This window comes from Puma concolor, chromosome A3, assembly GCF_028749965.1.
Source record: "Puma concolor isolate L17-30 chromosome A3, mPumCon1.1.hap2, whole genome shotgun sequence".
Taxonomy (NCBI): Eukaryota; Metazoa; Chordata; class Mammalia; order Carnivora; family Felidae; genus Puma; species Puma concolor.
This window is the reverse complement of record NC_141669.1, coordinates 20,954,843-21,076,738: the sequence shown is the minus strand read 5'-3', so window position 1 is coordinate 21,076,738 and position 121,896 is coordinate 20,954,843. Positions and strand designations below refer to the sequence as shown.

At 40.7% G+C, this 121,896-nt stretch overlaps 1 protein-coding gene and 1 long non-coding RNA gene across 2 annotated transcripts; both read right to left on the bottom strand.

The window, feature by feature from the left end:
- Positions 1-702: 702 nt before the first annotated feature.
- Positions 703-79,722, bottom strand: RAB10 (RAB10, member RAS oncogene family). Its single transcript, XM_025927371.2, has 6 exons — positions 79,100-79,722; positions 29,730-29,790; positions 14,242-14,380; positions 9,205-9,294; positions 8,598-8,699; positions 703-3,309 (listed from the first exon to the last, which is right to left on the bottom strand). The coding sequence occupies exons 1-6, from the start codon at positions 79,224-79,226 to the stop codon at positions 3,226-3,228; spliced, it is 603 nt and encodes a 200-aa protein (XP_025783156.1). The 5' UTR covers positions 79,227-79,722; the 3' UTR covers positions 703-3,225.
- A 17,731-nt stretch (positions 79,723-97,453) lies between these two features.
- Positions 97,454-112,739, bottom strand: LOC147582303 (uncharacterized). Its single transcript, XR_015248948.1, has 3 exons — positions 112,600-112,739; positions 108,857-108,968; positions 97,454-97,586 (listed from the first exon to the last, which is right to left on the bottom strand). It is a non-coding gene; the product is annotated as an uncharacterized LOC147582303 (long non-coding RNA).
- Between the last annotated feature and the right edge of the window lie 9,157 nt (positions 112,740-121,896).

Here is a 121,896-nt window from a genome sequence, read left to right as displayed (position 1 = left end):
CAGCCAGGCGCCCCTAGTTGGCTCTTACGTCTGCTTACCTCATTACTGCTTTTGCTTTCTAAACAAAATCATACACTTAAGGGCAGAGACCGTGTTCTATCTTCCCATACCAGTATCAAAAAGAGAATCGTGGGCCTCATCCTAGACGTACAAAACAGAGACAGTTGGAGTGAATGGGGAAGCATTAAAAACACTCCCGGGGGCTCCTGTCAACATCGCAGGAGAAAACTACTCATTACCCCGCCAGCAGAGATCATCTCGTCAACATTTATCTCTACTAATAACACCCTAATACGGGATCAAGCGTTTTCTCTCTATAAAACAAAGCTGTTGCTGATGGTTCACAAAAAAGGAAATATTTTTCGGACAAGAGGATGGTCACTGCCGCAGCAAGTGCTTGGCCCTCCAGCGCGGGAGCCCACCGCCGTGTCCCCGGGGAGTCTGCTGCGTTCGGTGGCAGCTGGCCTTCGGCAGAGTCCAGCGCTGTCAGCCGCAGAGGGACCACGACCCTATGACCGTGGCGTCTCTTTGGACACCAGGACGATGCTGCTTTAGTGCCACAGAGAGCTCCGTTTTTTAAGCAGTTTCTTACCAAAGGTAGTTCTTGAACTTTCTGCCCCTCTGATACTCAGTTTGCTATTTTGCATTGTTTTCAGAAGTAATCCTCCAACTCCATAAATAAATGAAAACCAAGCCACACAGTTGGAAATCAAGTTTTGTTTTTATATGAACAGAAGTAGACCATCTAGAAATATTTCAGTTTATTTAAATTGTTAAGTAGAATATGAAACCGAATTTGTAGCTAGTACCAGAGAATGGACTTAACTGTTTGGTGTTTAATGAGAACAGCTTCTACACAGGATCCCAAGAGACTTACAGAAAAAGGGGCAAAGCCCTAATATTAAGCAAATAAAACTCATGTTTCAAACAGGTTATACAAAAATTGATTTATACTCCATTTCCCTTTTTTTTTTTGATATTTAGAAAGTGCAGATTTAACAAAAGGTAGCCACATCCTTTCTATGTACAATGCCGATTATAATTATGCAAACAACAAAACTGTCAGTCTGTTACCCAAAAATCCCAGTGTTTAGCTCTCAAACCTTAAGTCACTGAATTGAATCAGGATTAAAGAGGGTTAAAAAATAAAAAAGCTATTGCCACATTCCAGATAAAGGAAAGCAACACATACATTAAAATTAATCTAACGACAGTAGGTTTAACCTATAACTTTTCGAGAAGCTTAACCTCATTTCATTATTATTTTTAGTGGAAAATTAGGGATTATTTGGCAATGCTGCTTTTACTAGTAAACAATGATAAAGTCAAGTGAAGGAAAAAACCTAAGAACAACCACCAGTGAGGCATATAAAATTGTTTTTAGGGCACTATCTGAAAAATTCATGGATGTTCAGAGCAGATACGTCCCTATGTTGGTGATGTGAGCCAAGAGGGCATTAAAATGCTACCCACGACACAGAAAGACTTTTCAATGGAAGCTGCTGTCCTAAACTCAGCCTCTGCTAGAAATGAATCATGCTATTCATGATTATTTCAACAAAGGTATCATCTTAGGATGCTAGCAGCGTAGCAAACTTAACTTACCCTATCCTGATGATAAGCAATGAAGCGAAACTAGAAAAATGAAGTGAAAAAGGACAGGGTTAGAGATAGCCGGAGATCTGATCTGTACATGAAAAGCCTTTTGTTGTCCTTTTCCCAAATCCATGGTAATACAAGTTTTCCAAAGGGATGTGAAGATAGGACTTAAAATTAATAATACTCTAAAGTACTTCTAATCTTAAGGTAAAGACAACTTAACACTGAAAAAGTGTTCTTCAAAGGCCAAATCTCAGTATATTTGGCAAACATGTTAATAAATCTCACTCCTCCTTCCCACCTTAAAAAAAAAAGAAAACCAACCAAACAAACAAACAAAAAAAACAAAACAAAAAACATAACTTTTACTGGGCTACCAAACTGCTAGAGGAGTTGCCAAAATGGAGACTCTTCAAATTTAGGTTAAGAGATTTATTCTAGGAAAGTGAATAGGCTATACACCTAATTAGAAAGACAAACCACAACACCCTCCAAACACTAGTGCATGCAATTAACTCTTCCATTTCATAAACTCAATGGATAGAAAGGGAACAGAGAGGGAAGAGGAGCATGAAGTAAAAGAGCTGATGAAGGAACCTGGGGCAGAAGTTTTAGGGGAAAAGAGAAAATGAGGGAAAGACATTAGATAGTAGTAGGCAGTTAGAATTTCTCTTTCAGTTTACTTAGCAAGTTAAATCAGTACTTTATGTTAAACTTGAAAAACCTACTAGTTTGCCCCTTTCATTTTTAAATAACTCATACCATTGGGTGGTGGTGGGGGGCGGGGGAGCAAATAAAGCAGCATGCAGGAAGACAGTGAGGAGAAAGTGGCCAAACAGAAGAACTGGTGGCAGGAACAGTTTGAAGTATCAAGGCCACTTGAAATTAAGACTCAGCAAACCAAAGCTATCATTTCTGCATTACCCTTTGTCCTCAGTTAACTACTTTGAAAATTATAGCCAAGCAAACCACAAACATTTGAATGGTTTATGTTTGGATGATATGTATGTCTCCTGCACATGCTTCCACCAAAACAAAACAAAACAAAACAAAACAAAACAAAACAAAACAAAACACAAAACAAAAGAAAAACCAAAGCGGTTCCTTTCCACATAAGGCACAGGACAAAATTAATCCCATTTACATATTCAAGGCGAAAATGAGTGTTTTCCTGGCTTTTGTTTCTTTTGCTATCACATGTCTATAGATTATAGGGACTCAAGCACATTATCCATGACAGAAAATTCCACTGTTGTACAAAATAAAATTGTTAATTCTAACTTTTATTCTTATACAATTTGCAGAATAGAGTTGAAATGATTGCTATAGGTTTTAATGTTGATAAGAAGAACTGGACTATAATACAACTGAAATGCAGTGGTGAGCTGAGCAAGTACATTTAAAAATGAAGTCACAGACATGATTTTTCTATACATTTTTTTTGGGAAGAAAATTATAAAGTCAGCAAGCAGTCACAGATGAAAGAACAAATAAAATAGGTGGATTGGATAATTAAGATGAGGAACAAAAGTATCTGTTTCGAGTTAAAAATGGACAGAGTGGTTTATTTTGCAGCAAGAGGAGCCAACAGGGTGGTGGATGGCAACTGACGGAACAGGAGGATGTTCAGCAACATTTGCTCTTCCAGCCTGTCACGCCTCCTCCACTGCTGATATCTACATTCTCACTGTTGGGCTCTTTTACAGGGGTCTGGAACACACACACAAGGAAAGTAACCCATGAATAAACACTGCTATGAAAAAATCAAGATTCAACACAAATATTCTCATAAATGTAACAAAACGTAATTACGGTCACATAAGATAGGTGTTCTCTCCCACGCAAAAAGTAAACATTTGGCAGCTTTGTTTCTGATCTACATTTTGCCTGCTCACTCCAAGCTGTGAATGTCTAGAGGCCTCCTGGCATCCTTTTAATAAAGCTTCCAATATCCTTTCTGCTGTTTGCACAGAGGTTTTTCTTAGCCCTGACCCCTGAGTGTTTAGGACTTAAAAAGCATTATCAGGCAAATGTATAAAACCAATGTTGGGTCGAGTCTAACCTCAGAGGAGTGAACCAGCCCTTTTCTGTCTAGTTAACTTGCCTTTTGAGACTGAAGCTTGTGATACTTTACCATACCTTTAAAAAGGCAGTCTCAACAATGATATGCTAACATTAAGTGGAAGGAAATGGGTGGGGCAGAACACAAAGTTGTAGAATTCATGTTAAAGATGGACACAGAAAAAAGTCAAAAGGAGAGACATCAAATGTCAACAGCAGTAACCCTTAGGTAGTGGGGTTGAGTGATTTTATTTTCTTCTATGAATACTCCTGTATTTCCCCAATATCCTAAATAGTACTTTTAAAATCATAAGAATATCATCTTCTCAATGGACAGCCTACACTATATGAAAGGAACATTTTTTAGCAACAGCTTGTATTTAGTAAAGTATACAATTTTTTTTTTTTTTTTAATGTTTACTTTTGATAGAGACAGAACACGAGCAGGGGAGGGGCAGAGAGAAAGGGAGACACAGAATCTGAAGCAGGCTCCAGGCTCTGAGCTGTCAGCACAGAGCCTGACACAGGGCTCGAACTCACGAACCACAAAATCATTACCTAGTCGCAGTCAGATGCTTAACCGACTGAGCCACCAAATCTTAACTGTGCTTAGTATATAATGTGAAACTATCAGATCAAAATCTAGAATGTAATACTCCCAGAAGGCTCCCTTATATCCCTTTCTAGCCAGTACTACCCTACTAAAGGTAACCAGTACTCTCATTTCTGTCACCGGAGATTAGGTTTTTTTCTGTTCTTGACCTTCATATACACGGAACCATGTTTTATGTATTCTTTTATGCATGACTCCCTTTACTCAGTATCAGTCTGGGAAATGTATCCAGATTCTTTTGTGTGTTAACAGTAGTTCATCATGAGTGAAAATTTAAAAGCTAGGGTGTAACTGGGAATATATTCTCTCCTAGAAACAATATAAAGTTAAGGTAACCCGGGGGGGGGGGGGGGGGAACAAAATATTTTAAAGGCATGTAGCCCAAGAGAAACCAGCTTAACTAATACTGAGGTGAAATTTCAACTTGCACTTCGAGGTCACCTACCTATTCTCACTGCTTTATGGGATTCTTCTCCTCATTGTAAGTTATAGCTACAAGCTTTGCATTTAAAAAACCTTTGTGAGTTTTCCTGAACTAACTTTATTCCTATTGCAGATCTTGAGAAAAATGAACAGAAGAGAAAGAGGCCATTCAGCACCTCGCCCATAGCAGAAGAATATGATTGCACAGGAAATACTCTTTCTCTGGTAACTTCCAGGTGTGGGTCAGTTAAAAGTACATGGGTGCTTAAAAACAAACAAACATGGGTGCTTGTAAGCAGGGAGGTCACTATATCTATTCACTTAGCACTTCATTCACAGTCCATCCCTTCACAATTTAACTTAGAGCCTTGAAAGAGACTCCCTAAAAAAGGGAATTATTCTATGCAGAGCAAAACATTTTAGAGCCAAAAGTATTAATCAAGTTTATTAAGTACAACTCCAAGCTGTTCCCAGCCAAGAATAAGAGAAAGGCCAATAACTACATTTAAAAAGTGAGGGAAAGAATAAAAGAAGTTTACAGAAAAGGAAATACAAAAGTGATTGTTTTTTTTTTTTTTTAATTTTTTTTTCAAACGTTTATTTATTTTTGGGACAGAGAGAGACAGAGCATGAACGGGGGAGGGGCAGAGAGAGAGGGAGACACAGAATCGGAAACAGGCTCCAGGCTCTGAGCCATCAGCCCAGAGCCTGACGCGGGGCTCGAACTCACGGACTGCGAGATCGTGACCTGGTTGAAGTCGGACGCTTAACCGACTGCGCCACCCAGGCGCCCCCAAAAGTGATTGTTAAACAGATCTTTAAAAATGCTCACCTTACTCAAGAGAGCTGCAAATTAAATCCACCTTTGTTTCTTGTTTTTAAACCTGTCAGGTTGGGGAATATCTGAAGGTCTTACAACCCACTATGTGGTCAGAGTGTGAGTAAACAGACGTCCCCATACACTGCTAGCAGGAATGTTAATGGGTACAACCCTCAGGACAGCATGTGGCGCCATGTATCACAATTATTAAAAAACACATATATTTTCTCTTTGGCCACTTCCAGGTATCTGTCCTTCATATATTTGCACATAATCATGTACTTACAAAATGATTTAAATACAGGATTATTCACTGCAATACAATTTATGAGATCATAAGGTTGAAAATCACTCAAATGTCCTTGAGAAAACCTGTTTAATTATGACAAATCAACTCAAGGGAGTAGCATTCAATTATTTAAAAAGTGGACTTTACGTATATATTTAAAGTGCCAAACAGCGTACACGCAGCCTTACCCAAAGAGTGGGAATAAAAATATATTCATATTAACACCTATATCAATAACTAAGAGGTTAAACTGGTTACCTGTGGGGGAGAAATGAGGAGTTGGGGGAATGCAGTGGGAAACTTCTCTGCACTTTCACTCTCTTTATTTTAAATGTTTGAACCATGAGAATGAATTACCTAGTCTAATAATTAAGTTAAAAAATGGTTTAAATTGCTTTCACTCTGAAGTTAATTTTTCTTGGAGCACCTGGGTGGCTCAGCAAGTTGAGTGTCCGACTTCAGCTCAGGTCATGATTTCGTGTGGGTTCAAGCCCCACATCTGGCTCCATGGTGACAGTGTGGAGCCTGCTTGGGATTCTCTTTCTCTTTCTGCCCCTACCCTGCTTGCTCTCTCTCTGTCTCTCTCTCAAGCATCACTCCTGTTTCCCATATTCCAATGTAAAACAAGTTCATGTTTGATGTTTTAACTCATAACCTGACCACAATGAAAAGCATTATGTATGTGCATAGAAAAAAAATGCAACCTCACATTTGGGCCTGCCTACATGGGGAAGACTCCAGACTGAGATCTTTCTGTATTGGTGTATCCATACTTTTGAGCCTTTAATATGAGAACAAGGAAAACCTATTTCATAGGGAAACAGATTATATGATTATATAAGCATTTTTAAAAAATGCCAAGATTAGTGAGAAGTTGAGGGCCACAGTATGGACAGAAAGAAATCAGAAACCATGGAGAAAACTAAAAAATCCAGAAAGAGAAAGAACACAAAAGAATATTAACAAGTGTTATGGTAAATCTTATGGGTACTGGAATAATTTTTCACTGTGACCCACAAAGCTCTGAAATACAAAGTATATTATCACTAACTTAAAAAGTATTTTGGGGGGCACCTAGGCAGCTCAGTCCATCTTCACGATCTCGCTGTTCACAAGTTCGAGCTCTGCGTTGGGCTCTGCGCTGACAGCTCAGAGCCTGGAGCCTGCTTTGGATTTTGTGTCTCCCTCTCTCTCTGCCCCTCCTCTGCTCGCGCATGCTCACATATGGTCGCATGCTCTCTCTCTCTCTCTCTCAAAAATAAGTATTTAAAAAAATTAAAAAAAATATTTTTCTATCCCTGTTATTCCCTTCATGTAACTAAAAATGCAAACATTTTGCATTTGGGGTGCTTGGGTGGTTCCACTGGTTAGTTAACTGTCTGACTCCGGGTTTCGGCTCAGATAAGGATCTCCCAGTTTATGAGTATGAGCCCTGCACTGGTCTCTGTGCTGACACTGTGGAGCCTGCCTGGGATTCTCCCTCCCCCACCCTCTCCGCCCCTTCAGCGCCTGTGCTTTGTCCTTCTCAAAATAAATAAACTTTAAATTAAAAAGTACAAACATTTTTCCTTGTTCACCTAGTATTTTACTTTCATAACTGGTTTTTCTTATTTTTTAAATTTACTGTTTGTTTTTCTTCTTTTTGATGCTACTGTAAATGGAATTATATCCTTAACTTCATTTTTGTTAGTTTGTTTTACAGTCACTCTGAATAGCAATAACTGATGACTTTTTTCCAGTTTGAACACACAATTATAGTTGACAACTACATTTTGCTATATACAAAAGTAACTTGCTTGATTTCTCTGAAATTTCACTAGATTTGTATTTGAGATACCATTTCTATTACACCTTATGTTTTATATATATGTATGTATATATATACACACACATAAATTATATATACATAAATGATAAATTCCGGGATTGGTTTTTTGAAAAAAAATATTATTTCAATTATAAAAATAGAAAAGTTACCAGAGCAATTAAATTTTCTCCTATACAATGCTTGCTTCTCCTATAGGATTTGTGTAAAAACAGATTTGTTCTGTTTTTATGTGCATTTAAATGTACTATAGAGCGAATAGAGAACTCAGGATTCATAACCAAATCTGTGTATTGTATCTAACCATCTGAGGAAAAATATGAAAATCAGACTTCCCAATTTTGCTACAAGTTACTTGTAGTGGTGAGTTTCACAAATTAAACCCAGAAACTAATCCTGAGGCAAAGTTAATTCCCTGAGATTACATTTTATCATTTTTAACACATCACAGATTGAAATGATTAGCTAAAAGAAATATAGAGATGGATTTACTGTATTTATTTTCAGTATATAACAGATATGTGCCCTTTACTGGCACATCTGAGAAATGACTATATAGAAAAAAAATGATTCTGTACAAATCACCATTAGCTTAAATTTTAAGAAATTACCTATGGAAATGCAAAGAATGTATAAGAGAAATGAGTCCAAAAGTAAACAAAAGAGCCACAACACCATGGACTGGACAAAAAGTTGAAAAAACGAGCATGAAATTAGGGACCTGAGAGTCAGTGTGGGAGTTCAGAACAGTGTTACCACTGACCAGAAGCCACAGATTTCTAGTGGTTCTCTGTTCTCCCCAGGTCCCACGTCACTTTGGAGGGTTAGATGTTGGTGATAGGTAAACAGTTACGAACAATACCACCCAAATCTAATTTCTGTATGTTAATCTAGTACTTCAAAAAAGACTAAATGCTCAATTGTGACACTGGCACCTTAGAATTCAAAAGTAAAAATACGATCTTACCTTTCGAAGGATATCTTCAGCTAATGTGAGAAAAGCCTTTTCGATGTTTATATTTGCTTTTGCACTAGTCTCAAAAAATCTAATACCATGCTCCCTTGCAATCTAAAACAGAAGCAAAATGTCACCATAAAATTATCAAGCATAGGGTGCTGACTGCTGACGTTAGTATCCTGGAGGAAAAAATATTATTCTAAAGGCGGCAGTCTCTACTAGGTTATATAAAACGAAGTTATTTCGATGGGTCAAGATTCAAATGGTCAAGTTCTTTCAAAAATAAGTAAGTAAACAAAAATACTAAAAGAATCCTCTTCTCACTTCGGGAGTTTACTTCAGATAGCCTAAGTGAGGTACTTAAAGTCTGAAGTTAAAAAATTGAGAACCTCTTTGTAATTTAAATAAGGTTAACAATACTACCACCACAGGTTTGATTCTCCCATACGCGTTGGACATGCACTGAAAAAATTCACTCAAAGGATAAACTATTGTTTCCCACAGCGTTTATAAAACATTGTGAATAGCTCAGCATCGTCCATTACCAGTACCAGCCAATCTAAAGCAATACCATCTTTACAAAGAAAGCATATTAGTTTCATTCAGAGCTTTTTACCTGTTCTCCTTTTCCTTTAGGTACAACTCTTTTATCATCCATATCACATTTGTTTCCTAGTAACATTCTTTCCACATCTTCATTGGCATGCTACAATGGAAAACATTTTAAATTTACACACTACCACCAATTATAGCTTAATATTCTCTAAAAATGACTTTATTTTTCTCAATTTTCAGTGTCATTTTTATAATCTGAAAGTTTTAAAGCAATCGTCCTGAAATCATCCCCATGCTAAGGCCTACACAAATTCATAAATTACTTAGAAAAAGAAACAAAATCCCTAATATTGCTGTCAAATATTATTTTCCCCCAATAAGAGGCTGTATAGTTTCTAATATATTTAGAAAGAGAAGATTTAGGCAAAAGATCTGAAACTGGAATCTCTTATGCATAATCTAAATCCAAGAAGGATGATGATTTTGGAGAATATGTATTACCCTGTAGAAGCCTTAATTATAAATTCTATAGAGCCCTTAAAATCTCAAAAAGCTATACTGCTAGGGTGCCTGGGAGGCTCAGTCACTCTTGACTTCAGCTCAAGTCATGATCTCACCACGGTCTGAGAGATTGAGCCCCGCTCTAGGCTCTGTGCTGACAGCACAGTGCCTGCTTGGGATATTCTCTCTCCCTCTTTGCCCCTCCCCTACTTGTGCATGCTCTCTCTCTCAAAATAAACATTAAAAAAAAAAAAAAAAAAAGCTATACTGCTAGAGCACTGAAATCCTAGTAACATCTTTTGCACAAATAGAAAAACCCACCCCTAAAATTCATATGTAATTTCAAGGGACCCTAAACAGCCAAAAATGATCTTGAAAAAGTACAAAGTTGGAAGATTCATACTTACTTCCTGCTTTCAAAACTTATTACAAAGCTACAATAATCAAAACAGTGTGTGCCACTGGCATAAAAAAACATACGCAAATAAAACAGAATCCAGAGCCAAGAAATAACCCCTTGCATGCATCTGACAAGTGCTCTGACAAGAGTACCAAGCCCATTCAATGGGGGAAAGAAGTCTTTTCAACAAATAGTGTTGGGCATACCAAATATCAATAAGCAAAAGAATGAAGTTGGGACCCGCAACTTACACCATATACAAAACTAAATTCAAAGTGGATCAAAGGCCTAAATAGAAGACCTAAAACTGTAAAACTCATAAAAGAAAATACAGGGGAACAAGTTTTATGACCCTGGATTTGTTAATGGTTTCTTGGATACGACACCAAAAGTATAGACAACGAAGGAAAAAATAGGCAAATTAATATTTCATCAAAATTAAAAACTTGTGTGTGTCAAAGGTCACTACCAGAGTGAAAAGGCAACCAACCCCCGGAATACCAAAAGTATTTGCAAATCATCTACCTTTGGCCCAACACACCTTTCTTTCCCTGAATGTCTCTGCAGCCAAGGTACAGGTTTTCTAGATAACGGAGTAATTTGAGATTTGATTGGTCTTAAATTCGAACCCATCACACTCTTTTTGACTAGCCCCATTCTCTTCTGGGTCACTTGTACTCATTTCTTCAGGTCTCAGCATAAATGTCATTCCTTATATCAAGAGGGTTTGGCTATTCTGGGTCCCTTCCATTTCCATATGAATTTTATCTTCCAATTCATAAACACGAAGTATGTTTCCAATTACTCAGATCTTCTTTAATTTCTTATAACATTTTTTCAGTATTTAAGTCTTGTACATGTCTGGTTACATTTTTCATAACTAGTTTTCCTCTTTTTTTAATTTATTGTTTTTCTTCTTTTTGATGCTACTGTAAATGCAATTATATCCTTAATTTCACTTCTGGATTTTTCACTGCTCGTGTATAGAAATACAACTGATTTTTGTATACTGATCTTATTTCCTCCAAGCTTACTGAGTGTGTTTATTGGTTCTAACAGTTTTATTTTTTGGTGTATGTGTATGGACTCCTTAGGATTTTCTATATACAAAATCTCATTATTTACAAATATAGTTTTACTTCCCAATCTGGGAGCCCCCTTTTTTTCCTCTGCCTAATTGCCCTTGCTAGAACCTCCACTACAATTAAGAATTACAGGTGGCATACTTCTCATTTTCTTAGTTGCAGGGGGCAGGTATGATGTTGGCTGTGGGATTTTCACAAACATCTTTTTTTATTAATCATTTTTGTTAATTTATTATTGAGAGACAGAGAGACACACAGTGTGAGCTGGGGAGGGGCAGAGAGAGGGGGAGACACAGAATCCGAAGCAGGCTCCAAGGTCTCAGCTGTCAGCACAGAGCCCCACGGCAGGGCTCAAACCCATGAACTGTGAGATCATGACCTGAGCCAAAGTCGGTCGCCTAACCAACTGAGCCACCCAGGCACCCCACAGACATCTTTTATTAAGCTAAGGAGGTTCTCTCCTATTTCTAGTTTGTGGAGTGCTTTTATCATGAAAGGGTGCTGGTTCTTTGCCTCCTATCAATATGGTATATTACACTGATTGATTTCTTTTTTAAGTTTATTTTATTTTGAGAGAGAGAGAGAGTGGGGGGAGGGGGGAGAAAGAGAGAAAATCTCAAGCAGACTCCGCACTGTAAGTGCAGAGATCAACAAGAGGCTTGAACTCAGAAACCAAACCGTGAGATCATGACCTGAGACAAAAATCAGATGCTTAAACCAACTGAGCCACCCAGGTGCCCCTATACTGATTGATTTCTTATATTAAACCACCTTTGCATTCCTAAGTAAATTCCTCTTGATCATGATATATAATCCTTTAGAAAATGTTGTTGGATCGGGATGCCTGCGTGGCTCAGTTGATTGAGCATCTGACTTGGGCGCAGGTCATGATCTCACCGTTCATGAGTTCGAGCCCCGCATCCGGCTCCAGGCTGACAGCTCAGAGCTTGGAACCTACTTCAGATTCTGTGTTTACCCCTCTCTCTCTGCCCCTCCCCTGCTCAGGCTATGTATCTCTTTCTCTCTCACACAAAAATAAACATTAAAAAAAAATTTTTTTTAAGTTTCCTTAAAAAAATAAAAATGTTGTTGGATCAGTTCAGCTTCTTTTCATTTAAAGCTTTAATTTCTATAAAAAAGTGAAAATTAGGCAGCACCATTCTTCTTTGAGATAAGAACTCCTTTAAAAAAAAAAATGTATATTTATTTTGAGAGAGAGAATGAGCAGTGGAGGGGCAGAGAAAGAAGGAGACAGAGAATCCCAAGCAGGCTCTGTGCTGTCAGTGCAGAGCCCAACACAGGGCTCAATCTCAAGAACTGAGAGATCATGACCTGAGTGGAAATCAAGTCTCAAGAGTCAGATGCTTAACAGACTGAGCCATCGAGGTGCTCCCACCAATATCTTAGATGGCTTATATATGTCAGTTATGTATCTTAACTCTCATGTTGGGAAACTTAAGCCATCCAGCCTTAGTTAAGTATGTAAGGCTGTAATATAATAAAAAACATATTTGGTCCTTCTGCCCTGGCACAATACTCCTAATTTCCAGAGTGACAGATTGTCTTTTGTTATTCGTAACAATGCCCTTTCTACTTATCTAAGTTTATGCTAATGAAGACTAGGGCAGAGGGTGCCTACAGAGCTTCACAATGGAAGGTGGTCACCAGAGGAACCAAACATGTAATTAAGGAATTGGAACTTCAGCCACTCCCCTATCTCCCATGAGGAGAAGGGACTAGAGATTAAGTTCAATCACCAGAGGTCAATGATTTAAGTAACCATGCCTATACAGTAAAACCTGGATTAAACTCTGAAACAACGAAGTTACGGCACCTTCCAGGTAGAACAAATCAAAATACCCAGAGGGTGCCATGTCCAGAGACGGCTTGGAAGCAGTGTTCCCCAACCCCAATACCTATATGCCTATGCATCACTTCCATTTAGCTGTTCCTGTACTGTATCCTTTATAATAAAATAATAAATGTAAATACAGCACTTTCTTGAGTTCTGTGAGACATTCTAGCCAACTACTGAGCCAAAAGTGGGTCCTAGGAACTCCCAAATTTGTAGCCAAGTCAGAGAGAAGTGAGGGTAGCCTGGGGAACCAGGATTTAACATTTGAAGGAAGGGCAGTCTTGTGTGACTGAGTCCTTAAACTTGTGGAGCCAGAATGGCACTGAACTGTAGGACATCCAGTTCATGTCACAGAATTCAGAAAACTGGTTGCTGTTAGAACAACACTGCACAGTCTCTTTATAATCTGCTCCTACTACACATGCTACTTGGCTGAATCATAAAATAAAGGCTAAAAGAAATCGAAAATGGAGCCTTTTGTGTCAAAAATCTGTGAACTGTTAACTGATTATTAAATACTAACAGGCTTCTCCTTGAAGATTTATTGTAGCGATGGAAAAGGTAGTAATGAGCTGTTAAGACTGGTACCATTGAAGATACCATGATCTTGTGTCTAATGCTGGCTTAAGCCTTGATCTTCATGTACCTAGCCAAAAATGCTTTAAAGAGTTATTAGTCTTAATGAAATTAAAAGTCTAGAAAGCAGCACTAAGACATGAAAAATAATTTCAACAAGAAGCTACCTATGCTGCAGCACAGAAGCAGACATGCTTTGACACATATTTTACCTTATAAAAACTCACATGTTCACATGCAATGGTATGGTTCTATTTTCTTGGTTAGGTTTTTAACACATTACTACTCTGTATCTTTCAAAATGTCTAGAAGTGATATGACCTTTCTATTGTTTTTAAATTACTACTGAAAAAGGTAGTAATTCATTCATTCATTCAATAAAAATTCACTGAGAAATAATTCATTTAGAGAGAGCTGTGTAAAACCACTGGTAGCTTCTATGTGGGGCCATCTTAGAAGATGGCTGCATAAAGGTTTTGGGTAAGTTAGTAACTGCCTTGGACAGGGTTCTAGACAGACCCAAAACTTTAAGACAAAGGCAGGCAAAATATAACATTAACCTTTAAAAAGGAGAAATAACTAATAAAGACAGTACATTATATACTAAACATCAATTAGAATATTTATCCTTAACACAAAAATGTGTCTTTACAAGGGGTTTATACAATTTCTAGGTCTTACCTCATCTATGTTTCTAAGCCATTTGCTGATGTTTTCAAAACTTTTACCATTGGTGATGTCATATACTAGCATGATACCCATTGCTCCTCTGTAGTAGGAGGTTGTGATGGTGTGAAATCGTTCCTGGCCTGCCGTATCCCTGAAATAAACAGCAATAATTTGTATTGAGCATTTTGATATTACTACATTCTAGATAAAGGGCAAAACAGAATGGTTTGGTAAGAAAAACACAGAAATCCATTATATGCCACAAAGCAAAACTGAACCACTCATTTAATTCTTAGATGTTAATAATTCTGGTTTATTCTTAAGAATAAATATATATAACTTTTTTTTAGTTAAAGAATTTAATGACCTACCTATACTGGATGAAAATCTGGAAGGGAAAACAGTAGAAGAATGACATGTAAAACTCTTGGGAAATTACTTTAATATGAACACCAGCAAGTGTAATAAAAACTCTTAAAATTCTGTTTTATTCAGTGATCTAGTTCCATAATGTAATACAAAAGCATGTGGAATGTTTAGAACATTAAAGGACTACACCGTAGTACAGCCACATTTACCCATTTAGAATCATTTACAAAATGTTATAAAGATAACTTCATTTTTAAGTTAACAAGGTGGAAATATGTAAATAGTATTTTTCAGTTCTTTCATGTCAGAGATCTAAGATCTATATTTTGCTCCTGTAATTTCCCCCTTATTTGCATCACCTATTTCTTCCTTTTATAGATCATTCTCATCAGCATACATACATGCTTTAGTATCCCCTATCTTTTAAAGTTAATTTTATTTGAGAGAGAGAGAGAGAGAGAGAGAGACAGAGAGAGAGAGAGAATATCCCAAGCAGGCTCCATGCTGTCAGCACAGCTCCCCAATGTGGAGCTTGAACTCACGAACTGTGAGATGACCTGAGCCAAAATCAAGTTTCAGACACAACCAACTGAGCTACCCAGGTGCCCCCTCTTTTTTTTGTTTAAAGTTTTATTTAAACTTTATTTATTTTGAGAGAAAGCACGGGCAGGAGAAGGCAGAGAGAGAGGGAATCCCAAGCAAGCTCCACACTATGAGCACAGAGGCTGACACGAGGGTCAAACCCACAAACTGTTGAGATCATGACCTGAGCTGAAATCAAGAGTCAGACGCTCAACCAACTAACTGAGCCACCAGGTGGGCCCCTTATCTTTCGTAAAAAAGTAAAATTAAAACAAAAAAACCCACTCTCAACCCTACATCTCTTCAACTAACATCACATTTCTGTTCCCCTCCCCAGTGAACTTTCTTTTTAAAATAATTACAGGCTCACTGGAAGTTACAAAAATGTATTCTTGTGTATCCTTCACCCAGCTCTCCCCAATGGTAACATCATACACCATCTCACAAAAGCAAAACCAAGAAAGTTACATTGGTACAATCAAATGACCTTATTTAGAGTTTTTTTTTTAACATGCATGCGCACATGCATGTATTAGTTCTCTGCAATTGTATCACATGTATAGATACGTGTAATCACCACCAGAAACAAGATAGAAAATTGTTACATCACCTTTCCATCTCCTATAGTCCTACACCCTGGCCAATTATGTTTTCCGTCTCTATAATTTTGTCATTTCCAGAATGTTATATAAATGTAATCATGCTGCATACAACCTTTTGAAATGGGTCGTTTTTTCACTTTTTTTAACCATAAATCTCTTTGAGATCCACCCACGTTGTTGCATATAATACAATCTGTTGTATTATAATCTGTTCTGTGCTATTACTGAATAGTATTCCATGGTATGGACATATCACAATATGTCTAATCACTCATCCATGGAAGGACATTTGGGTTGCTTCCAGTTTTGGGCCATTACAAATAAAGGTGCTATGAATACTTACGTATAAGTTCTTGTGTGGAAATTAAGTTTTCTTTTCTGTGGGATGAATATCCAGGAATGTGACTGCTGAGCCATATGATAAGTATATGTTTAACTTTATAAGAAACTGCCAAACTTTTCGAGAGTGGCTACACCACTTTATATTTTGACTAGCAATGTAACATAACACATCCAGTTTCTCTGCATCCATCAGCATTTGGTGTTGTCGCTCTATTTTTTAATCTAATAAATAGGTTGCGAGTGATACCTCATCATTTTAATTTGCATTTCTCTATGGCTAATGATGGTGAACATTTTTTCATGTAATGATTTGCCATCCATGTATCCCCTCTGGTGAAATGCTGTTCTTGTTTTCTGCGCATTTTCTAATTAGATTGCTTATTTTATTTTTTTAAACTGTCCCATGTTTAGGGTTCTGTACCCAGTTTTTTAATTCTCTTGACAGGGTCTTTTGTAGAGCAAAAGTTTCAAATTTTGAAACCTGGGGTGCCTGGGTGGCTCAGTCAGTTGAACGTCCGACTTCAGCTCAGGTCATGATCTCACAGTTCGCGAGTTTGAGCCCCACGTCAGGCTCTGGGCTGACAGCTCAGAGCCTGGAGCCTGCTTCAGATTCTGTGTCTCCCTCTCTCTCTGCCCCTCCCCTGCTCATACTCTGTTTCTGTCTCTCAAAAATAAATAAATGTTAAAAAAAATCTTAAAAAGTTTAAAACCAGCTTGTCTAGATCTAAAAAAAAAAAAAAAAAAAAAAAAATCTCCCCAGCAAGGTTCTGCTCTTCTTCAAAAGGTCTCCAGAAACCACTGATAGCTAAATCCAGGATTTAGTTCCTTTTTGTATATTTTAACCATTCATCAGGATGCCATAAAATTGACCACCTTCTCATTTTAAAACATTTTATTCTCATGACTCTTCTGACACCACCTATTTCTGCTCTTAGCTCTATGGCACTGGCTGCTCATTCTCAGTTTCTCTGGCTAGCATTCTAACATTCAGAGATACACAGGCTGACAGTCCCCACATAGTAGCCAGAGTGATCTTCTTTAAACTAATGCTGCCACTGTGCAAAATAGTCTGGCGGTTCCTCAAAATGTGCAACATACAGCTACCATATGATTCTGCAATTCTACTTCTTGGTACATACCCAAGAGAAATGAAAACATATGCCCACACAAAAACTCATACACGGATGTTCATAACAACATTAATCTTAATAGCCAAAAAGTAGAAACAATCTAAATGTCCGATAATTGATGGATAAATAAAATGTGATCTAGTCAGAGAATGGAATATTATTCAGCCACAAAACAGAATAAAGTACTGATTATCTGCTTACAACATGTGAAACTTGATAACTGATACCATTATGTTAAGTGAAAGAAATCAGAAACAAAAGACCAGATAGTGTATGATTCCATTAATATGAAATGTTCACAACAGGAAAATCCACAGACATTTAGTGGTTGCGCTGGCTGAAGGGTTTGGGCAGGATGGGCAGTTTCTTTTTTGGAATATACACATGTTCTAAAATTGTGATGATGGTGAATATATACATTGTAAATACACTAAAAAACTAAGTGTACACTTTTAAAATGGATGAGTTACATGGTACATGAATTAAGTCTTATCTCAATAAAGCTATCACAAAACAAACACAAAAGATTACTAGGCTAAAAAACAAAACAAAATTTCCAATTCATTATAACCAGAACCAGTTTCAAAACCTTATCTCGAGGCTTTCAAAGGGTTACAGGACTTGTTCTTTTCTCCAGCCCCCCATATTTTGATATATTCCTTTCCTTCAAAGCTAGAGCCATGTTTTTTTGTTTTTGTTTTATTTAATAATTTGAGCTCGTTGGTCTCACGTTTTTTTTTTTTTAACGTCACCAAATTCACAAGCTTGCTTTCACTTGAAAACTACTAGCTGTTCCCACAGCCTCACTGGCTCCTCATGTTCACATCTGAACTGTCACCTTAACAATGAAGCTTTCTCCAGCTGCCCAATTTAAATAGTCATCCAGTCTCTCTCCATTCCGACTCCCTACTTCACTTCACTGTATAAAACTTATTACACATTTATTTCTTTACTGTCTCCCATGTCCTCTAAAATTTAAGTTCCATCAGATTTGTCTTGTTCATCGCAGAATCCATGGTCTTTACATGGGAGAACAAGCATTCAAATGTTAATGAGTCAGTACTTCAGAATCCTATCTTGCATTCTTCATTATTTTACAATCAAGCCACTCTAATTCAGTTATATAATCCTTAAAAAATGTATTTTTAAAATAATGCTCAGAAGTACCTGGGTGGCTCAGTCGGTTAAGCGTCCGACTTCAGCTCAGGTCACGTTCTCGTGGTTCATGAGTTCAAGCTGGGCATCAGGCTCTCTGCGGTCAACACAGAGCCCGCTTCGGAACCTCTGTCCTCTCTCTGCCCCTCCCCTTCTCTCTCTCTCTCTCTCTCGAAAATAAATAAACATTAAAAATATTTTTAGGGGTGCCTGGGTGGCTCAGTCGGTTCAGTGTCTGACTTCAGCTCAGGTCATGATCTCGCAGCTCATGAGTTCGAGCCCCGCATCGGGCTCTGTGCTGACAGTCAGAGCCTGGAGCCTGCTTCAGATCCTGTGTCTCCCTCTCTCTCTGCCCCCTAATCTACTCGCATTCTGTCTCTGTCTCTCTCAAAAAGAAATAAACATTAAAAAAAATTTTTTTTAATATTTAAAAATAATGCTTATATGCCTAAAAATATGTGTAGCCAGAAATAGAACACAACTACCAATACATCAATATTCCTTACGCTCAATCCTGGTGTACAATTACAGTGTTCGTACATCTGCCCTCTATCCATCTATCCATCAATTCAAATATGTACTGACTGTCTACTGTGTGCTAACCATTATACAAGAACAAACAGAGAACATGGGTTTGGAGTCAGATCCAAGTTTATCCTCAGGTTCTAATCCTTCCAGGTGGGTGAACTTGAAGGTACTGCAACCCTTCTGGATCTTTTGTTTTTTCATTCACAATTAAAAGAAACAACTAAAGTAAAATTCCATAATTTATTTGTGTATGTGTTATAGATAACCTCAAAGCAATCCGTAGTATAAAAATATACAAAGATGCAATAATGTCATTTTGTGATTGTCCCAAGTCAACACCATCTCTGCAGATGCTCTCTCAAGTTAGTGTGTCAGTGTTTAAGCTGTACTCAAAACTGCTTCACAAGGAAATTCCTGGCTTTCCCTGAAACCTATTTCTGTATAAAGATAAAATGAGATGATTTTTTATTTAGCCAAGTTAAAGACAACCTGGCTGGACTTTTCAATTTTCAGAAGAGAAAGAATTTCAGGTCTGTCACTTGCCCATCTCATCTCAAAGTACATGGATCTGCCCTTTAAAATAATATAAAATCCCATTTATTCATTCTGTAGGTATTTATTGAACAAACAGTACATGCCAGACACGCTTCTAGGCACTGGAGAGAAAGCTGTAAACAGAACAAAAACTCCTGCTTTAATGACGTTTATATGCTCCTGGGGGCAGATAACAAACAAATAAATCGTAATTCCTAGAACTATGTATCTTCAAGTACCAAGAACACAAAAAGTAAAGAGAATAGGGGCTAATGCTGGAGATGGTGCAATCAAGTAAAATCTTAAACAGGGTGGTGAGGGAAGGCTTCGGTGAGAAGGTGAAGGGAAAGAGGAAGTATCAGGGCACCACAGTGTTCCAAGAAGACGGGAAGAACAAGTACAAAAGTCCTGACACATGGTTGGGGAAGAGTAAAGAGGTCAACAGGACTTCAGCTTTTCCTCTGAGATGGGAAGTCTACTGGAGGGTTTTACAAAAAGAAGTAATTTAACCGGGGTTTACAAAGAATCATTCTATTTACTGTGTTGAAAGGGGATGTGTGCGCAGAAGCAGAGGTAGGAGGTAATGCAACACCAAAAAACTGTCGACAGAACTGTCATTTAAGAAAAAACATCTAAGAGACACACTACCAGTTCTTCCAGGTTGTATTCTTACATCAGGTTAGACTGGTAAAGACTACACACACATACAGGCACACATATGTATTGGTATTTACATGTTTATGCACAGTTAGACCACAGTTTTTATCACCACTACCTTTTAATGTGTTAATTTATTAAAAATCACCACAGGAAGGAGCTTTATGAAAATGTATTCTTTTTTCTGATCTATTTTTTCCCCATTCTTCATATTATTTCTGAAAAGAGTAATGCAATCTATTGTGGAAAGCCCCCCTTCCCAGTCCCCCCGCCCCTTTTTTTTGCCTTGGCCCCTAAGAAGTTTCTAGGTTAAGTTTTACAAATTAAGCATAGCAAAAGAAGTTGTCCTTTAGAGATCATGTATTTATATCTTCCATTTTCCCCAATTCCAAATTCTTGTTTTATCTTTTATTAATCCTATTTAGTCACAAGGTACCTGCAATCAGGCATAATTTATGATTCCATGGGGGAAAAAAAACCACAAAAATTTTGTTTCAACACATTAGAAATAGTTTAGCTCTTTTCTGAACTGCTAAAAAGTATAAATCAACTAATAATTGTATACCCTGGAAGAGGAGTTAAAGTCTCCTAGCTAAAATCCAGTATGGAAATGTACTCACTCAGTAGTGCCTACTAGCTTTGGTACAGGAGGCATGGAAAACTTTTACTTCATTTTTTGTCATAATAACAATTTAAGAGATTTCTACAGCACCTCACTATGAACAGCCACCCCCAACTCTATCATTCTTCTTCAACAATGAAAACCATTCACGTTACAAAACTAGCAAATTATACACCCATTTCGGTGTCAAATCTATAACTACATTCTCTACCAAGAGAGAATACACTGCAAAATAAACTACTTAGCTAAATCTAAATTAACGGCACTTAGGAGGTATAATACTGGTTAGATACGAAATGTCAATATAATAGATACTGAAATATTAATGGCCCCTCTGAAAAGAGAGTAATCACTATTTAGATTCAGAGCTAAGTTTCTGTTTTGATCCATGGCATTCTACTCCCATCGGCTCTTTGGTCTCCTCCACCTTTCCAAATCTCTTACACCCAAGAACCTTTCTTCCCTCTTTATATGCTTTCCCTGCGAAGTCTTTTTTTTTTTTTTAAGGCTTTCTATATCCCATTTTCTTTTTTTTTTTTTTTAAATTTTTTTTTCAACGTTTATTTATTTTTGGGACAGAGAGAGACAGAGCATGAACGGGGGAGGGGCAGAGAGAGAGGGAGACACAGAATCGGAAACAGGCTCCAGGCTCTGAGCCATCAGCCCAGAGCCCGACGCAGGGCTCGAACTCACGGACCGTGAGATCGTGACCTGGCTGAAGTCGGACGCTTAACCGACTGCGCCACCCAGGCGCCCCCTATATCCCATTTTCATTTGCATTTACACATGCCATATATTTATACTTCCCAACATGACTGTATTCACCCCACATGATGATCTGGCTCCTCAGCTCCTTGAGTTCCAATTACCTTTTTTCTGAGCCGTGCCTGGATACTCTTACCAGCCCCTACCAATTGTTAAGGCAAGCAATCATTTATTTCAAACCAGAAACAGTCCTTGCTCACTACCCCTAAGCTAACTGATGAGCCTCTGCCAGGGCTAAAAAAAGCCACAGCTGCTTATTCATTGCCCAAAGTATTTTTAGGCTTGCATGCACACATACATACACCCAAGATTAAAGACAGCAGGTTGACTCCAATAAGCAAAGCCAGGTATTAAATATCTGAAAAGCAATTAAACATTGTATGTACTCACAATATATTTCTATGTACCATAATGCAGGTTTTAAGCCTATTTCAAAACCACTCAACTTGGGGTCGCCTGGGTGGCTCAGTCGGTTAAGCGTCCGACTTCGGCTCAGGTCATGATCTCATGGTTCACGTGTTTGAGCTCTATGTCAGGCTCTGTGCTGACAGGTCAGAGCCTGGAGCCTGCTTCATGGATTCTGTGTCTTCCTCTCTCTGCCCCTCCCCCACCTGTACTCTGTCTCTCTGTCTCTCTCTCTCTCAAAAATAAATAAAACACTTAAAAAAAAAAAACACTCAACTTGGTTTTCTTCTCCTATTGTAATTGTTTTTCTTCTTGGGAATGCAAGCTGGTGCAGCCACTCTGGAAAACAGAATGGAGGTTCCTCAAAAAATGAATAGAACTACCCTACGACCCAGCAATTGCACTACTAGGCATTTATCCATGGGATACAGGTGTGGTGTTTCGAAGGGACACATGCACCCCCATGTTTATGGCAGCACTGTCAACAATAGCCAAAGTATGGAAAGAGCCCAAATGTCCATCGACAGATGAATGGATAAAGAAGATGTGGTATGGTGTAATACAATGGAGTATTACTCGGCAATCAAAAAGAATGAAATCTTGTCATTTGCAACTACGTGGAATGAACTGGAGGGTATTATGCTAAGTGAAATTAGTCACAGAAAGACAAAAATCATATGACTTGACTCATGAGGACTTTAACAGACAAAACAGATGAACATAAGGGAAGGGAAACAAAAATAATATAAAAACAGGGAGGGGGACAAAACAGAAGAGACTCATAAACATGGACAACAAACTGAGGGTTACTGGAGGGGTTGTGGGAGGGGGGATGGGCTAAATGGGTAAGAGGCACTAAGGAATCTACTCCTGAAATCAGTGTTGCACTATATGCTAATTTGGATGTGAATTTTAAAAAATAAAAAATTAAATTAAAAAAAAATTAAAAAATAATTGTTTTTCTTCTCAGCCTGCATTTAAGGTTTCTAAAATTACAACCCAGTGGCGGGGCGCCTGGGTGGCGCAGTCGGTTAAGCGTCCGACTTCAACCAGGTCACGATCTCACGGTCCGTGAGTTCGAGCCCCGCGTCGGGCTCTGGGCTGATGGCTCAGAGCCTGGAGCCTGTTTCCGATTCTGTGTCTCCCTCTCTCTCTGCCCCTCGCCCGTTCATGCTCTGTCTCTCTCTGTCCCAAAAATAAATAAACGTTGAAAAAAAAAAAATTTAAAATTACAACCCAGTGGCAACAGAACTTCCCTTACAGAAAATAATAGACACACAGCTAAGACAATCCTATTTCCCCCCTCCACTGACATATTATAAAAGGAGTGATATATGTTCCTAGGAACTAAAATAGCTTATTTCCTTGTTAGTCCCACATGCAGGGTCAAGGAAGCTGTGTACCCTGGCTGCTATTGTGACAGTTATTTTTAGTTTGGGCACTGACAGCACTGGAACAGGCCAGAGACAACATCAATCTGCTCTGCAAAGAAGAGACCCCAAATTTCATAACTTTGTGTTTTTGGTAACATAATGAGGTTATTTCTTGCTCTGTAAATTAGATGTCAAATTTCTCACTGAAGTGTCTTTTGTTTTTAAAGATTTTATTTATTTCATTTTTTATTTTTTTTTAAAGATTTTATTTTTAAGTAATCTCTACACCCAACACAGGGCTTAAACTTACAACCCCAAGATCAAGAGTCTCCACCAACAGAGCCAGCCAGGCGTCTCACACTAAGTTTTATTTTAGCAAGACCTGGATTTCCTCATAGATATGCAATTTCTCTACTCAAAAATATGAGTTTTAATGTTTTATCTTCATTTAAGAAAAAAGTCTGAAACCTGGCCTTGCAGAGCTTACATTCCGATGGGGAAAGAAACAAATAAATATATACTCCCATATTATGATAGATGCTAACAAGGTAAATAGGGTGGAGAGATGAAGAATGAGGTATGGGGGAAGGAAGAAGTAACCTAGATAGAATGATCAGGGAGGTCCCTGATGCTTAAGGGGAGTGGGAAGTATGAACAGAGGTCAACCAAACAAAGTCATTTAGTCACCAAATATTTACTGAGCATCAGTATTTGCCAGGCTCTGTTCTAGATGGTCATCACAATAACCACAAATCAGACAGAAAGAATCCCCACCCTCAAAGGGGGGGAAATAATGGACACTTTTTAAAAATATGGTAACTTTAGGGGCGCCTGGGTGGCTCGGTCGGTTGAGCGTCCGACTTCAGCTCAGGTCACGATCTTGCGGTCCGTGAGTTCGAGCCCCGCGTCAGGCTCTGGGCTGATGGCCCAGAGCCTGGAGCCTGCTTCTGATTCTGTGTCTCCCTCTCTCTCTGCCCCTCCCCCGTTCATGCTCTGTCTCTGTCTCAAAAATAAAATTAAAAAATGTTAAAAAAAAATTAAAAAAAAATATGGTAACTTTAGATACTAAAAACATACTATGATAAAAATAAATTAAGATACATGTCACACTGCCTGAAGGACTGGGCTACTTTAGCTCGGCATCATGCAAGGCCTACCTCAGACAACGTGGAGCTGAGATCTGAATACGAGAAGGCAGCAGGACAAAGATCTGATAAAAAGCATTCCAAGCTGAAGAACAGTTAAAGCAGTACAAAGGCCCTAAGACAGGAAACACGCTTGGCATGCTCAAGGGAGAGAAAATGGCCACACTGTTGGAGCAAAGCTGGTGAGAGATGAGGTCAGAACCAGTACTAACAATCTGACATTTTCAGTTTTTATTTCTGATGACATGGGAAGCTTCTGGAATAACGTGGTACTTCAGAATGTTCAGTCTAGCCACAGGTGGGGGTGTGGAGGTGGGGTTGTTTAAGGGAGATCTACAAGGCATGTACCAAGGTCCCAAATTGAAAAAGAACTTGCCATGTCCATGCAATTGAAAGGAGATCAGCTGGGGGTAGAGACTATATTTACACAAGAGAACACAAACTGATAAAGAGGCCCACTTTGTTAACTGTGGTAAAGAATTTGGAATTTAGACTTTCATTTGAAATGCAATGAAACGGGGCGCCTGGGTGGCTCAGTCCGTTAAGCGTCCGACTTCGGCTCAGGTCACAATCTCTCAGTTAGTTGAGTTCGAGCCCCGCGTCGGGCTCTGTGCTCACAGCTGAGAGCCTGGAGCCTGCTTCAGATTCTGTGTCTCCCTCTCCCTCTGCCCCTTCCTAGCTCACTCTGTCTCTGTCTCCCTCTGCCCCTTCCTAGCTCACTCTGTCTCTCTCTGTCTCAAAAAGAAATAAACATTAGAAAAAAAAAAAAAAATTGAAATGCAATGCAATGAAACTCAAAATGGTTATAAATGGGGAAGGAATAAAAACCATGATCTAGATTTGATTGTATTTGGAAAAAAGATTACTCTGGTTGTTATGTGGGAAAAGGCAAAAGAGAAGGCGGCAAAAGGGGGAAATAAGAACCTGTTAGGATATTAAGAGCCTACTTATTGCAGTGGCTCAAAGAAGTAGTAATGGTGGCTTGGACCGGGGGTGAGGGTGGGGGTTAACAATGGAGATGGCAAATTGTATTTGGATTCTAGACATTATAAGATTGAATCATAGGGCTTACCAAAAAGGATGTTGGGATTAAGGGAATGAGAAGAATCAAAGATGACTCCCTTGCATAGATAAATGGTTAATTCTACAAAGTGACACTATTGATTTCTGGTTACTATGCTGATGTTAAATTGAAAGTACAAGATACAGATGCCAATAGTAACAAACATTTCTGACCACCCTCCCTTCAAAACAGAACAAAATGAAACAAAACAAGGAAAGGCAAATTTGAAATACTTCACTATGGCCATTTTCCTGGCAAGACCTACAACTCTATGGAAAATGCAGATAGATACTGTGGTGGAATTTCTAGAGATCTGGGATTTAAAAAGCCACAGCTGCCAACTTCAGCTCAAGTCATGATCTCATGGTTTGTGGGTTCAAGCCCCGCATCAGGTTCTGTGCTTATAGCCCAGAGCCTGGAGCCTGCTTTGGATACTTTGTCTGTCTCTCTCTCTCTCTCTCTCTCTCTCTCTCTCTCTCTGCCCCTCCCCCACGCATGCTCTGTCTCTCTCTCTCAAAAATAAACATTAAAAAATCTTATTAAATAAATAAATAGCCACAGCTGCTTCTCTATCAGCCAAACAAACTAATTTCAGGCCTACTCATATATGCCGTGGCCAGGGTGACACACATCTCCACCCTTAGGCAACAGATACACTAAAAGACCCCTAGAAATAAGACGAGAGGTGAAGATCATTCAAGTAAACAAAAATAAATCTTTAGCACAGACTGAAGAAAAGTTTCCCAAATCAATATTCAATCAAAGCACAGAAATTTTTCATGCTGAAACAAGAATCTGAAAATATTCATTCAAACTAGAGACAGATAAAGATCACTGTGCTTTTTTTAGGAACTGGAAGCAAAGCATTTAACGTTGAAGATAGCATTTTGAATTATGAACAACGGGTTTTTCATGCTAAAAGCCTTCTTGAATTTTGTGGCATATCCCAGATCTCTTAACTTGGAGCCTTCTCCTTGGATTGTCAGCATGCAAACTTTCAAAACCAAAGAAACAGAATCAGCCAGTACAATGCTAACCTCTTAAAAACCATCAACCTCAAATTTTAACCACTCATTCCTAATCTTATTGGAAAATGGATATTTCAAATTAAAAGCGGTCAGTTTTATATATGAAAACCTAGACTAAATGCAATTTTCCTTTTAAGGTGCTTTTACCCAAAAACGGTTATATTAATAATGTCTAAAATCAAACAATTCTAAATTAGAAATGTTACCATTTCTGTGCCATACTTGAGATTTATAGGTACAGTAGAAATCTTTTCTAGATTAATTACTGTTGCAAAACAAAGTGTTCTGGGAAGGCTCTCTTTTTAAAAAAGCAAGTGTTAGTTGTTACTGTTTACTTCTAGATGCTACAAAAACTAAAATGACAGGGAGAAAAAATATTTTAAAGTCACAGGACAAGAAACAGAAGGGAAAGTCTGTGGAAGACAGAGTATAGGAGGAACAGGGCAAATTTAGTAGGGCAAAGGTTTTCTGTAGATATATAGAGAAAACTGTATCCTAAAATACTTGGTGTGTGCACTTTTGTGTCCATTGTACATACACTCACACACACGTACATATATATTGAGTCACAGAGTCACAATGTAAAATATATCTGTTACCACCAAAAAGTTTGAACAGTAGGAGTTTAAGGTGTATACAGAGGAGATGCAGTTGAGAGGAAAGCCAATCAGTGTGGCAGAGCCTAAGAGGAGCTTGGAACACACATTAGATTACCCTGTAGGGTCAATGCTGCAGGGATAAGGCACTGGTGATAAAAAAGGGGGTTGGGGCGGGGGGGGAGTTGGTTGAAATTGAGAATAACTGACAACCTTTCCCTTGAGATCAGCTTTAATTATAAGGAAACAGAGTATGAGGCACAGTTCCTTTCCTGAGTTATTTCCCAAAGTAAAGAAAAAAATCAGTGATCATCAGGTGGACCGTGTGTCAAAGAAAATCTTTAATAAAATGCCTACATTTTAGGGGCACCTGGGTGGCTCAGTTGGTTAAGCATCTGACTTTGGCTCAGGTCATGATCTCATGGTTTGTGAGTTTGAGCCTCGCCTCGTGTTGGGCTCTGTGCTGACAGTTCAGAGCCTGGAGCCTGCTTCGGACTGTGTGTCTCCTTCTCTTTCTGTCCCTACCCCGCTCGCACTCTCTCTCTCAAAAATAAACATTAAAAAAAATTAAAGAGTGTTACTCTCGACCTTACATTCTGAGCATGTAATGCATCCCTGCTCTACCATTTACATGCTAAAGATCTTGGCTAAGTTATTTCAAAATTTGTCCATTTCATTATCTGTAAAACAGGGATAACCCAAGAGAAAAGAAAATATTTACCTACACAAAGATTTGCAGCAGCTTTGTGGTGAATAACCCACTTACGATGTAACAATGGAATAATACTCAGCAATAAAAAGTAATGAACTTATTGATACACATAAAATCATTCACAATTCTCAAAATAATTAATTATACTGAGTAAAAGAAGCCAGACCTCCCTCCCAAAAAAGATGAGAAAAAAAAAAGACATTATATGATTGTATTTATATACGCTACTAGAAAATGGAAACTGGTCTACAGTGACAGAAACCAAAAGAATGGTTACTTGGGGACCAGGAACTGGGAGGAAGAAGAGATTACAAAGAGGCTTAAGGTGATGGATTTGTTCATTACCTTGACTGTGGTGATGGTTTCACAGATTTATATATATATATGTGTCAAAACTAACCAAACTGTATACTTTAAATATGTGCAGTTTATTGTTATATAAACTGTTATACCTCAACAAGGCTGTTTAAAAAATGGAATAACACATCTTGCAAGGTCATTTCGAGTATTTAATAGGTTAATACATACATGTAAAACACTTAATATTCACCACACAATACTGCTATTCTAATAGTAAAGTCTACGATTCAGACTTGAATACAAATTTAAATAATTTCATTTTATTTCTATGGGGCAAACCCTACATAAACTAATTAAAAAGTTATAGGGGCGCCTGGGTTGTGCAGTCAGTTAAGCATCAGACTGTTCGTTTTGGCTCAGGTCATGATCTCCCAGTTCGTGGGATAGAGCCCGTCATTGGGCTCTGTGCAGATAGTGCAGAGCCTGCTTGGGATTCTCTCTCTCCATCTCTGCCCCTCCCCTGCTTGTGCTCTCTCTGTCTCAACAATAAAGAAATAATCTTAAAAAAAAAAAAAAAAAGTGATAAACACATTAAAGGAAATCCTCTAGCTTAAGAATCTCAAAGCAATGAAAGGATATTAACTTTTCGTTATTGAGTGTGAGCAAAGTATGGTGCTAAATAAAGGCTCTACACAGATTATTTCATATAATCCTTAGAACAATGTTTTTTGTTTTTTTTTTGTTTTTTTTTTTAATTTTTTTTTTCAACGTTTATTTATTTTTGGGACAGAGAGAGACAGAGCATGAACGGGCGAGGGGCAGAGAGAGAGGGAGACACAGAATCGGAAACAGGCTCCAGGCTCTGAGCCATCAGCCCAGAGCCCGACGCGGGGCTCGAACTCACGGACCGTGAGATCGTGACCTGGTTGAAGTCGGACGCTTAACCGACTGCGCCACCCAGGCGCCCCTAGAACAATGTTTTGAGATAAGTGGTATTATTTCTATTTTATGTATGAAGACATAACAGCCTCACAGTGTTATGTAACTTGCTCAAGGTTCAAAGAGCAAGTGGAAAAGGTAAAACATCCAGCCAGATCTCATGGACTCCAAAGTCCATGTCAATATATTTTTTTTTCTCTTTTATTTTTCTGAAAGAGAGCACAAGTAGAGGAGGGACAGAAGAAGAGGGAGAAAGAGAGACTCTTAAGCGGCTCCACACCCAGCAGAGCCAGAGGACATGGGGCTCAAGTTCACGACCGTGAGAGATCATGACCTGAGCCAAAATCAAAAGTCAGACACTGAACCGATTGAGCCACCCAGGCACCCATTTATTTTTAAAGTAATCTCTACACCCAACATGGGGCTTGTACACATGACTTTGAGACCAAGAGTCACATGCTCTCCTGACTGAGCCATCAGGTGCTCCATGTCAATAATTTTTCTTTTACTTTACTGAAAGAAGGTGTCCCGATTGCTGGCTTAACAAAGGAAAGTCTCACAGAAACTAAACAGGTGACAAGGAAGGATTTCACTGCCAATCCTTCAGGAACTTGGTATTCTATTTATAAAGTAGGTAAATTAGCATCACTTACCATATCTGTAGCTTGATCTTCTTTCCTTGTAATTCAACTGTTTTGATCTTAAAGTCTATTCCTACAACACAGAAGAAAAAAAGGTAAATTATATCTATGGCTCTGAACTTGGCTCTCCCAAAATTAACTGGGAGTAAAAATAAAAATACACTTTTAAAATTTGTGTCTGTTTGGCTCTTGATAGCCTCTAAGTATGCATATTCTGAACAAATTATTCAATTTTAAACTTGAGTAATACAAGATCCAACATGGCAGAAGAAACAGCTATATAAAAAGAATTTTTACAATAAAGAAATGAAAAGGTAAATTTTAAAATATCTAATTTTTTTAAACTAAGCTCCACACCCAAGTGGGGCCTGAACTCACAACTTAGCCAGTCAGGTGCCCCTTTTAATGCAAAAAAAAATTAAAAAAAAAAAAAAAAAAAAAAGTTTCCCACTAGGGAAAAAAAATAGCCTTAACTAGCTTGCAAAGCAAAAACCTACTACCAGGGATAAAGAGGGTCATTTCATAATGATAAAAGGGTTAATTCATTAAGAAGGCAAAAATACTAAATGGTTATGCATCTTATAACACAGAGCTTCAAAATACATGAGGCAAAAGTAATACAAATCTCCCAGATCTGTCTATTCCTTAATCAACCAAAATCTTCAGCTTGGGTTGAGTTTCCCACAATCAAATCAAAAGAAAAAAAAGGGCGATGTGCCTGGCATTTATAAACCTCAGACTTTGTCTACAGCCCATGTTTTTGTTTCTCTAGGAATTACTGAGACTCTGAACAAGACTAACAATTCCAATTAGGCATGCAATTTGCTAATTAACCTATATAACAAACCTAACAACCAATACTATTTCAGAAAACTTCTCCAAAGACAAGTGAAATTAGGACACAGTCTGAAAGCTCCAAATCTTTTGAGAGACAGAAACCAGGTACAATTGGAAAATTAAGATTTTTAGGCTGTTTTAAGTCACCTACCTCATCCTAGACTCCTTGAGTTTCTCTTTTCTCTCTCTCTCAATGTTGTCTATCCTCAAACTAATTAGCAGTGGTTAAAGCAGTTCTTCATTCTTTTCTGCACAAAAACTCTCCTCGCCTACCTCTGGGCCATTCATTCTTCAATCTTCATTACTAGTTTCTCCTTGCCTCTCTGAACTCTTCTAAAAACCGAAGTGAATTTTTCTATCTTTACTCATTCCCATGGTGATTTTCCCTAATTTCATGACTTTAAATTCTAAATACGCACTGGTAACTCTCAAATTTATATCATAGCCCAGACCTCTCTCCTGAATTCCAAACTTGAGATAACCGTTTATTGCCTATCTGCAAATCCCATCTTTCACTAAGACTCAAGCAAAAGTCCTTAAAATGTTTCATAAGGCCCTACACATTCTGCCTACCCCCCCCCATATTCCATGCTGTCCTCATAATTTTCTGTATCTTTCTTTGATCTAGCTAACTAGATCAGCTTCCTTATTGTTCCACACACAAGTCAGAAAGATTCCCACCTCAAGAACTTTGCATGTAACTGTTCTTCCAACTTAGACCACTCTTCTCCATTATGGCTCCTTCCCCTTGTCCTTTCCTAAGTGGCAACATTTTCCCAAGTCCCCCACCCCATGTCCATTGTCTATTAATAATCCCTACCCTTCTTCCTTACTTTTTTTAACATCCCTTAAATATGCTATATTTACTTATTCCTGTTATTTATTTTCTGTCTCCCTATGCAAAACGATAAAATCCACAAGGGTAGGAATTTTTATCTATTTAATTCAGTTAAATTCCCAGCACCTAGAGCCTGACATAAAAGCAGGCATTCAGAAAGTATTTGAATGAAGAGATAAATGATGTTTTCTAGAGAAAGTGAAATGATACCCGAGAAAAGATACATATAGATGGGTGCCTCAGTGGCTCAGTTGATTGAGAGTCCAACTCTTGATTTTGGCTCAGGTCGTGATCCCAGGATTCTGGGATGAAGCCCCGTGGGCTCTATGCTGAGCATGGAACCTGCTTAAGATTCTCTGATTCTCTCTCTCTCCTCCTCTACCCTTCTTCCCTATTAGAGCACCAAAGAAAAAAATAAATAAAAATAAAAATTAAAAAAAATATATACATACATACACACATATACATACATATACATATTTATTTATTTTATTTCAGCATTAGGGTGAAACTTACCACTTGACAAGCTCCACACCTGTCCACTTAGCATCCAGATTTTTTGAGCCTCAGGCCAAAACACAAAGGATGAAAGTTTCAATGAGATACTAAAAACTAAGCAAACCAAAATAGGGAACCTGAAGGAAACAGGGACAATGCAGAGAAAGAGAAAAGATAGTTCCTTTTATCTTCTCGGAACAAGAGTGGCAGGGGCGGGGGCAGGAAAACGAACTTGAACCAGAAAAACTCTTGAAAATTAAGGGGGAAAAAAAAGGAAGTGGAAGAAATAATATATTCAACAGAAAGACCAAGAGAAAACTGAGATCTAGAAAATATTAACAAAATGACCAAGAATGGAATTTATGTGATATATGACAAGTTAGAAGATCAAACCAGGAGGTCTGATATTGAACTAACAGAAGTTCAAGAAAGAACAAAGAAAATGACACACAGAATATAATAATTTAAAAACTGTGCAAAAGGGCGCTTGGGTGGCTCAATCGGTTAAGCGTCCAACTTCAGCTCAGGTCATAATCTCGCGGTTCATGAATTCAAGCCCCACATTGGGCTCTGTGCTGACATTTGGACCCCAGCCTCTGCTTCAGATTCTGTGTCTCCCTCTCTCTCTGCCCCTCCCCTGCTCACACTCTGTCTCTGTCTCTCTCAAAAATGAAAACATTTAAAAAATTTTTAAAAATAAAAAATAAAAACTGTGCAAGAAATCTGCACAGCAAAGGAAACGATCAACAAAACTAAAAGGTAATCTATTGAATGGGAGAAGATATCTGCATATGACATACCCGATAAAGGGTTAGTATCCAAAATATATAATGAACTTATAAAATTCAACACCCAAAAAACAATCCAATTAAAAAATAAGACGTGAACACACGTTTTTCCAAAGACATAGAGATAGCCAACAAACACATGAAAAAATGCTCAACATCACTTATCATGAGGGAAATGCATATCAAACTACAATGAGATATCACCTTATACCTGTCAGAGTGGCTAAAATCAACAACACAAGAAACAACAGGTGTTGGCTAGGGTGTGGAGAAAGGGGAATTCTCTTGCACTGCTGGTGGAAATGCAAATCGGTGTGGTCATTCTGGAAAACAGTATGGAGGTTCCTCAGAAAGTTAAAATACAACTACCCTACAATCCAGCAACTGCACTACTAGTTCGAAGGGATATATGTACCCCAATGTTTATAGCGGCACTATCTACAATAGCCAAATTATGTAAAAACCCCAAATGTCCACTGAATGATGGATGTATAAGGAATGTGGTGTGTGTAACGGCATATTGCTGAGCCATACGAACGAATGAAATCTTGCCATTTGCAACCACATGGATGGAGCTAGAGAGTATTAATTATGCTAAGTGAATACCATGTGATTTCATTCATATGTGGAATTTAAGACACAAAACAAATGAGCAAAGGTGGGGGGGGTGGCAAACCAAGGAAGACTCTTTAAACTATAGAGAACTGATGGTTACGGGGCGGGGGGGGGGGGGGGGGGGGGGGATATGTGTTAAATGTGTGATGAGAATTACGGCATGCACTTGTGATGAATACCAGGTGATATACAGAAATGCTGAATCACTATATTGTACTAAAACTACACTGTATTTTAACTGGAATTTAAGTAAAAACTTTTTTAAAATGGTGCATGAAAACTTAACAGAAGCAAAAGAATCTATTCTAGACTGACTCACCAAATGTTTGCATAATGAAAAAAATTGGATCTATACCAAGTAATATAACCATGAAATTTCAAGACACCAGGAATAAAGATATTATAAAAGCCTGCACACACATAAACTAAGCCATATTAAATAATCAGAAGTGACAACTCTAAACTTCTACTTCTCAACAGCCAACAGCAACACTAGAATACAGAAAGATAATGTCTTTAAAAAATATTTCAACCTGGGCACCTAACTGACCCAGTAGGTACAGCATGTGACTCTTGACCTCAGGGACCTAAGTTTAAGCCCCACTTAAAAAAAGAAAATTTTTTTTCAACCTTTTTCCAGTCAAAACTCAAGTGAGAGTAAAATAATGCATTTCCAGGCATGAAAGATCTCAAGAGTTAGCTCCCATGCATCTCTTCTAAGACAACTACTAGGAGAGGTTGCTTTGCCAAAACCAGGAAGAAATCCAGCAAAGAGTGAGGTAAATGGGAGCTCAAACTGGCCTAGAGAGCAACCAGTTCAGAAGCGAATGAGGACATAAAAGGACAGAATAAAATGAGAAGAAAATTCCAAGAAATATATCTACTAAGAGAGGGAAGGGAATAAATGGTACTAATGGAATTTGTATGAAAAGCAGAAATTCAGAGAGCTTGGCAATTCTGTTGCCCATTTTGGATAAAGTATGTACAGTGTCTTGAAATTTAAGCAAATGTAATAATAAAGGAACTGTAAATTACAGTAAAAACAGAAAAATCATCCAAGAAAGGAAATGTGATTATAGTACACTACTTGGTTTAACAGTTAATAAAAAACATGTGTTATAACTATTTGAGAAGATGAAGAGAGAGGCACCAGGAATGTCTGGAATAATTGATTCTCATTTCCTGTAACAAGAGAGAATTTCTAATGTTAGTTTTTTCTTTTTGCGTGGGTTTTTTTTTTTTTTTTTTTTAAGTTAAAAGCCAAGACTAAGGAATATGGTGTTGAATAACAGATAAAAAGGTCATAAAATGCTTGGAAAAGGAAATACACAGGTAGGCACAGGGCAAAACACTATTGTTGCTACTGTCCTCACAGACCTTGAAATACTGTGACTTCTAAAATTCTGCTCTACTAACTTTAATAGAAGTAAAAACTGGGTTAACAGACGGATGCTTACAAATAAGTTCTCTCCACTACTTAACCACTTCAATTTGATCATTGTATTCCTCCCATGGCCCTCAGCCACCCCTGCAGTCTCATTTCCTTCCAGTCGGCCTCCGGTAGTCACCTTCAAACACAACTTTTTGAAGAAGCTGTGTACTTTTTCCAAGTAAATACCTTTGTCACTCCATCAAGTAGTTTCTACATTCCCCAAAACATATACACCTAAGTGTGGAAAAACTTAAGATAGCGTAGAAAAGCTTTTGATAACATTTAGGAATTAGAGCAAAATAAGTAGCTCAACTGCCAAGAGAAGGTAGGAAAACCTATATCACCCTTTAAGATTCTGCCAGGAGGAGGAGCACCTGGTGGCTCAGTCTAGTTAAGCATCCAACTTCACTGTGCTGACAGCTCAGAGCCTGGATCCTGCTTCAGACTCTATGTCTCCCTCCCTCTCTCTGCCCCTTCCTTGCTCGTGCTCTCTCTCCTTTTCTCAAAAATAAACAAACAGTAAACAAAATTTAAGATTCTGCCAAGAGAAATAATCAGATTCTCCTGCAACACTATCATTTCCTAAATTTTCACAGACTAGAGCAAACATAGGATTTGATCCAACCAGTGTTTCTCTTTTAGGTTGTATTTATACGAAAACACACTAAAGGAAATCTCTTATTTTTACAGATTCCTGGGACCCAGCTCAAACGAGTATTTCAATTTACTGCACTCTAACTTTTATCAATTTTCAGCTGCTCAGAAAGTGAGAAACACGTATCAGCCAAAATATTTGCCTTAATGATGTTGCAGAAGCACCATCCAGTGGCAAGAAAAGTTAACTGCAACTTCTAGCCACTGTAAATATCAGTTTTCCAAAGCTTAGCTTCTGATGACACACCAATACATAGTATTTAATGTAGGAAGAAATATAATAAACTCCAGACAACTAAAGTTTAACAGCTCATAGGTAAACGATCAGTATCTGTGGTTTTTAACAAATGAAAATAAAGTATTTTCACCACATCAGGAAAGGAAATAAGAATCCTATACCTACAATCCTTTGAATATAGCTTTTTCTGGAATTTAAGAAACATGATTCTTAGTCCTAGCTCTAGCTCTACCATTATAGCACAAGTTTTGAAAAGACCACTTCCCAATACAGCCATTAGCTTATCTGGATGCAGATGTGAAAATGCAGAATGCAGAAATTTCCTCTAAAGCTCTTCTTATTGGGGCGCCTGGCTGGCTCAGTCAGTTGAGCATCCAACTTCAGCTCACGACATGATCTCGTGGTTTGTGGATTCGAGTCCCATGTCGGGCTCTGTGCTGACAGCTCAGAGCCTGGAACCTGCTTCAGATTCTGTGTCTCCCTCTCTCTCTGCCTCTCCCCCCATGCACACACTCTCTCTCTAAACATTAATTTTTTTTTAAAAGATCCTTCCGTATAATAGTAATAGCTTAGTAAACACCTTGAAAATTTATAATGTGTTTAGCCCTTTGGAGTGGATTAAAGCATTAAATCCTCAGAACAGTCCTAACCTATACTTTTATTTACAAACTACAAATGAAAAATAAAATTAAAATCCAGTAGTACTAACAATATTTACTGGATAACTACTAAGTGTTCTAAGCATTTCCTGTATTATCTCATTTACTATTCAAAATTATCCTCTGTGGGGCAACTGTCAAGTCAGTTGACACTCTTGATTTTGGCGCAGATCATGATCTCACAGTTCACAGAATCAAGCCCCACATCAGGCTCTGTGCTTGTTAGCTTGGGATTTTCTCTCTCTCCCTTGATCTCTGCGCCTCCCCCACATCCACTCTCAAAATAAATAAACTTAAAAAAAATCCTCTGCAGCAATCCCTATCAAAATAACACCAGCATTCTTCACAGTGCTAGAACAAACAATCCTAAAATTTGTATGGAACCAGAAAAGACCCCGAATAGCCAAAACAATCTTAAAAAGGAAAACCAAAGCTGGAGGCATCACAATCCCAGACTTCAAGATTTATGACAAAGGTGTAATCATCAAGACAGTATGGTACTGGCACAAAAACAGACACCCAGGTCAATGGAACAGAATAGAGAACCCATAATGGACCCACAAACGTGTGGCCAACTAATCTTTGACAAAGCAGAAAAGAATATCCAATGGAATAAAGACAGTCTCTTCAACAAATGGTGCTGGGAAAACTGGACAGTGACATGCAGAAAAATGAACCTGGACCACTTTCTTATACCATACACAAAAATAAACTCAAAATGAATTGAAAAACCTAAATGTAAGACAGGAAGCCAACAAAATCCTAGAGGAGAGAGCAGGCAAAAACCTCTCTGACCTCAACCGCAGCAACTTCTTACTCAACACGTCTCCAGAGACAAGGGAAACAAAAGCAAAAATGAACTACTGGGACCTCATCAAAATAAAAACCTTCTGCACAGCGAAGGAAACAATCAGCAAAACTAAAAGGCAACCGATGGAATGGGAGAAGATACTTGCAAACGACGTATCAGATAAAGGGTTAGTATCCAAAACCTATAAAGAACTTATCAAACTCAACACCCGAAAGACAAATAATCCAGTGAAGAAATGGGCAAAAGACATGAATAGACACTTCTCCAAAGAAGACATCCAGATGGCTAACAGAAACATGAAAAACCACTCAACATCACTCATCATCAGGGAAATACAAATCAAAACCACGAGATACCGATACCACCTCGCACCTGTCACAATGCCTAAAAACATTAATAACTCAGGCAACAACAGATGTTGGCGAAGGTGAGGAGAAAGAGGATCTCTTTTGCACTGTTGGTGAGAACGCAAACTGGTGCAACCACTCCGGAAAACAGTATAGAGGTTCCTCAAAAAATTGAAAATAGAACTACTCTGCAACCCAGCAACTGCACTACTAGGTATTTACTCAAGGGATACAGGTGTGCTGTTTCGAAGGGGAACATGCACCCCAATGTTTACAGCAGTGCTATCGACAATAGCCAATGTATGGAAAGAGCCCAAATGCCCATTGACAGCTAAATGTATAAAGAAAATGTGGTACACACACACACACACACACACACACACACACACACACACACATATACACACATACATACAATAGAGTATTACTCGGCAATCAAAAAGAATGAAATCTTGCCATTTGCAACTACATGAATGGAACTAGAGAGTATTATGCTAAGCAAAATTAGAGAAAGACAAATATCACATGACTTCATTCATATAAGGAATGTAAGATCCTAAACAGATGAACCTAAGGAAAGGGAAGCAAAAATAATACAAAAACAGGGAGGGGAACAAAATAGAACAGACTTTTAAATATAGAGAACAGAGGGTTGTGGGAGGGGGGATGGGCTAGATGGGCAAGGGGCCTTAAGGAATATACTCCTGAAATCATTGTTGCACTATATGCTAACTAACTTGAATGTAAATTAAACATTAATTAATTTTTGAAAATCCTCTGCAAAACTACATATATGCCTATTTTATTTTATTTTTTTAAATTTTTTTTTTCAACGTTTATTTATTTTTGGGACAGAGACACAGAGCATGAACGGGGGAGGGGCAGAGAGAGAGGGAGACACAGAATCAGAAGCAGGCTCCAGGCTCTGAGCCATCAGCCCACAGCCCGACGCGGGGCTCGAACTCACGGACCGCGAGATCGTGACCTGAGCTGAAGTCGGATGCTTAACCGACTGCGCCACCCAGGCGCCCCCATATATGCCTATTTTAAAGAAAAGGAAAGTTTAAAGTAATTTAAATAAGGTCAGAGAATTAAGGTGGCAGAACGAGTACTCAATTCCACTTGTTTTTTCACACCATACAAGCTCTTAACCTAAATTAAGTTCCATAACTCCATTTTTTATTTATGTATTTTCTACTGAGGTAAAATCCACATAAGATGTTCTCAGTTTATTTGGGTCTTAAGTTCTCTCGACAGTATTTTGTAGTCTTCAGGGCCTAGGTCTTACATTTTGTTAAATTTATCCCCATTTCATTTTTCATGTTTAGGGTGCTATTATAAAGAATACTTTTTTAAGAATTTCATTTTCTAATTGTTGCTCAATACAGAATACATCTTATTTTTGTATACTGATCCCTATCCTTAACCTTGCTATAGTCACTTCTTAATTCTAGCTGCTCTTTATTTGGGAGGTAGGGTGCTTAGAGTTTTCTATGTATGTAAGTCATATATATAATCAGGTAGTCTACAAAAAGGCACTTTCTTAATCATTTTCCTTTCGAACCTCTGATATCTTTCTTTCTCTCGCCTTATTGTTACCAGCTAGGACCTCTAATACAATGTTGTTTTGTACTTGATCCTTAACAAAGAAAGCTTAGAGTGAAAGCTTCACTGTTAAAGTATCATGTTAACTGTACATCATTTAGTAGGCTGAGGAAATGTCCTTTTACTCCTAGTTTGCTAAGGTATCGTGATGCAAATGAGTATTTTGTAAAATGCTTTTATTATTTTTTAAGCTAATTTATTTATCTTGAGGGAGACAGAAACAGTGCACAAGCAAGCAGGGGAGGGGCAAAGAGAGAGGGAAAGAGAGAGAATCCCAAGTAGGCTCTGCACTGTCAGCATGGAGCCCAATGTGGGGCTCAAACTCACGAACCATGAGATCATGACAGGAGCCCAAATCAAGAATTGAATGCTTAACTAACTGAGCCACCTAGGCACCCCATCGTATGCTTTTTCCGTACCTATTAAGATGATCATGACTTTTCTTCTTCTTTTTTTTTTTAGTAGGCTCTATACTCAACCTGGGGCTTGAACTCACAACCCCAAAGAGTCACATGCTCTACCAACTGAGCCAGCCAGGCACCCTTCTTCTTTACCCCATTAAGGGAGCTAATTAAAATTGATTTAGGGGGCTCATGGGTGGCTCAGTCAGTTGAGCGGCCGACTCTTGACTTCGGCTTAGGTCATGATCCCAGGGTCATGGGATCAAGTCCTGTCCCAGGCTCTGTGCTGAGCAGTGACCCTGCTTAAGACTCTTTCTTTCTCTTTCTCTCCCCCCTCCCATGCCCCTCTCCCTTGCTCTCGGACACACTCACTCTCTGTCTCTAAAATAAAATAAAATAGTGGCTCCTGGGTGGCTCAGCTGATTAAGCAGCTGACTCAGCTCAGGTCATGATCTCACAGTTCATGAGTTCAAGCCCCGCATACAGCTTTGCTGTCAGCTCTGTCCCCCTCTCTCTCTGCCCCTCCCCTGCTCACTTGCGTGCTCTCTCATTCTCTCTCTCTCTCTTTCCCTCTCTCCCTCCCTCAAAATTAAACACTTTAAGGGAGCCTGGGTGGTTCAGTCAGTTAAGTGTCCAACTCTTGGCTTCAGCTCAGGTCATGATCTCGTGGTTCATGAGTTTGAGCCCTGCATTGGGCTCTGCACAGACAGCATGGAGCCTGCTTGGGATTCTCTCTCTCCCTCTCTCTCTCAAAATAAACAAATCAACTTGAAAAAAAATTTAAAAAATAAAAATAAGTTTTTTTTTTAACGTTTATTTATTTTTGAGACAGAGAGAGACAGAGCATGAACGGGGGAGGGGCAGAGAGAGAGGGAGACACAGAATTGGAAGCAGGATCCAGGCTCTGAGCCATCAGCCCAGAGCCCGACACGGGGCTCAAACTCACGGACTCACGGACCGTGAGATCGTGACCTGAGCTGAAGTCGGACGCTTAACCGACTGAGCCACCCAGGCGCCCCAAAAATAAGTTTTTAAAAAATATTTATTTTTGAGAGAGACAGAGAGAGAGAGAGACAGAGAGAGAGAGAGAACGTGCACACATGCACAAATGGGGGAGGGGCAGAGAGAGAGGTAAACACAATCTGAAGCAGGTTCCAGGCTCCAAGCTTTCAGTGAAGAGTCCAATGCAGGGCTCGAACCCACCAACCGTGAGATCATGACCTGAGCCAAAGTCAGACACTTAAGTGACTGAACCACCCAGACACCCTTATTTTATTTTATTTTATTTTATTTTATTTTATTTTATTTTATTTTATTTTTTGTTTTATTTATTTATTTATTTTTTATTTTTATTTTTATTTTTAATTTTATTTATAGAGAGAACAAGCATGCAAGGGAGAGGGGCAGTGGAGGGAGAGAGAGAAAGAGAGAGAATGAAAGAATCTTAAGCAGGGTGCCTGCTCAGGGCAGAGCCTGGCACAGGGATCAATCCCATGACCCTGGGATCATGAACTGAGCCGAAATCAAGAGCTGGCTGCACAACTGACTAAGCCATGCAGGCACCCGTAAACAAGCACTAAATAGATAGATAGATAGATAGATAGATAGATAGATAGATAAAATGATTTTTAAAAATTTATTTTGAATGTGAAATCAACATTGTATTCCTAAAATAAAGTCTACTTGGTCATGACATATTATTTTTTATAAGTTCCCAGAAATGCTGTGCAATTATTATTTTTTTAATGTTTGTTTATTTTGGGGGCAGGGAGGGGGCAGAAAGAGAGAGGGACAGAAGATCCAAAGTGGGCTCTGAGCTGACAGCAGCGAGCCTGATGTGGGGCTCAAACTCACGAACTGCGAGATCATGACCTGAGCCAAAGTCACACCCTTAACCAACTAAAAACACCCACGTGCCCCTAGATAAGGATTCTTACATACATGTTCATGAAGGAGATGTCAATGTTCATTAGAGATCTCTCTGTCTGGTCTTAATATCCAAGAGAAGACTGGTCCCATAAATGATTTAAAGTGTGCCCTCCTCCACCATTTACTGAAATAGTAGTATTTTCTTCCTTAAACATTTGATAAAACTCACCAGTGAAGCCATCTGAGCCTTAAAATTTCTTTCAGAAAAAACTTAAATTAAGATTCTATTTCTTTAATATATGTCTATTCTATCAATCACTACAGAAGAATATTCGTTGAGTATCCAACTATATAATTACAGATTTCTATTTCTCCTTCCAATTCTGTCAGTTTCTGCTTCAAGTATTTTGAAACTCTGTTATTAGGTATATAAATATGATAAACTGACACCTTTATCGTTACAAAAAAATTTTCTTTATTCCTGGAAGTATACTCCTTGCTCTGAAATCTACTTTGTCTACTATTAATACAGCCACCTGGGCTTTTTTATGATTATTGGCTTCTTAGGTAGTCCTAAGGTATTTTTTAGTGGTTGCACTAGACTTCATAACACACATTTTTAACTTAGCACAGTGCACCTTCAAACAGTATTATACCACTTCTCATATTAATGTAAGAACCTTACAGCAGTGTGCTTCCATTTTCTCCCTATTACTGGGCTTTTACTTTTTACATCTACCTTTTACTTTTTACATCTACATTTTCTGAATTTTACTAGTCAATTGTCTGAAATAAATTTAAATTTAAGAAAAAAGTATTTTGCATTTCCCCATGTGTACCATTTATCTTCTCCATTCTTTTGTGTGTATCTGAGTTTCCACCCAAAATGGTTTTCTTCAGCCTGAAAAATTTCCTTTAATATTTTTTAAAGATTTTTTTTAAAGTTTATTTATTAATTTGAGAGAGAGAGAGAGAGAGAGAGAGAGAGAGAGAGAGAGAGAATGAGCAGACAGAGAGGGGGACAGAGGATCCGAAGCAGGCTCTGTGCTAATAGCAGAGAACCCAACGGCAGGGCTCGAACTCCAAAACCATGAGATGATGATCTGCGCTGAAGTGGGACACTTCACTGACTGAGCCTCCCAGGCGTCCCCCTTTAACATTTTTAATAGAGCGGGACTGTCAGCAAGAAATTCTCTCAGCTTTTGTCTGCAAAATGCCTTTTTAAATGTTTATTTTTAAGAAACAGAGCACACGTGTAAGCATGCATGAGCAGGGGAGGGGCAGAGAAAGACAGAGGGCAGCAGATCTGAAGCAGGCTCTGCACTGACAGCAGCAGCCCAATGTGGGGCTCGAATTCAAGAACCACAAGATCATGACTGAGCTGAAGTTAGACACTCAATCAACTGAGCCACACCTGCGTCCTGGAAATGTCTTCAGTTTGTCTTGATTTCTGCAAGATATGCTTGTCAGGATTAAATTCTAATGATAGTCTTTTCACATCAGAACTTTTTTTTTAGGATTGTATTTTTGGACCGCCTGGGTGGCTCAGTCAGTTGAGCCACCAACTCTTGGTTTCGACTCAAGTCATCATCTCACAGTTTGTGGGACTGAGCCCCGTGTCAGCTCTGGGCTGGCAGCGTGGAGCCTACTTGAGATTCTTTCTCCCTTTGTCTCTGCCCCTCCATCTCTCCCTCCCTCTCTCAAAAAATAAACTTTAAAAAAAGGATTGATTTCTTAAAAAAAAAAAAAAAATTTAATTTTTAAGTAATCTCTACAACCAATATGGGGCTCAAACTTACAACCCTGAGATCAAGAGTCAAATGCTCTACCAACTGAGCCAGCTAGGTGCCCCTCCTTTCAGAACTTAAAAAGTGTTACTCCACTGTCTTCTGGCTTGCATGACACCCCCACCCACATACACACCCCTTTTGGGAGGAATCTAGACTTAAGAAACTTTTTATTTTGAAACGACTTTACAGAAAAGTTGCAAAAACAGAGTCCATATATACCTTTCATCCAGCTTCTAATGTTAACACTTACATAATCATTATCAGAAAAAAGAAAGTAACACTGGTATGAAGCAATTAACTTAGCTACAGACTTAAATCTACCAATTTGTTCACTAATGTCTTTTTCTTTTTCTTAATGTTTACTTTAGAGAGAGAGAGAGAGAGAGAGAGAGAGAGAGAGAGAGAGACAGACAGACAGCATAAGAAGGGGAGGGGCAGGGAGAGGGAGACAGACACAGAATCTAAAGCAAGCTCCAGGCTCTAAGCTGGCAGCACAGAGCATGCATGACATGAGGCTCGAACTCACAAACCATGAGATCATGGCCTGAGCCAAAGTAGGGTGCTTAACCGACTGAGCTACCCAGGCACCCCACTAATGTCTTTTTCTGTTCCAGGATCCAATTCAGGTTCCCAACACTGCATGTAGTGGACACGTTTCCTTGATCTGTAACAGTTATTCAATATTTTCTCATCTTGCATGACCTTAATAATTTTGAAAAATACTAGCCAGGTATCTTGTAGAACCTCCCTCAATTTGGGTTTGTCTGATGTCTTCTCATAATTAGAGCAAGGCTTTGCATTTTTTGGTAAGAACACCACAAATGAAATATTTTGCCTTTCTTAACTCATTATCAGGGAGTATATACATTGTGAATGTCTTATTGCTGTGCTATTAACCTTGATAACTTGGTTATGGTGGTATCTACAGAGTTTCTCTCCACTATAAATTCATTTTTTCTCTTTGCAACTAATAAATTTTTTGGAGAAAATACTTTAAGGCTATGAAAATATGTTTCTCACCATACCTTCACTCACTGATTTTACCTTCCATATCGATTTGTGCCCGTGACAACTATTACTGTAATATTTGCTAATGGTGATGCTGTGTTTAGTCACTACTTTACACTTAATAACTAATTCTTTTACATTTTATTCCTTCTCCCCATTCATTTACTTATTTATTTATTATTACCAATATGGACTCATAGATATTTTATTCTACTGATTATGTAATACTAGAATTATTTGATTCCAGCTTTGGCCATCAGAAGCTCTTTCAAGTTGGCTCTTACATCCTTTTGACATGTCCCACCCTTTTCTAGCACTTCTTTGTTTTCTGGCACCAAAGATGCTTCAGAATCATCCTCTTCTGCCTCTATCCCAGCTCTTTCTTCAAAGTGCCGTGGTACGTCTTAATGAAGAATTGTTGAGTCCAAGATCTGGGCACAAGATATGCTCATCGCTCCTGGAGTGTCACTGCTTCTACGCATTCCCAGAGGACAGAGCGAGGAAATACATTTATGCACAGTAACCCATGCATATACATACATCTACATTTCTAGACCTATTTATCTGTATATATTACACAAAACCATGAGTTAATACTGATACCTCCAATTCAAGACCAAAAAGTTCATTCTAGCCGTTTTCCTTTCCTTACTTGTAACCTCTTCATTTAACAGTTAGGTATCTGGCTGTTACTAGATCTAAACTAGATTTACTTATATATTCAATCTTAATATATACATAAAGTAGTATATACACAGAGCAGTTTCAGGCTTACTAACCCATATCCTTATGAGAAAGGGCAGATTTACTAACTAGAATATGATACTTGTATATAGTTCTTTTTATCTTTAGTCTTACAATATCTAGTCAAAATACTATTTTCTGAAGTTACTTTGATGATTTATTCTCTTCCTCCTCCTCAGTGTGGTTGTTGTCCAGTTGTAATAAAGTTAGGTTCATTTGTTGGTTTACATTATTTTTCTTGAAAAGTCAACAGCTGTTATCTTTGCCCTCTGTATATATAATGCGGTTTTTCTTTCCTCTAGTTTCTCTTAAGTTTTCTCTTTAAAACTAGTTTTCAGCAATTGGATTAGGATGTGCCTCGGTGTGACTCTCTTTGTGTTTATCCTATCTGGGATCATTAAGTCTAAGGGATTATAGCTTTCATTATATTTAAAATTTTTTCAGCCATATTTCTTCAAATACTTCTTCAACTGCAGCCTCCAAATGCAAATGGTATTAGGCAGGCTATCTGATAATGTCTCACACATCACTGGGGCTCTCTTTTTCTTCCAGTCTTTTTTTACCCTGTGCTTCATTTTGGGCAGTTTCTATTATCCTATCACTGATCTTTTCTTCTGCATATCTAATCTGCTGTTAAGCCCCATCAACTGCATTTTTCCTTTCAGATACCGTATTTTTCAGTTCTAGAAGCTCCAATGGGTCTTTTTTACATCTACATTTCTTTCATGTTCATGCTTTCCTTTAAATGCTTCAACATCTGTCTTCTAAATCCATCATCTCTGTCATTTCTGGGTCTTTTTCCAGAAACTGATTTTTCTCCTGGTTAAGGATTACATTTTCCTACTTCTTCATATGCCTAGTAACTTCAGATTAGATGCTAAACATCTTACAGACTTTGTTAATGTATAGACTTTTTAAATGTTGAGTTTTGTTAAGATGGGCAGCTAAATTAGTTGAGAATCAGCTTAACCCTATTGAGGTCCGTTTTTCAGCACAGTTTTAAGGAAGGGCTAGAGCAGCCTTTTCTCCAGAGTTATTACTTTAGCCCCACTCCTAATGAATGCCATTTCTAGGGTCTTCCCCAAATGGCCTTTATATTCAATGAGATCTCTCTCTCTCTTGGGTGGTCAGAACTAGAATGTCTCCCAACCCATTTTAAGTCTCAACACTTCTTCCAACTAGCTGGTAGTTGTTCTTTCCCCTAATAGTTGTTCTCTGCTCAGCCATGGAGCCCCACACAGCTTAGCATCCAAAGATTCAAAGGGACTCCTTTCTGGATCTCACTGTCCACATAATGCCATCTTCTATGATAAACAATCCTGCAAATTCCAGCCTCCCCCTCAGTCTTTCTCTGAGTTCTAACTCCTTGGCCCAACAAGACTGCCTTGCTCTGCTTAGATCCTGAATTGGAATCTAGTTTCAGAAAGAAAGCCAGGGGGATTGCAGGGTTCTATTTATTTGTTTTCCTTCTCTCAAGGATTGCAATTCTGCCGCACCTGTTACCAAATATTTAAAAACAGCTGTTTCTTATGTTTTGTCTGGTAGTCTAGCAGTTTATAGCCAGAAGGCTATTCTGGTGCCAGTTACTCTATGATGTCCAGAAATGGAAGATCTCTCAACAGCTTTATTGTCTTTTAAAGGTTAAGTAATCCTTGACCTTTTTTAGAATAGGTTTCAAATCATTTGAGAACCTAAAGAAAATCATGGATCCTTTGCCCATTCCCTTACACCAAACTGTATATATTTCAGGGAGTTTAAAGCCTATGTCCCAGTCCCCCACCTTCTACTGTTCCACCAGAGGGTTGTGGTTTATAGCACTGGTGTACTACACTAGCATTCTTTCAAAGCTTTAGAGGCAATTTGTATTCACTAAAAACTTGCTAAGGCTGAAATTCAAGTATTTGAACCAAGGAAAAACATTTTTTTTTTTTATCAAAGAAGACACTTTAAAAAAAAGTATTACTACAAAGTTCAGAAACAATACAGCTATTATTCTTTCCCCACATGTGGCAGATAATATTTCTCACATATCTACATGATGATATACTGGCAGTCTGATATTACAGACTAAAGAAACCAAGCCAAAATAATCTAGATTTTTTATCTGATATCCTAATTAGCATTCTTGTTATATAATTATTAAAAAGCAATTTTTTATTATCCTGATCTAGCCACCAGCAACACCAATATTGATACTGAATTATAAATATATACACTTCATATATACACTCATTCTTTGTTAACTACTGTTAAAAACTGGCATTCTCCTAGGTTACTAGTCCTTACAGCAGCATAAGCCAGCTCGGTCAGGCCAGATGGATGTCAGTAAGTATCACTTCAGAATTCACCCTAGTCCCACATACTCAGCAATAAATACCTGTTGATTTAAATAATGGGAGGGAGTTGGGTGCCTGCGTGGCTCAGTTGGATAAGCATCCGACTCTTGATTTTGGCTCAGCTCATGATCTCACAGTGCTTAAGTTGGAACCCCACATTAGGTTCCATGTGCTGATAGTGTGGAGCCTTCTTGGGATATTCTCTCTCTCTCTCTCTCTCTCTCTCTCTCTCTCTTTTTCTCTGCCCCTACCCTGTCCTCTTTCTCAAAATAAATAAACTTAAAAAAAAAAGTAATGGAAAGAAGCTGAAAAGATAAAGACAGAAAGGTAAATAGTAAAGGAGAACATTTAAGAGTGCTTGATATTTATTTTTTAAAATTTTTTCATGTTTTATTTATTTTTGAGAGAGAAAGAGAGAGAGACCATGCACGAGCGGGGGAGAGGCAGAGAGAGGGGGAGGCACAGAATCTGAAGCAGGCTCCAGGGTCTGAGCTGTCAGCACAGACCCCAATGCGGGCAGAGCTCAAACAGGAACCATGAGATTGTGTACTACCTGAGCTGAAGTGGGACACTCAACCAAGTGAGCCACCCAGGTGCCACAAGAGTGCTTGATATTTAATTATCAAAACTCAACTGGCCAGAATATAAAGGTTTATTTCTGGACTTTTCAATTCTATTCCACCAATCTGTAATGCCTACTTTTATGCTAGAACCACATGGTCTTGATTACTGTAGCCCTGCTGTAAGGTTTGAAATCAGGTAATGTGTGTCTTCCAACATTGTGCTTCTTTTTCAAAATTATTTTGGCTATTCTGGGCCCTCTGCATTCCTATACGAATCTTATGAGTCACTTATCAACTTCTGCACACAAGCTTCCTAGTATTTTAACAGGAACTGCACTGAATCTGTAGACCAATTTGGATAGTACTGCCACCTTAATGTTGTCTTCTGATCCATGAACAATGTGTATCTTTCCATTTACTGAGATCTTCTTTAGTCTCTTTCAATAGTGTTTTCAGTGTACGACTCTTGTACTTCTTTTGTTAAATTTATTCCTAAATACTGATTCTTTTTGAAGCCAGTATAAGTGGAATTAACGTCTTAATTCCATTTGTAAATGTTTCATTACTAATGTACAGAAATACTTTTGATTTCTGTACACTGTTCCTGTATTCTATTTATGGACTTTTAAAAAGCAAAGTAGCTATTCTATTCTGAAGTACCTATACATTGTATTACATTAAAATTACATTACAAATAACAAAAGTCATTCTAACAAAAAATAACTTCATCTAACAAAAGAAGCTGACATTACAAAGTAGTATATAATAAAACTCAAAAACTACTGAATCTATAGGTGTAAGTCAGGAGGAAGAAAGTCTTATCTGCTATGCACTAATTTTAGAGACACTCCTCTAATTTATTAAGATTCTCAGAAGTAAATATAGTTACAGAAGACAACTGGAAAATCTAATTCCACAATACCACATAACAGAGGATTAAAAAAAAAAAAAAGCAAGAGAAGCAATGTCACAAAAACAGAAAATTAACATGTTTGTCTATGCACAAAAGATGTAATATCTTTATTCACCCTGCTAAATTTAAATTTTCTTATTTGAAAATTTAAAATTTCCTCTAATACTTTATGTATTATATAGAAGTACATAATACATATATATGTGTGTATATAAGTATATATATGTACATATATAAGTATATACATGTATAAGTGTATATATATATATGTGTATAGATACACACACACACACACACACACACACACACACACACACACACATATATATATATATAATGGGAAGCTCAAATTCACAGCCCAGAGATCAAGTCACATGCTCAGGGCACCTGGATGGCTCAGCTGGTAGAGTATACAACTCCTGATCTCAGGGTTCTTAAGTTCGAGCCCATGTGGTGTATAGAGATAACTGAAAAATAAAATCTTAAAAAAAAAAAAAAAAAAAAAGTGGCATGCTTGACTGACTGAGCCAGCCAGGTGCCCCTAGTAAATATAGATTTATAATACCCATGTAGCACTTTAAGTATTATTTCACAAAATCTGATTTCTAAAAAATCAAAAGCTCTGACTAAGTAAAACACAACCACACTTACTGTGTCTTAATTATTTTGAACTCAAAATTAGTACAGTAGAAATTAATGAGCTTTGTGCTTTGTTTCACATAAGCCATAAGATGTATTTATTGGAGTCATAGATTTCCAAAAGTAGTTTTAAATTTAGCATGTGTAGTTAATTCCTCAAGTCCCTCATGAATTTCCTTCATTTCCTTTATTCCTGAGCTCTTTACATGCTCCGTTGACACTTATCCAAAAAAAAGGAAGGAGGAACTTTTTCATGTCAAAGAACTGAGCAAGTAAATTCTTGCTTGTGTGACGCAGTATGTGTGTGATGAAACACTATTCTGCTGCTTCTGCTGTCACTTCCACTGTGCAAAACTTTGGAGGCACCTTCCAGAAGGTGTTCTGCAGAACATGGCAGTATCTCCTTATATTCTTATTTGGTATCACAGCATCAAGAGTAACCCTACCTCAAATACCTATCTTAATCTCTCTACAGAGCTACTCCAACATATTTTTATATGTTAGGTTATACACTACACCTCCATAAGCAAATACAAGTATGCTGTTGACACTGAATTCATTTTAAGAATTAAGAAAGGCCATGTGTAGCATAGTGATTAAGAGTATCCTGATAAATATGGTCTTCTGGCTCTGTCACATACTTGCTATGTGGCATTGGGTGAAACTTTAACCTCTCTAGACCTCTTGTTGCCTTCCCACTACAGTAGGAATTATAATTTCCAACTCCAAGATGTTGTAAAGGTTAAATGAGATCATGTGTAAAAAGTCTAGGAGGGTACCTAACAAGCTTTCAATTAAGCTATTCTTAAGGTGGTTCTGAACTCTACTCTGCTCGATTTCAGGCTTCTCCAGTCTACTGATTTGCCACTAGTGAGTCAAACTGTCTATTCTCTTTTTGGCCTGTCCTTATCTTACTCCTCTGACACATCTCCTTGATCCAGCCCAAACTGTATCCCAGGCAGCAGCATGACTGTCAGGTTAGCAGCTCTCTACTCAACTTGCCCAGAACTTGCTCACTTACCTCCTAACCCTTTGCTCACTTTCCACCTTTATTCCTTTTTTGTGGAAATTTATAACTTTTCACATATTAAAAGTTTTTCTGAATCATTATGAGTTCATGTATGATCTCCAAAGGTCACCAAATCTTCAGAATCTAAGACTTGATTAAATGCTTCAAACTTATTAATGTATAATGCTGATCTCCATATAATATCATGACAACTTGTCATTTGGCCACTATACTTTCACATTAGAATAATACTTTGCAATGGCATTGGTTTATTCTGTATTAGATAAAACATAGCCACTTTAAATTCCTACTAATTGACTTGACTACCCTCCTCTCCTCACTTCCAGTTCAGGTTTTAATGTTTTTGTTTTGTTTTGTTTTGTTTTGTTTTGTTTTGTTTTGGTAAAGAATAAAACCACACAACCTTTCAAACAGCCCCTTCCCAAGCTTATTTATGAGAGAGACAAAACATCTGCTTAAACAAGTTAAATCTGCGCTGATCCATGCAGGACACCAGCCAACCAAGGCATAAAACCATTTCATTCCAACAGAGAAGTGGGAGGAGGTGGCTGGGAAGGATCTTCAAATGGGATCAGTCAATAAATGACTTAATGGAGGAAATGAGAACTGTTTTCCCTACTGGAAAATGAAAGAAAGTTCTTTTGGCACTAAAGAATTTAGGAGACGTTGGCTTGTTAAGAATGTCTGATGTGGGAAAAGAGGATATACTAATAAAACTTTAGCATAATATTCTCTAATTCCTTACCAATATTCCAACCTTCAATTACCTCTTCTTGTCATCTTTCTTCAATTCTCCAGGAAGCCTGTACTCTCGTACTGTTCTATCTAGCTGCTCCAAAATTTAGAACCAGGCCAGTCTCTTAAGAACTCCAAATTAAGCGCAGTTTCTACTTTCAACAAAAGAGAAAAAGAACACCGCTGCTTTTTCCCCCAACTTCTTATCCCCTTCTGAGGTCCTTGGCTTTTGTTATTCTTTTTGTTTTATTTCACAAACATTTATATAGTGCTTACTACGTGCCAGACATGTTCCAAGCATTTTACAAACATTAACTCATTTAATCCTCATAGTACTTCTCAGGGTTTTGTGGATGAGGAAATCAAAGGCACATGATGATAAGTAATTTACCCAAGGGTACACGGCTACTAAGTGCCAGGACTGACATTTCAACTTCATCAGTTTGACTCCATAGTCCAGGCTCTTAACTAAGAATGTTTTCTTCTTTTTTTAAAAAATTTTTAGAGAGAGACAGAGTGTTAGCAGGGGAGGGGCAGAGAGGGGGGGGGGGGGGGGACACAGAATCCAAAGCAGACTCCAGGCTCCAAGCTGCCAGCACAGAGCACGACATGGGGCTCGAACCCACAAGCTGTGAGATCATGACCTGAGCCAAAGTCAGAAGCTTAACTGACTGAACCACACCCAGGTGCCCCAGAATGCTATCTTTTCTAAGCTTAAACAAAACCCTGTAACTTACAGAATGCCCATGCAAGAAATCAGAGCAAACAAGAGTTCTCCCTCCTTTATAATCCAACCTTAGGTTTTATCCAAGATGCCAGATGAGAAAAAAAATGATGGAAAGATTTAAAAGAAGGGGCAAGGAGTCCTCAGGATCCAGTGTAACACTACCAATGCTTCCACAGCCTTTCCTTTTACTGTTTCCTTCCAAAGCCCTAAAGTAACATGTAAATTATTTTACATATCATTTTAAGTCACTTTTCTTCCAAATGTCTCAATGTAATGTTGCTTTTTTTCCCAAAGGCTTTAGCTGGTACATTCCTATTTCCCCATACATAGGACCCTACAAACCATCTCTTGAACTGTGTTAATAACTACAACTATAATCCACATAAACCACTTAGTACAGTTGCTGGCACATAGTTAGCCTAAGTGTTAGATCATATTACTTTTATTATAAACAGAAAACTAAGCCCAAGAGATGAAGTCATTTGCCTATTTAAAAAAACTATTGTTGGGGCATCTGGGTGGCTTAGTAGTAAAGCATCTAACTTCAGCTCAGGTCATGATCTCATGGTTCCTGAGTTCAAGTCCCACATCGGATGAGCCCTACTTCTCTCTCTCTCTCTCTCTCTCTCTCTCTCTCTCCCCTCCCATCTCCACCCCCCACCCCTTGCTCACTTAAGCTCTCTCTCAAAACAAACAAACAATAATTGTTGACAAAGCTAGTTTTGTTTCCAATACAAGGTTTCATCCACTACCTACATTACCAAAACATTACTACAGAACAGAATAAAGAAACAAAGTATTCCACTTTATAGCTTCTGGAATTTAAAAATCCAATGATTCAATTAGCATTCAATGCTCAACCTCTTCATCCCATAACTTTCACCATCTGAGTTTTCTTCTACTCTTTGTGCTACAAAATGATGATGGAAGGCATAAATCTAAGAAGTTCAAAACCATTTCTAACTCACACTGGTTTACATCAACCTCCCATTAGGAGTCCCTGGCTGGCTCAGTTGGTAGAGCATGCAACTCTTGATCTCAGGGTTGTAAATTCGAGCCCCATGTTGGCTGTAGAGATTACTGAAAAATAAAAACTTGGGGCGCCTGGGTGGCTCAGTAGGTTGAGCAACCGACTTCAGCTCAGGTCATGATCCCACAGTTCGTGGGTTTGAGCCCTGCATGGGGCTCTTGCTGACAGCTCAGAGCCTGGAGCCTGCTTCGGATATTGTGTCTCCCTCTCTCTCTGCTCCTCCCCTGCTTGCACTTTGTCTGTGTGTCTCTCTCAAAAATAAATAAACATTAAAAAAATTTTTTTAATTAAATAAATAAACAAATAAAACGCCTGGAGCGTCTGGGTGGGCTCAGTTGGTTAAGCAACCGACTTCGGCTCAGGTCATGATCTCACAGTTTGTGAGTTCGAGCCCCACATCGGGCTCTGCGCTGACAGCTGAGAGCCTGGAGCCTGCTTCAGATTCTGTGTCTCCTCCCTCTGCCCCTTCCCCACTGGCACTGTCTGTCTGTCTGACTCTCTCTCTCTCTCTCTCTCAAAAACAAATAATAAAAACGTTTTAAAAAACTTTTTAAAATAAAACCTTGGAAAAAAAAAAACCCTCCCATTAACTAGTTATCCCCATTATCTTTAACTGCAAACCTAGAATAAGGAATTATTTTTCCACTTGAGGGGTCCTAAACTGCTAAAAACAAAGCATTCCACTTACAAACTGTTAAAATTAATTTTATTTCTAAATCAAAGAGAAAATGAACAATTGTTTTATATAGAAAGCATTAATTCCAGATAGCCTAAAGGGAGTACCTTCACTTGCCCTTTACATTTCCTGAAACACCCCACCTGCAACCTACACACCCTGCTGCACTAAATGCTTCTACTTAAGTGATTCCATCACTCCCCTACACCAAGTCTTCCTTATCTAAACTCTCAAATCACAAGGTTGCAAAAACAAGTTATAACAATATGAAAATACTTCACTCATCACATGGACATCGTTAGTATATCTCTTACCAGATGGTCCAGTAACAGTGTAAACTTAACTACAGAGAGACTGTGACTCCAATAAAAGATGCAGTGAAAAATGTTAGTGTAGAACCAACTGTTAAGCCACTGGCAAATGAGGAATGGAGAGTTAACAGATGAACAGAAATAGATAAGAATGACAGCACAAGTGGGCTTAAAATTAAAATGATATGAAAAGGACTAAAAGAGTCCCTTGAGGAAATGGACTTTTAAATATATTTTTAATGACTTTTATGTTCATAATATAAAAGTCAAAAGTAAGATTAAAGGATCTTATCTACACAATTTTGTCAGAAAAGGTATGCCAACCCTTCCAACACTAGAGATTCTTTCTCCCAGTGCTAAATAGTAACCAAGAATTAAATTTATAATCCAATTTTGTCAAATACAAGATAAAGCAAACTTGCTTTCATAAGTTTTAATTTCATTTCTCAACAAGTTCCCAACATTCCCCACCCCTCCCCCCATTATTTGCTAAGAAAATTTGTTCATGGCTTTGAATGGATTCCCTTTAGGTGACTCTTCTCAGTACAACTGTTTCATATGTTATCCTATCATTTCACTTTTCATTTTGTGTCAGCTTCCTATGCTACATTATAAATGGAATTAGGAGGGAATATAGAAGCAATGAAAGAGGTACACCACCAGTTCTCAAACTTTTTGTTCTGAGGACTCCTTTAGTTTATGTAGGTTATGTCAATTTATATTTACCATACTAAAAATTAAAACTAAAAAAACTTTTAACTATTAATGTATTTTAAAATAATAAACCCATAAATAACATTTTTATGAAAAATAATTATATTTTCTAAAAACAAACATAAATCTGGTGAGAAGAATAGCATGATTTAATAGTTTTGTAATTTTAACATCCAGCTTAATTGACAACAAATGGATTTTCAATCTGCTTCTGCATTCAATCTGTTGCAATATGCTGTTATGGTTGAAACATGAAGACTATGACATATGAAGTCTAACTGCATACAGATATATAGCTGAAAAGGGGAGTTATATTTTAAGAGCATTTTCAGATAATTCTATGATGCTACAAAACTCAACAAGTGGTACTTTCTCAAAGATTAGCTGCAGTGCGGAATCTGAAACCATATCAACAAATTTTTCATATTCGATTGCATTAAATCTATCGGTTACTTTATATTGTGAGTGGATCTTTTTATCCATGTCTGATTTTACAACATCATGTATTGGTCATTTGGAAAATACTGGTTCACTAGCAACATAGTTCTTCCACTTGCTGACACATCTCATTACACAACATGGAAAAAAAATGTTCATTAATATCACCATGGACCTCATCAGGAGAATCTCTAAGTACTGGAAAACTGTCAAGCTCATGAAGGCAAGACACAAGTTTTCCAAAACTCTAATTTTCATTTAAAAGCATGAATTTTATCACTAGCAACAAATACTATCATTCATTTGAGAAAGTGTCTGCCAAATACTCAAGGTAGAACAACTACAGTGTGCCAGTTGTTCTTTCAAGAATACATGGTGTTCCATGGAAAAGGTGGCCAATTCAAAGACTTTCACTAGTGCTTTTCCTTGAGACAACCATCACTTGTTTCAGAATGAGGCAGAAATATTTTACATTTACTTCCCATTTTGTCACACAGGAAAAAAGATACGTGAAGGATCAAGATTTAGTAAAAATAAAAATTATTTCTGCTTCATCAAGGACACTGCTAAGTGAAATTAAGCTTTGTTTTTTTTCCTGTGAGTCCATGGTGGTAAAGAAAACAATGACTAGTCCAGCTTGATGCAACTGTCTTTGTTAACGGCAAGGCCAGCAATTTTACACACCATTGCTTCTGTACAATCAGTTAAAGCATCAACATGGTGAAAAACAGCCAACATCTTAGAATTAATATGAGGGGCGCCTGAGTGGCTCAGCTGGTTAAGTGGCCGACTCTGGATTTTGGCTCAGCTCACGATCTCACAGTTGGAAGAATGGAGCCCCATACTGGGGTCTGTGCTGACAGCACAGAACCTAGTTGGAATTCTCTCTCTCCCTCTTTCTCAGCCCCTCACCTGCTTGTGAGCTGTGAGAGCACGCTTTCTTTCTCTCTCACAATAAATATTTAAAAAAATTAATAGGAAATAGTTTTGACTTTCTAGTCATAAAAGACCCCCAGTCTGTGGAGATTCAAATTTTGAAAATCCCAGAGCTATCACTAACACTTGTTGAGAATTTACATGTCATACCATGTGTTAGACGTGATCATTATGTATTTCATCTGTTCCTTGCAACAATCCTGAAACAGGTTTTTTTTTTTAAACAGAGAAGGAAATTCAGGTAGAGCCAAAAAAGCAAATCCAACTGTTTCTAACCCCAGAGCTTCCAATCACCATGTTTAAGATCAGGCTCTAACTGACATATTATCAAGGGTGCATCATTCAATTCTGCTTCCTCATCTGTGAAATAGTAATTGTTACCTACTTTGCCCTCTTCACAGCATTGTGCAAGGCTCGCAAGAAGGAAAGTAGTACTCTAAAATTTTTTCTTAACTGTATTTAGCAGTATTATGCAACAAATAAAAATCAATTCCAAGAAGGGGGGAAAATCCTTGAAATTCAAAAAGATGTAGTTACCTTATTAAGTGATTATGAAAACTTACCTGTTTTAAAACAGGTTTAAAAAAATCACCATTGAAATCTTGTGGAAGTTTGAGACCAAGAAATACTACATCACAATCATCAATGCCCCAGGTCACCCGAGGTTTTTCATCAAGAACATGAGCACTGGGGCACCTGGGTGGCTCAGTCGGTTGAGTGCCCGACTCTTGATTTCGGCTCAGGTCATGATCTCACAGTTCATGAGTTTGAGCCTGGCATCGGGTTCTGTGCTGACAGCACGGAGCCTGCTTCGGATTCTGTGTCTCCCTCTCTCTCTCTCTGCACTCCCCACTCATGCTCTCTCTCTCAAAAATAAACATTAAAAAAAAAAAAAAAAGAACATGATCACAAACACCTCACAGGTAGAACTGCGCTGTGCTGACTGTGGCAAGTAGTACAGGTTGAGTCTGAGTCTGTTTTGCTCCAATCACAACTTCTTAATATAATCTCTTTCCCCCCATTTCCTATTGAGCTCTCCAGCTTATCCCTCTGAACAAAACCTAACTTCTGAACTTCTCAGAAGAACCTAAAGTCCTCTACTCTTTGTGGAAAAGCCAGGAAGCCAAACCCAGAAAAAGGGAAATGTGAGGCAAAGAAGACCAGCTCCCAAGAGAAAGCCAAGGATGCTTAACTTCAAGTCCAAGAAGACTGAGCCCTAAAAACAAGGAGCTCAAGTAGAATACTCACAGCTGTACATCCATTATAGCTCAATATAACAGACAGTCCAAAGATAAATCTAAGACTGACACACACAGAACTACATTGCTCCAAAACCAAAACTGTTACCATCAAACTGAGCAGTTGAAGTTTTTTAAATGCTTTGCTATTTAAGGCATTAAGATCTTCAAAATATGCCTCAAAAAGTTTAAATTGTGGGAAAACATAAATCTATAAATCCTAAGGAACACTACAATCCAGCATCATTCTTGGAACAGCTGAAATTTAAATATATATATATATATATATATATATATATGAAATTACAGAGAGGCATAAGGTAAATTTTAAAATTCTTAAATTCAAACTGCCACTAAAATGCAAAGTGTATCATCAGTCCTGTCCCCTAGTTACAATGTACCATATTCTCTCTCAATGAAGAATCTGCATGAACTGATACACTGCTCTGCAAAAAACTTTTATTAAAAAACAATATATAAAACATCCACGAAACAACTTCTTTCCTCTGACCTCTACAGGACAGATATGAGATGTCATGAAGTTTGCCAAGCCGGCTTTAAGTAAGTCTTACCCACAGTCTGAGAAAATGACTCAGCAAGACTAACCCCATATGTTAACTACAGTTAAGCAGTTAACATGATTAAGTTAAACACGTATTTCTCTAACATGCCCAATTTACAAATAAAAAAAGAAGCTCAGAGGTTAGATGACTTACTCCAGCTCACAAATTAACGATGATTAGAACCTTGTCTCCTGGCTTAATATTGTAATACATTTGGCACTAAAAATGTAATTTCTAAAAATTAGATCATTCCAAAAAAATATTCTTTGTGTCATATTTATGTATCTTTATTAGCTTCATCTAATGTCATGTCTCTTGTATTTATTTCTCTGAAAAATGTGTTTTTTCCAGTATGGTTGTGTTTTTTTAACAGTCTTCTGTAGTCCCCTAAGTTGTATTTAAAGACTGATATATTGGGGCACCTGGGTGGCTCAGCTGGTTGAGCATCCGACTTCAGCTCAAGTCATGATCTAGCAATTTGTGGGTTCAACCCCTTCATTGGGCTCTGTGTGGACACCTCTGAGCCTGGAGCCTGTCTAGGATTCTGTGCCTCCCTCTATCTCTGCCCCTCTCCCGCTCATGCAGTGTCTGTCTCTCAAAAATGAATAAACGTTAAAAAAAAACAAACTTTTTTTTAAGATTGATATATTGAAAATTGTTGACACTTTCATCTGGCACTTACCTGCTTGCAAGGTTTTATTTTCAATAACTTTAATTTGCCAAAAACTACAAAACCTGAACTTTTTGGCATTTCAACTCGCTGAATACTTCCAACTGATTAAAAAAATGCAACCAAGGGACACCGGGCTGGCTCAGTGGGTGGAGCATGTGACTCTTGATCTCAAGGTCAGGAGTTCAAGCCTCACACTGGGTGCAGAGTCTACTATATAATGTGTATGCAATATATATACACAAATAAATGCAACCAAAATTTATAAGACATTTATAAAAAAGTTCAATGCCACTGTAGGACACTTAGGTAGATTTATGAAGTTCTTTAAGAGCTCAAACATTTCCAAAATGATTGATAACATGTAAAAAGTGGAATCACATGTTGCTAGTCATGTGTATGTATATATAAACCTGCAGCAGCAGCTTGATCACAAATTGTGTACCTCAGTCATTGTGTGGGTTTCAAAATGTTAACACCCAAAGCTATCTTTTGAATGGTAGATACAATATTGCAGCGCCTTCCCACTCTCCCCCCACCCCCATTTTATTTTTACTTGAATATAGCTAACACGTGATGGGACATCAATTCCAGGTATACAACATAGATTCAACAACTCTACACCTTATGCTGTGCTCACCACTAGCAGAGTGACCATCTGTCACCAAACAACGCTATTGCAATACCATTTACTACATTCCCTCTGCTCTACATCTTTTTTACTCCCATGACTTACTCATTCCATAACTGGAAGCCTGTTATCTTCCACTCCCCTTCACCCATTTTGTCCACCTCCCCACTCCCAATCGTAGCCTCTTCATAAGCAGTTAGAACAATGTGCATTCCACAGTCATTCCAAGTATATTTTTAGTTCTATAGTTCTTTTTAGCTTAACAGGAACATTTCTGCCATTAACACTTTACACTCCACCCAAATTTATATGCCCATCATCACTAAAAGAAAAACTTTTCCAATAGGGTTTATACAGATTGATAGAGACCTCACATAAATGAAGTCACAAATAAGGGAGGATGATCCCAAACCTCCTCCTGCCTCTGTCAACTACCATTAACTATTTCAGTTAAAGATAGTATCAGTTACTTAGATGCCCCAGTTAGAAACCTAACTGGCCCCTTGCTCTCACCAATCCTGTCCCCAATATCTAATCACACTAAATCAAGTGTATTTGTTTACTACCTTAATCCTCACCTTTGTAGCTCAGACCCTCATCATCTCTCTCAGATTCTACCCAGCATTTTGCAAATTTGTCTCTCTCCCTCCATTAACTTCCATGTTAACACTTTGATACATACCTCTTCATAGTCTTTTCTACACATATCAAAGTATATATAGTACACACCTTTTAAACCAAAAAAAAAAAAGTCCTATCTTAAATCTAAAGTCACCATTCCTCTGCTACAAAACTCTTGACGACACCTTAGAAAATCCTTCTACAATCCAGCCCCAATTTATATCCTGCCATACCTCCCATTCTAGGTCACTTTGTTCTACCTGTAATCTCCAAACACATCATGTACCAATGACTCCATTCCTCAACCTGCAGTTCCCTCAACCTGAAAATACCTCTAACCCCCTGGCACCTTATTAATCATGCTTTAAGGCTCAGCTTAAATGACTTCCTCTGTGAGGTCTATAATCTCAAAGTTTACAAGTCCCTCCCGTTTCCCACATAATAGCTTTATTATCTTTTACACATTTTACTGAACAATTAGGTGAGTGACTCGATCACTGAATTGTGAACTCTTCAAAAGAGAAACTTTCATATTTTTTTTACCTTTCATCTCTATATAATCATCATGGCCCTTATACACAATATATGCCCAATAAATGCTTACTGAATAAACCAAATACCTTACTGCTACTGGTTGAAAAGGTTTTTGCTTGTTTTGCCATAATTCAGATTTCAACTGGTGGTTCTAAAAAGTTTTAATTACAAAGAAACACACCTCAAACAACCTTCCTTTCTATTGTCAACGATTTCTTTTCTGTAAATCACTACCAAAGAAGTGAAACACACTATTAGAGGTGTTCCCGTATCTCACCTATTTCCATATCTCACATATCTAACACACATATTTCTAAAATAGTGTTTTTTTTTTATTTTGAGAGAAATTTATTTTGAGAGAAAGAGATTGAGCACACACAAGCCAGGGAAGGGGCAGAGAAAAGGAAAGATAGAATCCTAACCAGGTTCCGCGCCATCAGCGCAGAGTCTGATGCAGGACTCATACTGTGGGATCATGACCTGAACCAAGATCAAGAGTCTGACGCTTAACCAACTGTGCCACCCAGGTGCCCCTGAAGTAGTGTTTTTAACCTAAAGATCTGTTGTGTTTTCGATTAAAACCATTTTTTCATATTTTTTTTTGTTAACGTTTATTCATTTTTGAGAGAGAGAAAAAGAGCGAGCGAGCATGAGCAGGGGAGGGGCAGAGAGAGAAGGAGACAGAATCTGAAGCAGGCTCCAGGCTCTGAGCTGTCAGCACGCAGCCCAACATGGGGCTCAAATCCACGGACCGCGAGATTATGATCTGAGCTGAAGTCGGACGCTTAACCGACTGAGCCACCCAAGCACCCCACAACCATTTTTTTAAACCTGAAAATTAGCTGACATATGCTGTGAGCTAAAATTTAGCACTGCTCAAATATATTCTAAGTAAATAAGGTTAATTTGAGATAAAATTTAAAAGCTTTTCTTTGGTTTGTTCACCAATAGCAAAACTATTACATGTCCAGCAAGACTTATTAGTACCCAGATCAAGACCCTTAGAAACTTAGACTTTCAAGGTAATTCTTTCTGGAAAATTAGAAATACTCTTTTTCAGGTATGACACTGGACCAATTTACTTCAGATTCTTAGTATCCATTAAAAAACTGAATAGCAACAAATGGCCAAAAATGGAAAATAAGCTCCTAGCACTTAACAGGTACATCAAAAGTGCTATTTTTGACATGAAAAATAGCAACAATACAGATACAGAAAAGTGTACATAAAAGAAACACTAAAAATAGCAAGTAAGTATAGATACTGAGAACAATATGAAATTACTTACGCACATAATTAAGTTCAAAACATGCCAGAAAGAAAACTAAGTAACTATTCCATAATTCAGGCAGGGAGTCATCTGTGTGTTTATATGTACATGTGTATATGTGCGCACATGAGTGACTTCTGTTGTTTTTAACTGCCCTTTAAAAATCCAATCAAGAAATCAAAATTAGAACACTAAAAAACAAAAGCTAATTAAAGACATATGAAGGAATACCAGAATTAAGGAGACATATAGGGCAAATAAAAGACCCAGGTACATCCCTTATAGAACATTCACCTTTTATAAGACTAATCAGCAGCATGGATTATGAAGCCAGTATGTCTAGGCTGAAACTCTCATATTTCACAAAAGGAAATCAACAGATAATGTCTAAAATTGACAGATAAACAGCAACATAATCATATTATTTAGAAATATGGGATGCCTGGGTGGCTCAGTCAGTTAAGCATCCGACTTCGGCTCAGGTCATGATCTCACGGCTCGTGAGTTCAAGCCCCACATCGGGTTCTGTGCTGACAGCTCAGAGCCTGGAGCCTGCTTCAGATTCTGTGTCTCCCTCTCTCTCTGCCCCTCCCCCACTCATAGTGTCTCTCTCAAAAATAAACATTAAAAATTAAAACAAAGAAAAAAGAAAAATATAATAGTAAATACCAGGAGAATTAGCTAGGAGTTGAAAGGGCTGTCATAGGGAAGAAGGACTCATAGTGGAAACAATGGTACAGCGAACACCTATTTTTCATTGCAAATCATGCAGTACAATGTAACTTTTGTAAACCACAAATAGTTATTACTTTGATTAAAACTTTTTGAAATTTGTTTAAAGAAAGAAAAGACTGCGGGCTCCTGGGTGGCTCCAGCTGGTTAAGCATCAGACTTCGGCTCAGGTCATGATCTTGCACTGCGTGAGTTCAAGGCCCCCATCAGGCTCTGTGCTGACAGCTCAGAGCCTGGAGCCTGCTTTGGATTCTGTGTCTCCCTCTCTCTGCCCCTCCCCCATTTTCTCTCTCTCTCTCATAAATAAACATTTAAAAAAATTTTTTTAAAAGGAAGCCTATTATGGTTGTGCATGTAGTTTTAAAAAAGTCAAAAAAATGCTCAATTATGTCCATGTTAACACAATTTTGACTACTGAAAAGTGACAGTAGGTGGCCAAAGGACTCTGGTGAGAGTTTTTATGGTCTTCGAAGAAGACAAAAAGGAATGAGAGAAAGAGAAATATTTTTTTGCAACCCCAAATGTAATCACGGATTCATTCATGGATCAAACCACTGGGTACAATGTTTTTATTTTTTTTTTCAACGTTTATTTATTTTTGGGACAGAGAGAGACAGAGCATGAACGAGGGAGGGGCAGAGAGAGAGGGAGACACAGAATCGGAAACAGGCTCCAGGCTCCGAGCCATCAGCCCAGAGCCTAACGCGGGGCTCGAACTCACGGACCGCGAGATCGTGACCTGGCTGAAGTCAGACGCTTAACCGACTGCGCCACCCAGGAGCCCCTAAAATGTTTTTAGATAATACAATAGTCACAGTCTCAAAGCATCACCACACCTCTTAATTATTAATTACATTTGGGAAAATACCTTAACAATTTCGCAGACTGTATCTTACACAAGGGTTCAAATTTATTGTCTCCAATAACGGACAAAATGACATATGCACACTTCCTGATGTGACGCACTAAGACAAATCACCTAGTTAGTATGTTTGCCAAAATGTTTAACTTGAATCTAATCATGAGGAAGCAAATCCAAAATGTGGGACATTCTATTAACAAAATACTTATGCTCATTTTAAAATGTCAATGTCATGATCTGTTTTGTTCTCAATTAAGGAAAATTTATAGAGACAGGACAACTAAATTCAATATACAATCCTGAACTGGACTCTGGACACCTCCACTGCCAACCATCCTCCAAAAAAGTCAAAAGAGGGGTGTCTGGGTGGCTCAGTCAGTTAAGCATCTGACTTTGGCTCAGGTCATGATCTCACAGTTCATGAGTTTAAGTCCCACCTCAGGTGAACACGAGCCCTGATTCTTTCTTTCTTTCTCTCTCTCTGCCTCTCGCTCACTTGTGCCATCTCTAAAAAAAAAAAAAAAAAAAAAAAAAAAATCAGAGGTGGGGGGGTGCCTGGGTGGCTCAGTCAGTTAAGCATCCAATTCCTGGTTTCAGCTCATGTCAGGTCATGATCTCACTGTGAGATCAAGCCCCACATTGGGCTCTGCACTGATAGTGTGGAGATTGCTTGGGATTCTCTCTCTCCTCTTTCTCTCTGCCCATCCCCTACTCTTTCTCTCTCTCTCAAAATAAACTAAAAATAAATTAAAATAAAATAAAATAAAATAAAACAAAACAAAATAAAATAAAAGTAAAATAAGGTAAAATAAGGGAAGAAAAAAGAAAGAGAAAGAGAAAAAAAGAAAAAAAAGAGGTAGAACATGAGAACTTGCATTTCCACCAGGTTTTCTGGTGATGCTGGTGCTGCTGCCGTTAAGAAAGACACTTTGGAACCACTTTCTTCACAGTCACTGCACATTTTTAAAAATGGATCATTATTATCATCTTTAAAGAAAATCAACCCACCACACACTGTCGAAATTTTATAAGGGTAAAGGAAGGCCAAATACTACCTAAAAGCAAATCATCCACTGAAGCAGATTCATGGCAGTTATGTGAGAAAACTTAACTGACAAATAGCAAGAAAGATGCGACAAGCTGTAATACTATTCCACGGTGCATGTCAAAATCCACAAAACAACGTATGATCATGCAACACCAAGTAAGCACACAACACCGTTGCTTTCAGAAAGATGTGTTTTACAAGTAAAAGAATCAAGGACAAATTTACAAAAAATGTATTTACTCTTGAAATTGTTAGCTATAAGGCTTTCTATAAGATTATCATTTAAGACTTCCAATTCTTTCCTTGCAGCCACTCATTCCCGTCAATCAATAAATTCTAAAAGAAACGCTATATTTGAGAAAAGTTCCCTAAAAAAATTATTACTCCACTGAGCAGTTTTAAACTCAAGAATTTACTAAAACTCATTAAGAGATCAGGAAAAAAACTATTTGAAGAAAGAGTCCCTTCAGCAGAAACGTTTTTATGGTGCTAAAGTATTCCAAGGGTAGATAAGATGTCAAGGATGGAGACGTTCCCCAAGACTGAAGAAAATGTTGAAAAAGCAAACTGTGGTTAACTAGATCACCATTGCAGTTGGAAATCATCATTAAATGAGAAGATCACAACCTAGGGCAAAGGGTAAGAGCATTTATATATGTATGTGTATGTGTGTGTGTGTGTGTGTGTGTGTGTGTGTGTGTGTGTGTGTGTGTATATACGTGTGTGTGTGTATATATATACATACACGTATATATGTGTGTATATATATATATATATATATACATACACACACGTATATATATATGGCCTCTTCATCAATAACCTAAATAACAATGCCTGCTACGTAGCATCATCTAGAAAAAAGTTGAAATCAGCTCAAGAAAATATGTGTTGGAAGCTAAAGAAGAAAGCTTAAAATGTTCTGTACTAAAAAAAAAAAAAAAAAAAAGTCCTGTTAAATTGTGGTACCTACATATAAAAACACCTTGGGGCACCTGGGTGGCTCAGTCGGTTAGGCGCCCAACTTCTGCTCAGGTCATGATCTTGTGGCCTGTGGGTTCAAGCCCCGCACTGGTCTTTGTGATGACAGCTCAGAGCCTGCAGCCTGCTTCAGCTACTGTGTCTCCCTCTCTCTCTCTCTGCCCCTTCCCCACTCACGCTCTGTATCTCTCCATCTCTCAAAAATGAACAAATGTTAACAAAAAAAATTTTAAATAAAAATAAATGAATAGACATTGTAACTCTAACCATAATAGATGAAGACAAAAAATCTTATGACCTCAGGGTCCACTAAAGACACCAATGAGGAGCAAGCCACTTCATGTCTCAGAACCCTGAGAAAGGTTTAATAGGAGGTTATCAGGTACCAGGCAGAAACTGACTAAAGGTTTACATAAGGACACCCCAAGATCTAGCCTCCATCTCAAATAGCCAGATTTTACCACTCCACAAGACTAAGCAGGAATCTAAAGGTTTATTCTCCAGAAAATATAAAACCGATATACTTTGAATTCAAGAACAAGAGGCTCAATGGAGTATGGAGAGACAAAAACAGGGAGGTTAAAAAGCCCCACCCATGCTTACAGAGCTTGCAAACATCTTTTTAATGACCCATTCTTGGGGCGCCTGGGTGGCTCCGTAGATTAAGCGTCCGACTTCAGCTCAGGTCATGATCTCACGGTCTGGTCCGTGAGTTCGAGCCCTGCGTCGGGCTCTGTGCTGACAGCTCAGGGCCTGGAGCCTGCTTCGGATTCTGTGTCTCCCTCTCTCTCTGACCCTCCTCCGCTCATGCTCTTTCTCTCTTTGTCTCAAAAATAAACATTAAAAAAAATAATAATAATGTCCCATTCTTAATTATGAACATACACCCTGAAATTACCAATCATTTGAGAAAGGCCTCTAAAATACAGAATAAAACAAATGTGGGGAGAGCACAGAAAACTTGAAGGAAAAAACAGGCAAGAAATAGAAATGTCAAACAAGCTATCTCCCAAGAAAAAAATAATTCATGAAAAGAGTACACTTTAAAAAAAAAACAAGAAAAAACTACTACAAATTTTAAAATACGACAGCTGAACTAAAACCTTCAATAGAAAAGTTAAAAGATAAAGTTGAGGAAATCTTCCAGAAAATAAAACCAATTAGGGGCGCCTGGGTGGCTCAGTCAGTTGGGCGTCCGACTTCGGCTCAGGTCATGATCTCGTGGTCCGTGAGTTCGAGCCCCGCGTCAGGCTCTGTGCTGACAGCTCAGAGCCTGGAGCCTGTTTCAGATTCTCTGTCTCCCTCTCTCTCTCTGACCTTCCCCCATTCATGCTCTGTCTCTCTCTATCTCAAAAATGAATAAACGTTAAAAAAAAAAAATTTAAAAAAAAAAAGAAAAGAAAACCAATTAACAAAGCTGGAAAATAGGAAATTACACAATAAAAAGTCCAAAAACCAATTAAAAACAAAATAAAGGGGGCACTTGGGTGACTCAGGTCAGTTGAGCGGCTGACTCTAAATTTCAGCTCAGGTCATGAGTTAAAGTCCCATGCCTGGCTCTGTGCTGACAGTATGGAGCCTGTGTGGGACACTCTTTCCCCATCACTCTCTGACCCTCCCCTGCTTGCTCGCTCTCAAAATAAATAAATAAACTAAAAAAAAAAACAAAAAAAAAAAAAACAAAATAAAGGGAAGAAAATTATAGGGGGTAAAAATGCAAGAAAAAAACATAAAGACCAAGTATTTAGAAAAATGGTTCATAAAAAAATAAAAAAAGACCCCACCCACTAAGATACATCATTCTGGAATCTGTTACCAGTCATCAAAAAAACTTAAAAAAATTTTTTACATTTTAATTTATTTTTGAGAGAGAGAAAACACAGTGGGGGAGAGGCAGAGAGAGAGGGAGACACAGAATCTGAAGCAGGCTCCAGGCTCTGAGCTGTCAGCACAGAGCCGGAAGCAGGGCTCAAACCCACAAGCTGTGACATCATGACCTGAGCTGAAGTTGGATGCTTAACCAACTGAGCCATCCAGCCACCCCTAAAAAAACTTTTAAATCTAAAAACTTCTAGAGACAAACTAGATCACAAATAATGGATAAAGAATCAGAATGAGGGCGTGCCTGGGTGGCTCAGTCAGGTGAGCATCCAACTCTTGACTTCAGCTCAGGTCATGATCCCAAGGTGGTGGGATTGACCCCCACATGAGGCTGAGTGGGGAGCCTGCTTAAAATTCTCTCTCCCTCTGCCCCTCTCCCCTACTTGTGCGCTCTTTCTCTTAGGGGGAAAAAAAAAAGAATCAGAATTGTACCGGATTTGTTAGCAACATCAGAAGCTAGAAAATAGACTAATATTTTCAAAACCCTAAGGAACAATTATTTTCAACTTAGAATTCTATCCCTATCAGACCTTCAATTGAATTAAAAAGAATTAAGATGTTGTCAAAATGGAAAGTCTCAAAAAATTTCCTTTGCCATACAACCTTTTTTCAAGAAGCTACTTAGAAGAGGAAAGGATCCAAGGCAGTAAACCAAAAAACAGTATCACAAAGAAGAGGCAGTTAAGGGAAGTCCCAAGGCAATAGCAGTACAACAGGCTTAGTTACTAACCAATCTATTACTGAAGCAGGAAGGAGAAAAGATCTAGAAGAGGTGTGTCCAGGAAAAAAAAAATTATCTCTCTGACAGTATGACTGTATAGATAATCATTCTGAGGGGTTGTTGGAGGATGTAGGAAAACTTGACAATGGGTAAAATGAAATTAATCAAATAAAGAGAATTTTAACTTGAGGAAAGAGAGAGTCATAATAAATTATTTGGCTTAACAGGGAATATTTACACAAGCATGGAACCACCAGAAACCAATTTGACAAAAAGGAGAAAGAGTAGGATGAGATTATAAAATGTTAAAATTCCCAACTAATATTAAATTAATGGGACACGTGGGTGGCTCAGGCAGTTAAGCGTCTGACTTCGGCTCAGTCGTTGAACTTGTGGTTCATGAGTTTAAAGCCCAGCATCAGGCTCTGTACTCACCACAATGCAGAGCCTGCTTGGGATTCTCTCTCTGCCCCCCCCTTTCTGCCCCTCCCCACTTGCGTGTGCGCGCACTTTCTCTCACTTCAAAAAAATAAACTTTAAAAATATAAAAATGGGATGCCTTGGCGGCTAAGTCGGTATATCCGACTCTGGCTCCAGTCATAATCTCACAGTTTGTGAGATCAAGTCCCACATCGGGCTCGCTGCTGTCAGCGCAGAGCCTGCTTTGGATACTCTGTCCCCCTCTCTCTGCCCCACCCCTATTCTCACGTGCTTGGTATCTTTCAAAAATAAATAAACATTAAAAAATTTTAAACAGAAAATTAATTAATGACTCAAGAGATATATGGACATATCATCTGAAAACAGAGGTATGTAGGGGCACCTGGCTGGCTCAGTCAATAGAGTATGTGACTGGGGGTTGTGAGTTTGCGCCCCACCATGGGCATAGAGCTTACTTAAAAAAATAAAAATAAGGAGCGCCTGGGTGGCTCAGTCAGTTAAGCATCTGACTTCTTTGGCTCAGGTCATGACCTCATGGCTTGTAAGTTTGAGCCCCATGTTGGGCTCTGTGCTAACAGCTCAGAGCCTCCGTTGGATTCTGTGTCTCCCTCTCTCCCTGCCCCTTCCCCACTCGTGCTCGCTCTCTCTTTCTCTCTCTCTCTAAAATAAACATTGAAAATAAAAAAAAATAGTGGGGCGCCTGGGTGGTCCAGTTGGTTGAGCGCCTGACTCTTGATTTCAGCTCAGGTCACAATCCCAGGGTCATGGAATCAAGCCCTGTGTCCAGCTCTATACCGAGCATGGAGCCTGCTTAAGATTCTCTCTCCCTCTGCCCCTCTATCCGGCCCATGCACACGCGCTTGCTCTCTCTCTCTCTCTCTCTCAAAAACAAAACAAAACAAAACAAAACAAAACGAATAAAAATATAGAAGTAGGTAACAGAAGAGCTAGACGATGCCTCTCTAGAGCAAGACTGGGGATGGACAGGGATAGGACGAGAGATTTCTTTATTACTAAAAATCTTATACCAGTATTTTATTTCAAATATATATCACTGATAAAAATTTTGAAAATCTTTCAGAAAGCAGAGTATAAGTTGCTATTACATAAAAGAGTCACTTGAGTCAACTTTCACTCTTATACATAATCTCTGAAGCCTTCAGAACATCTGCACCACCTGATTATGAGATTTAAAAAAACAAAAAACAAAAGGCCTGTACATTCAATAAATGGTACTGGAGCAACTGAATATCCATTCCATAGCCAAAAAAGATTAACTTCAACCTAAAACTCACACCATATACAAAAATTAACTCAAAATAGATTGCAGGCTCACATGTAAAATGTAAAACGATAAAATTTAGAAAACACCATGGAAGAAAATCTTCAGGACCTAGGACTAAACAGAGTTCTTAGACACCAAAAGCATGATCCGTAAAAAAAAAAAAATTAGACTTCATCAAAATTAAAACTGCTCTATGAATGTCCACATAATGAAGAAGAGACAAGATACAGACTAGGAGAAAATACCTGCAAACCACAAATCCAACAAAGGACTAGTATCTAAAATGTATAAAGAGGAGTGCCTGGGTGACTCAGGTAACCATCGGACTTCAGTTCAGGTCATGATCTCACGGTTCATGAGTTCAAGTTCCACATCTATTGGACTCTGCACTGACAGTATAGAGCCTGCTTGGGATTCTCTCTCTCCCCCTCGCTCTCTGCCCCTCCCCCACTCCCACTTTCTCTCAAACTGTAAGTAAGTAAATAAATAAATAAAATGTGCAAAGAACTCTCAAAACTCAACAGTAAAAACAAAGAAAATGGGCAACTGACATGAACAGACATTTCATCAGAAGATATATAGATGGTAAATAAGGACATAAAAAGATTTTTCAACACCTCTGGCCAGCAGGGAAATGCAAATTAAAGCCACACTGAGAATATCACTATACAGATACCAGAATAGCAAAATACAAAATAGTAACACCACCAAATGCTGGTGAGGATGCAGAGAAACTAGATCACTCACACACTGCTGGTGGGAATGTAAAATAGTACAGCCATTCTGGAAACAGTTTGGTAGTTTCTTATAAAACCAAACATGCAATTACCATATGACCCACTAATTATACTATTGGGCATTTATCCCAGAGAAATGAAAACTTAAGATCATATAAAAACCTATATACAAATATTCCTAACAGCTTTACTCACAACAGCCAAAAAGTGGAATCAGCAGTGATGTTCCTCAACAGGTGAATGGTTAAACAAACTGGTGAATGCATACCATGGAATACTACACAATAAAAAAGAACTACCAATATACACAACAACTTGGGTGAATCTCCAGAGAATTATGCTATGTAAATAAAAGCCAACCCCAAAAGGTATATCCTGTACAATTCCATTTATATAACATTTACGAAACGACAAAATTTTATAAATGAAAAACAAAGTTCTGGAGGAGATACATGGGGGCAGGGGTAGGAGTATAGTTAAAAGAACACCAGGGATCTTTGCTTCTTGGAACTGTTCAGTATCTTCACTGTGGTAGTGGCTACATTAACATACACAAGTGATAAAACTATGGAGAATTTAAAACATATACAAATCAAAACAAGTAAAACTGAGAAACAGGGACGCCTGGGTGGCTCAGTCGCTTGGGCATCCAACTTCAGCTCACGTCATGATCTCGCTGCTTGTGAGTTCGAGCCCTGCGTCAGGCTCTGTGCTGACAGCTCAGAGCCCGGAGCCTGCTTCCAATTCTGTGTCTTCCTCTCTCTCTCCCTCTCTCTCTCTCTCTCTCTCTCTCTCTGCCCCCTCCCACTCACGCTCTCTTTCTCTCAAAACTAAATAAACACTAAAAAAAAAAAAAACCTGAGAAACATAAATATGTAATGTATGTATGTATGCAAATGTAAAATAAGACTGATGTACTGTGCCAGATGTTAATATCCTGGTTGTGATATTACACAAGTTTCAAAAAATGTTTCCACTGAGAGAACTGGGTAGAATGCACAAGAATTCCCACTGTATTATTTTTTATAACTGCATATGAATCTACAATTGCCTTAATAAAAATTTCTATTAAAACACGTCTGCATATACATCGCTAGTAACATGAAAGAAACAAATCAACACTGTCCTTCTATACTGATTTTGATACATTGTACTATTTGGGTCTCCACAAAACTGTTTTTCCTTTTTCTAAGATTTACAACCTTGGATGCTCTGTTTCTGGGCCATACTGGAAACTCTGTGTTCCACCACCAATGGCTGTTTTCCTCAAAAAAAAAAAAAAATTTTTCATCTCTGGAAAGAAGGATAAACATCAAGCAATCACTTTTGCTTGTAATCCAAAATATGCAGTACTGTTTTCAAAGAAAATTTTTTCTCATTTCAGATTTCTCTTCAGGTGAGTTTTCTGCACTAATATTTTATTCTAACCATTTATTTTCAAAGTCTTTATCTTATGATTCAAATTTTAAAAACTTATTCCAAGGACACTTGGCTGCTTCAGTAGGTAGGACGTGCGACTCTTGGTCTTGGGGTTGTTAAATTCAAGCTCTATGTTGGATGTAGAGTTCACCTAATTACCTAAAAATAAAATCTTCAAGAGAAAAAAAAAAAACAGGATTCCATTAACCCCCAATATTCATCGATTTAAAGGAAGCAAATCTATGATCTTTACAAGACTTTTATTGGTCTTACAGATTCAGAAAATGTTCTATTAACATTCTCTGTAGCTTCCTTGAACTCTTCCTTTCTGACCTAACCAACTCCATAAGCATTTTTCCCATGCATCTCTTTAGCTAATTTATATTTCATATTTATACAGAATACATCTTTAGCAATTTATATTTTATGCTAAATAAAAGTTTCTAATTTGTAAATCAACACTCAACGAGCTCTAACAGTTCTCTATTAATTACAGTTCCTACCACAGCACTGACTGGGCAAACTGGTACTGTTAAAAGTTGAAAGAGATTGCCAATATTTCTATCACTCTTTCTCTTTTTCAAACCGAACAGGCATACAGGTATTTCTTTAACTTATTTGTACACTCTTATTTATACACTGTAATTCTGGAAGTGAAAATAATTATCCTTAACATCAGCTTAGCTCTACTCTGTTAAGCTCTAGGTTTGCAAAGGACAAGTAACCCGAACAAAACTCCTTGATATTTGGTGCTGATACTTGTTACTTCTTCACTCCTGCCAAAACAACAACAAAAACAAAAAACAACACTGCAACTTCATTTTCCAAATAGAAATTGATGAACGGGAGAATTAGCCATCATTAATTTTTTTTCAAACAAAACCATGAAGTTCTCAGAATCAGAAATATGGCCATAGAACTAGATCTGGATTCTAGTAAAAAAGCTTTCACTAATTACCCATAAAATCTTTTGGAACTTACTTCACTTCACCAGTCTGTTTCTTGACTTAAAATTAATTGCAGGATTCTTTTCCTGCATTGATATTTTTTTTTCTAACATCCCAAGGAGCTCCACGTAGGTACACACAACAAAAAGACAAACCTGTCTTCAGTATCGAGTACAGACCAATGATACTAAAGTGTGGGAAAGTACCATATAGGATCCTCTTGACTCAAAGACCACTGGTTAACAGTAACTATCACATGGAACACCGAGGAACTGCCTGTGATTAAATGCTCTTACAGAGAACTAGGTTAAGTGTTGGGTAGCTTTTGTTTTTTGGATTCTTAGTAAAATACACATAACATAAAATTTACCAGTTTTTAAAAACTGTGGTAAAAATTCATATAAGATTTACCATCATGAGTCGCCTGGGTGGCTCAGTCGGTTAAGCGTCCGACTTTTAGTTTCAGCTCAGGTCGAGCCCATGGTTGGGAGTTCGAGCCCCATGGTTGGTGAGTTCGAGCCCCATGTTGGGCTCTGCACTGACAGAGTGGAGCCTGTTGGGATTGTCTACCCCGACCTCTGCCCCCACTCCACCAAAATAAATAAATAAAGGTTAAAAAAAATATTTACCTATCTTAAGTTTTAAGTGTATGGTACAGTAATGTTAAGTATAGTCACTTTGTTGTGCAACAGATCTCCAGAACTTTTTCACCTTACAAAACTGAAACTCTACACCCATTAAACAACTCCCTATTTCCCCCTTCTCCCAGTCCCTGAGGGACTATCATTCTACCTTTCACCATTCTACTTTCTGTTTCTATGAATTTGACTTTAGATACCTCATGTAAGTGCAAGCATATAGTGAATATTTGTCTTTTTGTGCATTTAACCATTTTTAAGCCTACAGTTCAGTGGCATTACATGATATTCTAATTATTATACAATCATCACCACTACCATCTCCACAACTTTTTCATCTTCCCAAAGTCAAACTCTGTACCCATTAAGCAATAAATGAAATTCTGTACACATTAAGCAATAACTCCCCATTACCCAGTCTCCAGGACCTGATAACCACTATTCTACTTTCTCTATGAATTTGCCTATCCTAGGTACCTCATATAAATGATTTCACACAGTATTTGTCCTTTTTTCGGTCTGCCTTGTTTCCCTTAGCACAGTGTTTTTAAGGTATCCATGTTGTTGTATATGCGAGAATTTCATTCCTTTTTAAGGCTCAGTAATATTCCACTCTATGCATATACTACTACATTTTGTGTACCCATTCATGTGGACATTTGGGTTGTTTCTACCATTTGGCTATTGTGAATAATGCTGCTAAATAGATAGTAAGTATGGTGAGGATGTGGAGAAATTGGAACCCTGGTGCAGTGACAGTAAGAATACAAAAGAGTACAGCCGCTGTGGAAAACAATAGGGTGGTTTCCCAAAAACTTAAAAATAGAATTACCACATGACCCAGAAATTCCACTTCTGGGTCTAAACCCAAAAGTACTGAAAGAACTTGAACAGGTAACTGTATGACAAAGTTCATTTTTTAAAAAAATGTTTATTTATTTTGAGAGACAGAGTATGTGAGCAGGGGAGGAGCAGAGAGGGAGAAGGAGACTCCCAAGCAGGCTCCACACTCAGCACGGAGCCCAATGCAGATATCAATCTCACAACTGAAAGATCACTACCTGAGCGGATATCAAGAGTCATATGCTTAACCAACTGAGCCACCCAGGAGCCCCTGACAAAGTTCATTTTTGATAAGCCGGTCATCCTAATGGGTTGCAGTAACATCTCATAGTGGTTTTGAATTGCATTTCCCTAATTATTAGTGATGCTGAACAACTTTTCATGTGCTTACTGGCCATCTGTAGACCTCCTTTGGAAAAATGTCTGGATAGTTTTTAATCAATCCTAAAACTAGGTATTAAAATGAAAGATTCCTTAGGCACCCTGGCATTCCTATAGCATGAGCTGCTGACTGAGAATCACAGCAAAGTCCAGGCATGTTTAATATGACAGGGGTTTTGCTCATTTCTCTAAAAAGCAGCCTCCCCATATAAATGGGCTCAGTTCAATTAAATCAACCAATTCTTAAATGCAGGTTACTGGAACCATCCTACTCTAATAAAGCTTAGCAAAAAGGATGCATTCATTATACCTCTCCAGAGGCAAGAGCCTTTACCAATTTAACTTCTTGCATGGAGCCCAGACAATCCATTTCCCAACAAACGATATTCCCTATGGAAAAGGTAATAATACACCAAGGCATGGAATGAGGAATTAATACCAAAAAATAGCACATTCAGTAATACAGCCCACTAAAAATTTCTGCCTTAGGACAAGTCCATGTAACTACCATCAAAGGGTAATGTTTTCCTGACCTCATACTGCCAAGAGGGCTACAACCAAATGGACCCCTGAAAAGCTCTCTTTAGCAAATATTTCTCAAACCAGTTTTACCCTAAAATTATTCTACTAGCCAAACAGCTATTATTCTTAAGCAAAATCTGATTGCAATATACTTCACATATACAATGTTCAGAAAGTAGACAGGAAGGAAAATATTAAAATAAAACTGGCCCCTATTCTATATTAAAGGGTCCTGACTGTATTACTTGTCTGCCTGTCTTCATTCATTATTTATCTCACACCCATTAAGAGAAACTTTTTTTTTTAATTTTTTTAATGTTTTTATTTATTTTTGAGACACAGAGTGCTCGCTTCGGCAGCACATATATTTTTGAGACACAGACAGAACATGACCAGGGGAGCAGCAGAGAGAGAGAGGGAGACACAGAATCTGAAGCAGGCTCCAGGCTCTGAGCTGTCAGCACAGAGCCCGACTCGGGGCTTGAACTCATGGAGTGTGAGATCATGACCTGAGCTGAAGTCGGACACTTAACTGAATGAGCCACCCAGGAGCCTCAAGAGAGACTCTTCTAAGTGTTTAGCCTCTATCCGCAAAAAACAAACAAACAAAAAACAACAACAAAAAACCTCTGCCCTCATGCAGCTTATATTCTAGTTCCCTTGGATTCACTTTGAGAATGGTGAGTGTGGGACATAACAGTAATTTGTTTTTGCAACTCTGCAATAAATCTGACCATAAATATCATAATTTCTGCTGTAAATGTGTGGGAATTGAAAGTACACAGAAAAATTTAAATAGTGTAGTCTTTGTGAGCACTATGGGCATAATAAGCCCATAAAAATTCTTTCTTCTAAGAATCAATGACCAACAAACAACTAAAATGATTCCATCTGAAATAATGAGGGTCTGCCTTCTATCGGCAGTTTGGTCCTTGTGAATACCTACTTCTATTTATTTCTGAATACTCACTTAGCAAGGTAACTACTTACTCAAACCTCAAGAGGTTTTAACAATCAAGTAACAACTCAAATTTCACTATCATTCATAATTAGCGAATGCTCTAGATTTTTTAAAAAACAAAACTAAAGAAATAACCCTAGTCAACTGATAACATTTTTTAAAAAGTAAAAAAATAGCATACAAAGTCATTTCTAGCCAACTAGCTAGTTCAGACTGTTCAGACATACACTGTCCAATATGGTAGCCACTAGCCACAGGTGACTATCGAGCACCTGAAACGTGCCAAACCCAAAGTGAAATTAGTTTCAGTGTATAACATACACACTGAAGAAAAACAATAGAAAATATTTCAACAATTTTTAAATATTGATTACATAATAAAATGATACCATTTGGGGTAAAATGAGTTAAAACATTATTAAATTCTTCTTTTATTTTAATGTAAAAAAAAACTTTTTTACTTTTTTCAATATCAAAAAATATGTGGCTCGGATTCTATTTGTTTTAAACAGCACTGGTTTAATAGACTTCTAAACCTGCACACAGAGTGATACATGCAATATCTGTTGGAGCTATACTTAGAATTTCATACTTATTCACTTCTCAGTTCACACTCTTCAGCCTATCTCCTATATCAAAATACCAAACATATCAAATATTTTTATATCAAAATATGAAACTTTCAGAGTCTAATGTGAAATTGTTTAGCAGAGACTAACAAATATTTGAGTGACCATCTGCGCAGGGCATTCAATCCATAAAGTAACTTGTTCTGCTATCCTTCAACAGCCAAAGGTACATATAGTCTGTATCTAGCTAATAAGCACTCTGCTCCTACAGTATGCCTGGCACCATGCTAGACGCTTTACTCTCACTGACCCATAAAATCCTCACAACTACCCTATGTAGTAGATTCTATTTAAAGAAGAAATTGAGAGGCACCTTGGTGGCTCAGTTGCTTAAGCATCCAACTCTTGATTTCAGCTCAAGTCATGATCTCACAATTCAGGAAATCAAGCCCCACATCAGGCCCTGCACTGCCAGTGTGGAGCCCACTTGGGATTTTCTCTCTCTGCCCCTCCACTGCTCGAGTGCTCTCTCTCAAAAATAAATAAATAAGCTTAAAAAATAATAATAAAATAATGAAGAAATTGAAGCACAAAGAGGTTAAGTAACTTGCCAAAGTCCCACAGCCTGTGGAAGTAGGATTCCAACCAAGCAGGCTCTAACCAAAACCACCACACATTTTCCCTAAAATAAGGACTACACAAGGGGTGCCTAGTTGAAAGTTGGAAGAGCATGCAACTCTTGATCTCGAAGTTGTGAGTTTGAGCCCCACGTTGGGTACAGAAATCACTAAATAAATACATAAAACTTAAAAAAAAGAAAAAAGAAAAAGAAAAAAAAAAAAGAAAGACTACACAAGACTGAGTCATTATCTTATAGGATTGGGTTCTAGTTGTGTGTACGTACCCATTACGAAAAGACTAGAATAGATGGGGCTTAATGCATTGCTTCCTACTCTCATTCCACCCTTCTCAATGGCAGGTTAAAGTTGATCTTGATCTTGCTAAAGGTTTACACTATGCTCCCTTTTCCAGAATTTCTAGGCCCTATCCTATTCCACTGGTCCAATTCCTATGTCCTTCAGGCTTCATTTCAGATACCATCCCCATGCAAGCTTACTCAGATTCCCCCATGATTTAGGCTGGTCACCTCTCCTCCCTATGTTCATCCCTTTGTAGCACTTCCCACGCTCTGTTGTGACTGCTCAAGGGGTCTACCCTGTTCACCACTTATAATACCTAAAACCGTGCCTAGCATCAGGTGCTCAATAAATATTTGCTGAACTATCTAACCATGTGACCCACCCAGTTACAGCTAAAAGTGATGGCATATTAAAAGCAAACTTAGTGGTAGGAAGTGCTAATCCACAAGCAGAAAACAAGTTCTAAATTTCAGGGAATTTATGACAGGTCAAGAGAATAGTATGATACACATCCAATAATGATTGCAATGTCTCCCACCCATCCCGAAAAAAGGAAGAGTAAAATTAAAAATCTATTTAAAATTATCATTTGCCCAACTTAATTTCAGTATAATTTCATATGAATTAAGTAGCTAACAAAAATTTTGTCATAAATCCAAATCAACCATTCCAATAATGCTGTAAATTGAAATCAGATTAATTTTGCAATTCCCAGGGTTCAGAGAAGGCTGCTGTTGCTTTTTAAAATCATCTCAAGTATGAAACTAGTTACATGTATAATTGGGTTTCACTGCACTGCCCCAATGCTGGGTGCTGGGTTCCAAATGACGGGCAATCATGTATCCTTTAAGATATTTATTGCGTGGGGGGGGGGGGGGGGGGGGCATTTTTCGCATACAAGTCATTTAACACAAGTCGTCTTAATGCCACTAAATTTTCTAACCAGAATCCAAAGGAATTTTCCCAGAGTCTTCCCCCTTTTTTTTTCCAAAACCAGAAACCAACTAAAAAGGTCAATCTTTAGTTCTTACTTCCACACTAAGCAATTCTGAAACATAAGGTGAAAGTACATTTAGAAGTTCTTCGGCTAGGACTGGCCAAACGTTTTCCCGTAAATTCTAGCGTAAAGTCTAACAGAAGGGAGAACTTCATTCTTTCGGGTTTGAGGACAGAAACTGATCATCTCCCTTAGATTACTGTTTCTGTTGATGTCTGGAAAAGCACTGTGAGGCAAACATGCCATTGAGTCCCACCCCAAGCACTAAGAGCCTCCGATTGTTTGACACATCAATGGATTAGTCAACGCGGGGGAACTCACTTTTCCCCTTTAATTTGCTTTAATTATTCCTCACACAAACACTCAAGTTTACTCTAAGTTATGACCATATAGAATCTTCTCTTTGCCCTGAAGTATAAATTCAGGCCTTTACCAAATGACCTACGACTTCAATCCCAACCACTAAAATAAATCCCTTACAAGTATCGTGCATCTAGTAACGCCACACAAATATGGAAAAAGCCAGTGCAGTCGCTTAAAGAAACAGCATTCTGGAACGTGGTTAATGCTGCATATTTTGCATCAGAGGCACCGAACAGAGTAGGAGACTTGAAAGCAGAAGACCCCGCCCCAGTAAGCTCGATGTCGATTCAAACAGTAACTTAGGTCTGTCGCTTGAAATCGAAATCACTGAAACAAAGGCGTTTATTACGGGAAGCAAGATGTCTGGAGTAACAGAAACGGTCTGCAGCTACTCAGACCGTACACCATCTTCCCACAGGTCTTACCTATGGTGGAAATAAAGGTGGTATTGAAGGCATCATCCGAAAAACGAAAAAGGACGCAGGTCTTCCCCACTCCCGAGTCTCCGATCAGGAGCAGCTTGAAAAGCAGGTCGTACGTCTTCTTCGCCATTGGGAGGAGCGGCTCAGGCTCTCGCCGCCGGCGGCCCCAAGGGATCGGTCCCTCTCACTACAGCCAACTCCTCGCTCGGGCGTTCTCAGGCCGGAGGACCGGGGAAGCGTGGGAAAAACGAGGGCTCGAGAGGGCGCGGGCGACCTGCGAACGGCCTCGTCGAGGAAGCCCCCCGACGGTGGCGGCGTCCGGTGCCTCCGAGGGCGGCGACCGCGGCTCCGCAGCCTCTCCCAGCCGCTCCGCCCGGTTCCGGGGAGTCGGTCGGGACAAAATGGCCTCCCCTCCCCCCTCAGGGCTGCTCGGCCGGGACGCTCCCACGGGCGAGCAAGCAAGCTCTGCAGTCGAGGGAGTGCGGCGGGCGTGAGGACAGTCTCCCTCCCAAGCAGAAACTCCGCGCCAGGACGCGGCGGTGGCAGTGGAGGACCCCGAGCCGACGAGCTCAGCTACATAGCCACAGGAAGCCGAGCCGCCCCGGCCAGAGCCACCTTTTCCCCGTGCCCTCTCACGCCGGCGTGCGCGCTGCCTGAGACGCACGCAAGGACGTACGCCCGCCCTTCCCTCGCGCCCTAGCCCTGCGGATCGCCTCTGCGCACGCGCGCCGGAGCGTGTAGGGGCACGCGGGGGCGGGGAGTGGTGCGCCGGCTCTCCGAGCCTCTGTCTGAGGCAGGACGGAGACGAGAGAAGGGAGGGGCGAGAGAGGGCGAGGCCGCGGGCGCGCTCCCTGCGGCCGCCTGATAGGGTGCGCCGCGTTAAGAGTACGCCCCGCGGGGAGGTGCTGCCTGGTGACTGCGCAGGCGCGGCACGCTGGAGTAGCCCCTTGACACCCTCTTTCCTCCCGGGGCCGCCTCCCCGGCCGCGCTGAGGATGCCCCCGGTTGTGTTTGTCGCGTGTGTCGAGCTGAGGGGCTTGGCGCAGCAACAGCCCTTGATGGCCGTGAGTTCCTGTGTAGCTGTAGTTCGTAAACGCCAGAAAAAGTGGCGCCCTGGGTCATTAATAGGCTCTTTGCTAAGATGAGACGCATCCTGGAGTGCCCTCCCTGGTGGCTAATGGTAACAGGAGAAGCATTAGAGCTACATCCTGGTTTACTTCAGGAGCAAAAGTTGACGTTCCAGAGAACAGGAGTCTGAAATGGAAAAACTGGCCGGGCTGCTCAGGTTGGAATGATGTAATCCGCCTTCCAGGGCGAGGGGAGAAGAACTGAAGAACACCTGGGTGCAGGGAGAAGTCGAAGCTTCGGTGCTGTGCTCTACGCCCAGGACCCGCTCCAGGCCTTGCCGTCCTTTTGGAATGCCCGAGAGCCCAGCAGCGCCATACAGAGGCAGCAGGGCTGGTCCCTGCGGCCAAAAGCTAACCACCGGTGTCCAAAATTGAAGGACAGTGAAGCCAACCCCAACCCGACGCTGCCTCTTCCTTGCCCTTCCTTTTCCTGTGCCTTACACCCTTTCATCCCTATTAGTCTTTATCCTTTCCTGTTCCTCTTTTTCCTTTCTGTCGTTTAAAGAGTCACGCCCCTGCCCTGCCATTCTCAATGTGCTTCATCGCCACCAAGCACACCCAGGATGTGGTGGTAGGGTAGTTGAACCTGGTGGGCTAGTTCGAACTCCTACAAGAGAAAACCCTGAGACATCTGGAAACGGGATTTGAGAGAGAAGTAAAAACTACATTTTTACATCCGCCACCACCCCCAAAACGTTTGTGCGTTTAATACGTAATTAAAATTGGTCTTCGAGGCCGTTAGGGTAATCATATTTCAACCTCCCATTTTTTAAAGACTTGGCTTGCATTTTTCCTTCCCAACCACCCCTGAAGCTTCACTACTGAAAATGCTTGTCTTCTCTGATACATCTCGCTCTTCAGTTCGTTTCTGTGATTGCTCTTGTCACTTAAACCTTATTCTCTATGGATCATTCTTTCTATAGTTGGGAATGTCTTATGATAATGCCAACAATTCTAATATAGGCTGGCCATGCAAATCACAAAATGAGCTATGATCAGTGCTTCACAGGTTTGTCGTCCGTTAAGAGGCATTACATTGAGCACCCCGGAGTGTTAGCGTGATTCTCCCTTTCAAATAAGTTTAACTCAAGCCCCAGTGTTGTAAAGCATTTCTTAAATGTTATTATTTCTAAATGTAGAAAGCCCAATGAATTCCATGACGTAAAATTTGGGAATAAGGGCAGTTACATATAAAAAATAAATTGGGGCGCCTGTGTGGCTCAGTTGGTTGAGCATCCAACTCTTGATCTCTGCTCAGGTCTTGATCTCTGGGTGATGGGATCCCCCCCCGCATCAGCCTTGTGCTGACAGCACAGAGCCTGCTTGGAATTCTCGCTCTTCTTCTCTCTGTATCTCTGCCCCCCTCCAAATAAACTTGAAAACATTTTTTTAAAAATTGAAAAATAAATTTAGAAACTTCATGTTTTATCCTAGCTCTTTCTTTTTTTTACTGTTTATTTGGTTTGAGAGAGAGCTGGAGCGTGCAAGTGGGAGAGGGGCAGAGAGAGGGAAAGAGAGAATCCCAAGCAGGCTCCTCGAAGTTAGCGGAGAGTCTGACACAGGGCTTGAACCCACAAACCATGAAATCATAACCTGAGCCAAAATCAAAAGCTAGATGCTTAACTGACTGAGTCACCCAGGCACCCCTATCCCAGGTGTTTGGAACAGTTACAGCACTTGGAGCCTTTTCTCCATGGGCTCCATATTCTGAAACCTTAGGAGTGAACTGCACTTACTAACAAATTGTATTTATTATTGGGTCCGGATCATAGAATTTTAGAGCTTTTGTATCTTTTACATCATAACTCAACTCCTGTGTATAATTTACAGATAAGTCTAAGGCTTAGAGACATTAGAGACTTGCCAGAGGTCACACATTAGTGGCAGAGCCAGCACTATATGCAAGGGGACAGGGAAGAAGACCTCTACAGGACATCACGTTGTATGGAGGTGGGAATTGGGAGGCTCAGCCAGTTCTCGATGTTCGGCTTCCCCAAAGTTAATTAAAAGTTTTGCTGGAGTAAGACCTAAGCATCAAGCTACGTTGCCATGGAAGGTGGCTGGAATGATCAAGGCATGAAAGGCCTCTGACTTTAGGGGGAAAAAAAGAATAAAATGGGGTCTATGTAGGCCTAAAAGGAAAACCTAGTGTTATGAAGAAATATTTGATAAATCCTAAAACTTAGTGAAAGAAAATGCCAATTTAGTTAGTACTAGTTTAGGATTTATGCCCTTAAAAATTTTTCTCTGTAAATCTTGCCCAAATATTTGCAAAGCCAAGAAAGAAAATAGATATATTTATATGCTCATATTATTAGTTAAGGTATTATTTCTATATCTTTCTAGAGAACACACAGCTGACCAAAGTCATGTTTCCAGTCCTCTGCTTCAACTTTTAGGACCTGCCTTTAAAGCTTATAGGAAATTCCTACCTTGGTGCCCCCCCCCCCCCCATTTGTGCTCCCTCTCTCTCTCTCTCAAAAATAAACATTTAAATTAAAAAAAAAGGAACATTCTACCTTGGGGCGCCTAGCTGGCTGGGTCCAAAGAGCATGTGATTCTTGATCTTTGAGTCTTGAGTTCGAGCCCCATGTTGGGGGTAGAGATCACAGACAGACAGACACAAACAAACAAACTTTAAAAAAATTCCTGCCTCAGAAGATCATTTTTTATGCCTCAGGATCATCATTATTCCTCTTCCTGCATGTATCTTCCATCCTCTGTACCTGATTTCTTCCTCTGATTTCTCCGCCCCTTGCTCTCTCTATCCTTAAAAATGGAGTTATTCCTGTGAATGGCAGTCCCACTGCTATGTCGTCACCTGGCCATAAAAGCTACCACTCCAATCTCAGGGATTTTGCCTATTTGCTAGCGCCTACCTCCTGCGTTCACTCTCCCAGCCTTCAGCAGAGATTTCCATGAGAAAGGTCTTTGTTAGACATCCCTGATTGCTGAGAGGCTGCAGCCATTCTTCTCTCCATCACCTGCTGATATTCTGCTCTGCCTACATATCTTGACTTAGTCCTACCTCTTGTTAGAGAATGATTGCCCCATGAGCCTTCCCCATCCCATTGGATGTGTTTGTCCTAAGCTTCTCTGGGGATACCTCAGTTCTGAAATGCTGGACTACTCAGCTGGCACTTAATGGCAAGCCCTAGCCAACGAGCTTTATCTCCTTTCCCAGCTTCCTCACATTAGTCTCCAGACAAACTGAACTGGTCTTTTTTTTCTGACTTCATGCTTAGTTTCACGTGGTTCTCACCATGTGAAATGCATCCCCCCCTCCCCCCATCTCTATCCCTTCAGCCTTCAGCTTAAATATCCTCGCCATAGCCTGTCTTCTGCAACACTCTTGCTGGAAGGAATTTGTTTCTCTTTTGTAATACATATTTATCTTTAGAAACTTAGAACCTGCATATAAACAAAACAAAAATTTTTAATTATTAAAAATTCTACTCCCAGAATACCTGGTTGACTCAGAGAGCACATGACTCTTGATCTTGGGGCTGCGAATTTGAGCTCCATGTTGGACACAGAGCACACTTAAAAAAAAATCTACCCCCAGAGATAACCCCTATTAGTATTTTGATGAATAACCATGTAAATATTCTTCCCGTGGCTCTTTATTTAGACACTTCTTACACATTTTCCACATTTAGAAAGATATTTGTGTACATATTTTATCCAATTGGAGTCTCCTTAAGAGCTTGTGACTATTATATTCATGACTTTGCAAAGAGTCTTCAACATATCAGAAGGTCAAAACATGTTTATTGAAGAGAAAATAAAATGAAAGTCACCAGTTCACTTTTTTCCCTAGAAAACAATACTAATTTGGAGAAATTCTCAGTGTCAGAAAAAAAAAACTGAAAACTCAAAAGAGAGGGAGCCTGGGTGGCTCAGTCAGTTAAAGATCTGACTCTCGATTTCGGCTCAGGTCATGACCTCAGAGTTCCTGAGTTTGAGCCCCACGTGGGGCTCTGTGCTGACAGCAAGGAGCCTGCTTGGAATTCTCGGTCTCCCTCTCTCTCTGACTCTCTCCAACTCACATGCATGTGCTCTCTCTCTTAAACATTTTACTTTACCTTTTTTAACGTTTATTTATTTTTGAGAGAGAGAGACAGAGTGCAAGCCGGGGAGGGGGCAGAGAGAGAGGGAGACACAGAATCCAAAGCAGGTCCAGGCTTTGAGCTGTCAGCACAGAGCCCGACGTGGGGCTCAAACCCACAAACTGCGAGTTCATGACCTGAGCCAAAGTCGGACGCTTAACCAACTGTGCTACTCAGGCGCCCCAATAAATATTTCTTTTTGATAGAGCGTGCGCAAGTGAGCAAGGGGCAGAGAAAGAGAGAGAATCCCAAGAGGGGAAGAGAGAGGGAGAAAGGGAGAGAAGCAGGGCTAGAAGCAGGGCTCCTGTTCACCTGAAGCGGGGCTGGTGCTCACCCAAAGCAGGGCTCTAGCTTACCCGATGTGCGACTCAAACTCACGAACCATGAGATCATGACCTGAGCTGAAGTCAAGATGCTTCACAACTGAGCCACCCAGGCGCCCAAATAAATAAACATTTTTTTTAAATAGAAATATAAAAATAAATAAAAGTGATTATGGATCCAGTAGGAACCCTCACCAATCTACAGGTTGTATATTTACATATAAAAATGTAAATATGTAAATTAACCGTTTGTTCATGTCTTAAAGAAAAAAGAATCATCCAAGGCAAAGGATAATTATTTTCTAATAATTGGCCATTCAACTAGGCATTAAAGTAATAACTGCTCAATTCGCACTACTTAAAAAATGAGAGCAGCAAGACACAAACATAGTAGTTCTCTTTTAACATGAAGATATGCAGAGTAAACTCCTGGGTGCATCAATGCAAAATGGGCTACAAGGCACACATGAGCCATCACAGGAACTGGAATTTTTACAGCAGCAAAAGTCAGAGCGCTGAAGAGCAAAGAAGGCTTTAGGTAAATTGAGAGAGAGAGAAGAGGGGAGAGCATAAGGTATGGCAACTTGACCTGCATGAGACAGTTGGAAAAATCACAGAAGCACCAAAAGTAAGAGAACAGAGAGAGAAAAAGTCACTTTCCAGAGGCAGAACCAGGGGAGGCGAATGCTTTAACCCTTTTCCAAGCCAAGAAATTTGAAGCTACACTTGTGACTTACAAACTTATAGACTCAAGGCATGACGTGATGGAGTCACAGTGATCTGATCTTGAAGCCCTGGTCCATCTCACTTAGCTGGGTCATTTTTTTTTAAATTTTTTTTAATGTTTATTTATTTTTGAAGGAGAGAGAGACAGAGTGTGAGTGGGGGAGGGGCAGAGAGAGAGGGAGACACAGAATCAGAAGCAGGCTCCGGGCTCTGAGCTGTCCGCACAGAGCCTGATGCGCGGCTCGAACCCACGAACTGTGAGATCATGACCTGAGCCAAAGTCGGACGCTCAACCGACTGAGCCACCCAGGTGCCTAGCTGGGTCATTTTAAGCAATTACTAATCAAACTGAACTTCAGTTTCTTCATCTGGAAAGTAAGGTTACCAGGAGCTACCAAATCAAGTGATTGTGAAGATTAAAATAATCCATGTAAAGACCCTGGCAGTGGGGCTAGCAGTCCCTTAAACGTCGATTCTCCTCCCCTGGTAAGATGTAAACCATCTAAGGAACTGCTGCTGTGTCTCCTGTAATACCTAACCCAGAGTCTTACATGTACCAGGGGCTCAATACATGTAAATTCAATTGAATCATATCTGCATTAGAGGAAATCTTGGAAGGCATCTCAACTAATTCCCTGCTCCATGCAGAAATGCCCTAGCCAACCAGCGGTCTGTCCAGTCGTTGAACACCACCAGTTAGCTTGCTGATGCCAATAGGACTGATTACAGTGCTTGGTATTTCATAATTTATTTTGAGAGAGTATGAGCAGGGGAAGGGCGGATAGAGAAGGGGACAGAGGCTCTGAAGCAGGTTCTGCACTGATAGCAGTGAGCCTGATGCGGGGCTCCAACTCACAAACCGTGAGATCATGACTTGAGCTGAAGCTGGATGCTCAACAGACTGAGCCACCCAGGTGCCCCCAGTGCTTGGTATTTCTGACAGAAAAGTGTTCCACACACTGAGTCTAAGTGTGCTTCCCTGTAACATCACCTATTTGTCCTAACTCTGTGCTCCGGAGCAACACAGAGTGAACTTTCCCTCACATTCAGATGACAGCTCTTCAACTATTTGAAGATAACATTGGTATTTTCCTCTAAGCTGCTCCAAGCTAACTCTCTTCATATAAGATGACTCTCAGGTAACTATCAGCACTACCATTTTGGTTTGTATATGTCCCTCCAATGGAATGTGGCACCCATAATTGAGCATTATTTGAGTTAAGGACATGACCCTGTGGAAACGCCCAGATCAGGCTACCACTAACAGGTTATAGAAATAAGGGCCAATTGGGATACTCCCTAAGACTGAGGTGATTTGGTACCTGATTGAGAAGAAACTACCTTCCAGATCAACCTTGCCTTGTAACTATTCTTTTGTTTTTAATTTTTGATTTTTAATTTTTTATTCTTTTTATTGAGAGACAGAAAGAGTGTGAGCGGGGAGGGGCAGAGAGCGAGAGAGAGAGAGAGAGAGAGGGAGACACAGTATCCAAAGCAGGTTCCAGGCTCTGAACTGTCAGCACAGAGCCCGACGTGGGGCTTGAACTCACGAACCGCAAGATAATGACCCAAGCCACAGTTGGACACTTAACCGACTGAGCCACCCAGGTGCCTCATAACCGTTCTTTAAGTTACTAAACTTTTCAAAAAATTTAGATAAAAATTACCTCTTACATACACAAATTGAAAATAAACAAAGGAGGGAAATGATGATTCACAGGAGTATAAGAATGTATGAAGAGTTGTTTAAATTCACTCGTAATCAGAGAAATTCAAATTAAAACAAGATAGTATTTTCTGCCCACCAGAATGACAAAAAATTAAAAAGATGGATAATACCAAGTGTTGGTGAGGATAGGGTGGGACAAGAACTCTTGCCGTTAGCTAGCGGGAATGCAATCTGGCCCAGCCATTCTGGAAAGCAATGAGGCAGTATTTAATAAACGTTGTACATGCCTATGACCCCACAATACCACTCCTGGGTGTGTCCATGAGAAATCCTCACATAGGTTCATCACGGCTTTGTTTGTGACAGCTATTGTTGGAATCAATCTAAGCATCTGTTACCGGGGTGGAGTAAATAAACTGTGAAGGATGCACATTGAGGTAGTCCGGATCACACAGGGTTAGCTTGGTTTGAAAGCTGGCTAATATGACAACTCAGACCCAAGGCTACATTGTTATCACTTCAGTTCGCTGGTAAACTAGAAAACAAGTAAAGCAAAGAACAATGCCTTCCTAGTTCCTCCCAGAAACATGCCCAAATTCTGGTGATCAGTGCAGGCCATTTAGAGGGAGAAAGATGGGTCTAATGAGTTCAGAGTCGGGACTAAGTTTTTATAGGATTAGGCTTGGTGAGGGACTGGGTGAGCATTCAAGGGCCTATAATCTACCATGTAAGAAAATTCTTTGTTATACTATTGGGCCAGCCGCAGGCCTGTCCAGGGCCTACCCCGCATGCTATAAAATACTGTATAGCAATATTAAGCTAGTAACTAGCTGCACATTCAGCAATTAGAACAAAGGAAACAGGAAATAATTTATAGTACAATGCCATTTGTGTAAATTAAAAACATACAAAACTATATTACATGAAATTTCACACATATTTAATAATGTACATCAAATACATTACAGAGGGAACCTGGAAAGGTAAGGCAATGACAGAGGAAGAAGGGAAAAATATGAAATGAAATAAAATGGGAGGAACCTTGCACAGATTAGAAATGTCAGGGGTGCCTGGCTCAGTCAGTTAAGCATCCAACTTTGGCTCAGGTCATGATCTCACAGTTCGTGAGTTCAAGCCCCACATCAGGTTCTCTACTGACAGTGGATCCTCTCTCTCTCTCTCTCTCTCAATCTCACAAAAAATAAACATTTAAAAATACATTAAAAATTTTCAGTGTGTAAATAAATGAGGAAAGTGACTCAGTGCTTTGCCTCCCAGATCTAAATTTTTAAACAAAAGTGAGGAAGGGATTCAATTGTACAGAGAGATACAGAGATAGAGGAAATTAATATTGATACTCCTCTCATGGATATTAGAATAATAGCAAAATGAGAAAAAAAAACCGTAAGTATTTGGTTTGGCTTGAAAAAAGAATAGATTCTGGCTGTTTGTTTCTATGTCTAATTACCACATAATATAACAACAGTAACGCACATTTAAAATTTGTGACAGATTTATTTGATCACCTTGATTCATAATGGAAGCTCAGACATCATGGAATTGTCTGTTCACGAAGCTTGGAGCTCAGCTCTCAGCGGTCACCTGTCAGCCCTCACCCAGCCCCGCTTCCAGCTCCTCGGACTAAGTACTCAGTTATCTGCAGGCTGTCCCATCTCTTTCCCGGAGCAAGAGAGAGGATAGAAGCACGGGGTGTCAAAACCCTCCATGCTATAGGGGCACCTGGGCGGCTCAGTCGGTTAAGCATCTGACTCTTGATCTCAGCTCAGGTCTTGATCTTTAAATTTTTTTTTTTTTTTTAACGTTTATTTATTTTTGAGACAGAGAGAGACAGAGCATGAACGGGGGAGGGCCAGAGAGAGAGGGAGACACAGAATCCGAAACAGGCTCCAGGCTCTGAGCCGTCAGCACAGAGCCGGACGCGGGGCTTGAACCCACGGACCGCGAGATCATGACCTGAGCCGAAGCCGGACGCCCAACCGACTGAGCCACCCAGGCGCCCCTCAGGTCTTGATCTTAGGGTCTTGAGTTGAAGCCCTGCGTTGGACTCCATACAGAAAGAAAAAAAAAAAAAAAAAAGGAAAGGAAAGGAGAGGAAAGAAAAGAAAAAAGAAAAGAGAAAAAAAAAAAACAGAAAAGAAAAAAGCCTCCATGCTACATACCAGTTGAGTCAGACACTGCCGAGATAATATCTGAGTACAGCCATCTCAAATGTCCAAAATACTCCAGGAGGAAACCAGGCCTTTGCCACGTAGATTGTACATCCAGTATTCCCCTCACTGCCTTTTGCCTTGCCCTGGGGGCAATGGTGTCCGTGACAGCCACATGGAAGTCCTGCTTTTTCGCCTTGTTCCTACCCGTGCCAGTCCCCCACCCCTCACCCATATTCGCACTCACGTCCTTGTGTAACAGACATTTGTCAGGTCTTTGGCTGCTCGGTACCGTACCCCCTTCCTTTGACAAGGAAACTCCCCACGGTGAGCTTCCAGTATACAGAGCCCTCCTCCCACTGTATTTCCCTTTCCCGGCACCCGTGCCCCTGAGCACGCGTCTAGGCTGTGGGGACATGAGCTGAGCTCTACCAGCCTGAAGCACCAGCCTAAAATCTTGGTACAGAGGCTGATGACACAAAAAAGAAGGCGCAGGGGGGAATGTCCTGAGAAGGCAGTGGGGCCCAGCAGCAGCACTTGGTTTCCAGGGAGGCTGTGAGCCCCAGCAGGACAGTATCCCAGGTCCAGGGCTGCCCACGCTGGTGCTGCAAGCTGAAGCACCTCCTTGGTGTGCAGGGGGGATTGATGGCCCCTAACCCCGTGCCGTCTGCAGGTGCAGCCTTGTCTCTGTCCCCTCATCCCTTAGCCTGGTTCTCCAGCCTTCCCAGTAAACTCTGAGAGCTTCCCAATAACCCTTCAATGCACTTACTTTCAGGTTCTATCTGCGAAAGCCAGTTTGTGTTGCAACCCAGATCCCTGACTGTCACACTCTCTTCTGGCAGAACTTATACAGTGACTCCAATTTTGCCTGACGTGCCCATCATGTTCCACTTTCTCTTTGTCATCTTCTGCTGACCTTGCCCTGTGGACCTGCCATACCTCTGCTCAAACTTGGCCCGTGTCCACCAGTCTGTCTTGTAAGGCTGCTGTACCTTTGATCTCTCTTTCCCATGACTCCATGGCCTCCCTCTCGCCCCCTCCCTAGGACTCAGGCATCCTGAGTTGTCCGGGTGATCATCTTAACCCTGTTGTGATGTCAGCACTGGCCTAGTGCTGAGAGGGAAGAGATTCCTTAGATGCTACAAGAAGTGTCACTAGGAGGTAAGAGGGGCACAGGCAGAGAGATGGGAGGGTAGCAAGACTGTTCTTATTCTTATTATTTAATTTAATAATACAGATTGTCATTTACTGAGTTCCTGCACTGTGCTGGCCCTCTAGAGCATGACCTCACATTAATACTTGAAAGTAGGGACTATTATAATCCCCATTTTCAGAGGAAGAAACAAGAGTTTGAAGAAGTTCGGTTGCCTGACTAGCTCAGTCTGCAGAGCATGTGACTCTTGACCTTTTTTTTTTTTTTTTAATGTTTATTTATCTTTGAGAGACAGACACAGAGCACAAGTGGGGAAGGGACAGAGAGAGAGGCAGACACAGAATCTGAGGCAGGCTCCAGGCTCCGAGCTGTCAGCACAGAGCCTGATATGGGGCTCGAATTCACGAACCGTGAGATCATGACCTGAGCTGAAGTCCCAACACTCAACCGACTTAGCCACCCAGGCGCCCTGTGACTCTTGACCTTGAGGTTGTGATTTCAAGCCCCGCATTGAGGGTAGAGTTCACTTAAAAAAAAAAACAAAAAAACAACAACAACGGGGTGGGATGACTTTGTGGCTCCGTCGGCGGAGCTTCAGACTCTTGATTTCAGCTCAGGACATGAGCCCAGAGCGTGGGATTCAGCCCCGCATCGGACTCCATGCTGAGCGTGGAGCCTGCTTGAGACTCTCTCTTCTTCTGCTCCTCTCCCTCCTCAAGCTCTCTCTCCCTTTTCCTAAAATAAAAAAATAAAAGAGTTTGGGGGAGCCTGGCCGGCTGTGTCAGAAGACCATGCGACTCTTGATCTTGGGATTGGGAATTTAAGCCCCAGGTTGGGTGTAGAGGTTAGTTACATGAATAAAGCGTTAAAAGTTTTTGTTTGAAGTTTGAAGAAGTTGAGAGGGATGGAATGGATGATGCCTGGGATCTCCTGCAAACTAACTAGAGGGGTGGGAGATGAATCAAGATTGACCACAGGCTGGTAATTGCTCAAGCTGCATAATAGATATGCGGAAATTCATCGTACTGTTATGTCTAATACGGATACATTTGAAATTTCCCACAATTAAAATTATGTTTTACTTTCTTTTAAGCTAAGAAACTTGAATAAAGCTGTACAAATAATAAATGATAAGGTTGGGTTTTGATTCCAGATCCAACAGACCTCAACACCTACTCTCTTAACCTCTATCCTGGATTCTTGACAAGGAACCTGAAAAGATCTAAGAGGAAAACCTTAATGATCTTCAGAGGATTCAAAAGGAATCCACAAGAGCCTGGGTGGCTCAGTTGGTTGAGCATCTGACTCTTGATTTTTGGCTTAGGTCATGAGCCCGGGGTCATGAGATTGAACCCCAAGTCGGTCTCTGTGCTGAGCGTGGCACCTGCTTAAGGTTCTCTCTCTCTCTCTCTCTCTCTCTCTCTCTCTCTCTGTCCCTCCCCCCCCCCCCGCCCCCTTTGCCCCTTTCCTCCACTGGTTCTCTCTCTGTGTCTCTCAAACAAACAAAACAAAACAAAACAACAAAACAAACAAACAAAAAAGGGGGGGCATTAAGAGACCTCTTGGCTAATTTCGGCTCCTGTTTTCCAGGTATAATTTTGGCAAGGATCAACAGAGTATAGCCAGATATTAATTCTCCATGCCTAGAGCTTATTATAAAGAAGATGCCCTCATTTTCTCTGCCTCTTTCTGAGGAGGTACAGAAGCAGCCCAAGAGAGAGTCTCTGGCAGCCAAAGTTTTCTAAAAACACCCAGGCAACAGCTGTCCTTGGGCTGTCACCTGACTTGCCAGGCCCTGAGTCAGCGCCACTCCCCCGGCCCAGCCCCCACTGCTGAGCCAGATATGACTTGCCCTTTCCTGGCTGGTCTGAACCGGTTGGGCCAGCCCAGCCCAGCCCTGCCCCATCCCAGCTTCCTCCTCAGTGGATGGCTTCTTGTTCCCTCACTCTTACCTGGGGTTCCCACCTTGGCACCTCCCTTGTCATCCAAAGCAGCAACCTCCTGCCTGAAACCTGAACCCTGAAGGGAGTCAAAAGACCACCTCCCAGCTGTTAGAGACGTGGACAGGACCCTGGACTCTTCCCGGGACAGAAAAAAAATGAGCTGGACACCTACTATCTGCAAAGGAAGTCTTCCTTCTCTAGGAGATTCTAGGATTTACTTCCGGTGAAAAGCAGAAAAAATATAAAGACGCTGCTCCTCTCCTGGAGAGGAGGATTCCATCCCTAGGCTCAAGCCCAGAAAAGCCCGCGTCTGGGGAAATATGGAGACCAATTTGGTCTCCAATGGAAATATGGAGACTTAGGGATATGTGACCTTGGGCTAGTCACTAATGTCTCTGACCCTGAGTTTTGTCATCAGTAAAATAGAAATCGAAATCCCTACCTTGCAGGTTTGTTGTGAAGGCCCAACAAAGTAGTGCATGTAAAGCACTTAGTAAGTGCACAGCACACATCGGTTTCCTTCCCCTAGCCTTGACATTGCCTTCACCTTGCCTTTCCTGCTCACATTGGGCTGATAGCAAAGGTTTCAGGCCTGCGACCAAGCCCTGCTCTTGTGTCTTGATTCTGGACATTCGCACCTAGTTGCTTCTGATCATTGAAATCAAAACTCCACGTATTATTTTTTTTAATTAGGAGTTTTGATCCATCTGTCCATGTGGATTAATGTTGGTTCCAAGTACCCATGTTTCTTTTCCAAAACACCCAAAGGTCATTTATTTTAAGTAACCTAATTTTGAAATGTGTAGCATCAAACTATAACTCACTATAGTTTGTCCCCTACCATAAAGCTGGGCCAGTCACACTCCAAGGGCACCCATATACAGTCAAAATCTAATCCTGAGTTGTTGTTGAAAGGCAAAGCTTGCTAACTTGGAAGGTTGTAATCCTGTAGACATCGGTGGCCATCTTGCCACCACATGTAAGGAGTCTATCTGAGAAAGAAACCAACAGAGAAGATAGATAGCAGAGCTGAGAGATGGAAAGAAAGGATTCTTGGATGACATCATTGGAGCCACTAAACCTAGCTTTGCCTAAAGCCAACAACCCCTGTAATTTCTGGCTACATGAGCCAATACATTGTATTCTTTTTATAAACCGGTTTAAGCCGGATTTCTGTCACTTGCAAAAGCACTGACTAATACAGTGTGTTTTGGGTTGAGCAATGGAATGCGTAATCTAAAATGTTGTGTTTCATGTAGAATTTTTGTATGATCATACTGTGTATGCTGCACTATTTTTATAACAACCTTATTATTTTCTAATGTTTATTTACTTTGAGTGGCGCAGGGGCAGAGAGAGAGAGAGAGAGAGAGAGAGAGAATCTCAAGCAGGCTTCACACTCAGCATGGAGCCCAACTCGGGACTCGGTCCCACTACCATGAAATCATGATCTGAGCTGAAATCAAGAGTCAGACACAACCGACTGAGTCACCGAGGCACCCTATAAAACTTTATTGAGATCTAATCTACATACCATAATGTATATTAAAGTATACAATCCAATGATTTTGGGTATAGTCACAGAGTTGTGCAACTCTTAATACAATCATATTTTAGAACATTTCATCACCCCCAAAAGGAACTGTATCTATTAGCAGTGACTCCCCAACACCCACCTCCCAACCTTCCTTTAACCCCTACCGACCACTAATCTACTTTCTGTCTTCATGAACTTGCCTATTCTGGACATTTGGTATAAATGAAATCATACAGAGGCGCCTGGGTGGCTCAGTCAGTTGAGTGTCTGACTTCGGCTCAGGTCATGATCTCACAGTTGACAAGTTCGAGCACCACATCTGGCTCTGTGCTGACAGCTGAGAGCCTGGAGTATGCTTCAGATTCTGTGTCTTCTCCTCTCTCTGCCCCTCCCACAGTCATGCTCTGTCTCTCAATAATAAATAAACATTAACAAAAATTTTTAAATGAAATCCTACAATATATGGCTTTTTATGACTTACTTCTTTCACTTAGCATAATGTTTTCAAGGCTCACGCATGTTGTAGGATGAATCGGTACTTCATTCTCTCTTTTTTTTTAAGTTTATGTATTTATTTTGAGAGAGAGAGCACAAGCAAGGAAGATACAGAGGGGGAGGGAGAGAGAATCCCAGGCAGGCTCCACACTGTCAGCGCACAGCCCAATGTGGGGCTCGAACTCACGAACCGTGATATCATGACCTGAGCTAAAATCAAGAGTCAGACACTTAACCGACTGGGCCACCCAGCTGCCCCAGTACTTTATTCTTTTATGGGTAAATAGTATTTCATTTTATGGATACATCACATTTTGTGTGTACATTTATCATTGATGTATATTTGCATTGTTTCTACTTTTTGGTGATTATGGATTATGCTGCTATGAACATTTATGTATTTATGTTTTTGTGTGAATATATGTTTCAGTTCTCTTGGGTACATACTTAGGAATGGAATTGCTGAGCCATGTGATAGCTTCATGTTTAATTTTTTGAGGAATCGCCAAACTATTTTTTCAAAGTAGCTGAATGAACAATATTAAATTCCTACTAGCAATGTCTAAGGCTTCTAGTTTCTCTACATCCTCAGCAGCACATGTTATTGTCTTCTTTTTAATTTTCGCTATCCCAGTAGGAGGTGAAATGGTATCTCATTGTAGTTTTGATTTGCATTTCCCTAATGATTAATGATGTTGAGCATTTTTCCATGTTCTTATTGCCCATTTGTATAGCTTCTCTGGCAAAATGTATATTCAAATTCTTTGCCCAGTTTTCAACTGGGTTGTCTTCTTTTTTATTTTATTTTATTTTATTTTATTTTATTTTATTTTATTTTATTTTATTTTATTTTATTTTACTTTATGTAAGCTCTACACCTAACATAGGGCTTGAACTCACAACCTTGAGATCAATCAAGAGTCACATGCTCTACTGCCTCAGCCTATCAGATGCCCCTGAGTTGTCTTTTTAATTTGTAGAAGTTACTTATATGTTCTGGATACAAATGTCTTATCAAATATATGATCTGTAAATATTTTCTCCCATTCTGTGGAGTTTCTGTTCATTTTCTTGATGGTATGTGCACTAAAGCCCAAAAGTTTTAAATTTTGACAGTCTAATTTATCTTTCATTTTTTTCTCTCATTCCTGCTTTTGGTATCATGTCTTAAAAACCATTGCCTCAGACAAGGTCAAGAAGATTTACTTGTGTATTGCTTTTTAAGAATTTTATAGTTTTACCTCCTACATTTAGGTCTATGATCTATTTTGAGTTTTTTTTTTTTTTCTCTCTCTTTTCTTTTAATATGATGTGAGGTAGGGGAGCCTGGATGGCCCATATATATATGGTGTGAGGTAGGGGCCCAATTTCATTTTTTTGCATATGGATATCCTGTTGTCCCAGCACCATTTGTTGTATTCTTTTTCCCATTGATATATTATTTTTATAAGCATGTTTCACTCAGAATAATATTAATGTGAATTTACATTCTCTGAACACGCCCCATTTGCTTCTGTCAGCAATATTGCATGCTAAGGACTGGGAGAAGAGTGATCATGTGTGGGCAATTAAACATTGACCACAGAATGTGATAAGTATGTGTACAATGATGCCCAAAGTTTGGTGTGCATCATAATCATTTAGGGAAATTTTTTTTAATGGGAATCTCCAAGCCTCACCCTAACCCACTGCATCATAACTTCCTGGAGGCAGGGTGGGGAGATAGGTGAAATAGGTGAAGGGGATTAAGAGGTACACACTGCCTGAGGTACCTGGCTGTCTCAATCAGAGAGCATGCAACTCTTGAACTCAGGGTCCTCTATTCAAGCCCCACATTGGGCATAGAGCTTACATTAAAAAAAAGGGGGGGGGGAATTCACTTCCAGTTATAAAATAAATAAGTCATGGGGATAGAAAGTACAGGATAGGGAATCTAGTCAATAATATTGTAATAACTTTGTGTGACAGGTGGTAACTACACTTAGCATGGTAAGCACGTCCTAAAGTATGTAACTGTCAAATCACTATATTTACACCTGAAACTATACGTTTATATGTCAACTATACTATAATTACATTTTTTTAATCTATAAAAAGAAGTTAACAAAAAAGATAGGTAATAAAGCCTAAAAAGATTCTACAGTTCAGAAACAAACAAAAAAAGGAATTTCCTGGTAACATCCTGTTTATACCATATATAGAATCACACAATATTAGAGCTGTAAGACCCTATAAGACTACACAATTTACCTCTTCATTTTTTAATTATATAACCAGAAGATGATTGGCTTTTACCTGTACTGCCTGTACACACCGTATATGCATCAAGGCCAGACTGGGCACTTGTTTGTCTCCTCCTAATACATTCAAATTCAAGAGTATTTATGACTGGGGGCGCCTGGGTGGCTCAGTCGGTTAAGTGGCCAACTCTCGATTTTGGCTCAGGTCATGATCTCACGGTTTGTGAGTTTGAATTCTGAGTCGGGCCGTGCACTGACAGCATGGAGCCTGCTGGGGATTCTCTCTCTCTCTCTCTCTCTCTCTCTCTCTCTCTCTCTCTCAAAAATAAACTTTAAAAAAACTATTTATGACTAATGACATTATACTGAAGGTTTCATGGGAAGATGGAGAAGAGGATTGCATCGCATAGCCAAGCTTAACTAGATCCCTTCTTTTGTCTTGTTGTCTTGCTAGACCTGTTCTTTTTCAAAGTTTTCTCCATGCGGAGTCTCTTCTCTCCATCCCTCCTACTACCCAACTTCTGAAATTCCCTTCTTTTTTCAAACCATTCAGCTGTATTATCAAGTTTTTTCTTTTTTTAATTTTATTTATTTTTTTTTTAGTAATCTCTACACCCAATGTGGGGCTCAAACTCACAACCCTGAGATCACGAGTTCATGCTCTAACAACTGAGCCAGCCAGGTGCCCCTGGTCTCAAGTTTATATAACACAGTCAACAGAGTAAAAGCCCACTAGTTACGTAAAAAAGCAACCGACTATCTTTCCTCAGGCTGCTTGGGAAGGTAGGGAGGTGTCTCAGGTCACTCTATGGCGATAGAACCATATGAGGATTTCCCGCTTATTAAGAACAAGACAATGGGCTAAGTATCAGATAAAATGACTTATTTAATGTCCGGTAGCTCATCAGTGGAAATCAGGTATGGAACTCTAATTAAAAGGATCGAAGCACAACTTCTGAGCCACCCTTATTTATCGTCTTCAATTTCTTTTGCTTAATAGCCTGTGGGACACATGGAAAAGGTATTATTATTTCATTTTCTAAAGATAAATTGAGATAGAGTGACAACGAGTAACTTTTGCAACTAGAATAGTAGAAGGTTTCAGTCTGGGATCCAGAATTGTTCATCTTTAGCAGGATATGTGAATTATAGCCAAAAATCTCATTGGGAAGCCACAGTGGAAAATGTAACCAGCAAGGGACACTCTGTAATCCTGGGCACAGTAATGTGAGGGAAAGCCTTAAAAAAAAAAAAAAAAAAAAAAAAAGAAAGAAAGAAACATTAGGACTGATAAGTCTTGCTGAGAAAGGGGAATGGGGCAGACTGTGTTTCTCCCACAGTGACAGGAAAAGATGGCAGCATTGGGCAAGGCAGGATCCTGTTTGGCAAGGAACGTCTGTCCTCATGTAGGAAAGCATGACTCATCAGGGTGCCCCAGCTCAATGACACAGTCTCTTAAGATCTTCCAAGTCCCCTTAGTCCAACTCTGTATTTACCAAGCAACTCTCAGATCTACTTTTGGCTTCCGCAGCACGCCTTCCCACAGAGTAAAGAATGTGCTGACTGGGGTTTCTTCAGATCTATTGTCAATTATATTTTACAGGATGAATGAATAAAGCTGCATCTGAGCTCTTTCTCGTGGGCTTGGTGGAGAGTGAGTTCGTTCATTCAACATTAATTCAACAAATATTTATTGAGTGTCATCTATGTGCCAGGCATTGGTCCGAGCCCTGGTGATACAAGTCAGATAAGGTCCTATCCTCATAGAGTGCTCTCATTAACAAGAGGTGACATGTAACAAAGCAAACAAATCAATAGATAATTTCAAATTGTGATACTCCCCACCTAGGGTTACTGAACTCCTTCCAACAGGCTCAGCTGTACTCCGGGTTCTGCAACCCTCCCCCTCTCATCTTGCCCAGGTCAACTTAAGAAGCTTTAGCCCAAGGCCAGAGGCCTCAGCATGAAATTTCCTCTCTGATCTGTCCTGGACCCTGAGAATTGAGTTTCAATAACTAAAGACCCACAGCCTCCTTTACCACCACAGTGCTCTAGACCATGGACCTCCATCTTGTTTCCTACCCACGACTTGATAACCTCATCCATTTGTTCATCCAACAGACACTTTCTGAGTTCTTACTGAACACGAAGCATTTTGTTTGGAGCTGGGGATTCAGAAATGACTAAGACATGGTCCCCGCCCTCCAGTTCGCAGTCCAAGGAAGAAGATCCACATTTATGGTTCCCCTGCTGCTTCTATGGGCTAGGAGTGACAAAAATGCAGGGTGACTGTGTGGATAGAAGAGGATCCCTAAGTCATACTGAGAGGTGTGATCAGGGAAAACTTCCCTCAGGAGAGGATCTTTAAATTGAGGTTTTAGAGAGTTTTTTTCCTATGTAACTTCGATTGTATTTTCTTTCCAAAAATAACAAATGTTGCAACTTTAGAAAATACAGAAAAGGAAGGGCATTGAAAGCCACCATTGATAACAATTTGGTGGTATGTACCTTCCAATCTCTTCACTATTTGAGCTTGGTTTTGAAGTGAAAAACTTTGAAGGCAGGGAGGAGAAAGTATTTGGTAGAGGCAATTGTCCTTAGGTTGCCTTTAAAATCCAGATGTAGGGCACCTGGGTGGCTCAGTCGGTTAAGTGTCCAACTTGGGCTCAGGTCATGATCTCACGGTTGTGAGTTCGGGCCCCACGTCGGGGTTTGTGCTGACAGCTGGGAGCCTACAGCCTGCTTTGGATTCTGCGTCTCCCTCTCTCTCTCTGCCCCTCCCCCACTCACGCTCTGTCTCTCTCTGTCTCAAAAATAAATAAGCATTGGGGCGCCTGGGTGGCTCAGTAGGTTGAGCGTCCGACTGCGGCTCAGGTCATGATCTCGCGGTCCCTGAGTTCAAGCCCCGCGTTGGGCTCTGTGCTGACCGCTCAGAGCCTGGAGCCTGTTTCAGATTCTGTGTCTCCTTCTCTCTCTGACCCTCCCCCATTCATGCTCTGTCCCTCTCTGTCTCAAAAATAAATAAACGTTAAATAAATAAATAAATAAATAAGCATTAAAAAAATAATAATAAAATAATAAAATCCAGATGTCATTTTAAAAATAAAATAAAATAAATAAATAAAAATAAAAACAAGACTTAATAGGTAAAAACACAAATATATATCTAGGTTTTGTTCACTGAAATCCTGTTGGCACCTGGCCACAACATGAAAGATAGTAGTTACTCAACATATACTGGTGAGTTAAAAAAAAAAAAAAAAAAAAAAAGGAATAAGATGTAAATGGAAAGATGAACCTTTGAAAATTAAAGCATAAGAATGTGATTCCTTCTCTGAGGCCCAACATCTGCAAAATTGAAAAGAGAGGATCCTGGAAAAGGGCCATGCCAGGCTGAGGTCTCTTGTCATTTGTTATCAAATTTTTATTTTATAATTTGTGATTTTGTTATCACGCTCTTTGCCTAAGCAAATGTCACAAAATGTTCCCGTTATATGTTCTAGAAGATTAACAGTTTTAGGTCTGTGATCCATTTTGAGTTTACCATGAGGTATGTGTCAAGGTTCATTTCTTTCCATACAGATATCCTTTTGCTAGAGTACTGTATGTTTAAAATACTATCCTTTCAGGGGCACCTGGGTGGCTCAGTTAAGCGTCCAACTTCGGCTCAGGTCATGATCTCATGGTCCGTGAGTTCGAGCCCCGCGTCGGGCTCTGTGCTGGCAGCTCAGAGCCTGGAGCCTGCTTCAGGTTCTGTGTCTCCCTCTCTCTCTGCCCCTCCTGCACTTGTGCTCTGTCTCTCTCTGTCTCTCAAAAATAAATAAATGTAAAAAAAAAAAAAATACTATCCTTTCAATGCAATTGGATTACCCTGGAACTTTTGTAAAGAAATCGGCTGATCTGATGAGTGAGAGTTTATTTCTGGACTCTGTTATGTTCCTCTGATCTATATCAGGGGTCAACAAATCCTGCCTACTCTGGCTTTTTACATAAAGTGTTATTATAATACAGGCACACTCATCCATTTCTGTATTCTGCCTGGCTGCTTTCAAGCTACAGTATAGCTGAGTAGTTGTTACAGAGACCATGTGAACTGCAAACCTAAAATATTTACTATCTGGCCCTTTAAAGAAAAAGTTTGCTGACCCCTGGTCTATATTTACCCTTATGGGGAAACCACACTCTCTTGACCACTGAAGCTTTACAGTAATTTTTTTTTTTTTTTGTGAGCTCTACACCTAATATGGGGCTTGAACTCATGACCCCAAGATCAAGAGTTGCATGCTCTACCAACTGAGCCAGCCAAGCACCCTCTTCTAGTAAGTCTTTTTTTTTTTAAATTTTTTTTTTTAACGTTTATTTATTTTTGAGACAGAGAGAGACAGAGCATGAACAGGGGAGGGGCAGAGAGAGAGGGAGACACAGAATCTGAAACAGGCTGCAGGTTCTGAGCGGTCAGCACAGAGCCCGACGTGGGGCTCGAACTCACGGACCGTGAGATCATGACCTGAGCCAAAGTCGGACGCCCAACCGACCAAGCCACCCAGGCGCCCCTCTTCTAGTAAGTCTTGATCAGACAGTGTAAGTCCTCCGGCTTTGGTTTTCTTTTTCAAAATATTTTAGCTATTCTAAGTCCTTCAGCTTTCCATATAAATTTTACAATAGCCTGTCAGGGCACCTGTGTGGCTCAGTCAGCTAAGCGTCTGACTCTTGATTTCAGGCCGGTTTACGATCTCATGATTCATGGGATTGAGCCCCACATCGGGCTCTGTGCTGACAGTGCAGAGCCTGCTTGGGATTCTTGGTCTCTCTCTCTCTCTCCTACTCTCTCTTTCAAAATAAATAAATAAACTTGAAAAATAAACACACAAATAAAAATGGCTTGTCAATTCCTCAAAAGAGACTGTTCAGATTTTGACTGGGACCACATAAATCTAAAGAACAAACCGGGAGGATTGCCGTCTTAACAATATCGAGCCTTCCAAACTAGAACACTATCTTCTCTATTTAGTTCTTCAACTTCCCTTTGCAATATTTTATTGTTTCCAGTCTGTAAGTCTTTCTCCAAATGTATTTCTATGTGAGCTTTTTTAATGTTATTATGAATGGAGTTGACTTTTACATTTTTATTTTCTAGTTACTTGTTGCTGGTATATAGAAATACCATTGATTTTCATATATTGACTATGTCCAACTGGAAGTTTTATTTATTGTAGTAAGTTCTTTTTGGTAGATTCTTAAGGGTTTTTTGGTTTTTTTTCATTCACAAACAGTGCCATCTACAAATAAAGACAGTTTCACCAAATACAGAATTACTCAAGCTTTCAATTTCTTTAATTTAGTTATTTTATTAGTTGCCAGAAAGGGAGAGTTTAAACTTCCAACTCTGGTTATGGAATTGTATGTTTCTCCCTTTAATTCTGTCAATTTTGCTTCAATTTTGATTTTTCTCTCGAGAATATGTTTTATTTTCTTGGTCTTTTATTTGCAGGCAATTTTGGATTGCTATTTATATGAATGTCATGAATGTGAATTTGTGGAGATACTCAGACTGTTATTGTGATGGTCACTTTTGTGTGCATGCTTGACTGGGTCACTGGGCTTAGATATTTGCCTAAACATAATTCTGGATGTTTCTGGGAAGGTGTTTTTTGGATGAGATTAACATTTAAATGGATGGATTTTAAGCAGATTATCCTCCATAATGTGGGTGGGCCTTATGTAATCAGTTGAAGGTCTTAATAGAACAAAGACTGACTTCCCCTGATGTAAAAGGAATCGATTTCTCTCTCTCACTCCCTCCTCCTCTCTCCCTCTCTTTCACCCCCTGTCCACACACAGACACACATACACATACATACTTTGTTCTGTTTCCCTGGAGAACCCTGACTAATTAATACAGCTGTTTTTCACCAATGAGTATTATTTCCTTTGTTTTAGCAGGTGATTTTCTTGGCTAGGCTGGCATGGCAAATCCCACGTCTTGTGCAGTATCTTCATTCTTGTTTCATGCCAAGTGTGGTGCAAGCATCACTCAGAGATACGACAGGTTGGAGAGTTCTCTGGTTCTGTTCTTTCTGTTCTTTTTTCTTTCTTTTTCAGTTTATTCATTTGTTTGTTTGTTTGTTTAGTAACCTCTATACCCAATGTGGGGCTCGAACTCACCACCCCGAGATCAAGAGTCATATGCTTTTCCGAATGAGCCAGCCAGGAGCCCTTGGGTCTTTTTCTTCCCCGGGGTTCCACTCCGGTCAGTTTTCGCTATTGTCCTGGCTTCTTCTTTTCTGGTTTCTCACATCATAAAACCTGTTTTTTCTTGTGAACCTGGCTGCCTTCTGTGTACAACATGGGATGCGTTTCACCCTGGGCTAAACGTCTGGAAGGTGAGAGCTTCTTTGTACACCTCCACCTGTCTCCTTCTGCTCTCCCGCCACCACCTGCAAGATGCCAGCTTCAGCCTCCGTCCAGTGTGCCTTTGGCTGGGCTGCGTGCGTGAGTCAGTGAGGTGGGTCAGAGAGGCGGGGGGTGGGGGGGTCCATCTGATTCTGTTCTCTCTCCGCTATTTTCACGTAGTTCCTTTTTGTACTAAGCTCAGGGTTGATCACTGTTTTCTGCAGTGAAGGGTCACATGGTAAAATCTTTATCACACTCGGAAGTAGAGTCTCAGCCTTGGTATTTCTGAAAAAGTTTATCTCACCTTCATTACTGAAAGATATTTTTGGGGGCGCCTGGGTGGCTCCGCCAGTTAAGGGTCTGACTCGATTTCAGCTCAGGTCAGGATCTCACTGGTGGTTCGTGAGATGTAGCCCTGCTTTAGGCGATGGGCTGACAGCACAGAGCCTGCTTGGGATTCTCTCTCTCTCTCTCTCTCTCTCTCTCTCTCTCTTCCCCTACCCCATGAGCACGTGCTGTCTCTCAAAAAAATTCGTTTTAATATTTAATGTTTATTTATTTTTGAGAGAGAGAGAGAGAGCGAGCGAGCTAGCATGTGCGCGGGTATGTGGAGGAGGGGCACAGAGAGACAGGGGACAGAGGGGCCAAAGCGGACTCTGCACTGACAACAGCAAGTCCAATGCAAGGCTTGAACTCGCGAAGCACGAGATCATGACCTGAGCTGAAGTCGGCTGCTCAACCGACCGAGCCCCTCAGGCACCCTAACATGGTTTAAAAAATAATTTTAAAAGGGGAAAAAAAAGAAAGATATTTTTGTTCTTGGTTGGCAGTTTTTCTTTCAGTGGCTTGGAGATGTCTCCCTATTATCCTCTGGTTTGCATGTGGCCAAGAAGATGTCTGCTACTGTCCTTATCTTTGTTCCTCAGCACAGAGTGTATTTTCCCCTCTGGCTGCTTCTAGCGTTTTCTCTTTATCATCGTGTTTTAGCGATTTGACTACAATGCGCCTTGATGTGGTTTTTCTTCATTTTTTCTCTGAGTGGGGTTTGTTGAGTTTCTCTGATTTGTGGTGGGTTTATAGTTCTCGCCAAATTTAAGTAATTTTCAGCCATTATGTCTTCAAACACGTTTTCTGCCCTCTTCTCACCTCATCCCCTCTTTCCGGGACTCCAGGTACACGCACATGAGGCCCTGAATGCTGCCGCCACTCACTGATGTTCTGCTTATTTTTTTATTTTTTATTTTAGAGAGAAAGAGGGAGTGAGAGCAGGGGAGAAGGGCAGAGAGAGAGAGGAAGAAAGAATCTTAAGCAGGTTCCACGCTCAGCACAGAGCCTGACACGGGGCTCAATCCCACAACCCTGGGATCATGACCTGAGCCAAAATCAAGAGTCAGACACTCAACTGACTAAGCCACCAAGGCGCCCCAATATTCTTATTTTATTTTTTAAAACATTTTTTAATGTTTATTTATTTTTGAGAGAGAGAGAGAGAGAGCGCAGCAGAGCACGAGTGAGGAAGGGGCAGAGAGAGAGGGAGACACAGATGCAAAGCAGGCTCCAGGCTCTGAAGTGTCAGCACAGAGCCCGTCATGGGGCTCGAACCCACACACTGTGAGATCATGACCTGAACTGAAGTCAGACGCTCGACTGACTGAGCACCCAGGTGCCCCAATATTCTTATTTTAGAGATGAATCTTTTTTTCCTATCTGTGTTGTATTTTGGATTTTTCTGTTGCTATGTTTTCATAGCCAAGAATGCTTTCTTATTTAATGTCTGATCTGCTATGCTATTAATTCCGTTCACTATATTTTTCATCTCTAGAATTTTGATTTGGGCGTCTTGTAGATTTTCTATTTCACTCTTCCTGACGCTCATGCTGTCCTGTACCTTCTGGAATATATGGGATATATTTATAGTAGCTGTTTCAATGCCCTTGTCTCCTATTAGCTGTATCATTTCTGTTTCTGTTTCTACGGATTGATTTTTTTTTTCCTGCTTATTTGAGTGACAGGTAATTTTTTATTAGACACCAAATATTTTGTGGGTTTTTTTCCAGTTTTATTGCTATAATTGACGTGCAATATTGTGTACGTTTAAGGTGTGAGACATAATGGTTTAATACACATGTATATTGTGAAATGATCACCACAAGAAGTTTAGGTAACATCCAAGAAACACTGCTTTTTTAACAGCCTAGTGATTGGACAAGTGTAGGTTATGCTGTGGTCCCCACAAGTAGCTGCCATCTGTCACCACACAGCCCTATTACAACCCCACCGACTATGTTCCCCATGCTGTACCTTTTATCCCTGTGACCTATTCCTTCCATACCTGAAAGCCTGTATCTCCCACGCCCCTTTTCCAGTTTGCCCCCTCCCCCACCCCATTCCCCTATGGCAACCACCAGTGTATTCTCTGTATTTATGGGGCTGTTTCTGGGTTTGGGTTTGTTTGTTCGTTTGTTTTGTTAGTTTATATTCCATATAAGTGAAACCATATGAGATACCAGATATTTTGAAGTTTATATTGTTGGGTACCAGAATTCCTTTATTTGAGAGAGAGAGAGAGAGAGAGAGAGAGAGAGAGAGCACGTGAGCAGGGGACAGGGGCAGAGAGGGAGAGAGAGAATCCTAAGCAGGCTCCACGCTGTTAGTGCATGTTAGCTCCACATGGGGCTTGATCCCATGAACTGTGAAATCATGACCTGAGTCAAGATCAAGAGTCAGACACTTGGAGGGGCATCGGGGTGGCTTCGTTGGTTAAGTGTGCGACTTCGGCTCAGGTCATGATCTCTCAGTTCGTGAGTTTGAGCCTCGGGTTGGGCTCTGAGCTGACCACTCAGTGTGGAGCCTGTTTCAGATTCTGTGTCTCCCTCTTTCTCTGTCCCTCCCCTGCTCATGCTCTGTCTCTTTCTCTCTCAAAAATAAAAAAAAAACATAAAAAAATAAAAACCAGGGGCGCCTGGGTGGCTCAGTCAGTTAAGCGTCTGACTTTGGCTCACGTCATGATCTCGCAGTTCGTGAGTTTGAGCCCCAAGTCAGGCTCTGTGCGGACAGCTCGGAGCCTGAAGCCTGCTTCACATTCTGTGTCTTTCTCTCTCCCTACCCCTCCCCCACTCACACTCTGTCCCTCTCTCTCTCTCTCAAAAATAACCATTAAAACAAATTTTTTTAAATAAAAAAAACAAAAAGAGTCAGACACTTGAGGCACCTGGGTGGCTCTGTTGCTTAAGCATCCGACTTTGGCTCAGGTCATGATCTCACAGTTGGTGGGTTTGAGCCCCATGTCGGGCTCTGTGCTGACAGCTCAGAGCCTGGAGCCTGCTTCAGAATTTGTGCCTCCCTCTCTCTCTCTGCCCCTCCCTTGCTCGTGCTCTGTCTCTCTCTGTCTCTCAAAAATAAATAAACGTTAAAATAATTTTTAACAAAAGATCCAGACACTTAACTGAGCCTCCCAGGCGTCCTGGTACCAGAATTTTTTTTTTTTTTTTTAATTCTTTGAAATATCTGGTGGCTTCAGTATAGGCTGCGGTTAAATTACTTGGAAATCGTCTGACCTTCACAAGGCTTGCTTTCCAGCTTTGTTAGGGGAGTCCAGAACAACTCCTGGGACTCATTTGGCATGACCCCTGAGGCCACCCTCCTCTGAGGGCTCCAAGCCCCGTGTGTGGGGAGCACTTTCTGCTCTGGCTGGTGGGCACACCCACTCTTCCCAGCCTCGCACACGCTCTGGGGGCTCGTCCATCTCCTCGCCTCTACGGGGCTTCTTTTCCCAGTGCTGGGCATGTCCACAATCACACGTACCGATCGGTGCCCAGGCAAAACTTTCGAGGACATTCCTCTGCACGTCTCCAAGAGTTCTGCCTCTCTCTCTGTGCGGTAGCCTGGAAGCTCTCTCTCCAGGCAGTGAGCCGGGACCCCCCAGAAGACTCATCTCATCTGCTTCCCATCTCTCGGGGATCCCTGTCCGGAGACACCTGCCATCCAATGTCTTCAAACCATTGCTTCCTATATTTTGTTCCATTTTATAACTGATGAAGGCAGAGGATAAATGTAGATTCTGCTACTACATCATTGCCCAAAGTCGGCGTTGCTTTTATTCTTTTAAGCGATCTTTTTTTTTTTATCGAGGCGTAGCATACACACATAAACGTGTACGAATCTAAGTGCGCAGCTCGATAAACTTTCACAAAATAAACACACATCTGTGTGACTATCTCCCATGTTAATAAATAGAACATTGCCAGCACCACAGAAGCTTCGTGTTCTTTTCCGGTCACTACCTGCCCTCCCAGGGTAACCATCATTCTCATTTCTGGCACCACAGTGCTCGTTTTATATAAATGGAGTCACGCAGTGTATGTATTCTTTTAGGTCTGGGTTTCTTTCACGCCACGTTATATTTGTCAGGTTCATTCACGTTGTTATGCAAAAGCAATGATTAATTCACTTTCATTGCCGTGTAATATTCTATTTGATGAATATATCACATCTTTCCTCTAGTGTCTTGTTGGTGGACATTGAAGTCATTTCTAGTTTGGGCTTATTATGAATCGTGACTTTATGATCGTGTTTGCACATGTTTTGTGTGTGTACATATGCGTTTCTGCCAGAACCGCTAAATCGTAGGCTAGGAATCTCTTCCACTTTAGAAGATACCACCAAGTAGTTTTCCAAAGCAGTCATCCCAACTTACACTCTTACTAGCATTGTATGAGCGTTCTAGTTGCCCCATATCCTCACCAACACTCGTTATTATATCTTTTTAATTTGACTCATTCTGATGGATTTTAGTTACATTGCCTTTCAGAACACCCCATGGGCATAATCAAACTACCAGGCAGAATGAGCTAACAGTGTGCCAGCTTGAGACTCCTATATAAATTTTTTTTATGTTTTTCTTTATTTTTGAAACAGAGAGAGACAGAGCATGAGCAGGGGAGGGGCAGAGAGAGAGGGAGACACAGAATCTGAAACAGGCTCCAGGCTCTGAGCTGTCAGCACAGAACCCAACGCAGGGCCCGAACCCGAGAACTGTGAGATCATGACCTGAGCCCAAGTTGGACACTTAACCGACTGAGCCACCCAGGTGCCCAGAGACTCCTATGTATACGGTGTTTCTTCCCAATGTCTGTGTGAGCATTTCCCAATGCATTCAGTTGTTACATTTGTGTTCATCAACATCATTTGAGCCGAGTTTGAAAGCTAAGTGTTAGATGATTTACCAGGTGAATATATGGTGAGAGGAAAAGCAAACAAGGGCATTCTTGGTGGAGGAAGAAATATATGGGAAAGAAGTCATAAGAGGACTGTCTCAGGGCTGCCCGGTAAGATTGTGCATGATTTTTTCCTCTGTCTATGGAAATGGCACCTCTAAGAATTGTTCAGGGCACAACCCACGAAGCTGTACACAGCAGCCATGCCTGTCATGGTGAGGAATGATAAGAAATTTGTTATGAGCAGAGGGCAGAGTGGGTAGGTTAGAGAAGCGAGAGAAGTCAGATCCAGAGTTGGGGCAGCATAACCCACTGGGATCTTGCCAGAGGTTTACTTTAAAGGTTCACCCCACCCCCACCCCCACCCCACTACATGAAGGATTGTACAAGCTTCTTCCTCTTGGAATCTTCAGCCCTCTGAGCCAACAGGGCTGCCACTGAACTGGGGCTAAGGTGAAACCCAAGTCAGGAAGGAGAAATGCTGAGCACACTCAAGTTTGTCTTGCTACACAACTCTGGTCTCAACAAGTTGAGGAACCAACACCCTGTCCTTCCTCTCTTTGGGGCTTCCTCTCTTGCTTACAGCCTCAGTGCGCTCCTCTGTCTGGTAAAACTGGGTAAACCTGGAATGGGAAGCTGTGCCCCACCTACCTGGCCCTTACCTTCATGTTTCTGAGTCACCAGGGGGTGGTTTCTGAGAGCACAAGAAAGCGAAAGGAAAATCCCAGGGTCCCCACGTATCTTCCCGACAGCCTGCCAGCATGAAGACTATCCCTGCAAAAGAAAAAGATTTCTTTGGGTTGACATTCTTTGTCCCTAAGCCCTCATGACGCTTTATATGTCTGTCTTGCATGCTTGTTCAGGGCACTAAATGATTGAAGTAGGCCTTCCTGTTGGGCTGGAAGGAAGGGATTATCCGCTGTGTACCAGAGAAGGCAGGGTCCCTTCTGGAAAGTGAAGTTCATGCTCAGGCTCTGCCTTCCTTCCAGTTACTTGGACAAAGTATGTTCCTTAAAGTAGAAACTGGGACTGATGGAGGCATTCCAAGAAGTGTGGGAAGGAGCATTTCTGTTGGCTCTGGCTACTAAAGGGAGTAGTTCTGGAGAAGTAAGTGGTGAGAAGGTAACTCCCTAAGGAGGAGGGAGGTTCCAGAACATGGAACCCAGGAAAGGTGCCCATAGTTACACCAGGATCCTGACACTAGAGTAAATATCACGGGGCCATATGTCAGTGGGAGATTTGCAGGCCCCGGGGACTACGTGAACCAGGCTATGAGTAGAAACCCTTCCAACCGAGCTTTTTTGCCTTGTTTTTCTGCTTCTTTAACAAGATTGACCTTGAAATCACCCAACAGGGATATCAACCAGCACATTTAAAATATGTTCAACAGCGCTTGGTCTTATGAGAGGTAGAGAACAGGAGACCCCGTTCCTGGCCTGGAGGAGGCTACTAAGGATCTAGAGAGAGAACAAGGCCCATGAAGCCCCTAAGGAACAGCTCAACCGATAGGATTCTTTGTTTCCATTTTCGGCCAAAATTAAAATTATCATGAACTCCCCGAGCAGACACCAGCTGGGCAACAGTAGGAGTGTTAAACATCCCAGGAGAGGGGGAGGTATCCTGGGACCCAAAATTGTTCCCAGTTCATCCGTAAGTGTTGATGAGCTACGTGTGAACTGTGAAATTAACGGTAATATTCCTCAAAAACAAACAAGACAGTAAAAGACCATAGCTGATTCAATACTAAACTATGCAGGTTGAGGGGGTCCACAGGCACCCAAGAGACTCTAGGTGCTGAAAAAGTTCCACTGTCACTGGACTGGGGGCTGAAGGGAGGACAGGCCTTGGACAAACAGGGGACCAGTGTGGAGGAAGAGCCAAAGAAATCATCACCTTCAAAAATCACTCCCAGGGGCACCTGCGTGGCTCAGTTGGTTAGACATCTGACTTCGGCCCAGGTCATGATCTCACGGTCTGTGAGTTCAAGCCCCGCATCGGGCTCTGTGCTGACAGCTCGGAGCCTGGAGCCTGCTTCTGATTCTGTGTCTCCCTCTCTCTGACCCTCCCGCGTTCATTCTCTGTCTCTCTCTGTCTCAAAAATAAATAAACATTAAAAACAACAACAAAAATCGCTCCCATTTCTCTTGAATTTTAAAGTTTTCATAGAGGAGCGCCTGGGCAGCTCAGTCGGTCGAGCGTCCGACTCTTGATTTTGGCTCAGGTCCCTGCCTCGGCCTCTGCACTGAGCATGGAGTCTGCTTAAGATTCTCTCTCTCTCTCTCTCTCTCAAATTAAACACACACACACACGAGAAAAGAGAGACTGCTGCTATGGATGCGGGTGCAAGAGGGCCTGTGGCCGGTGACATTCTCAAACAGGACTCTTGCTTTCTGTTCAAACAGTCTTTCCCATCCCCACACCACCCCCACCCCTCCTGTGCCCTGCGGCCTCCTCCAGACCCCTTACAGGCTTCCCACACTGTCTTGCTGACTCCTTTATCATCACCACCAGCCTGCCCTGCTGGGAGTCCTTAGAAACGTGCTAGCGAGGTCTCCAAGGCCTCTCTGGTTGCTATATCCAGGCCACTATCCTCACCGGTTCATTCATTGTTCATTCATTCATTTATTCAGAGAATATTTGTTAGGTGCCAACCACTTGCGTGGTGCTGGCGATATGATACTGAGCAAGATGAATGAGGCAGAGGTTCTCTGTAGAGACAGCGTGAACCCCTTCCTCCCGAGATGTCACACACTCGTCACGCATGCACACGCATGCACGCACACGTGCATGGGCAGATGTGCTTGCCTTTTCTGTTCAGATCCTCCCCAAACTCTCTGACTGGGGACCCAGCTGCTGGGCATGTGATCTATGTAGGAGACACCAACTGGAGAGGAAGTTAGGCCTGTAATCTAAGGGAACTGGGGAGGAAGACGTCCTGGGGCGGGGGCACCCCAGATTACACATCGGCCACTTGGCCATTTGCTAGTGGCCTGGGGAGTGTGAACTCTTGAGTGGCAGACACCCAGTGGAGAAGAGCACACGGCCAGGATCTCAGGTTCTGGGCTATTTCAGGCAGTCCTTGAGGCAAGGCTCTTTCCAGAAGGCCAGGGAGGGACCAGGGGCCTGGTTCCAGCCGTACATGCCTGCTACATCCTAGTCCTTCGCTGAATCCTGGCGTTGCTCCTGGAGCATGAAGCTTCTAGAACGCCCCCCCCCCCCCCCCTTTCCTCCACCCCAGAGAACGGAGTCTCTGGGCGGGACCCTGGTGTCCTATAAATACAAGGAGCCAGCCGGTTAGGACTTCAGCTTGATGAACACGCAAGGGTTTTGGTGATGGAAAGTCCCAGAATTTTCCTTTCTTTCTCTTTGTGGGGAATTATACAAAGTAAATGAAGAATAAAGAGGAGAAGGAGGAAGAAGAGGGAAGAAGGAAAAAAAAGGAGCAGATAAGGAAGAGGTGGAGAAGGAAAGCATTTTTTAACAAAACACAGATCTGATCACAGTATTTTCCTGCTTTTAGTAACTTCCCATTGCTAATGAGATAACCGCAGCCTTCTTTACTCTCTCCCCACCCTCCCCACCCCTTCCAGTCACAGGGGGGCTCTGGGGCCTGCTAGGATGTGCTCACACGTTTTGTGGGAAATTGCCCCATGGGGTTGCAGTAACTGAAACAGAGAACACCATAATGGGCCCATCATAAGGAGCATAGAGAGCTATCACAAGGGGGTTTTAGTCCTGGCTCTGTGACTGTAGGACCATGGGAAAATGGCCCTCCTTTTCTTTACCTGCTCAGTGGTCAGGGAGAATAATCCCTGCCCTGCCTTGCTAGGTTGTTGTGAGGCTCAGGTGAGATAAAGAACCCAGAAACCCTTTGTGAATTATCAAGCACTGAACAAATAAAGGATTGTTCCTACTACTGAGTAAAGTACCTTGAGAAATCAGCGGCCTACCCCTTTCATCTGTCCGCGCTTTTCTGTCTAATGACCCTCCTGTCAGTACAAAGCTCTAAGCTTTGCAAAGTAATTTTATACACATTGTGTCACTTGTTCTGACTCCATCCCTGTGCAGTGGCTGTGCAGGACTGCCCCTTGCTGGGCATATCAGGGCACAGGCTCAGAGGGGTGAAGTCACCAGGAGGCCGGGGCACACTGTGGCCGAGCCAGGCCCGAGCTCAGGTTTCCTGACTCGGGCTCAGAGCGTGCTCCGAGCCCTGGGGCCACTCTGCTCCCAGCTCAGAACAGCTGTCGTTCCCTTTAGCTTCTAAACCCGCAGAGGGTACAGGCAGGATCTTCCGAGGGGATTGACGTCCCCACGGCAGTTAGCACCGCCTGTGGGTGGAGCTATTGCCGAGAACGCTTGAGCCTTTGCCGGGAGCGTCGGACTTGGGTTTTGAAAGTCTACTTGCCGTGGCCTGTGCGAGTTTGTCCCAGCTCCTTTTTTTGTCACTCCTCTGTGACAGCGCTCAGCCAGCAGGGAGGCCAGAGGTGCGCATTTTGGACCACTTTGGAATCCTTCCTCCAAACACCGTCTGGTGGCTCACTCTCACAGCTGGTGAGTATCGTTCCTGGTCCAGCCACGGGGTTGGGGAGGGGCCGAGAAGTGTACGCATGCTTGCTCCCCTGACCTGCGGGTGCTCACAGCTGGAGAGACAGCATCTCGTGCGAAACAGCTAGAAGGATGGTGTGAGTGCCCTCTCAAGGCGGGGGAGGGCGGGGCCCATGACCCTCCACTATGAGAGACACAACCAGCTCAGAGAGAGGCAGAGATCCCTGGGGACGGGGAGGCTCTGAGGAAGCTTCCTGGCTGAGGACACCCGCATCCCCCTCCCCTTAGTTTGTCTCCGTGTCCGGCTGAAACATTGTTGCAGTTTGTGAATCACACCAGGAAAACCGCCCCTGCCACATTCCGGGATGTGAAAGCCAGGACCTTGGCCTCACTGCTGATTGGTGGTGGTGGACCAGGGGAAAGGGCACCAGGCAGGCAGTCTGGTGATGCAGGATTCTGTGCCCTGACCTACACACACCGGTCGGATGAGGCAGAGTCGGGTGCTTTTCCAGTCAAGGTCAATGCCAAAGCGGCCAGAGTCAGGTCTCCTGACTTCCAGGCAGGTACCTCCCGAGTTTGGTGACGATGGTGAGCTTGGCTGACGGGCGTTGGGAGAAATATCTAGAATTCAGGAGAGAGAGCAAGGCTAGAATGTCAGTGGGCAATACCTCCCACCACTTCCTTTCCCCAAGTGCCAGAGGGCTTGGAGGAGGCTGTTCTCACAACGTTTAAAATAGTGTTTGGGGGCGCCTGGGTAGCTCAGTTGGTTAAATGTCTGACTCTTGATTTTGGCTCAGGACATGATCCCAGGGTTCTGGTACTGAGCCCCACATCGGCCTCTGCACTGAATGTGGAGCCTGCTTGGGATTCTCTCTCTCTCTTTGCCTTTGCTCCTCTTCCCCATTCGCACTCTCTCTCTCTCTAAAATAAAAATAAATAAATAAATAAATAAAATAAAAATGTAAAAGAAGTATTTGCAAAAAGAAAAACAAAAAGGTCACCCTAAATGTGCAACAATAGAGAGAATGATCTGAAATGAATTATGATCTGAAAACAGTTACAAAGTTAAGTCATCGTTTTTTGTTTTTTTTTTTTAATTTTTTTTTTTCAACGTTTATTTATTTTTGGGACAGAGAGAGACAGAGCATGAACGGGGGAGGGGCAGAGAGAGAGGGAGACACAGAATCGGAAACAGGCTCCAGGCTCCGAGCCATCAGCCCAGAGCCTGACGTGGGGCTCGAACTCCCGGACCGCGAGACCGTGACCTGGCTGAAGTCGGACGCTTAACCGACTGCGCCACCCAGGCGCCCCTAAGTCATCATTTAAAACAAGGCTCTTAGGGGCTCCTGGCTGGCTCAGTCAGTAGAACACGCTTGATCTCAGGATTGTGAGCTCAAGTCCCACGTTGGGCATGGAGACTACTTTAGAAAGAAAGAAATAGGGGCACCTGGGTGGCTCGGTCGGTTGAGCGTCCAACTTCAGCTCAGGTCATGATCTCGCAGTCTGTGAGTTTGAGTCCTGTGTCAAGCTTTGTGCTGACAGCTCAGAGCCTGGAACCTACATCAAATTCTGTGTCTCCCTCTTCTGCTCGCGCTCTGTCTCTCTCTCTCTCAAAAATAAATAAACATTAAAAAGTTTTTTATTTTATTTTATTTTATTTCATTTTATTTTATTTTACATTTATTTATTTTTGAGAGACAGAGCATGAGAGGGGGAGGGGCAGAGAGAGAGAGGGAGGCACAAATTCTGAAGCAGGCTCCAGGCTCTGGGCTGTCAGCACAGAGCCCAATGCAGGGCTCAAACCCATGAACTGTGAGATCATGACCTGAGCCCAAGTCGGATGCCTAACCGACTGAACCACTCAGGGACCCCTAAAAAAAATTTTTTTTTTAATAAATAAATAAAACAGTAACGCTTTGAGAGTGTAGGTGACGGTTGAGATTTCACAGTCAAGCTGGGAACCGGAGAGATGCCCCAGTCTGACCCCAAGACGGTGCAGGATCTCACCCCGGTGGTACCGACCCTCCTGCAGCAAAGTGACGACATGGGTAGTCCCAGTGACGATCTGGAGAAAACATTGCAGACCTCGAGGCACAGGCTGGGGTGGAAGAACCGGAAGGCGAAAACCACATCTCTGCCACACCAAAGAGTCAAAGGTTGCTAATTTACACTGAAACCTGGAACACCATTTTTATAAGCCAAGAGAAGACCAAATGGCTTTTTGAAAAAATTGTTTTAATGTTTATTTATTTTTGAGAGAGAGACACACAGCATGAGCTGGGAAGGGGCAGAGAGAGAGGGAGACACAGAATCTGAAGCAGGCTCCAGGCTCCGAGCTGTCAGCACAGAGCCCAACGCAGGGCTCGAACTCACAAACTGTGAGATCATGACCTGAGCCGGAGCCGGATGCCTAACCGACTGAGCCACCCAGGTGCCCCCCAAATTGTTTTTTGAAGCAACTACTACGTGTAGACAGGTTTTCTATGATAAAGTGAGTATTCTTCTTATCACATACTGTATAGTGAGTTGATAGAGTGATTCTCCCCAGTTTCTTGAACATGATAACTTTATATCTTGGATTTCAGTCTGTTGTGCTGTTAAATATTAAACTTTAGTGGTTCTTGCATAAAATTGTCAAACATTTTAGTGTAAAAAAATTTCTTTAAGTAACACTTTTAGAAAATAATATAGGAGAATATCTTTGTGACCTTGGGTAGGGGAAGAGTTTTAAAGCAGAACACAAAAAGTGCTAACCTGAGAAAGAAAACTGGAGACGTGTGTGTGCATTAAATTTCAGGAATACTGGCTATAAAAAGGTGCCGTGAAAAGAATGAAATGTCAAGCTACAGAGAAAATGCTTGCAACACATATAAGCCACAGAAGGTTCAAAGCCAAAATATAAAAGAAATCTTATAAAGCAACAAGAACGGGACAGGCAACTCAGTAGAAAAATGAACAAGAGATAGAAGGGGCAATTCACAAAAGAAGATATGAAATGTCAGCCAGCCTATGAAAAGATGTTTAGCTTTACTTGTCATCGGGGAAATCCAAATTAAAACCATAACGAGTTGCCAAGTATCTAAAACTAAGAACGCCAATATTAAGTGTTGCTTCTGACGTGAGGCAGCCGGAACTCTCACAGGCTGCTGTAAGTGCAACCTGTTACACCCAGTTTGGCAAACAGTTTGACATCATCAACTGAAGTTGAAGGCTGCATTCTCTATCATTCAGCACAGGATCATAGAAAATATATGCAACGCTCCTAGGAATATACGCAACAGAAATGGGTCCGGGGTACATGGGTGGCTCAGTCGCTTAGGTATCTGGCTCTCGATTTCGGCTGTCACGATCTCATGATTCAGGAGATTGAACCCTGTGTCGGGCTCCCCGCTGGCAGCATGGAACCTGGTTGGGATTCTCTCTCTCCTTCTCTCTCTCTCTCTCTCCCTCTCCGCCCCTCCCCTGCTCATGCATGCACTCTCACCCTCTCTCATTCTCCCTCAAAATAAATAAAGTTTAGGGGCGCCTGGGTGGCGCAGTCGGTTAAGCGTCCGACTTCAGCCAGGTCACGATCTCGCGGTCCGTGAGTTCGAGCCCCGCGTCAGGCTCTGGGCTGATGGCTCAGAGCCTGGAGCCTGTTTCCGATTCTGTGTCTCCCTCTCTCTCTGCCCCTCCCCCGTTCATGCTCTGTCTCTCTCTGTCCCAAAAATAAATAAACGTTGAAAAAAAAAATTAAAAATAAATAAATAAATAAATAAATAAATAAAGTTTAAAAAAAAGAAATGGGTTCAAGGTGCACGAGAAACATAAACGAGAATGCTCATAGCAGCATAATGTGTAATAACCTCAAACTGGAAACAACCCAGATGTCCATCAAGAGCAGATGCGAGGTGGTATAGCCATACAGTGAAACGGTATAGGGTAATAACCCTCCACACAACAGACCAACAGCATGGATGAGTCTATCAAATAAACGAAAAAAGAAAAAAGCCAGATACAAAAGAATACACACTGCACGAGTTCCATAAAACCCCAAAATGGGCAAAACTGGGGCGCCTGGCTGGCTCAGTCAGTAGAGGACATGACTCTTGGTCTCGGGGTCATGTGTCCAAGCCCCACATTGGGCATAGAGTTTACTTTAAAAAAATGGGCAAAACAAACCTGTTCTCTTTGTTTTGTTTTGTTTTAATTCACTTATTTATTTTGACAGAGAGAGCGTGCATGATGGGGAGGAGCAGAGAGAGAGAGAAGGTTCATGCGGCTCTGTCAGTACAGAGTCCGACTTACGGCTCAAACTCAGGAACTGTGAGATCATGACCTGAGCCGAAATCGAGGGTTGGACGCCCAACCAACCGAGCCACCCAGGCGCCCCAAAACCATACTCTTTAGATGGTAAAAGGACAAAGAGAAGCAAGTAAGTGACTATCATAAAAATCAGAAGTGGTTACCTTAGAGAGGAGGGAGAGAAATGCGGTTGCAAATGGTCCCGCAGGGGACTTCTGGGATGCCGGCAATGTCCTGGGTTTAGCCTGGGTGTTTGGTACAGGGATGTTTGGTTTATAATAATTCTTCAAGTGGTGTATTCATGTAATGCAACTTTCTGAGTTTGTTTTATTCGACTAAACTATGTGAAATTGCCAATATCAACCATTTTTAATCTACAAAACGGCAGTTTCATAGGGTTCAACCTAATATTTCACTGTAAAGACCAGTTTACATTAAGCTAAGCAGCGGTTCAAAATGATGATTTTAAGGCTATTAATAACTGCGTTCACTCATTTATTTATTAAACAAATGTTTCCCAGGGGCTTTGATGAACCAGGCATACTTGTAGGCATGGGGATGGGGAATCAAAATCTGTCGGGGTCGGGGGGCAGGGGGGCTGGGTGGCTCAGTCGGTCGAGCTTCCAACTTCAGCTCAGGTCATGAGCTCATGGCTCCTGAGTTCAAGCCTCGCGTCGGGCTCTGTGCTGATGGCTCAGAGCCTGGAGCCTGCTTTGGATTCTGTGTCTCCCTCTCTCTGCCCCTCCCCTGCTCATACTCTGTCTCTGCCTCTCCATCTCTCTCTCAACTAAATAAACATTAAAGAAAAATTTAAAACAGACAAATTCTGTCACGGTGCTCACATTCCCATGAAGTGGAGGAGAGAGGCTGTGCACAGCCATGGAAGGACCGGTCCGCAGGCCGTGAAAAGAACAAGTGCACAGGCCCTAAGTCTGGAATGTGCTTGGCGGGACTGCAGAACAAGGAGGCCAGCGTTATCCAGTCAGAGTGCAACAAGGGGAGAGGACGAGCACACGAGACGAGAGGTAACCAAGGACCGATCACGGAAGTCCCACACGCCCGGGAGAGGGACTTTGGATTTTATTCCGAGAGTGACAAGAGGCCGCTGGAAGCCTGAGAGCAGGAAGTGCTATGATTCGATTTATAGTTTGGAAGGAAGAGACCGACTGTTCTATGGAGAAGGGAAGTAGGGAAGCCGAAGCAGGGATTCCTGTTACTGTGATGTCTGGGCACGGGATAAAGGTGGCATGGACCAGGGCGGGGGTGATGGGGGCACGCAGGGTGTCGGAGTCAGAGCTGGTAAATTTTATAGGGAGAACCCAGACCGGATTTGTGGATGGATTTGTGGATGGACTGCATGGAGAGTAAGCAGAAAAGGTCAATAATGTGTATGATATATATTTTTTTAATTAGGATACACAATTCTATAGACAGTATGGTCAAAACTCTTCAAAATGTGTTCTTGGGGCACCTGGCTGGCTCCGTTGGTGGGGCATGCGACACTTGATCTCTGGGTTGTGAATTCTGGCCCCATGTTGGGTGTAGAGAGTACTTAAAAATGAAATCTTTAGGGGCGCCTGAGAGGTTCAGCCGGCCAAGTGTCCGACTCTAGGTTTTAGCTCAGGTGATGATCTCACGGTTTGTGGGTTTGAGCCCTGCCTCGGGCTGATGGCACGGAGTGTGCTTGGGATTCTGTCCCTCCATCTCTGCCTCTCCCCTGCTCATGCGCACTCTCATTCTCAAAATAAATAAATAAACATTAAAAAATTTAAAATAAAATAAGATCTTAAAAAAAAACCATACGTGTTCTTAAAAGTATTTCTGTAATGAGAAATTCAAGTATGGGGAAGTAGAAGAAATCCAGTTGGGGAGACAGAATATTTCCGTTGATGGATGGGGGACACCATTTAAAAAGTTGATGCTAATTGCACATAGTGCAAATGACCACAGGAGATAAGAAAAGAAAGAGACACCGAGGCCTGGAGAAGGCAGGAAAGTGTTTCCTGGGGAGGCAGGAGTTGACATGGGAGTTGAAAGAGGGGGCATGTTAAGAGCTAAGACTCCAGGGGCGCCTGGGTGGCTCAGTTGGTTAAGCGGCCGACTTCGTCTCAGGTCATGATCTCACTGTCAGTGAGTTCAAGCCCTGTGTCGGACTCTGTGCTGACAGCTCAGAGCCTGGAGCCTGCTTCAGATTCTGTGTCTCCCTCTCTCTGACCCTCCCCCGTTCATGCTCTGTCTCTCTCTGTCTCAAAAATAAATAAAGGTTAAAAAAAAAAAAAAGAAGAGCTGAGACTCCGGGCCCAGGACGGGTTGATAGAGTTGGGGACATTTGACATAAGTCCCAGGACTGCCGGGTACCACCTGGATTAATGTGAAAGTTAGATAAAACGTCTGTAATCCGCCTATCAGGTGCTCAATAAACAGTAGCTACTAAGGACAGTGCTTTTTCAATATTCAGATTTTTTTTTTAATGTTCGTTTATTTTTGAGAGACAGAGTTTGAGTGAGGGAGGGGCAGAGAGAGAGGGAGACACAGAATCTGACACAGGATCCAGGCTCTGAGCTGTCAGCACAGAGCCCCATGCGGGGCTGCAACTCGGGAACCACGAGATCATGACCCGAGCCAAAGTCCGACACTTAACCGACTAAGCCACCCAGGCGCCCCGCGATGTTCGGATTTTTAATATTTCAGATTTTTCTGTATTTTGGAGGGAAAGGGTGGAGAGTGGACTCAACTCCCATCTACCAGAAAATACAGCAGAGAAAGGAGAAAATAAACTATTGGGAAAAGAAGAGCTGCGAGTAAGCTGGACGTGGACACAGAATCGGCCCCGGGGGGGGGGGGGAGAGGGGGTTGGGGGGGTGGGACTCTTGAGTTAGATAATCTCACAGCGATGGAGAGCCCAGAGATTTGGAGCTCAGCCAGTGATTCTGTCACATGGTCATGTCTCCCTCTGCTGGCAGAATTTGGTTTTGCAGGGTAATCCCAAATCTTGAAGAACAAGGGAAAATTTGTAGGCCTCAGGATTGCTAAAGACCTAACTCTATCTTCTTGATATAACCTCACCCTGACTGTTACTGGGACCACATTAGAAGAAGATGCCTGTATGGGCATCCCCTGGGAAAGAAGAACTGTCATTGTCACAGAAAATGCAGTGAGGGGAATTTCTTCCTCCCGCCAAGCCAACGATGAATCTGGACGTCTATGGAACTGTCATTCAAACCAGGACTGAGAAACAACCATTTTGCCATATCCACAACAAGCTCTTCTTGTGGCGTAGGAGAAAGACCACCAGAGTTGACGGTTTGGAGTCTGAAAACTGACTGTGCCACTTGATGGTAGGATGTCCTTCCCTGGTCAATTAGCCTGAAACTTGGAGTCCTTTTTTTTTTTTTTTTCTTTTTTTTTGAGTCTATTTATTTATTTTGAGAGACACAGAGAGAGAGAGGCAGAGAGAGAGAGAGGAAGAGACAGTGCAGAGCCTGATGCAGGGCTTCATCTCACAAACTGTGAGATCATGACCTGAGCCGAAATCAAGAGTTGGACACCTAGCGGACTAAACCACCAGGCGCCCTGGAGTCCTCCTTTTTATGGGGATATTAATATCTTCCCCTTTTCTGGGGTTGATGTGACGATTAAGTGAGAAATACATGTGATAATGCCTTATTAACCGTAAATCATTCTACAAATATAAATTTTTTTTTACTACCGCTTCTTGGTCTTGCCTCCCCATTTCCTTGCCCTGAAGGTCTCGGAACATTCATTCATTCATTTGCTTAACAACCGATTTTGATTACCTAACGTGTATACAGTATCATGCTAGGTATGGGGAAAGGAGACACAGAAGCAAAGAGCATAGCTCCTGTCCTCAGTGGGCACACATTATGGGGAGGGAGACAGACTCAGTTAACCATAACCCATACAAGGGAACCAGTGATGAGTTCTCTAAGGCTAGTTAAACAATGAGCTATGGAATTATGAGGAACAGAGCGATTAATTAGAATAGATAGAATTAGGAGAGTCAAAGAAGTCTTCCCAGAAAAGGTGATGTTCATACAGGACTTTCACTTTTTCTGTTTATTTATAAAAATATTTATTGAAGCACCTGGGTGGCTCAGGCAGTTAAGCATCCGACTCTTGATTTCAGCTCAGGTCATGATCTCATGGTTCGTGGGTTCCACCCGCACACGGGGCTCTATGCTGACAGTGCAGAGCCTGCTTGGGATTCTCTCTCTCCCTCTCCGCTCCTCCCCACTTGTTCTTTCTCTCTCTATCTCAAAATTAATAACCTTAAAAAACTTTTTTAAATATTTATTGAGCACATGCTATGTGCCAGGGATTGGACTAGTCATTGTGGATACAAGAGTGAACAAAACAGGCACCTGGCTGACTCAGTCAGTAGAACAAGCAACTCTCAATCTTGGGGGCGCGAGTTCAAACCCCACATTGGGTGTAGAGTTGACTTTTTAAAAAATGAGCCAAACAGAGATGTTATATCTTCACAGAACAACAAAGGAGGGCAAATATTTATTTAATTACAATTATGCTAAGTTTTATGAAAAAAAATACAGGAACAGTGAGAACATATTACAAAGGGGTATAAACTAGGTGGGAAAGTCAAGAAATACACCTATTGGAATCGACATTCAAGCTGAGAGCTGAAGAATGAAGAGCAGGTATCTAGGTAAAGATGATTAGGATAAATGTTTTAGGTTGCAGAAACAGGCCCTATGCAAAGGCCCTGTGGTCTTTACAGGAAGCAAGGTGAAGAGTGGCATGAGATGTGACAGGAGATATGGCAGGTAGCAGACTGCATAGGTCTTTGGAGGCTACATTCATGATTTGGACTTCAATTCAAGAGCAATGAAGAACA

Excerpts from the sequence above, each read along its gene's own strand:
- RAB10 (XM_025927371.2), bottom strand. The coding sequence starts at position 79,226 with ATGGCGAAGAAGACGTACGACCTGCTTTTCAAGCTGCTCCTGATCGGA. Across the intron at positions 9,295-14,241 it reads GGCTTAGAAACATAGATGAG|CATGCCAATGAAGATGTGGA; the intron begins GTAAGACCTAGA and ends TTTCCATTGTAG. Across the intron at positions 3,310-8,597 it reads CTGAAGATATCCTTCGAAAG|ACCCCTGTAAAAGAGCCCAA; the intron begins GTAAGATCGTAT and ends TGTGTGTTCCAG.